At 46.2% G+C, this 144,179-nt stretch overlaps 6 protein-coding genes across 8 annotated transcripts in view; 2 read left to right on the forward strand and 4 right to left on the reverse strand.

The window, feature by feature from the left end:
- Positions 1 to 10,006: 10,006 nt before the first annotated feature.
- On the reverse strand, positions 10,007 to 18,031 carry atp5f1d (ATP synthase F1 subunit delta). Of its 2 annotated transcripts, none has more exons than XM_061239677.1 (5): positions 17,742 to 18,031; positions 15,426 to 15,579; positions 12,429 to 12,517; positions 10,420 to 10,556; positions 10,007 to 10,125 (listed from the first exon to the last, which is right to left on the reverse strand). In XM_061239677.1, exons 1-4 carry the CDS (start codon positions 17,856 to 17,858, stop codon positions 10,434 to 10,436), a joined length of 483 nt encoding a protein of 160 aa, XP_061095661.1. In that variant the 5' UTR covers positions 17,859 to 18,031; the 3' UTR covers positions 10,007 to 10,125; positions 10,420 to 10,433. The 2 variants fall into 2 exon arrangements, with proteins under 2 accessions (XP_061095661.1, XP_061095660.1); XM_061239676.1 differs by having other exon boundaries at positions 10,007 to 10,129.
- Positions 18,032 to 23,095: 5,064 nt separating this feature from the next.
- cbarpb (CACN subunit beta associated regulatory protein b) lies at positions 23,096 to 44,703 on the forward strand. The gene is made up of 10 exons (XM_061239967.1): positions 23,096 to 23,209; positions 23,359 to 23,431; positions 27,235 to 27,380; positions 28,877 to 28,938; positions 31,578 to 31,740; positions 33,016 to 33,187; positions 33,474 to 33,626; positions 34,725 to 34,950; positions 38,867 to 39,065; positions 40,892 to 44,703. Exons 2-10 carry the CDS (start codon positions 23,384 to 23,386, stop codon positions 42,324 to 42,326), a joined length of 2,604 nt encoding a protein of 867 aa, XP_061095951.1. The 5' UTR covers positions 23,096 to 23,209; positions 23,359 to 23,383; the 3' UTR covers positions 42,327 to 44,703.
- Positions 44,704 to 51,078: 6,375 nt separating this feature from the next.
- LOC133127727 (serine/threonine-protein kinase STK11) lies at positions 51,079 to 96,262 on the reverse strand. Its single transcript, XM_061240826.1, has 11 exons — positions 96,132 to 96,262; positions 94,205 to 95,276; positions 83,050 to 83,133; positions 77,411 to 77,500; positions 76,704 to 76,836; positions 76,178 to 76,314; positions 75,361 to 75,488; positions 73,047 to 73,104; positions 63,941 to 64,134; positions 54,372 to 54,623; positions 51,079 to 52,146 (listed from the first exon to the last, which is right to left on the reverse strand). Exons 2-10 carry the CDS (start codon positions 94,486 to 94,488, stop codon positions 54,418 to 54,420), a joined length of 1,314 nt encoding a protein of 437 aa, XP_061096810.1. The 5' UTR covers positions 94,489 to 95,276; positions 96,132 to 96,262; the 3' UTR covers positions 51,079 to 52,146; positions 54,372 to 54,417.
- A 1,807-nt stretch (positions 96,263 to 98,069) lies between these two features.
- sugp1 (SURP and G patch domain containing 1) lies at positions 98,070 to 112,355 on the reverse strand. 2 transcript variants are annotated; one of them, XM_061240156.1, is made up of 14 exons: positions 112,231 to 112,355; positions 110,872 to 111,037; positions 110,357 to 110,460; positions 109,198 to 109,446; positions 108,552 to 108,675; positions 108,118 to 108,221; positions 107,440 to 107,563; positions 105,705 to 106,057; positions 104,127 to 104,233; positions 102,960 to 103,137; positions 102,394 to 102,500; positions 101,695 to 101,840; positions 99,558 to 99,687; positions 98,070 to 98,789 (listed from the first exon to the last, which is right to left on the reverse strand). In XM_061240156.1, exons 1-14 carry the CDS (start codon positions 112,247 to 112,249, stop codon positions 98,763 to 98,765), a joined length of 1,938 nt encoding a protein of 645 aa, XP_061096140.1. In that variant the 5' UTR covers positions 112,250 to 112,355; the 3' UTR covers positions 98,070 to 98,762. The 2 variants fall into 2 exon arrangements, with proteins under 2 accessions (XP_061096140.1, XP_061096141.1); XM_061240157.1 differs by lacking the exon at positions 112,231 to 112,355 and adding an exon at positions 111,940 to 112,079.
- Positions 112,356 to 114,785: 2,430 nt separating this feature from the next.
- On the forward strand, positions 114,786 to 118,385 carry cfd (complement factor D (adipsin)). Its single transcript, XM_061237375.1, has 5 exons — positions 114,786 to 114,932; positions 115,306 to 115,462; positions 115,758 to 115,899; positions 117,037 to 117,297; positions 117,835 to 118,385. Exons 1-5 carry the CDS (start codon positions 114,869 to 114,871, stop codon positions 117,982 to 117,984), a joined length of 774 nt encoding a protein of 257 aa, XP_061093359.1. The 5' UTR covers positions 114,786 to 114,868; the 3' UTR covers positions 117,985 to 118,385.
- A 15,968-nt stretch (positions 118,386 to 134,353) lies between these two features.
- The window catches only part of fstl3 (follistatin-like 3 (secreted glycoprotein)), a 10,477-nt gene continuing 651 nt past the window's right edge, over positions 134,354 to 144,179 (reverse strand). The window contains exons 2-5 of the mRNA XM_061239483.1: positions 143,339 to 143,524; positions 138,214 to 138,429; positions 137,394 to 137,621; positions 134,354 to 136,014 (exon numbers count right to left, since the gene is read on the reverse strand). Of these exons, the coding sequence (XP_061095467.1) occupies positions 135,962 to 136,014; positions 137,394 to 137,621; positions 138,214 to 138,429; positions 143,339 to 143,524 (683 nt within the window). The 3' untranslated portion in view covers positions 134,354 to 135,961. The remainder of the gene's footprint in view (positions 136,015 to 137,393; positions 137,622 to 138,213; positions 138,430 to 143,338; positions 143,525 to 144,179) is intronic.

The raw sequence follows: 144,179 nt of genomic DNA on the forward strand, positions 1-144,179 counted from the left end.
ACAGGTTTAATCCCCGGGTTAGGGCAGCTTTCCTGTCGTAGCCTTGCGCAAGGTAGTGCCCTTTAAGGTGTGAGGTCACAAACACGTGATTAGAATGTTCTCATCTGAACATTCCTATGCTGATGTAAACAATCACTACCGGAAATGGAAACCGACTTCCGAGAACACTGACTTAGCATTTTGGAGAGAAAAAAAGACATTCCAAAAAAACATATTGAACATACTGTTCAAGATGAACTGCTTCAGTAAATATCTGGCTGTATAAATGCATGTTTGCACCCTTTGCTTAATGACAGGACAGGATCAGGATGTAATGGTCTGCAGAGGAAGGCACATATGAGGGACAAGAGCTAACCGAGCACAAGTGCACCTTGCTGGAAGAAAATCTTTCTCACAACCGCAGGTAAAAAAGGCACTAACAACAGGTCTCTCAAATCTTTTTCCACTAGGGGTAAGCAAGTTTAAAAATACAGCCCAAATTTTAAGCCCATCACATTTTCCATTACAACCAAGCCCACGTGCTTAACTTGCATAAGGCATAACTGGGCAAAATATTTGAAAAATACCTGTAAACACAGACAGATGGCCTTGCTCTCCCATAGCCCATAATATTGCACTGCAATAAAGATTTTTTTTTCTCCTTTTTTTTGTAAAAGGATGTCCTTGTCACCATGAGTATTCACTCTCCTGCACGACCACAATTATCCTGCAGCCAATCAATCAACATCTACACGACGAATAGTAATGAGTAATGACTAACTAGAACCACCCCCTCCCGCAGTCTTGGTACACGGGCAGAATGACAGGTCGTATATCAAATGAAGTTTTATGGCTTTATTTTGCAGTAGGTGTGAAAACAGGATTCTGCATTAGAGCAGTCTCCTCTACACACCCGTAGGACGTTCATCAAAGCTTCTGTGAAGCAGTGCTTCTCAGACTCTGACCTGGAGACCCTTGTGCATGCTGTTTTTTTTTACTCCAGTCAACCTCTTGCTCAATTGAGGTTATTGAACACCTGTCTTTAAGTTTCAGAATGTTTCTTAATGTCCTCACCATGAAAAACAATGGAAAAATGTGCTCTGCCAAACAGTCATGCACAAAATGAAAGGGTTAAACTTATTAATACAATGCAGATTTTGACCATGATCATTTAGTTTGTCTTTGAATTCTTTATTATCCACTAAATTATTAGTGTTAGTGGCCAGGTGTCCACAATTTCACCAGTTAGGAGCCTACTGATTCACCTCAGTCTTTAATTTGATGGTATTTTATTTTATTTGTTGATTGCAGTATAGCACAACAAGCACAATGTGAATTGTGCACGCATAGCTATTTCTGACATAAGGTGAGTAAATTATCCCTCAAAACTTGAAAAGCATAATTAAGACAAATGAAGAACTCTGTCTAGGATCGCGGTTGTGGTGGGAACAAAAACCAGCGTACACAGGGGGGGGGCCCCAGCGCCCCTTTAACGTTTTAAAGAAAAACAAAGAGCAGGTAACATTCGGCGTCTGACTTCCCGTCAGGTTTAAGCACACGTTCGCCATCCCTCCCCGCAAGCGCTCCTCACCCACAGGTACGCTGACAGCTCGTATTTCACCTGCAGATTTACAGCCTCACTTATCACGAAAGGTGCCATAAACAGGTGGAGCGCATTATTCCAGCTCACACTTAAAATAATTGCAATAAAAAAAAGGCATTCGAGGTTTAAGGACAGATCCTTCGCCATTTTTGTGATTAAATTGGGGGGGAGGGGGGTGGAGTGTTGACTTCCTGTGTTTCCCTTTTGAAAAATGTCCCAGTGCCTGTGCCCTTTGTCAGCTCCATTGTGTTCTTGGCGGGATTAAACGGCCACTCGGCCAGGCTGAAGCAAACAGCCCTTCCGTCATCCAGTCACATTCATACGGCCTTAAGTGTCCTGGCCGGAACTTTCCATACATGGCCAACTGCCAATGAGGGGGTCTAAACAAACCGCCTGTTCCTGAATGCTTCAACAACTACAAAGGCAGGTAACCTTTTACATGCGGGAGATGACAGGCGTAGGGTAGGGCCGCCCAACCCTGCTCCTGTAGATGTACCGTTCTGTAGGTTTTCATTTCGACCCTAATTTGGCACGCCTTATTCTACTAATTAGCACCGAGATTTCGAGCTGTTGAATGAGGTGTGTTTTTTTTAGGGTTGGAGTGGAAACCTACAGGAAGGTAGATCTTGAGGAGCAGCCCTGACTTAGAGACTCAGGAGGACGTTTCACAAGGCAGGATTATCAGGTTAGCCGGGGGGGCAGAGGAGCTGAGGTGGGGCAAAAGAATTTACATTACATTAGTTATTTAGCTGACGCTTTTATCTAAAGCGACTTACAGTTGATTTGACTAAGCAGGGGACAATCCCCCCTGGAGCAATGCGTGGTTAAAGGGCCCAACAGCTACACTTATGGTATCATGGCTACACCGGGGATTGAACCACCATCTACCAACCTTCCGGGTCCCAGTCATGTACTTATGAGGAGACCTATGAGCACCAGGTACAGCCAGACACTGCAAGTGTATCCTAATGATTCTACTGTGCTCAAGCGCAGGTGTGAACCAGCGCAGTTTATAGGGCTGCCATAAAACTAACGCTATGGTTACTGGCTGGAACGAGAGCTAGCACACAGACCAGCCCTCCAGCACCGGAGTTGTTGCACCCCTGGCCTTAAAGTCGGCGTGTTTCTTTAAGGCAGGGCTGTCCAACCCTGTTCCTGGAGATCAACGTCCGGTAGGATTCCATTTCAACCCTAATTCGGCACATCTGATTCAACTAACAGCAGCTCAACAAGCTCTCTAGCCACTGAATGAAGCGCGCTTTGTAGTGAAAACCGAACAGGACTAGGTCCGCAGGAGCTGGGTGGTGCGGCCCTGCTTTAAGGCAAACGGTAACCTTAAACCTTCTATAGTCAGCGCGTCGCATCAGCCAGAAGGCTTACAACTGGCACCGGCACCAAATCCAATGCAAGATGAGCACTTGAAATATGGGCTGATCAATCGCACGTATCAAAGCCGTATATCAAAATCATATTTCAGTTAGAGGCTACTAAAGGCGATCTGTAAAATATCCCTGGAGGTGTCAATAACAATATTAACCCTCCTTTAAAGGACACAGATCCACATACTCTGGCATACTGTGAATAATCAAATTCTTCCTTCATCACTTTTTCCACCCCATCGGGCCAGTTTATGGGTTTTTTTTAATACGGAATGACCACACGGCACCCGCAGGGACGTGCTCTTTTGGAAAGAGCGAAAAGCACAATCTCGTCGTCCCATAATATCATCTTTGTAACGGCTGCGTCTCAGCTTGCAGGAGGCATGTCGTGGTAAAGGTGGGAGTGCCTGAAATATCTCTGACCTTTCCAGGTACCCTATCAGGCCGCGGACGGGCGTGTTACCTCGGGTCAGCGCGCCATCTATCCCCGCCTGACCTCGTATTTTGAGACCGGCGGAGCGGGGCTGGCACCTCCCCTCGCTGCCGTTTCATCAAGTTTGGTCCTTTTTATGGTCAGTTTCAGACGCGGCCCACGCTTCTGATTATGATGAATAAACGGGAGTTATTATCGGCCGTCGCAAGCTGCCGCTTTCACACACACACACGCACACGCGCGCGCGGCCGGAACAAAATGGGGAGCGCTGACATCGGAGTTGTGACACGGCAGGACTTGCGACACGAGCTGGCAGTTCAGACTGTCCGGTCTGCCCGCGCGGACACACACGCACTCTCACGGACACACACACTCTCACGGACACACACGCGGACACACACACTCACGGACACACACACACACTCTCACGGACACACACGCGGACACACACACTCACGGACACACACACACACTCTCACGGACACACGCGGACACACACACTCACACACTCACGGACACACACGCGGACACACACACTCACGGACACACACACACACGTGCGGACACACACTTGCGCGCACGCACACACACACACTTGCGGACACACACACTTGTGAACACATACACACACATGCAGACACACACACTCGTGAACATACACACACTCACAGACACACACACTTGTGAACACACACTCATGGACATGCACACACACGTGGACACACACACACACTCTCACACACACACACAGTTTTGCTCTGTGGTTGCTGAGCGCGTGTGCGCTCCTGGATCCCCAGCCCCACGGCCCCGCCCAGGCATTCCCGGCCGTTCCCCGTGCCCCCTCCCACGCCGAGACCGGGAGTCTCACCGCTGGGGAATGTGGCACTTCTCCCGCCGGGATGCCGGCAGGCTGCAAAGCTCATTGTCAGCAGCCGGAGGAAAGGCCAGGGGTATGCTGCACACCGGTCCCAGCCAAACAACCCCGATCGCACCCGCGCCCCTGCCAGAGAGGAGGCAGGCAACCCCAGCCAAACAACCCCGATCGCACCCGCTCCCCTGCCAGAGGAGGCAGGCGACCCCAGCCAAACAACCCCGATCACACCCGCTCCCAAAGAGGAGGCAGGTAACCCCAGCCAAACAACCCCGATCGCACCCGCGCCCCTGCCAGAGGAGGCAGGCAACCCCAGCCAAACAACCCCAATCGCACCCCCTCCCAAAGAGGAGGCAGGTAACCCCAGCCAAACAACCCCGATCGCACCCGCGCCCCTGCCAGAGGAGGCAGGCGACCCCAGCCAAACAACCCCGATCGCACCCGCTCCCAAAGAGGAGGCAGGTAACCCCAGCCAAACAACCCCAATCGCACCTGCGATCGCACCTTATATCCATAAGATGTTTGTGTGCTTTTAAGTACAACCACCAGTCTTAGATGTCCATTCTCCAGCACCTCTCATGAGCGTTTACCAAGAAAAGCCTGTTTTGGTGACTGTATCTTTTATGACTCATTCATATCAATGGACCTCTGTTCTGAACTGAAAGCCACCTGTGCTGAGCGCTTGGATTGGCCGTGCTGAAGGGCATATTCAAATGAGCGCACAGCTGTGACATCACAAAGTTACGGAAGTCAAAACGCCTCATTGAAATGGAGTCCACGGATAGTGTGCTCCTTCACGTCGAAAGGAGCCAATTGAGGTGGTTCGGGCATCTGATCAGGATGCCTCCCGGGCGCCTCCCTTTGGAGGTTTTCCGGGCTCGTCCAACTGGGCGGAGACCCCGAGGGAGACCCAGAGCCCGCTGGAGAGATTATATATCTCTCCTGGCCTGGGAACGCCTCGGGATCCCCCAGGAGGAGCTAGAATGCGTTACTGGGGAGAGGGACGCTTGGAATACCCGGCTTTGCCTACTGCCACCGCGACCCGACTCCGGATAAGCGGGTGACGATGGATGGATGGATGGATGGATAGTGTGGATTTATTTGGGGAGCGTGCGTTTTTGAAACTTTTACAGTGTTTTTTTTAATAAAAACTTCAACTCCTTTACGATCCGCGTAGCGGGGGGGAATGTCGTTACGGGACCTTTAAACGCGCAGACTCAGCCGACGCGTTTTGGCTCGTTCTCCCTCGCACGTCTGCACAGTGCGCTTAAACGCCAAGCGAAAGGTTTTTAAAGGGAAATGACAAACCACAGAACAACTAGTTCGCGTAACAATCGACAGGCCCGGCGCCCTCACTGAGCCGTAGCTCCTCTTGGCGCGCGCTGCCTTTGCGTGGGTCCTCCGCCACGCCGAGAACGATGAGCCATACTGAAACCTACCTGAGCGCCGCAGGCCCAGCGAGACCTGGCATTAGCAACACGGTGCTGTTTGCTGCTGTAAACACCAAGGCTGTCGCATTACATTACATTACATTAATGGCATTTTTGGCAGACGCTCTTATCCAGAGCGACGTACCGTTGATTAGACTAAGCGGGAGACAAAACTCCCCTGGAACAATGCAGGGTTAAGGGCCTTGCCAAAGGGCCCGACGGCTGTGCGGATCTTAATGTCTTAATGTGGCTACACCGGGGATCAAACCACCGACCTTGCGGGTCCCAGTCATGTACCTTAACCACTACACTATAGATAGGCCACCCAAAGCAGCAGGGAGACGGAAAAACAACTACAGGACACCTCATACAGACAGACATGGACACACACACACACACACACACACACACACACACACACACACACACACACACACACACACACACACACACACACACACACACACACACACACACACACACACACACACACACACACACACACACACACACACACACACCTAGAAGCTAATCATTACCTGGAATACGATTCAAGGCCACCGACTCTTGAGTTTCCTGAGTTTCCTACATCACCAGTCAGAAGGGTATGGTGGCTCAGTGCAGATGAGCTGCACATGGCTGACAGCGCTACGTGGTTTGAGGGGTGGCGGGTGTGGTCAGCTGGACTGGGCAAGGCCTCCCGCTCCCACTCCCAGCCTAGACGCAGTATCTAACATCTGCCTGAAAACCAGGCCGCCTCCTCCACACAGGGACTACAGCGGTCAGCTCTGCAAACATTACCTCCTCCACACACACACAGACATGTACACACACATACGTATATACACACACACATACACACAGACACACACAGACAGGTACACACATACACACACACACACACACACAGACATGTACAGACACATGTATACACACACACACACACACACACATATATACAGACAAACAGACTCATATCTGCCTATGCCAGCCCACATTTAGCAGGCCTGGGTTTTGTTTCAGTACACCGAAGGGCACATTGTGTAGATTTTTGGTTGTTGAGGGTAAACCTATAAAAACCTACTTCTGCTCCCTGCAGCCAGAGGCAACCCACACTGCAGAAGTATTCCTCCCCCAGGCCTGTGTGTGGGGAGCGGGGGTCAATTCCGCTCCGATTTCCATCCAGGAAATCCATAGAAATTCAATTAACACACTGAAGAAAATCCACAGAACAGTGATCACAACCGGCAATTTTTAATTCCAGCATTTGAGCTTGAGCCCAGTTTCGCGAATTGACCAACATGCGTGCACGCTGTGCAGAGAGACGCCGCGGAATCAGAGATCTGTGGCGCTGTGAAAGGGCGGGGGAAATTAATATACATGTTAGCCCTCTCTCCTTAATCTTACGTACATGCACTCACTGCTAATATCCAAACTCTGAACACAGCTGCCCTACCACAAGCATCCAGGCCTGTAGCGCAACACAACGGGTGAAATTTGGTGCTTGAAATGCATTCATATCCTCTCCACTTTGCTGATTTGTGTCGACGTGTTAGAGTCTAGCAGCACAGAGTGCAAGGACTCATGTATGTGGGAGAGAGGCGATGTTCAACTATAGCCATGGAAAATAAGGGACAGGTCGGCCTAGTGCAAAGGCACAGTCTTGAAAGTGAAAGTGCTCACTATACAGTTTAAGTATAAAACAACGTACATTACGGGGGATTAATGACAGTGGAGTGGATTGCAATGAGAATATGATAATCATTAAACCATGCTCGTTTGAAACTGCATGTTGTTGGTATTTTTAATGGAAGTTAGTGGCTATAAACACACTGCATATACAGTAACATTTACATAAGATTGAAACAGCAGTGTCTTTATATTTTTATATAGGCTGCCTAGTCAGGAGACACGGCACAGAGAAATCATTTAGCAATGGTATCGAACAGAAGGGCAATTATTTTCTTTCGCCGCGTAGGCTTTAATTTCAGTAATGGATTCGTCTCTCACTCTCAGGCTCTGATTTGTTGTGTTCCTCACAAAACGCGTTTTAATGCTAAAGGCACAACGACATGTTCCTGTCACCCGCACAAAATACAGCGCTCAAGCCACAGAAACCTCCCTAAGGGCACGCCATTAACTGGCAGGCCTGCAGACATCGGAAAGCTAGTCAACCTAGAGAAAGATTTGTCAAGCGTAGAGCCGTTTACATTGGCCACCCTCGGTATGCTCGCAAGCCCGCCGACATCTGAACTTTCCGCGCAGCAGGGAAGCCCACGCGATCACAAGAACACAGGCAGCGTGAGCTTGGGTTTCGACCTCCCACGGGGCAAAGTTTTCCAGAGAGACTGCACTCTTCGCCCCCTCTCTCCCCATCCCTCGGGATGTGTGGGGACGCGGAGACCAACCCCAGAGAGCGAAAGTAACACAGGGCAATACAGCCACGCTGTCATTTCGGCGTCTCCCAAGCATGTTCCGAGGCGTTATGGTTTCCGCCGTACGGTTAGCGGCTGAGAACAGGGCTGGAAGGATGTGAACGCTCTTTTGAAAATATCCCGTGATATTATCGAACAACAAAATGCCGAAGCACCCTTTTCCAGAATTATGAATCACAGGCGCTACTGCATTACAGCACAAATAAGGTATAAAACGAACTATCCACTTACTGACGTGACTATTTTTTTCCTGCTTCATTCAGCAGAAACTGAAAGTTTTCCATTCTGGTGCGAAGCTTCTGGAAACAGTAACTATGCCCCTGGCAGCCGCGTGCTGGCACAGACCAGTAAGCACACTCCTCTCGCCCTGGACCAACCACGGCTGCGCGTTTAACGTGCCTTTAACATCCTTTGAAATACTACACACTCATCCCAACGCAAAAACAATAAAATGGCACTTAATGTATAATCCTTTACTGACCTGGGGGGTGTGGGGCGGTTGTTTCAAGCAAATTCGCAATGCCTTTAATTATACTCACCAACCTTTATGATTACAGACATTAGGAAGTACAACAAACATTTGGAAGTATTTTTTCACACAGAAAGTGGTCACTGCGTCGAATAGCTTGCCAGGACATGTAGGAGGCACAAACACTGGGGGGATTCAAGACCAGGCTTGTTACAGCGCTACATACTATTTACCTTATAGGCAAACTAAGCAGTAGGTACACTTTAGTGGTAGAAAAAGGAGAGCATTGCCCGGCTGAATGGCCTGTTCATGTGATTATGTTATGTTACTCATTATCAAAATGATCCCCAGTCAGGAGGTGTACTCCCTTGACTGGAAGTTTCCTAGCACGGAGACCAGGCGCTTGTGATGCTCATAAACACGGCTGCGGATTTGGCGAGCCAACCCATGATTACAGTTCTTGAAAAGTCATGCAAGACACAACCTATACTTAAAAAACCCAAGACTTGCCCCAGACCCCCCAACCCCACCCCACCCCCCCAACCCTTGGCCTCACTGTTTAAATGGGCACAATTCATTGCTCGGTCATGAAAAAATTATTTTAAAAAACTGAGGTCATAAAATTGACTCTGAGAAGCAAGCCGTGCGACATCCACGCCCTTAAACACACAGACAGTCACACAGCTGCGATAGGTGCATGTGACTGACATTATGAAATACTTCAGACCAGGCAGCCTCGCAAAAACAAAAACAGGTATGCCCTAATGCAGCTGTAGCCGTGACCCTGTGTAATAATTCTTGTAATAACGTAATAATTCCTTCAATACCCGAATGGTATGACATGGTAGACAGATGTGCATAATTTTAATGAAAGAAAAACCTTAAGAAATCCACATGGCTGGTAACATCATGTTTAGTTTTAAAACGGTTAGACAGGAGTCATCGAATTACAAGCAGCTCATGCAAGTTTTTTTTCTTCTTTTTTTTTTTTGCTCAGAGGAAACTATTAAGAGCACCATACTGACATCTTCTGGCAGGAAGAGGTACTGCTGACAAATGAGGAATATTCACAATTGCTCCAGTGCAATAGAGGAAATTATGAAATTATGTGAAACACAAAAGGTCAGTAGGTCAGCTTTTGTTTTTTTGGCTTTTCTTTTTTAAACCAGCCCTCACAAATTCCAATGAATCACGGACATTTACAGGAACCCGTTTAAACTGATTTAGTGAGATAATACTCTCACCAAATCAATCGGCGCAATCAGGACTTCCACAGAAACAGTGGTACGGTCCCCAAGACAGAGGTGTGCCAGGCAGTGACGTCAGAAAACACACTTACCATCATACCCAACACTTTAACGTTTAACAGTTTAAATAACTGCCAGTAGAAATGAAAAACACACCGGGTGGATTATTCCAAATAAATTTATTTGCAAGTCCATCCACTGTACAGAGTTGTTTTTCGTGTTGGGATTTGAAGGGGAGGGGAAACGGAGTTCAGTGCAGCCTCACACTGCCGCGACTCTCTGCCTAGGACAGAAGAACAGAGACCAGGGATGAGTACAAGCGGTTTCATGGGGCCGTCGCGGTGAATACAGCGCAACAGTCTTTCCCCAAGAGGAACACAGAATACATGGCCGAGAACATCCTGGTCTAAACACATCTGGGACTGAACACTTAAAACAACCAGTCGCCGTCCCTGGCATTTTCACGCAGGTGGAGACAGACAAAATAACACAGAAGGATCTGAAAGGAAAGACGGACGAATTTGGGCGCGGTAACGCGGCCCCTCTCTGTGACGGTGAGGCCGGGGTACGTACCGCTGGCTCCGCCTCTACTCCAGGGCCTTAACGATGGCCTCGTTAGCCTCGATGCTGATCTGAACCTCCGCACGGGCCGCCTCGTCCGCAGTGCCCAGCAGGTCAGCCTGGGCCTTCTCCAGGTTCGCCTTAGCGGCCTGGGAGAGAGGACAGCGGATAATTACGCCCTAGATCAAACCGTAAACGTGTAAAAGTTTTTAGCTGGGAATGTGTAAATGAGTGCCTACTTTATTGTGAAACGTGTTAATCCGTGCTATTTTTTCAACATTTATGAAATAATATAATTTTGTCTTAAAAAACTGGTTGTCTTAAAAAACGTGTTCTGCTGCATAGGAAGTTTGAAAAAAAAATGTGATCTATAGTGCAGTCTGGCCCCACCCAGTTACAGATGAGCCAAACACCAAGAGAGGCACAGTAACACTTGAGTACTCTTGCAGAGTACGTTTTTGTCTAGAATTCAATCCATTTCAATTGTATTTGTATAGCACTTTTTTACAGAAGATTGTAACAAAGACACGTTAGAGTAACAGAAGGGCAAACAAACAAAAACAAAGCAGTATGATATCGATCAAATTATTGCGGTAAACTTCTGGTTTAGGTTCCAAATTATTTGGAATTTGGGAGAAAAAAACACAGTCCCTGTAGGGTAAAGTCTAGTCCACACTTTTGGGAAGCTAGCAGACGTGTGCAGGACAAAATGTCTGTGGCCTGGTCTTAGCTCTGAGTAGTCAAGTTTCACTTTCAATTAGCAGTAGTCATTGTGACATCAGCATTAGAATCAATGTTCAGTTAAGAACATTCTAATCAGATATTTGTGATTAGAATATTTAGTTAAGAACATTCTAATCAGATATTTGCGATTAGAATGTTCTTAATGGAAGATTCTAATCAGATATTAGTGATTAGAATGTTCCATTAAGAACATTCTAATAACGTATTTGTGATTAGAATGTTCTTAACTGAACATTGTAATCACATATTTGTGCTGTTGCACCTTAAATTTAGGTTTAAGAGTTTGCAAAGGTGTGCCGCCATGTTATATCGCTTTCTCTTCAGACCTCCAGGGCCCATCCCTGTGAGAAAGTGGGTGAGAACGTTCTAATGATCAGCGGTTCAGCAAAAAGTTTTGCGGAACCCGAAGGTGTCGTTAGCGGGGTCGGGACCGCCCGTCCCTGACGCGAAGCGCCCTTCGCGGGAACAAACATCTGTAACGGTGGCAGTAATGGCGGGGACTGAAAGGTCTCCCGGCAGGGGCTCCACACATGCGCTATAATTCACAGCCCCTCTAACCTTTACCTCCTTATTAACAGAGCACACTTCCGAGCTAGCTCACCTGTAGGCGCCACTCATCTATTCTGGACAGAAAGCCAGTGTCGTACGGACCGCTAAACAAGAAAAACGAGTGTGTGTACCGCACTGTGATAGCGCATGAGGCCACAGCTGGTGAGGCTATGCTGGATCATGTGTATTCACGTGACCACTCTCACCTGACGATGAACAAACAGGTCGAAACGTTGTCCCTCTAGCTCACTTTAACAGACATCACTAGGGAGCATTTACAGCAGTGTGTGGGTATCGTTTCCTCACTTTATGGATCATGCCCACTCTCTCACACACTCTAAAGTCTGTTTTGTAGTCCACCAAAGGAAAGCAAAGCCTTGGTCAGTGGGTGGGTCATCTCCTTGGTTAGGCCGAAGTGTGTTTAACGGGCAAGGGACCGATTGCACAATCGTGTTTCGCTAAACCACACCAGTGCCCTTCAGGGAATAATAAGCAGTGCGTGTTGAAGTGCTTTTGTGTAATACCACACTGGGAACATTGGTGACATGCCTTCAGTTAATAGCTGGGAATGCACTGGGCATGTTGGTGACGTGGTTCAGTTAATAGGGCACTGGGCATGTTGGTGACGTGGTTCAGTTAATAGGGCACTGGGCATTTTGGTGACGTGGTTCAGTTAATAGGGCACTGGGCATGTTGGTGACACGGTTCTGTAACGGGGTAGCACTCACAGTGAGGTCCAAGCTGTCCAGAGGGACGGCCTCTTCTGCCAACAGCTGCACTGAGGAGTCTGCATTCACAGCTACTGACCCGCTACTGACTGTAAACACAGATATCACTCATCATTTACACTGCATTGACAGCTACTAACTGCAAACACAGACATCACATCATTTAAACTGCATTCACAGCTACTGAATGCAAACACAGACATCACATCATTTACACTGCATTCATAGCTACTGACTGCAAACACGACATCACTCATCATTTACACTGCATTCACTGCTACTGACTGCAAACATATATACCACTCATAATTTACTCTGCAATCACAGTGACTGAAAGCACTGCTAACTGCAAATGCATGTCACTCACTAGAGTCAACATGGCATGTAACTGGCCCAGCTTTACAGAGTGTAGAAAAGGCCAATAACTTTATAAACCAGGCTATATCAATGCCAAAGGGAACCATAAGCAAAATGTAACCTGCACCCAGTGGAAAGATAATTCTATCTTTCCATTAGATACACAATGCATTTTCAAATGAGCTAGACCAAAACCCTTGTATTCACAACCATGAATGGAACAGACGCAGCAACTCCACAGCTGCTTCGAACTGTTTCCGTTCATTTCTTACGCATATTCAGCCGATAACACGCACAACACAGGAACAGCCAAGCCAGCATTTTGTTTCGAGATGTGCCTTACTTTTCTGTCAGAGGCAGACAGGAGTGCATGAACCCACTCTGAGCCAAAAAGCTGAAGCCATGTTACATTACATTACAGGCAGTTGGCAGACGCTCTTATCCAGAGCGACGTACAGCAAAGTGCACACCCATGACCAGGGACATGCATGTCGTGCTGTAGACCTGAACTTGGTGGAGTGACTAAAGGGAAACAGCCCAACTAACCAGGCTGCTGTTGGAAGCTGATTTTTTTTGCGAAAAAAGGTGAGTGTCTTCAACACAGCCCAAGGGAAAACCAGCGCCCCAGCGCAGGAATGGAGACCCTTAGCTGCTTTGGATGAGCCATTAAAACAGAAGCCCTGAATCACTGCGGTCGTTAAAAACCTCCGTGGCACTGACTGGAGGGAGGGCCGGTCCCTGGGGGCCTGGCCTGATTCCCGGCCCGGCCCTATAATCACCCCCCTGGTCTAATTGCCAAATAAATCCCTGCCTCATCTTCAGCTTACACAAAATGGCCGCCATGCATCACCTGGCTGTGCTGCACGTTAATTATGGGCAATGTAAATCGCAGTGCACGACAGGTATATTTTATCAAAGTCTGCTGAGGCCATGAAACAGCGTGTTGTAAGTGACAATAGAGGCTCTCTTCCTATGCTATATGTTAAAGCATTCGTAAAAGTAATGCGACACACAAAGAACCAAAGGGAACCACATATTATGGCATCAAACCTATTCTGTTGACATTTTAAGTATAATTTATTTACCCTGACGGCAACAAAATTCTTATCGTTGCCCAATACAGGAAGATTGATGTTGGTCATTTGGAGATAGGTTGTTGTGCCATAGCTGATATGCGATTCTACATTTTCAACCAATCAGAAGTGAAGCTGAACGTGAATTGAATCTCCACACCTTGGCAGACAGTTTGACGGTTTGAAACCGGCACGTTTCATAAAACAGGGAGGTTTTAAGATTTTCCAGTTTATACGTTTGAAAAGCTCATGTATACGTCTTGGCCTTGTGGCTTAACCGACAGCAACTGCCAGAACACAAGTGACTGCACAGGGTGTTAAATAAATCAGAGGTGCGCCATTCATCTGTTCCATTCAAGCCATGGACTTGTGCAATCCAAAATGAGGCTGACCGCCGCTTTCTCCGCAAAGACCGGGGCAGCAGGAAATGGGATGATAAGGTCTTAGCCTCAGAGAACCGGAAGAATAGGCCGTTTCCGTTACGCTCCTCTTCTGTTGAGCAACAAGCCAAAAACAATTCAAGCGCTTTCGGCGTAATGCCAATGAAAACTCGGGGCTCCCCAGTCATGTTGTTATTCGATTCGTACGAGAAGAAGAGCGGAACAGTCATGCTATAAAAGGAATGGTATTCTGGCCGTTTGATTCGATTAAATATTATGTGGGCTAAAACAATGTTGTTTTAAAGGAAAACGCCCATACAGCATCAAGCTGTGGACTGATCCGGACAATCATTCATTCTCCGACAGGATAGACGGTTGATGAGCAAATCTAAATTTGAATCTAAACTGTCACACAGACGGATGCATTCCATCCTCAACCGGACTTGATTCAGGATAGCGGCCAACTGCATACACCTCAGCCAGGAGTTAGCCACAGGTTAGCCACAGCCTGCAAGCCAAGCGCACACTGTAGTAATGGAGAGTTACTGAGGATGCTAGGTTTGGGCCCGATTACCTTGGCTTAGTTTTCTAAACGGCCGTTTACATCAGCGCCGGTTCACTCCTGCATCAGACCAAACGTTTAAAAATAGGTCACATTTGCAGTCTTCGGCTGTCAATGAGCATTTTTATAGAAACACCAGATCAGGTAAATGGTTTAACAAATTAAATAATTGAGACTATTTAGTATGAAACAGACTGGCCCTTGCTGCAGACTCCTGCTAGAGCACGACATTATCCCTGAAGTACTACATCCATTTGGTGCATTTCCATTATGGAAGATATTTACACTCATTCATGAATGACGTCATCCAAGTATGACAGCTCGGCCAGCAAAAGTAGGGAAATCATCATTGACTTACTCCTACAGCAGCGGACTCCAACCCCGGGCCTGGAGAGCTACAGGGTCTGCCGGTGTTCATTGTTACTCTACACTTGATTAACCAATTAGAGCAGTGGATTACACAGCTAAACTCACATCGCCTGGTTACGTGGGCCTCAACAGGGTGCTGATTTTAAGGTGAAAACCCAAAACCAGCAGACCCAGTAGCGCTCCACGACCGGGGTCGGAGACCGGTCCGAAGCGGGGGGGGGGGGGGGGGTGAAACGATGCGATTCGGGACGCTCACCGAAGTATTTGGCGCTGGAGCCGTCTTCGCCGAAGACGGTGACCACGCCGGGCCTCAGCACCTGCAGCGTGGGGACGTGGGCGGGCAGGATCCCGAAAGCGCCCGTCAGCGTCGGCACGTCGACCTGCTTCACGCTGGCCGCGTTGAAGAACACCTGCGGGTCGCACGGGGTCACGCCAGGTCAGGGACAGGACATTCCATCCCACAGCAGGGGGAAAAACATCTGCGAGTGTCACGGGGATTATGGTAAACACTCACGTGGGGGGAAACTCCCTAACTCGCATGGCTGAAATGGATCGCACGCTCAGCTGAATGTGCCGTTGAGAAACAGGGCCGACAGTGCATATTTATTTACAGATTATGTCCAAACTGTACTCTTTTCCACAAACACCGAGGATGCAGTCGCAGCCTCAGTGTTCGCATGTAATTCATTTGGAAAAGTACAGAAAAAAGAAAGACTATTTTTAAGGGCTCATATTGTACACCTCTACAGTGCTGATGTCCCTAGGAAAACGATTAGCGTGGGTTTAAGTTGCATAAACTATCACTATCCAGTTTTACATGTCCAGTGCCTCTCATGAGCTTTACCAACAACAGGCTGTTTTAGTGGCTGTGTCTTTAAGGCTCATTGAGATCAAAGAACCTCTGTTATGATTGGCTGGCTAGCTCCAAACAGCTGAGCACAGTCTGTGTAGGTTATCTGATGGCCTTGCAGTTAAAATCTCCATCCTGGACCAAAAATGAAAGGGAATCTATCCCCTGGCAGGTGATAAGACAGATGTTATACAGAAGCCTCTCAACTCTGGTCCTGGGGACCCACTGTGTACGCTGGTTTTTATCAAAGCCAATCTTAATCTTGATTAATTAAGGTTGCAGAAAACATGTTTACGTTCTACCATAACTTAAGCAGGGGTGCACAAGGGCTGATGCGTTTCAGGATTTTGTGTCTAATTGTTCTCTCAATTATTTAATCAAACATCTGGCATTTGTTTAAACATGAGCTACAGCTGCAAACTGCAAGTGTGTGCTAACAATTTTATTGCCCCCAAGTACAGGAGTGAACCAGCGCTGTCAGAAAACTAAAGTAATTGGCACAACAAAAACAAGAATGCAGATGGGTCCTTCAGAACCAGAGTTGTGGGTTAAACTTATTGGTTTCAGGTTTCCACACTCATAGCAAATAGGACCCAAATGATTTCACCCATGCATCAATATTTCTGCCATAAAGCGTTTTAATAATGAGCTTTAAGTCTAACCTCCATTATCATTTCTTAAGAACAATTAGCAGCTCATTCCAATAAACAGTCTAGCTTGTTACTATTATTGGAACAAAATATATAGAGTGGACCACCAGGACCAGAGTTGAGAAACACTATTATACAGGATATAACACATAATGGGATATAACGTATAATACCTTCCTGACGTTGCCCATGTAATGCATCTACAAGAATCATCCTGCTAGGGGGTGTGATTGTGCATACATCGATTACGAGATACGAGATAACCCATTACATTTTTAAGGGCAAGGAACAAACATAAGTCTAATATAACCTAAACGTGCAAATTTGTCCATTTTAGCACAAAGCGATTTAAGGATTTCACACTATGAAATTTGTTGGTTAAATTGTATCATGTTGTAGCTAAACGACTAACGTTGCTCACCAGACTAGCATACAACTCAAGCGTCAGTTGTTACATTTTGTTAGACGTAATCATTGCACTTTGAATGAACTTGCACATTATGAGAATATGACTATTTCAAGAAAAGACCGTTGCTACTGATTCGCAACTTTAAAATGTATTTCTTTCCAAGATTATATTTTTATATGCATGAAATATTCTATCGCTAAATATCGCTATAAATCGCTAGCTAATGTTAAATGGCTTAGCGAGGATGAGAAGCAAGATGGTGAAGCCAGCCTAAATTCGTATACGTATAGCTAATTATAATGAACTGTTAGCTATAGTTAGGCAGGTTAGCTAGTCAGCTAACTGTCAATGTGTGTATACTGACATCCAGATATGCCGCACATATATTTGACAGTTGAAACTACAAGCTAGTCGCTAGCTAGCTAAGCCCCATTGAATTGAATCGCTAGCTAATGAGGCGCTACATAGCTAGCATGCTAACCAATATCCATTGTTAATTATATTTTTGACATAATCGCACCTAAAAATGGTCCGAAACGTATATTAACCATTGTAATAATTGGGCACGCTGTCAGGCTATAGTGGAGTTGTACAATGTAATTTGAAAGCAAAACCATTTTGCCGAATTCGAAGGCCTGATAGTCCACCTCGGATTTTCCTTACCTTTGTTGGGGATGCAAACGTGAAGGACATCTGAGAAGCAGAAGCGGGTGCGTCGGCATAAAAGCGGGCCTGGCGCAAAACAGGTAGTGAACGACGGAGAAACCGGGCGGCTAACATTATGGCAATCAATTGAAAATTGGGGGGTGGAATGAGGAACAGCAGAAAGACAAGAACCCCAACTGTCAATCGATTCGACTGGAAGCGCCTGCTCGCTTAGCCAAGGACACACCACACACAACCGACCGACCGACCGACCCACAGAAATACAGGTCAAAGTTCACAGCTACAACGAATGCATTGTGGGGCCTGTAGTGTTTAAAAGGCAATTAACATGAGTTATCCAAGTTCGTGCTTAAAAAGTTCAGATATATCTGGTTGCTTAATATAATCTAGTGAACTCAAAACAGCATGAACTATCCATATACATTTATAATGGATTCATGAATAAGGTGTCTATTGGCTAGCTATATATATGTGTATGTTTTGTGCTCTCTCTCTCTCTCTCTCTCTCTCTCTCTCTCTCTCTCTCTCTCTCTCTCTCTCTCTCTCTCTCTCTCTCTCTCTCTCTCTCTCTCTCTCTCTCTCTCTCTCTCAGTATTTAATTACTAGCCAATTTACTGCCGGAGGGTGGCGCAATGAGAATGTCAGATTATGGACTATTGATAAGCTTCCGTAGTACTACAACCTTGATAGACCTTAATAAATAGTCAAAAAAAAAAATAAGGTAACAATGCCCCTCTCTCTCTCTCTCTCTCTCTCTCTCTCTCTCTCACAATATAAGAGAACAAGAAAACGGATGAATAACTCATATCAGTCACAAAATCTGATAAATGACAATAAACAAACTATATTGAAAGGACTGTGTGTATTTGTATGTGTGTTTGTCGTCTGCCAGGGATGAATCACAAGTTCTTCAGTCTATAATGTTATAAAGTCTAGCTGAATTAGAAATGTTTTCGGCGTCCTGATATATAATATTTCACATGATGAATTGTAAATGTATTTATTTATTCATTCATTCATTCATTTTTCAAATCTGCTTGCATAATATTAGTTACAGTGGTACACGAAGACGAAGGACGAGGATAGTTAACCAAGCACAGACAGGTTAACCGGCAAGCTACAAAAGCTACACATATTAGAAATAGTTTAACCATATTATTATTATAATTTTTTTATTTTTTTTTGTGAGCAGCGAAGCAAAACGGAACCCAGCCGCTTCTGCCAACATTGTGGTTACGAAATTGTCGCCTACATTTTGCTGAGATATATTATTTGGTAGCGTCATTCACAGAGAACCTCCTTATTAGACGGAAGGGGGGAACAATTATGAAAGTCTATTGTATAAGAGTCACAGTAACTATCTGCGCATCCCTCGTTCTCATCTCAGCTTTACCTCATCCACGACGTCACATGGTGCTTTCCCGACTGTGCTGTGGGTGTGTCTTAAGCCATAGGGTTTCATTCATAAATACGTTTAGCTTTTAAATCAAAATTAAGGTGTTCGGAGAAGGTTGGGTGCCATTGGTTTCTGACTAAATATCCCTGCATGGACCACATGAATTACAATTAGGTGAGTCTTCCCCCAGTCAAGTTGTTTTTAGTCTGTACGGATAGATTAGTTGTACATCATTGAAGAATGCATTGTCTTGCGTTTTGGCATCATCTGAAGTTGCCAATGAAAACTGCATTTCGAAAAATGAGCGTTGCATAAATGCGTATTTACCCCTTTTCCTTTCTCCAACATCCTTGCCGGTTAGTGAGGTGACAAGCTGATGCTCTGCGGTATAGGCTACTGAAAAGAATGTCGTTAGCAGCTAATGTAGAAAAGCTAGCTATAGGAATTAAGTGGCGAAGATGGTGGATCGACAGTCAAGAATTCTTAAAAAAATAAATAAAATAAAAAAATCACATAAAGGGGAATACATGCAGCCAAGTTTAGGGTGAACCGTGTAGCTATTGCACATAATTTGTATATTCCATGGAAATGAATATATTTATTCAACTGCAACTCTTTCAATAGAATATGCTGGTGCTCATTTCTAATTGCACTGGGACGGCGACCGCATTGAATTATAAGAATGTAATATTGGGACGATTAGCTATTGGCATGGATACTGGAGACATCACCACAAAGCCTGTATGTTTTCAGGCTTTTCTCTTGCACACTGGACTGAGAAAATGTATCGATTTTTAAAAACGCAACGTTTAGTCGCTAAAAATGGGTGCTGACACTTGTTCCATGCGGTAGCCTACATGGCGGCTGTTTGATATCACGGCGCTTACATCAAGGCTGCCAAATGTATTCCTTTATTTTCTGTAAACAGTTTTACAGCTCTTCCTCTGAAATGCAATAATAGGCTATGTGGTATTCGCCCCAGCGTCTTACTTATAAACGTATGATTAGAAATAAAATAGGTGCCAACCATAATCATAGGCAAATTATGGCGCAAATGAAATCGTTTGGAACTGAGTAAAACATTACCACCCGTTTCGTTATATTAATGCATTATTGTAGTATAGACGGGGCTATTCCGTTTCAGATGCAGTGACAAATCTCTCTAACACACACGCGCGCGCGATATATTTATTTTGAACTGTTCAGAAACGGTCGGCCAATGTCTTGCATTAGGCTACTGCCTGCGTGAATACAGGGATAAAACGGACTGAGGAATGTGGCTGATCTGGGGCACGAGTGGAAAAGGCAGATGTGAGATTGGGCAGGATCAGGGGGAATTACCGAGAAGTCGTTGCTGAATTTACTGCCTTCGCTCTGACTATAGAGCACAGTCTGTCACAAAGAGTAGTTCGGGAACTTGGGGATACGCCATTATAACGCGTTATGCCTAGTTAAAGACTCACACATGAAGCGACTTATTGACGAATAGCTTATCATTGCACATACTTTAGGTTTGATATCCCGTTGCGGGCAGCACTAGACATCGCGAATTTTGAATCTGAAACAGAGGCTGTGTGAGCATACTATAACTAGTTAAGAATATGAATGTAGTTATGGCTAATTTACACTGAAACATATATGCTATATATTATGTTTGGATGGCACATAGGCTAGCTTACTGTGTGGCATATTTTAAAATTGTTTTAACTGTGCGCGTTAGCCTACATAACTCATTTATTGTGTAAACTGTAATCAGTTGATTACTTTCATCCGGCGTCTGAGCTTTGGGTTACAGCAATGACCTAAAACTACACACCCTTTTTTCCAATGTGGATCATTTATTCACTTCATGCAATAGTTATGTAATCCACTGTTGTAAAACCTTTCCTGAACCACGAACATTTTGTATACTTGTGATTGGACTTCTTACGACAAATTAATTTACCACGTGACACAGTATGTGAAACATAAACACTTACGCAACTGGATCCAAATTATTTCACGGGGATTACGTGGGGTGATGTCATCAAATTATGTGCGGCTGGATGACTGGAATTTGATCAGGTCAAATAAACATGTCAGCACAGTTTGAATACATCAACCAAATGTAAATGGCGTAAGATTGGTTGTGACGTTGGAACACCACATCAGTCAAGGGAATGAAGGTTGCATTTCATTATGCACATGGGTTGGCTTTACTAACGGTGTACTTTTACGCACTGATTTTCTACCAGTGTATCTGGAAAATTGATAGGTGATCAAACAAATGGGCTGCTCCCATTACTTAATGTACTACTTGCCAGGATAACCCTGCCCAAGCTAGGCTTTGAAAGAACTGGTTGCTGGTTGACCAGCTAGTTCAGACCAGCTCCATACTCAACATGGTTTCACCAGGTCAAGCTAGGTTTTGAAACAGCTGGTAGCTGGTAATTCCATAATGGAAGGGAATTCTACTGGGGAAGCCATTCAATTTTGGAGTTCTAATACAATTGACATTTATTTGTACTCAACAACCTGCATGAACTAAATGATTCTGGCATACTGTGAACACGTGTTCAGGGATATACAGTATTTTCAGAGATGTAGTGAGTGAGCAGACAGGTCTGGAAGATTCTTCCCATGCTTAAAAAAAAAAATATATATATATATATATATAACCATATATTTCTAATATATTGACATATATTGAAATATATAGCCGTATATGTTGATCCTTCATCAAATATATTTCATATATGAAAGTTATTTTCGAATATTTTAGTGCCAATTAATATATTGCAAATTACATTTGTTTGGAATCTGACACTTGCAGTGAGGGGTATCATAGATATTGTAGTAGCAGTTTCAGGATACATTTGCTCAGAACGCTCAAGAAAACAGTAAAAAAAAAAAAAAAATGTTTTTTGGAACAGGGGTCCATTACTTGCCATACAAACAGAGGGCTATATAGCACAGAAACATATCATCCATAACTTAACTGATTAACCAATGAGGAGCAGTAACTCATCCATGAGCCGCCATGACATTGTCATTAGGTTTGTAAGAAGAAGGAAAATCCACACATTCAGCCCCCCCCCCCCCTCCGACAAGAATTGGAGTAATGCTGCTGCAGATACTCTGATTGTGATTTCCGGACTCGAGACTTTCAGTGTGTGTTTGTTTGGATTCTACATTTTCAAGGCGAATAATAAGCGGAAATAAGCGACGGCCGGGAAACGAATCCTTCGAGTTTCTGCGGCGAGCAGGCAGCATTGCGGAGGGTAATGGGCTGTAGCTGGCTGCAGTGGGCTCAGCTCCTCCGCAGAGCCCGGGCGAGTCCGCGTGCAGGCAGACGAAGTCGCGGTTTCGCGGGCGCGAGGAGACGAGCCGGGCAGGGAGGCAGCGCGCGGAGATAGAGAGCCGGCGGCTCTGCGGGGGAAATCGCACGTCACGCGTATGGCACACAGCCTCCCGACGGGGTAGGAGCCGGCGGTCCTGCACGGGAGGGGGGCGAGGAGGGGGGGGGGGGGGTTCTGTGTACAATTCTGCATGATGCGAGCGTGCTGCCGTTTAGCTGCTGTTTGAGTGGAGCTAGCTGGGGAGGAGAGAGAGGTAGAGAGAGAGAGAGAGAGAGAGAGAGAGAGGGAGGGAGAGAGAGAGAGAGAGAGGGAGGGTGCGTTAGGTGTGGGAAGATGATGATGCTGCGTTTCTCAGCCATCACCCCTGCCAGGCTGGTTTGCTGCTGGAGCGGCGGAGCAGCTATTTGGGGATAGGAGCTCGGCGGGAGGTTGTTTGGGGGGAAAGAGCCGGGGCGTGAACGCGAGCGGAGGCGGGGAGGGTGCTGAAATCACGCCAGCCGGCGCTGGGAGCGCCTCGCGTGGCCATCGCTGGGCGCTGCCAACGCAGCGAGCGTTTCCGCAGCGTTTCTGCTCCGCTCCCAGTCCTCCGCCTCGGAGCCTAACTCCACAGCGTCTGCACATCCGTGGGAGATACGGGCTCATCCACACCAGAGACTCGGGTCCGGCTTTTACTGTAGGTGTAGCTGTACATGCTGCTTGACACCAGCGACTGTGCTTAAGACCTGTGGAAGGTAGGTGGATCTGAATAGGAAAGTCTTGTTTATTCCTGTGCTGGGGGGGGGGTACAGGTGGGGAGGGGAGGGGGTACAGGTGGAGATGAATGGAGAAGTGTCCACGTCGCCATGGTTACTCTTATAATTTCCTGTCTCTTTGACCTCAGGGGGACGCTCACGCTCGCCTGGACCATGAGCAATGAGTCTACCGTATGGAAAAACCTAACTGAAACCACCACCGTGAGTAACACCGCCCTCTCCTTCTCCTTCCTGTGCATAGAAGCTGCTGCATTTCCTCTCAAGACAATGCTGCCTGACCTTGCCATTAGTTATCGCCATAGCGAAATCTGTACTTCAGACACCGAAATCAACACTGAGTGAGATACATGTGCCTATTCATAAAGATTGACATTGAAGCATTGACATCAGCGTTGACGTCAATCTTTAGATGGGCTGCACTTAGTTTACCTTGAATCACAGTATGTTATTGTATTTGATATCGCGAGAGGTCCAGTGGTGATGGTCTTTACGAACCTTACTGCTTGATGGCAACTTCTGCTGGCAGTTGTTTTTTATTCCCCTGATTTTCCTTTTTCTGGAGAAACCATCTCTTTTCTGAATGCCTGATCTCGGTTGTAAGCCCATTCCATTCCTGCAACATTACATTACATTACATTATTGGCATTTGGCAGACGCTCTTATCAAGAGCGACGTACAGTTGATTAGACTAAGCAGGAGACGATCCTCCCCTGGAGCAATGCAGGGTTAAGGGTCTTGCTCAAGGGCCCAACAGCTGTGCGGATCTCATTGTGGCTACTCCGGGATTAGAACCACCGGCCTTGCGTATCCCAGTCATTTACCTTAACCACTATGCTACACTACGCCCATTATTTCTGGAGAAGCGCAGATAAGCACAGATTTTTTTCCAGAACACACAACCAACCAGACTGCGTTTATCATGCAGACCACCAGGAGGCGGCGGATACCCTGCCGAATGAAAGCCTCCCTCTTCTGGTGATGCTGTAACTAACTACGGGGAGGGGCTGGCAGCAGTCAGTATCGACATGGTCAGGGTTTGATTCTACTGAACAGCCTCAAATCTGTTTTGTGTGTTTGCATTTCCGTGGTTTTTGTGAGGGTGGGGGGGGACTATCAGCCATTCAGGAGTGCCCTATCCCTAGACCTTCCGAGGGCATCTCGCTGAGAACTAAAACAACTATTTTCCCATTCCCTACTGAGAACTTGAACAACCACCTTCCCTACTGAGATCTCCAACTACCACCTTCCCCTTTCCTACTGAGAACTACAACAATCACCTTCCTCATCCCTACTGAGAACCACAAGAACCACCTTCCCTTTTCCTACTGAGAACTACAACAACCACCTTCCCTTTTCCTACTGAGAACCACAACAACCACCTTCCCTTTTCCTACTGAGAACTACAACAACCCTTCCCCTTCCCTCTAAGGGCATCTGTCACATTCAGCTGATTTCTACTACATGATATGTTTCCCCCCACAAGCCAGGGGGTATATCATGAAGCAGGATTACCGGGTTAGCTGGGTAAGCTCACAGAGTAAAACCTGGAACAGCTGTTTTTACTTCAGTCCCTGTTCCAGTATTACTCTGTGAATTTATCCAGCTAGCTAACTCAGTAATCCTGCTTCATCAAATATCCCCCAGGTGTGGCTACAGTACCTGTGGCCAGCTTACTACGCAAAAAGACTGAGGTTTATATAATTACTTGTTTTCATAGATATACATCTTTAGTATATCCCTGGAAACCATGACCATATATTTTCATTGGCATTTTGCGTGACTTCCCAAATTAACCTAACAATCTTAGAAAATGCCTTCCCTCGATTTCGAAAACAGGCTTATGTTGTTTTTGTTGGATGTGGATGGGGACCAGTTCAACCAGTGTGTGACGACAACTATATCAATGAAAGCACACATGCATGACGTGCTGTTGTTACCGATTAATAGCTGATGATTACCGAATATACAAATACAGTGCTGCGGGCATCAAGACTTGGCTACTGTGAAAGGTGTTATGAATGAGGTAGTAATGAATGATTTGGTGAGAACTAGTGTTCGGTTGGTTCATCCATGGATGATGGCGCTGCGAGTAAGGGTAGCCTAAGGTTAATTTGTACTTCCTGGTGTACAATAATATTAGTCTTGCTGTGTTGTATTGTGCTCTTTTGTCTGCCAAGTCAAATGCGTTCAGTCAACAGACAGCAGATGGTCACAGTGCTCCACCTGTGTGTGCGCGCGCGTGTGTGTGTGTGTGTGTGTGTGCGTGTTGATGACAGCCTCTATCCGATCCCCCTCAGCTCCTCTGCGTCTCCGGTCTCAGGTGCAAACAGGTTAATGGCTGGGGCCCAACAACTGAAATGGCCCTGTGGTGTTTATGGATTGACCACACACAAACCAGTGTGAGAAAATCGATGTGTTCCAGCCCAGTACTGTAATTGGTGAGGAGAAGCGTCTGCACAGCGGGCTGAGACAGGCACTCTTCTCGTGATATTTGCGGTGTTTGCATCCTGAAAGCCGACTGACTCAGGATACAGAGTAGGTAAGCTTTAAGGGGCTTCCCCAGGAGCCAAAAAGATTAAAAGTCGGAAGTTACTGGGGGGATTAGATGTAGGACGGTGAGATAAGGGGGGAGTGGGGAATGGTCATGTTATCTCCTTCCTCCTCACATATTAGTAATAATGCGTGTTATCCGAGCAACGCTTTTAATTTAGAGACAAAATCTCAAAGTTTGAAGTGAATCGAAGACGGTAATTAAGAACAAAAAGATATAACGCACATTTAAACTATTAAAAGCACAGCAACACCGAGCGATGACAAGTAAAATATCTCATTATACATAACGGTAACACACAGAATGTAATTAAAATCGCACAATGAAGGTGAGGGTTATAAATAGCTTAACTCGAAGGCCAAATGATAGGTTTTTAAAAATAAGTTTTTTTATTTATTTTTTTTAACGACAATTTCAAAGGAGCCTGTTGGCGGTGAAAGCCCAGGTGTTGAGAGATGTTTCAGAGATGATGAGAGAGGAGCCAAAAAAACGGCTCGCCCCCATTGTGTGCAGCCGGAACTGAACAGCCCCCGCAGAACCCACGAGGATGCCGGAAGGTTCCGCTCTCCTCTCCTCTCCTCTGGCCCGCTTGCCCCTCGTGATTAGCGGAAAGGACACCGAAGGCTGTGAACAAGCAGCCTCCTCCCTTTGATGTCTGAGACGGAGGTGCCCCTTCCCTCGCTCTCCTCTTTTCTCCTCTGTTTTTCTGTTACGCCCACGCCTCCCTGAATCCCCGAGTGCAGCACTTAATGCCTGAACACCCCCAAACGACAGCCGCACCTGTCCACCCAACCCCCCCCCCCTCCTCCCCCCCTTCACCTAAAATCTGGACACTCAAAGGGGCTTTCCTTTTCTGCTTTTGAGTAGAGTTGATGGAAGTCGTGAAAATTGGTTGATTTCTCCGGCATTTGCACTTGATTAAACAGGGCCGTGGCACGTTCTAGAAGATCGCCCCCCGGTGGATGCAATCCCAACGACGCCCGTCACAAGATGGCAGCCCTGTCCTGTCCCACTGCGGCTAATTTTAGAGTGCAGCGCCCTCATTTGCCAGTCAGATGGATTCGGAAATTGAATTTAGCTTCCCTTCGCCGTTCTGATGGTTTATAAGCCTGAGTGGCACGGTACATTAAAGGGAATGTTTATCTGGAGTGAAGAGTATGGTAGTCAGGCCTAAGTCTGCAGTCTGTCACTATATATTTCACAAGAGCTGACACAGCCTGAAAGGGATATTTCATGGAGAATGAACTGTGACGGTCACCAAGGCTTGACAAGTGCTGTAGTCCTCCATGCACAGAGACGCTGTCAGTCAACGGAGCTGATTATTATTATTATTATTATTATTATTATTATTATTATTATTATTATCACTGAAATGTATTTAATTTCCTTCATGGTGCAGTAGTGGAGGTAGGAGCAGTTGAACGATGGTGACTGTCTCTCTGGTCTGCTCCAGAATGTTCCAGAAGACCCTGGCAAACAGGACAGCTATGTCCTCCTGCTGGTCCTGCTGTCAGTCTTCCTCGGGGGGATGCTGGTCGTGCTGTCCGTGCTGCTGATCATCTGCCGTCGCTGCTGCGAGGGAGACCGCCGCTACTCCAGGTGAGGCTGATCCGTCTAGCGCCCCCCGCTGGGAAAGCTGAGAACTGGACCCCCCCTCACCACGTATGTGGTAACGATGTTAAAAAGTTATATTCTGAACCACATCAGAGCTGCACAGCAGTGACCTCACAGTGGTGCGGGGTTTAAAAGATCATGATGTATGAGAGTGAGAGAGTGAGAGAGAGAGAGAGCAAGCGGGAGAGAGAGAGAGGGGAGAGAGAGAGAGCGGGAGAGGGAGAGAGAGAAAGAGAGAGCAGGGGAGAGAGAGTGGGAGAGAGAGAAAGGGGTGGGGGGGAGAGAGAAACAGAGTGAGACAGAGATAACGAGAAATACAGAGAGGGAGAGATACAGAGACAGGTACACTAAGAGAGAGAGAGAACAAGAGAAAGAGATACAGAGAGAGAGAGAGAGAGAAATTGTGGATAATCAGATAATTTCTTTCTCCCCTCATTTTTAAAGACCGACTGGCACACCGTGGTTTGCTAAAACACGCTCTTGTGTTAAATTTCACTGGCCGTTGTTCTGGACCAATGAGAGCAGCCTCTGTTCCACCTTCCCCCGGCACAGCCCCATCAGCCAGGCTGCAGGCCACTGGAGCACTGCAGACCCGTACAAATGATGATCCTAACGAAATCTCATAGCAGCCATCAGGGGCCATTAATCTCTCGTCTCCCGGAGTCATGAGCTCCGGCCGGGGCCGGTGAAGTCACGGGGGGGGCCCGGGCGCACCGAGGAAATGAACCCCGCAAAAGCCAAAAAAACCTGGAAAAATTGTGAAAAACACTCCTCTGTGGCGGGAGGTTACTTACAGATAACGCCCGGCGTTCACCTCCCACCAGTAAACCCCCGGTGGGAGGAGTGCTGCGTCTCGGCCGGGCTTGCAGCTAACGACCCGGTGTGACAGACAGCGGGTCAACGCCCACGCCCCCCTCCCGCTGAGCCGCCGGCGCAATTAAAAAAGCCTGCCTTTCAATCGAATCCCTCGTGCAGACACTTCAATACCAAACTGTACACATCATTACTCAGGAGTGAAGGGGGGGTCGATACGGCTTACGGGGGAAGAGAAACGAAACGCGGGCGAAAAACGACGAGGCGCGCGCACAACACATCAAACTCCAGCGTAGCGGATGTTTACCGTTTTCACGCACAGTATTGGAACACAGTAACAGACAGCAGTTGTTTGAGGGCAGCGCGAGTTAACCGAATTTTAGCGGAACGCGTGTGTTTGTTGACGATATAAGTGTCCCCCCGTACGTCGCAAAGTCCCCACAACTTGTTGCGCTTGTTGTATTGTTGTACTAAAACACTGACTACCCAGGCACGGCTCCATATGCCGATGAACTGACATCCTCGCTGAAAGTGTCAGCTGTGCTGTGAGGAGAGAAATGAAAACGCAGTCTGGGCCCTGATGGGTCTGACAAGGCGCCAAACGCGTGGGCGGCGGCGGTTACATCACGGTGTCGTTGACTCTGTGCTTTTTCGGCTCCGTGGCGCAGGGCCGGCGATGACCCGGAGAAGACCAACACCACGTACCTGGAGGAGTCGCAGCCGGTGCAAGGTGAGAGAGCCCGACGGACGCTTCGCGGGAACGTCGACGATGAACGTCGGTTGACGGGCGTCGACGCGACGTCGACTAGTATGTCGGAAATGAACGTTCACTGAGTTCGATGAGTATCGAACGCCGATCGATTATAGGTTTATGAGAGTGGTCTGCTAGTCGATAAATAGTTTAGGAGGAGCTCTCCACACCCATGTCTTGTGGTCTGGGACAAAGGCTATTTACTGTGAGCAACTGCCGTTCAGGTTGCCGAGGAAACCGTGTGATTTCAGATGGACAGGGTTTTATAATTTGCTCAGAGAAAAACATTTTTTTTTTGGCACTTATTGAAATGAGATAGCTGTAGATTGATTACTGTGTGTGGAGTTCAATACTATGCGTCTTGAGTCCAAGCTTCAGTTTGGTTTGGTTTCAGAACGTTGAAACTGAACTGGCTGAATTAATCAGAGAAATCATTGCCTGCTCAATCAACATCTGCATCCACAGTCCGCAAAGCGGTGTGCTTAGCTTTAGCGTGGGAGTTTTCTGCGTGTGGAGTGCCGCCCTGTTTGTGCGACGGTTAAGGTTTTCCACCTGCTCGACTGTTCGACCCCAAGGGACAGGGAACGCCAGGCCTGTCAATCAACAGAGTAACAGGCAGAAGAGACGTACAGAGACGGCACAGGTCCCCCATAGCCTTACCAGGCCTTATACCAAGGCTTGCTCCATAGTTCAGCTCCATATTTCATTTCCTATTTCTGCCATTTCAAGTGCACATAGGTGAGCCATGCTGAAGAACACAGTCCAAGCTACGTTTTGAAACATTACATTACATTACATTACATTACGTGGCATTTAGCAGACGCTCTTATCCAGAGCGACGTACAACAAAGTGCAAATCAATCACAAGAACAAGTGCAAAAGTAGACCTGAGAGGACAGTACAGTTCCGAGTCCTAGTGAAACAGCTGGTAGTTGGTTGGCCAGCTCAGACCAGCTCAAGCTATGTTTTTGACACAGCTGAAACCAGCTCAGGCGGGCTACCAGCACTAGAGGTTTTACCAGCTCATACCCAGCGAGACTAGCTCATGACCAGCTCGACCAGCTCGATTTTCACGCTGGTCAAGCAGGCATAGATAGATTTTACAGCAGGGAGGACACACTCTATTTAAAATGTTGAAAATGCCACAGTATGCACTGATGAGGGCTCTCAGACTCTTGTCTTTATGCGGGCATTGCCTTCTACGTTCATCACAATATGTGGGTTTTTTACATTGTTTATTTTAGTTTGCTGTTTAAAGTGTTTTACTTTTTTCAAGGATACATGGTAGAATGTTGGTTTTTGGAGAGCAGCTTCTGTGCTTGTCATCACCTGTTTTTTAAACATGGGCTTTATTGGCCGGTCCAACTGTGTGTTTCGGTATTTACAGTTGAAAGAAAGTACACCTGCGTGGGCCTCAGGGCCAGCTGTTGGTTTGTACACGTAGGGACCGTCCTGAATGGAATGCTCAAGACAAGGCAGGGCTGCAGCGAAAACATGTCTACAAGTCTACGCCTTTCAACCCCAAATGACGTACTCTCATTGTACATTTACAAAATCCACTGTGTGTTTCTCGATCAGGGTATTACTCATACTTCACAGCTAGAGTGAACTTAGCTGTTCCTCCAAGGTCCCGTTTCCATGGTGAAAAGCCACATTCCACTGTCAGTTCAGCTGATGTTTCATAACAACTTTTTCTGATGCAGACCTTGGAACAAACTCTGATGCTAGAGGAATGAAACAGCCGTCCTGTATCGGACGGGAATGCATCCATCAGTACTTTTCCACGTGGTTATCTATCCTCGCTAAAGTTCAAGGGCGGGGTTTGTGATTTACCTCAGATTTGGTTCAGCTCCTGTCACAAATCACAAACCTGCCTTTTGACCTTTAGCCAGCAAAGATAACTGTCCAGATCTTTGATTCCTGATTAGTATGAGACGGCTTTCTCTAAAAGAAAATCTAGTCCAGCAGGTCAATATTAATTAGGGTGTTCTGCCAAAACAATCTATATCATACTGACAGAAAGTTATATTACAAAAGTAGCTTTGTGCTTTCATTGTGATTGCTGATTGCGAGCTTATGTACATGAAGGCGTGGGATCTGTAAACCTCCCCATACAATTTGAAAAAAGAAAACATTTAAGTATTTTAGAGAAAAATCGCTTTTTTGGTTCTTGTTTTTCATGAGCAAACTCAACGAAACTTAGGTTGTTTCACAGCTGAGCAGATAGGAAAGGATCTCATACGATCCCCGATTCCAACCCCTGGACTGGGGTGGTCTGCTTTGGTACAAATCAGAGACCGCAGTCTTTGTTTATACCCAATTAGAGATCCCCTATCTGCTTTTATACCATCAGTCATCATTTGCCTTTTAAATCCAGAGATCACCGATCTGCTTGTGTACCCAATCAGAGATCACCTATCTGTTTGCATACCGAGTAAGAGATCACCTGTCGTTTTACACCCGATCAGAGATCGTCGTCTGTTTGTACACCTGATCAGAGATGACCGTGTGTTTGTACACCTGATCAGAGATGACCGTGTGTTTGTACACCCAATCAGAGATCACCGTGTGTTTGTACACCCAATCAGAGATCACCGTGTGTTTGTACACCCAATCAGAGATCACCATCCGGGTGGATGAGTCGGACTGCCTGTCGGCCGCCAGCAGCCATGACACGGAGACGGAGCGCTTCCTGACGACGGGCACCACGGGCCGGCGCGTCTCCTTTAACGAGGCGGCGCTGTACGACCACGGGAAGAAGACGCAGGAGAAAGGTCGAAGGTCAGCCTCCCACTCGCTGAACCCACTCCACACCCGCGCGCGCCCACTCACTCACACACACCTGCATGCTGCAGGACTGCACACACACTCTCTCACACCCACTCAACACTCACTCACACACACCTACATACTGCAGACTGCACACACACACTCACACAGACCCACACAACACCCACTCACACACACCTGCATGCTGCAGGACTGCACATACACTCTCACACACCCACTCAACACCCACTCACACACACCTACATACTGCAGGACTGCACACACACACACACACACACACTCAGCACCCACACACTCAACACCCACTCACACAAACCTCCATACTGCAGGACTGCACACACACACACACACTCAACATCCACACACTCACACACACCTCCATACTGCAGGACTGCACACACACACACACACACACACACACACACACACAGTCACACACAGCTACATACTGCAAGACTGCATACACACACACACACACACGCACACACGCCCACTCACACAAACTATACTCCATGCTCTAGGACTCCAATCAGATCTGATAAAATAATATAAATGTCAGAAATATGTTTTCACACACACAACACGCACCCACTCACTCAACACCCATGCACACCCCCCCATCCATACTCCAGGACTGCACTGGCCATTCAGATACAACCAATGAATTTGAATGTTTGAAAAAAAAATGTATGCACACACGCACACACACTCAACACCTACACACACCCACCCCTCCATACTCCAGGACTGCAGTGGCCAATCAGAAATGTGCTTCTTTACACAAACACACACAAAGACACACACACACACACACGCGCGCGCGTGCGCGCATTCCACCATTCGGTGCTTTGATCTCTTGTTTTCCTCCCAGGCTGACGTTGTTATAGTACTCAGGCTTCGGAGAAGTGGTATCATTTTTATTTATTTGTTTATTCATTTAATTTGTCCGTCCTGTCCTTTCCGTTTTCATCTCTATCCGCCTGCGGTTGATGTACCCTTCAAAGTTAATGCGCACTCATAAAAACATCAATTCAAACGGTTAGAGTAGTCATCGTTTCTTTGTGAGTCATTTCGTGCCTTTTGTGAGACCAAATAGCACTCCGACAAGCGGTTCACCGCTGGGTAGGTGCCTACAGCGTATGTGCCCACATGTGTGACGTAGGTATCCCTGCATGAGTGCAGGTGGCGTTGACGTAAGAATGAAGAGGCCTCTTGTTGTTCTCTCGGGCGGCTCGCGGCTCTGACGCATTCGCCTCTCCACCCCAGGTACACTCTCACCGAGGGCGACTTCCACCACCTGAAAAACGCCCGACTCACCCACCTCCACCTGCCCCCGCCCGCCCTGAAGATCCTCACCATCCACGAGTGCGAGTCATCGGAGAACAGCATCGCCATGACGACACGCCCCGCCTCCAAGTCCAGCCTCTCCATCTTCCAGGTAACCGGGGCCGTCGTCGGCACGGTTACGGCCGCGGCAATTATAGTCGCGTCGCGATCAATCAGCGCAGATTAATAAAATATATCACGGATATTAAATGTGAAAAAAAAAAAATTGATATCGCTCTCCTCCCTCATTTCAAAAATAGGAATCGGCGAAATGATGCGGAGAGGTTTTTCTAATTAACGGCTCTTTTCCGTATGAATCATCGTCTCCTTAATCTTAATGTAGAACTCCATTTGGCTGCTAATCTGCTCCTCTCCCCATTCTATTGCCCCGTCTCCAGCCCTCCATTTGCCCCCTGCCCCAGACGGCCCTGACCAGCCTGAGCATCAGCCCCAGTTCTGCCCTCCCGGGAGACGCCCTCAACTCCGTGGTGGACAGCAGCTTCAGCGAGAGTCCCCCGGCCCCCGGCCCTGAGGGCCCCCGGGCCAGCTCTGTGAGTGAACGGGGCCCCTGAGGGGGGGGTGGGTGGGGGGGGGGGGGGGTTAGATAGAGCCATGATGCATCGCTTTTATCCTCCTGAGGCCTGTCAGACAAATAATGAAATTATTAGAATTTATTTTACATAATGCAAATGTCTTGGATGACAAAAACATGTTGCGGTGATATTATCATGAATAAAATTTGATTAATATTGATTAAATGTCCCTTGCAATGTAGGTTTCAGTGTAGTGGAATATATGGTTCTGGAGATGAAGACCAGAGACTCATGTCCCCTTCAGGGAACAATAATGAATTGCCGGGTCTGTCTTAGGAGCGACTACATTCTACATATTTGTGGATCAGAAATTCAAATCAGTTCAAATAGTTACAGTTGGAAAAATGTGAAGAGACAAGGAAAAAAAAACAAAGCACTGAGGCTTGAGTGGACAGACAGGCACAGCTAAGGTCATCACGGTCGATTGGACCCTAATGAGGAGAGGAACACGCTCAGCTCGACCGCCCACGAGCCTGCTCCCACGGGGGCGCGTGGGTTTGGCGCACGATGCATGAAGGGGCGGCCATGTATGGGAGGGACGCTGCCAGATTATCACACGCACAGACAATCACAGGTGTAGACTGCCTTGGCTGATTCGTGGGTGTCTCTGCTCCCTCTCTCTCTCTCTCTCTCCCCCTCTCTCCCTCTCTCTGTCTCTCTGTCTCTGCCTCTTTCTTTCTCACGCTCTCTCTCTCCCCTCTCTCTCTCTCCCCTCTCTCTCTCTCTCTCCCCCTCTCTCTCCCTCTCTGTCTCTCTGCTCTCTCTGTCTCTGCCTCTCTTTCTCACTCTCTCTCTCCCCTCTCTCCCTCTCCTTCCCCCTCTCTCGCCACCTCTCCCCCTCGCTCCCTCTCTCTCTCTCTCTCCCTCTCCCCCTCTCTCTCCACCTCTCTCCCTCTCTCTCTCTCTCTCTGTCTCTCTGCTCTCTCTGTCTCTGCCTCTTTCTCACTCTCTCTCTCTCCCCTCTCTCCACCTCTCCCCCTCTCTCCCTCTCTCTCTCCCTCTCCCCCTCTCTCTCCACCTCTCTCCCTCTCCCCCTCTCTCTCCCTCTCCGGGCAGATCGAGGTGATGGGGGCCGGGGCCCGGATCGGGGGCAGCCCGGGCGGTGCGAGTGAAGGGGCCGTGGCCTCTGGCGCCCCCTCTGGCGGATCTGGGCAGGGCACGGTGCTGCAGTTCTTCACCAAGCTGCGGCGCCACGCGAGTCTGGAGGGCGCCAGCCCCTACTTCAAGATCAAGAAGTGGAAGTTCGACAGCAGCCAGCGGGCCTCCAGCCTGGACACCAGAGGTAGGAGCTTCCCTGCCATCCCCAGACCCCTTGAGTCGGGTCCAGGCCTTAAAATTATGCATTAAGATTATTTAGGTTAGGTAAGATAAGCTCAATGAAATTTGACTATAATTTCCTGAAACTAACAGAGCTGAAATGGAACTGAACCTGAAGCTAGGTCGACACAACTTTTTAGCATGCTAGGCTAATGGCTCGCTAGGCAAAACTTTTCAAGGAAAGTGACACAAGCCATGAAACGGAGCCAGTCATTGTGTTAAACGGCCAAACTCGATCTCCAATCAGCGTCATCAGCACTTCCAAACACGCCATTATCATTAAGATCTGCCGGGGTGAGTACACAACGTGCACTTAGGGAGAGTCATTGTGAAAATAAAGAATAGGAGATGTTCCAGCAAGTTCCGGTCCACTGGCCCTTATTGTCTTTATTAGGATGATTATTCCTCCCTATTTAACCCCCCCCCCCCACCACCACCTCCACTTCATCCCCCACTGGGCAATCAATGGCGGTTAAGCCCAAATCAATGACAGCTGCATCATAGTGCGATCCTGCTGGAGCCAGCCAGTGGAATGAGCCCAACAGAACCTTCCTGCATAATTCATCGCTGGCCCTGCTAAATGACTGTCTCACGAGCCGGCCGGTGCACTTGGTCAGATATGAAATGAGCCGGAATGATGGGCCAATGAGAGAGAATTTATGCGCGGTGGGAGTGTAGATGTGAGATACCGTATGTAGATTTATTTCTTTCTTTCTGTTGTATTGGGATGGTATTGGTGACTGACACGTTGTCCCCCAAAAGCAAACACAACAAAGGTGTTCCGGTTGGGCCAACGGAACCTGTAGAATAGTGGTTAGGATACATGACTGGGACCTGCATGGTTGGTGGTTCAATTCCTGGCGGAACCATAATAGGATCTGTGCAGCTGTTGGGCCCTTGAGCAAGGCCCTTAATCCCACATTGCTCCTGGGGGGATTGTCCCCCGCTTAGTCTAATCAACTGGACGTCACTTTGGATAAAAATGTCAGCTAAATAACATCTAAAATGCCTACTAGGGTGAGATTGTGCTGATCTAAAACAACCACAACTCCCAAGACAGCGGTATTCACTCTTGCCCTTGGAGAGCCGCAGAAAGATTAGCGTTTCCTTTCACCTTAGAATCAACAAAGTTATTGAGGTGAGTTAACCGTGGAGTCAGCCATTGTGACCGATCGATTCTCGGCTGAGTCACTGCAAAAACTTGCCAAGTCACCTCTGCGGGCCAGGAGTGGATGCCTTGTTGTAAAAGGATTTGTGTTCCAGAACTGTCCGCCCACATAGTGGCAGTCGAAGGGGCCCGCAGTGACATGGTACTCTGTTACACATCAGGCCCTTGTGGGAGGCAGGTCAAGGCACGCAGCTCACTACATGGAGGTCACCTGCCTGGTGGCTCTGTTGTCATGGCCACTGCAGGGCGTAAGAGGGATCTGACAGAATCAGCCGTATCTCAGCTTGCAACTCTCTCCCAGGTTAACTTACAATCCATTTAGCAGAAGTTTTCTTCCAAGGCGACATACAGTTGATTAGACTAAGCGGGGGACAATCCCCCCTGGAGCAATGTGGGGCTTAGGACCCAAGAGCTGTGCAGATCTTATCGTGGCTACCGTGGATTGAACCACCAACCTTCCAGGTAGCCACCAAACTACCAACTTGAACCACCGCCCTTAGCCACGAAGCTACAAGCTGCCCCAAACGTGTCATCACTCTCCATTTCGACAAGCCCTGTCCTCCTGGACGGCCATTTTGGAGTCGGGGAGCGGAGCAAGCTGCTAACTTCACCGTGGCACCGGTCCACTGGCAGCCCTGTGGCTCTCACTGTTTAGCACCCGTCTGAGAAGAGGCGCGTCTTTGTGAACGACTGCTAATGGCGGAGGAGCAGCAGCCTCTCGACACACTCAGACGCATCTTGGCAAGACGGACACGTTCGTTCGGCTTCCAATAACAACAAAACATTGGCAGGAACATTCGCAGAGCTGAGCATATAAGGGAAAAAAAAAAAACCTAACAAATGTGATACACAGCCTGTTAGACAAATAATTGGGGTGGGGAGGAGCAGCAGTTGTATGTTGGGGGTTGCTCAATCGAGGATCAATACTTGAATTAGCGATTGGTGGCCAATTACCCTTGAAGTTGAACGGTAATGTGGCCGCCCGTGTTTAATGTGATGGATAATGTGGAGTTTGGCACACTTGCTGACTGGTCGTACGTCAAATGCTAGATCAAGATATATTGGGGGTGTCCTGGTGCGCACAGTATTTTAAAACTCTTTATGAGGACGCAACAGGATCAGCACACATTCATTTGGAATATAAGTGATGTGAATGGTAATATTGCAGTGGTCCAAGCCAGCGGGCAATTATTGCCTGCTGGAGGGTTCTTGATCCCACCCCAAATTGAAAACACAAGCAAAATACCCATTTTGTATTCTAAGATGGCTAAAGATGTATGCACCATGGATCCATAGGTCTACGTAAATATTAAGTTTAAGTCTTCTTTCATCTCTTCATGTATTTGAAATGCATCTCTGTGTAAATAACTGAATGTAGTCATTCGACATAAACTGACATCATCTGCTAGGCCATCTTGTGACTGCTGTGACTTGATGCCGTGTTATGTCAGCCTTATGTCCAACGGTTCAAATGCACATTTTTTAACACAGACATGCAATGTGTGGCTGAGATACAACAGAGGACGGTTCAAATGCACATTTTTTAACACAGACATACAATGTGTGGCTGAGATACAACAGAGGACGGTTCAAACGGCACATTTTTTAACACAGACATACAATGTGTGGCTGAGATACAACAGAGGACGGTTCAAATGCACATTTTTTAACACAGGCATACAATGTGTGGCTGAGATACAACAGAGGACAGACATAGCGTGAGGGGCGAGGAGGAGCCTGGCGATATTCTCTGAGAGACCGTCGGAGAAGGCACCTGTTGGGTTACAGATGCCCTCGCTCTGACAGATGGCCTTGTGACGCAGTGCACTTCCTTTTTCAAAGCACCCTGGGCCTGCGTTGGGCCCCGCCCCTGGCGGTCGACAGGCCGTTCGCACACACACACACACACACACATATACACACACGCAGGTCGAGGGCCGGCGTGTCATCCGGAGAAAACGCCGTTTGAACCCCCCCGGGACCGCCAGGATGACATCAGTGTGACGCAGACAGGAAATGGCCGTCGCGTTCTTCTGCATAAATTCATTACGGCGGAGAGAGGCCGGTTCATGACCCATTTACTGCCAATTTGGGCCAACTCAGCTGCCAATCAAAACTTTATTAGCTTATGAAATAGCCATGTCACTGTGCGGCACATTTCCAGTAGACATTTTCACATATTTTCCTGCATGGTTTGATTCAGACAGAATGTTAAGAGTCTTATGAGGAGACTATATAAGTGATTATGTACTTAATGTTTCAGCATACGTTTCAGTTTTTTTCCCCCCAAAGGTTTTTATGATCGTATAGGTTAGACCATGTGCTGTACTTTCATCAATCATTGTTTATTATAAATACTGTACATTCACAATGATGTATATTCACAGATAATCTTTTTAATGGCGCTTGGTACAAATAAGACCTCTCTTCCCTTGCCATTTTCACAGTGAGTACCTATTTGTAGCCAGTGCTGTAACAGCTGTAGGCACACCAGCACTTTAGTGGTCCAACTGTGGCAGGACCTTTCACCAACTGCCTCTTTCAAGCCCTTCCCCATCTCAGACCCTTCCTCTTGGCTAGCGGACCACTATCCCGCTAAACATGCGAAATGCTGGCGGACCAATCCCGTCAGCTCTCACAAACGCAGCCGGGGGAGGGGGGGGGACTTGGGGCGTGCGTTTGGTGCGTTGACGCGGCGCGTCTCCCCCACCAGGGTCCCCGAAACGGCGGCAGTTCCAACGGCAGAGGGCGGCCAGCGAGAGCATGGACCAGGAGGAGAGCGAGGGGCGCGAGGCGCACCACATCGACCTCATCCAGTACATCGCGCGCGCGCACGACATCCCCTACTGCCCCGGCCGCGCCTCCCCCGGCTTCCTGTCCCCCCCCTCCACGCCACCACCCTCCCTCGGCAGGTATTTTTAATTCCCTCGCCATTCATCCGCCACGCTGCTTCGCCACAGCCATCGCCTAGCGCCTAGCGCCTAGCGCTGCTGCTCATTAGCCGCCCATTCCATCGACGGCACGCCGCGGCGTGCTAATCCCGCGGTGTGGGGGGGGGGGTTTGGGGTTGGGCGCTGTTCCCAGGATGCACCAGCGGCGGTGGAGCCCGAGTCTTAGCCGATAAGCGAAAGAGGTGTGGCGTGCTACGCTGTCACCCAGAAGGGGACCGCGGAAGGGGAAACATGAGTATCTCGGTTGGTTGGTAATCTCGAATCTTCATCATGGCTTTTCAGATTATGGTGACATCATGCTCCCAGCGAAAAACCATTGCTGCAGTTTGTGTTTCTCTGGTCATCTGCTTAGTTCATCTAGTGTCTCTGCACATGCCAATGTCACAGATGGGGCCCGAATGATTGCTTCAAAATAATATGAAAATAGGACAGGCCCATTAAATTAGTCATATGATTTAATTTGGCTTTTAAATTATTTGCCAAAGTTATGTGGGTTTTGCGTACAGCATCTTTATAGAAGTGTTAAAACATAGAAATGATCTGTCTATGTGCAATGATACAGTGTGTACACTGGAATAGATCCAAACAGAAAATATAAATATACGAATATAGTGAAGTATAATATAGGCAAAGTAACACAGTGAATAATGGGATTGTAAAGCAAAGGTTACTAGTTTGATTCCCAGGTGGGGCACAGCTGTTGTACCCTTCACTAAGGGACTTATTCAGTATTGAGGCCCCTTCACTTTTTGCACACTTTTCTGTCTTGTAGATTTAATAAAATTACAATTTCTTAATCTTACTCCTTAATGTTGACAACATTATTCTCCACATATGCTATTTAGATTAACTGCCAGTAATGTTTTGGATAACTGTGATTATTCCCATTTTTATAGAATATAATAATATTATACTGCCTTTTCCCTTGTCTTCTGGACTCTCTCTATTGTCCATAATATAACAGCTACTGCTTGAATGATGAGTGCTCAACTGTTTTTAAATTTTAAAGGGATTATAATCCTATTGGGAAATAACCAAGTTCGAAAATTTTGCCTGGGCAAATTTGGCATAAAAACTTTAAAAATCTGTGAATAGCTTGAATAATCTTCTTAATGAAACCAGATAAAAGCAGCTCCCACTTCAAATAGTCACATAGAAATACACCCAACTTGATACCATGAACAGATTCCCTCGAAAGAACGCAACAGCATTGCTGTAATGAAGATGGCAAAGCAAACACTTCTAGAAACACTATATAATGAGCTGCAAGATATCTTTGAATTATCACAAAGGTTTGTAGACCTACTCAGCCTGTCAGCTAAGAGTAATAAACCCCAATACATATTTTTCCAAGATGAAACTGAAAATGATGGGGCTTAACTATATTTAATCAGTAAATTTGAAATTATTTTTTAGAAATTACAAAATAATTCCCTTTTTTATCTAGTGTTCAACACTCAGAAGGATTTAGCGGTTGCTTCCATGTCTATTTAATGACTTCAATGAATAAATAAAGAATTCTATAAGAAAAAAAATTGTTTTTGCACAACAGTAACTGGGGAATTGTGTGATCACAATGTGTTTGAGACAGCACTATTGACAGAAAATGTCCCAAAAGCTCAAACCATTCGACATTGCTGCCATTTTTACACGTGTCCCTGTGTACATGCCACAACCACCAGGGACGTATGCATTTCACTGAAGACCGAACTGTTCGTGTGAGCGAAGGGTTGCGTGAGCGCTGCTAACGTGCTAACGTGCTAACGTCTCGATCTTCCTCACTGCAGGTTAGAGGTGGAGGTGGTGGTGGAGCCTAGCTGCAGTGGCGTGAGAGGAGTGATTGGCTTGTCTCCGGAGCCCCAGGAGGAGGGGCTGGGGGTGGGACTCGGGGCAGGGCCCGGGGCCGGGTCATCCTGCCTCAAGGAGAGCTCGGAGCCCCAGACTCTGTACCGCGACATCTGGACCCTGCGGGCTTCGCTGGAGCAGTACGCCTCGTCCGACCAGAGCAGCAACAACGACCGCGATTCGGTGCGGAGCGACGCGGACAGCGTGTGCTCGCTAGGGGGCGCCACCGAGAAGGGGGGCCTGCCCAGCTACCCCTCCCAGGACATCGGAGACGAGCCAGACGGGGACGCCGAGCCGCCCCGGGCGGAGGCGGGGGACAAGGCGGGGAAGCAGGACAGCGTGGACTCGGAGAGGGGCAGCGACGGCGAGTCGGGCAACCGCAAGCTGCTGCAGATGGACAGCGGCTACGCCTCCATCGAGGCCCCCTGCAGGGCGCCGGAGGAGCTGCGGCTGTTCGGCAGCACGGCGGCGACGGGGCCCAAGGACAAAACGGCGTCGGAGAAGAGGCGCTTCTTCACCAACTCCGGGCGCAAGGGCACCGTGTGCGAGAGCGTGGAGGCGGCGGGGGAGATGTTCGAGGAGGAGCTGGAGGACGAGGCGGTGGGGGGCAGCCTGGAGGTCCAGAGCCCGCTGGGGTGGGCCCCGTACGGGCAGATGCTGGCCCCCCGGGAGGCGCAGCCCCACCCCCACCTCCACCTGCACCGGCGGGACTACAGCATCGACGAGAAGACCGACGCGCTCTTCCACGAGTTCCTGCGGCACGACCCCCAGTTCGACCAGCAGGAGTCGCCGCTGCGCACCAAGCACCGCTCGCGGGTGCACCTGCGGAAGCAGTGGCAGCGCTCCAAGCAGTACAGCGACCCCGGCGTGCGCTTCACGCCGGCCCTGGAGAGGCAGAGGCACCCGCTGCGGCGGGGCGACAGCGCCAACTACCCGCTGGACACCTGCTACCACAGCACCCTGCCCCGCATCGTCAGCGCCCCCGACGAGGAGGCCAGCGAGGGGGGCCCCAGCGCCGCGCAGACGCCCGGGGCGGGCGAGGAGGAGGAGGAGGACAGGAGGAGGGTCAGCCCCAGCAGCAGCGGCAGCGGCCGGACCATCAAGGAAGAGGAGGACCGCGCCTCCTGCTCGCCTCCCCCCGCCTCCGAGCAGCTCGAGCCCGCCGAGGAGGGCGGCAGGCAGGCCGGGCAGCCCCCCGAGCCCGCCGCCCCGCCCCCCGCCCCGGGCTACGGCCCTCAGACCATCGCGGACGAGCTGACGGACAAGCTGACCGCCACCCTGGAGGATCGGCTGTACACCGGCCTCCGCAGGGTCAAGGACAGTCAGGAGTGCACGGTGACCGTCGCCCGCGTCTCTCCCGACCACAGCCCAGTGTAGCATGACTCCGACTCGCCACCCCCCCCTCGCGCTCGCCCAAAAACAAGCCTCTGTGTTCCGTTTTGCTCTCCGGGCAACTGTAGAGCAGGGTTGCCCAACCATGTTCCTGATGACCAACCGTCCTGTAGGTTCACGACAGGGCAGCCGACGGCCTAGTGGCTAAGGTCCATGACTGGGACCCAGAAGTTTGGTGGTTCAAGCCCCAGTGTAGGTATGATAGATCCTCACAGCTGTTGGGCCCTTGAGTGAGGCCCTGCATTCAGGGGGGATTATCCCCTGCTTAGTCTAATAACCTGAAAGTCACGTCAAATAAAAGCTTCAGCTAAATAACAGACTACTATATTTATAACCCCAACAAAGCATGCCTCATTCAACAGCTGGAAATCTCGTTGAGCGGCGAATTGGTACAATCAGGTGTGTCGAATTATGGTTGAACCATAAACCTCCAGGATGGTAGATCTTCAGGAACAGAATTGGGCAGTCCTGCTGTAGAGTCTCTCTCCCACCTCCAACCGAGAAAGAAACACCTTAAAACGCGGTACACAGTTACCCAGATCTCAACAGCCCCCGCCAAATTATTCCAACATTCGTGTCACTGCTTCACAGCCTTTCTCCAAGTGAGGCAAGTGATCGTTTTAAGAGCCAATACGCCCTCTGCACTAGTAATGCCACTGTGAAATCAGGTGCTATCAGACTTGCTCGCACTTCCGCTGCAGAGACAAGACGAATCATACTCCTGTCCACCAGGGCAACAAGGCTCCATTGGCTTGAGTTTTAGCATTTAGCGTTAGCGTTCTTTTGCAGCCTTTACTTTGCATCGTTTGCATTACGTTTACAAATTAAGTTTGCTAGTAGAGCTCAATAGGACCAGCATTCATTCTCTTGCTGCACGTGATATTCATGAAGCTTTCTGGGCCATTTCGCATTTGGCATAATGTGTAGTAAAGAAAATGCTATCGTTGTCGTAAAAAAACGTCCGCCGTTTGTGTCCAGATCCCGATCAGGTCATAACTACAATTCAATTCAATTCAATTTAATTCAATTAGTATAGTGCTTTTTTTTAGGAAGGGCATTGTCACAAAGCAGCTTTACAGAGATCCAGGCCTGAACCCCAGACAGGAGAAGATTACAGACACTAGTTTACATGCATGAAGAATCGGGCAGTGAAGGTACGCCCTTGGCCCATAAGACGAGATGGATGCAGCCGCCATGCAGCTTTCTCTCAGTTTATCAGACATTTGCATTTCATTTCTGTGGAATATCATTATCGCGGCAGCGCGGACGTCAGAAAACCATGTTTTATGGTAGAGATACACAATCTGCTGATGTGATTTCCTGTCGTACTGGTGAAGTATCTGGAGGATCTGTTTAGGGGAACTTCCCTTTCATGCCATGGTGGAGAAGAACAGAGCTTACAAGTGATATGTTGTTTGGTCTCGGGTCAGACCTGTGTATAGCAACATTATACATTGTGGGGCAATATATAGGGCAATACTGTAATACAATTGGTTTTTCATCTCAAGGGAGCAAATCTGAGATGATTCGTTGCACAGTTTTCAAAGTCATGGTTATATCACCCCATGGTTATATTCCCAGATGTAGACGGTCAGTTGTTGTGGTCAGGACTCGATGATGAGCTACCTGTGCTGTCCAGTTTTCCAAATGTAGTTTACAGTATAATTACATCGATACATGGACGGATTGAAATGGAGAGAAATTGCACTATGACACGGGGTAGGGAACGGGAGGGTTAATTTCTCAGACACAGATTCCCCACTGCACCAAATCCAAAAGGCTCCTTTTTTAAAGTGTCCTTGTCGTGAAGTGTTTTCGGTGGGATTGGGACAGAGCTCGTATTCAGGGAAGCACTGACTGGATAAAAATCGACCGATTGCCAAGTGAGGTAACGATTGTGAGAACCGACGATTGTCGTTTTATATCACTGTATGTATTTATTTCCATGTGCATTTTGTTGTGCGAGTGTTTTTTTTCTTTAGAAATAAGCCAATACAATCACATTTAGGACTCACCTTATAAGAGGAACACATATAATGGCGTGTTCCTCTGTTCAGTGTTCTTCCATGCCAAATACGTTTTGGTGCTGTGGACGGCACTACCCTGCCTTACTGCGAATGTTAGGACCATGTGTAAGGCATCCGAAGCGACAGTATTAATTCAGTGTTGGTTGTACTGGCTTGTGTCACATACATAGGGGCTTATATTGGGGCCCAAATGAGACTACTGCCATTCTGTTGCGTTTGTTTTTTTATCCTCTTTGGGAAGGCATGTCGTTGAATGCATGTATTTCACAAATGAGCTTTGTGTACACATTTCGGTTGATTTTCATTTAGGTGAATGTTGACGAGGTAATCTCAACTTGGCCCCCCACCCCCACCCCCAAACAGACAACAAACTGCTTTGTGTTTTTCAAAAATCAAATCGCTAGCTTTAGGAAATTCCACCTCTCATTGGAATACAGTGCCGATGTGCCCATTCAGGGTTATATGTACTTGCACATAGCTTTATACCCAACATCTTCCTATGAAGCATCAGTAAAAATACTTCTTTACAATGACCATCATTTACAATTCACGGGATCTGCCTTACATCCGGAAACATAAACAGGCTATGAAGGCTAGTGTCGGGCCATTTTGCTTGCATAAATGGCAAATCCTTCCTTGGTAGATCAAAGGTTCTTAGGTTCCAATGAATGTAAAATGAAGGAGACTCACCATCTTGTAAAATGCTTGGAAATGAAGATGGCGTGATTCATTTTAGGATTTTTTTTGTTCAGTAATACATGTCAACATCCATTTGTTCATGGTAATAGGAGTCTGAACATTCTCTTTTCACTGATGCTGGATCATTCTCTTATGTTTTGAAGAGCCATTTCTTCCAGACTGGAATTACGTGTGCAAATAAATTTGATTTAGCTGGATGTTTTACGGAGAACTGGCTGCAGTGTAGTCTACAGTCTGAAAGCTAGTTGTCTCTTCCATTTATAACCAGGAAGAGCTCGCCATTATGAATGGAATCTGTCAATCTAATGCCAATTGAACTGAAGAGTTACAAGTGAAATTTTGAGAATTTGTGACATAGAAGAGACAGAGCACCTTACAGAGTTAATAAAGCAAATATTTGGATGTTAAGGTTTGCTAACTTTAACACCGTTGTGTGAGGTTTAGGTTTCAGTTGTGGTCAGGTGGAGAATAGGGGCACAAGGTCCAGTCCTGTGCCTGTTACTGCTCAGCACAACCACTCGAAGATCTTATGAGCAGATAAAGCTTATTGCCGAAGTGACTAGTCAGCCACATTTTAACCTCTCTTTTGTTATGAATGGGAAGTTGCCATCATCAGTTGATGAAAGCAGAGCTTTAAAAAGTATGGTTCAAAATAGTAATAATAATAATAATCTGCTTCTTTGTCTCAGTTTATTTTTAAAGAAATCGTTGACAGCCAACCCACAGTAATTATTACAATGACCTTTAAACCTCATGTAAGCCTGGTTGTTGAGCTGAACAGACCCGACATTAGAACCGGCTTTAAGAATTGAAGATGATTTAAGTGCATTTCATTCGTCTTGTAGAGACACTACAATAAAATGGCTTAGAGGTATGAAAATATTTGTCCAGTTATATACATTTAACAAAGAACTAATCTGTATAAAGATCGATTTATTCTTGTACAGAAGCACAGCGTTGCCCTGCTGCAAAATATAGATTTAGTCTATGTCTTGAATTAGATGTAGACGTAATTAGGGGCAAACTGCGGTAAATTATCTTTGAAATCTCAACTAGTTTTGTTTTCCTGCTATCTACAAGTGTCCACCTATTTTGTATGAAAATATTTTATCTTAGCTACATAAGTAGGTACATCGTTCAGATGTTAGACATAAAATACTGGTCATTGTAAACTAACGAGTACTAATACAAATAGCCTGTCCAATGCATTGATACATGACTGTGCATAGTTTTGCATGTGAAAACAGTTTTAGGAAAACATTTTCCCAGATATACCGTTCAGAATCGACAGTACCATTGTCAATGCAGTTTTATTTGTTTTTGAAACAAAACACAGAAATTAACAAAGTATTGGTACTTTAGGGTTTTTGTATCTTATGGATTCTATATTTATTTTAGGAGTCATGCCATGCTGGCCGATAAACTTTTGTGAGTTATATTTCCATGAAGAAAAAAAAAAAAATCTATTTCTGTATTCTTGCTTGTGAAGTAAAATGCTTGTTTCTGACAGAAAACAAAAACAAACAAAAAAAAAAGTAAGTAGAGCTTTCCTTTGCTGACCTGGATCTATTGAGCCTTGAGGGACCAAACAATGTGTATGCGTTTATTTTTGGGTTTTATTTTTTTCCCCAATCAGTAAATAAAAGAATGAAGCATTAACTGTGTCTGTGATGATGCTTGCTGTACATCTGCTAGAACCAAGCCTCAATCATGATAAGATCCCCACCTCAGCTGGTGTGTGGCGAGTGTTCTGATGCAAAATGGCTGCCGTTCATCACCCAGGTGGGTGCAACACATTGGTAGAGGTTGAGGCCCCCTCATCACTGTAATGCGCTTTGAGTGTCTAAAAATGTGCTATATAAATGTAATAAAGATAACACCCTAGTGATCCCACTATCACCACCATCTTGCGCCTCCATCTCTCTGGAGGTGTCCAATAACCATAGGATGCAAGCAAATAAGCAAAAATGTTACATGAATTGACATTAATTAATGTAGCTAACGAACAAACTACTGACAAGTTCATCTGGACGGCTTTGTTAATGTAGTTGTAAATCATTCATTTGTGTTAACAATGACATTAGTTAATGTAAATTAATGAACCTTAAAGTGTGACCCCAAAATGTGTGTGACTGTTGTCGTGTCATGATTCAAAATCAATATCAAACCCCCTAGGAATATAGGCGGTGAGCCTGTTAATGACCTGCTATGTGATGCCACCCATACAATATTTGATTAAAAAGATTCAATTGGGTCTTGTGGCCATTTGAATCACATTTCAATTGCCAATTCCAGCGTAGAGCGGGTACTCATTTCCTTTTGTTAAAGACCTTACCCTTTGAAGTGGTGGCAGGTAGGCGCGAAACTATGAACACGTTTGATCTCTCCCCCCCCGGTTCAGTTTGATTTGAAATGCCTGATCAATACAACGCTCAAGCCCGGTCCACAACTGCAAGACCGTCACAGCACGGAGCACACAAGGGCTGATCAAAGGCTGCCCCCCCCCCCCAAACCACCTCCATACCTCCACCACCCCCTCCCCCCCCCCCCCACGACCGCATACCATTCAGAATCACAGATCAAAGTCAAGGTGATCCCTCCTATAGGAGAGCTGGGGAGCCCATGGCAGAATCAGCGGATACCATCAAAGCCTATCAATGCTGGGGAAGGGTAGGGGGGGGGGGCTGAATTAAACCATCTCCGCCAAAGACGCTCCACGCATGTCAAATGAGACCACAGGGTTAAAAAGCCTCAGAGCAGTCAGTCACGGTAGATCAGTGGAATACGGCTGGAAAGCGCTCAAAAAACGCGTGCCAACAGATAATCCGAAAATAGCCTCTTCAGGATTCAGACTTCACAATGGCTGCAAACCCGGATTAACGATTCCAGCCATCAAAACGTCGGTCACAAAACTTCCCGTTAAAACAAGCGGTAAGAACCCCAGTACTACAAAATGAGTGTTCGTCACAGGTCGTGGAGAGTAGCCGTACAGCGCGTGTACACAGGACCCACCTCTTCCCAAATTTTAAAGGATGTCACCAGTGACTGGAACATGTCACTGCAAGTTGCTAGATGCCATTATGCAATAACATGATCATAGGCTTGATCATTAATACGGATTTACAAATAGTAACTGCTGTCACTTTCAAAGGGGAAATGCATAATTTGTTTGGGGGAGAGCGTTGAAATGTCACTAATGGCTACACCATAGCTCATGATCACCAAAATGAGATGAAGATATTGAATTGAATGTGAAACGCTGCTCTTAATCACATTCAGAAACTGCTCAAAATTATTTGGAGAGTGACACGGTTTTAGTTTCGGCTCTGGACTTTCGGCTCTGGACTAGGACAAATGAAATAAATTGCATTCGATGACAGCCTGACATTCATTGCATTCAGACAGACACGACCAGATGCCGGTCACTTCAGTTTCAGTTCCGTTTTCCGGGCCTATTCCCGGTAACCAGATGACTGTGGTGAATGACCGAAGAAGATTTTCTTTTAAAATCGTGATGGAAAAACCCCCTTTCGTCCATCAAGCAGATCAAGAACATCACTCAGGATGTGGCCATCAAGACTGTATGTCAAAGTCTACCATAAAGGGAAGACCACAATACACATCCTTCCGATAAGCCTGAAGAACAGAAAGTCCAGGGTAGTTTGAGTTTGAATAAAAAAATGAGTCATCCAACTTTTCACTCGCTGAAGACAAAACAGGAGGCGAACAACCCCCAGAAACAAACAGGAACTGAAGATGGCTGCAGTACCGGCCTGGTGGACCATCACCAAGGAAGACACCCAGCACCTACTGATGTACCTGGGTCACAGACTTCAGGCAATCATTGAATGAAACGGATATGCAACCAACCACTACATATGACAAAGATACATTTGTTCAATTACTCCCCTAAAATGGGGGGGGGGGGGGGGGCGACGTATAAAAAGGGCTGTACCTCCCGAACAGTCCAGCCAATATGGATGCAAACACTGAAATGAAATGAAAAGCAGTCCTTAAACACTCCCTATCCTTCTGATATCCCTATCCCTCTTGTCTAACCCCGCCCCCCCAAAAAAAAAGAAAAAGAAAATTGCACTTGATGACTATGTTTAGAACAACACTTTCTGTATTTTACTAGTTATGGATGTGATGCTTTAACTTGTGGAAGAACCTATACGCTTTAGATTAAAAGCGTCTGCCAAATGACTAAAATGTAAAATGTATAATTCACGTCTAACCTCACATTCATGGTCTCCTTTTAAATCAAATGTGCCAGAGTACAGAGCCAAACGATTAAAAAAAGAAAATGTTTCACCGTCTAAATACTTATGGACCACATTGTGGGTGCTTGGTAAGGGTACCAACATGAAGTATTTGCCCTGTTAACAGGGTGTCTGAAATTGCTTGCAGTGATCATCTGTTACTTACCTTGAGGTTTTTTTGGGGTTTTTTTTTTTCTCCTCATCCAATTGTTGGTATTCCATTCCAAGTCCTGCATTTGGCTCCAGACATTGTGAAAACAAGGTTTATGAGAAAGGAGAAATGGCTGAGGCACATTTGGTAAAACCACCTTGGTGAAAAATGAGAGTAAATGCAAAGGTTTCTTAAGTGGCACTTTAGGTCGCCAATCGTGGCTACTCCCTTAGATGCTGGAGTCCTTAGCTGGAGTCCATTAGATTTTATGTCAATATGTCACCCCTTTTACAGGTTTTAATTTTGTTATATGAAAAAACGTGTGGGCGAGGCTTGCCTGTGTTTCATAGAGTATCAACAATTTTTGGCTCCATACCAAGACGAGAATTTGGCTAGCTGTAATACATCCCTTCAAAATAAAGAACCACCTTGCCGCAGAGCTAAAATAGTTACATAAGTGACAATGTATAAAAATCCCATTGGCTAGATATTAGGTCACAGACCAGGTGTAGACAAACGTGTACGAGTCGACTGTGTGCAGGGTCAGAGGTCATCGTTGCGGAATGTTTATGTGAAATGTAAAGAGTCGGTGGGTGTACTTGGATTCACCAGCAGATTAGCACGTTAGCACGCTTTTCATATTCGCCAAGTGAAGTGCGGCACGGACCCAAGATCTACCTGAAAGCGATGAAAACGCTCTGGGGCGGAATTCAACATCCCACACCAAGATCTTAACAATTTAATTGTCAGGTAAACGAGACGGTGAAATTTAAAGGGTAGAACGTCCCCCTAAAGGAAACAATATTCTGCACAATTAAATGACACCGTGAGCTCTGAAGGGTGGAAAATCGGCACGTCCACAGAACTCTTGTCAACCCTGTCGGGATCTCAGGAGGGATTCAAAAACCTGAGGTGACCGAAGTCACCTGAGCCCTGTGTGCCTGACGTTGGTACATCTGACCTGAGAGGCCAGCAAGCCCACCCAGTGGTCTGTTCCAACCAACCGCCTTGTTTTTAATTTGCTGACAGCTCTATAAATGACCCTGGTTCTCAAGCCTGTACTTGAGCACAGTAAAATCATTAGGACACACTTCCAGTCTGCAGCCGGTACTTATACCCATTTCAGATAAGATATGATTGAGTCAAGTAAATAATTAAGACCAGAAGTTGGCACAAAATCCTGAAATGGATTGGCCCTTGTTTACCCGTGCTCTACTGGAGTGGTTCCCAAATCTCTCCTCAGGTACCCCCAGCCAGACCCAGGTATTTGAAGCGTTCCATCTCAAGCGCACCTGATGCACCTAACCAAGGGCTCGATCGGTTGCATCAGGGGTGCTTGAGGAGGAACACGATCTTGTGTCCCTCGATCTTGCTGGGGCTACCGCTGTAGCCACGGTAATATCTGCACAGCTGTTGGGTCCTTGAGCAAGGCCCTTAACCCCATATTGCTCCAGGGGGCAATAGTCTAATCAACTGTAAGTGGCCTTGGATAAAAGTGTCAGCTAAATAACTGTAATGCAGCTTCAGCTAAATAACTAATGTAGAACACATTCTCCTTGTTCTTAAAGGAAACGTCAGGCAGAAATAAGAATCTCTGATAAAGAGGGATATAATCTTTTAGTTATGACACAATTCTTTCAACAGCAACACAACTTGAAATTCAGTTCGGTAATCGTGCAAAAGAAAAAAAAAAAGAAGAAAAAAAAAGTCAATATGCTAACCGAACAGGTTCACATCATGGTATGTTTTACCCTGTATAAAGGGTTAAACTCTTTACTATTCCAAAATAAATTATACTTTGGATAAAGACAGGATGCAAATAATGAATCTCTAAGAAAATACAAAAAAAAAAAAGAAAGAAAAGAAAATCACAAAAGACAACCAAAATCTGGTCTGGTTGGGATGTGTTTTATATAAATAATAATTTAAAAAATATTCAATGGAAAAAAAAAAGAAACAATAAAACAAAACCGTACATAAAACCATAAAAACGGAAAGGAACCAAACCCAAAACGTCCCTGGATGGAAAGGGTCAAGTCCAACTGGTGACCTTCGCACTCTAAAATTCCCTTTCTCCTAGCCCGTACAGCATGCAGTTTTAATTGGGTGTCTTATAGTAACTATCATTACCCTCATCATTATCAATATTGTAATTATCATTAGCAATATCATTCTTTTAACACATCACAATGTGTCTGTGCGTGGTTTTTTTTCCAGGTTTTTTTTTTTTTTTTTTGTTATTTTTTTAATTTTTTTTTTTTACTGCAAGTAGTAACTGGAAAATAAAAAGATCTCCAAAAAACGAAACGGTAAGGTCTGGCATCCGTACAGTAAGAGTCCCGGGGGGTACAGGGAGAACACTGCACATGGGCCGGGGACGGCGGCCATTTTGAGCCGGTCAGAGCCTCCACATCCCACTTCTCCTTTCCCTCACGTCCGCTCAACAAAATCCACAAAAAATGAAGAAAAGACAAAAAGAAAATTCCACTCTGTAGTGCACTTCCTGGTATTGCATCCTTTTTCAATAATGTGTCCATTAAGTTAGGGAATAAAAAATAAAAATAAAAATAAAAAATAAAAACACAACAAATCTTCTCTTCGTCCTTGCTCAGGATATCCCAAAAACAAATCTAAGAAAAGGAAAAATAAAGGAGGAGGGGGGGGACCTGTCAGGGGAAGGAAGCAGAAATAAGCACAGATTAGTGACGTGCGTTTGGTACAGTGCACTGAGAACGCAGGGGGAGTTTCCCCAGCACTCCTGAGGCCCATTGCTAAGGAGGGGTAATAGGGGTGTGGGGGCAGCGTTTAGGGGCTGGTACTCCAGCTGAGAGTGAGGTGTCTGTTCACCCCCGCCTGGCGTGTTGAGGCAGGCAGGCAGGCCAGGGCTGGTGGGTCCAGACACAAGCCTATCAGTCAGCATCCACCCCCACAACGGGAACTGCCCCGTACCTGAGAAGGGCAGCGGGGATTGCAGCATCTCAAACTGCAGGGCTCTAAATCAGAGAAATAATATCCTGGGCCGCCCTGGGCACTCAGTCGTGTGGTGAGTCACTCCCCACACAAATCAATACTGATTGGATCTTCCCCCCAACCACCCCTGCTTCAGAGCATGCAATGGAGCTGCATTCCCTCGTGTTTCCAATACCTTCACAGAGATATTACCCCTCTCTCTCTCTTTCTTTCTTTCTCTCCTCCCTCTCTCCTCTGTACGCACCAGGTCCCAGGCACTGGAAGAATGCGTGGGAGGGGAGCGTGACTCACACAGAATAGCGCTCAATCTTATTAAAATAGTGACTCTTTCTCCGCTCTGCTTTACGGCTCTTATTATGTTCGCCCTCCGCATCAGAATTGATTTCTCCGCCAAGCCAATTCCCTACGTTTTACTGCACAGAAGGGAGAGGGTTTTCCTGGGCCGGCCAAGGCCCGTTCGCTAGCTCAGTGCTGGTGGACCGGCGGCACGGAGCTCCACCGCCTGGCTTCCGATACGAACACCGGCCACACCGGATTAGGCACAGGCCGGAAATTACCACGGGAATGGCTCAAGACCGGTGCCCTCTGTTGCAATCAGAGATTCTGATTTAAAATGTCAAGGGCAATAAGCGCTTCTGGTAAGTTGCAGAGGGGGGGGAAAAAACCCATAAGAATCCATGACGGTGACACACAGGAAGGAAGCTGTAAAGGTGTTAATTGCGCAGAAATGTTATCAGCACGTGGGGGGGTTTTCATATGGAGGAGGAGGAGGGCATTGGAGTAGGCTGAGTGAACCTGTTAAGAGCGAATTCTCATGAATGACTCGCGGTGAGCAGAGGGGACGTGAATGAGCAGGTGAAACCAGGGGGCTGAGGAAGAGGGGAGGAGAGAGAGAGAGAGAGAGAGAGAGGGAGGGAGGGAGGGAGGGAGGGAGTGAGGGAGCGAGGGAGGTAGAGAGAAAATGCCGGAAGCCAATTAAAGTCCCACTCTCAAACCATTTATACTGAGCGGTGAATCACACAGAGAAACGGTCTCAATAGAACCGCTTTCTTTATTTAAAAAAACGGAAAAACTACAGAATGTATACATGCGATTACATAACTATATAACTCATTCATTACAACAGACCAGGGATATTTGGCTATGAATGCCCCTCCCAGCTAATCAAAAATGTCCTCACAATGTGACTGGAATGCTTTGTCAATGTTATAACATTACCACAACACAGCAGCAACATTGCGAGAATGCTTTGGCCTTAGCTGCTTATGCTTATGGAGCACACATTAAAGCACCTGTCTGGAGAAGCAAAGAGCAGAGATTCTGCCGAGACCCAGGTAGACTAATAAGAGGATTTATTGCGACTAAAGTGCCAGGTGCTGGCTCAGGCCTCCTGCTAAAGAGCTGTGTGAGTGTGTAAGCTCGTTGCAGCCAGGACGGTCCGTCGGGGAGCAGAGGTGCAAACCTCGCCCCGTGTTCTGCCTGTACTCACTGCAGGCGGCCAAAGCCAGCTCCGTTTTCAAACCTCACTTCCTGGTCTCGGTGAGAGGCGTCGCTTGCTAACGCCAGGGCGGTGGGCTCCGGCATAAAGTAGGAGTTTCAGCCACACGTGTCAATTCAACTCAATGGTACGAACACGCTCAACATTCAAAGTCAATGTATTTTCCCCACAAGAACATGTAGTCGCAAGAGGTGGTGGTTTTTATTTCCCATGTTTCCCCATGTGCCGATTTGTTATGTTATTGTTCGGACAATATTTTCAATATTTCACCACTAATCTCGCGTGGTGACTAGACGACCCAGACACCAACAGTGTCCCAGAGTTTCAAAGTGCTACCACAAGCCCACAGGAGGTCAATGGGTGACAGGGCACTTGGCCCATAGTCTCTACGGTCTGCAATGCGGTGGCTGACGGCGTACTCACCAGTACAGTGTGTGAGCTGGGCTAGGGGGCCGGGCCGGGGGCGGGGTCACTGCTGCTTGCAGGTGGAGAGTTTGCGGATCTTGCTGGTGGTGGACACGCCCTTCCTGGAGGGGTTGGAGGAGGAGCTGGACCGGCGCTCCACCTTGGACTTGAGCTGACCCGCCTCCGTGCCGTTGACGCACACGGGCTTCGGGGCGCCCCGGTTCTGGTTCTGCCCGTTCTGCTCAGCCTCCTCTTCCTCCGGGACCTGCCCTGGAGGGTCACAGGACACACGGACGCGTCAGGCGCCGACCCCAGTCACAGCGGCACAGTGTTAGCGTAGCGGCTCAGGCGCGTGACCCGGGGGGGCCGGTAGGTCGGTGGTTTAAGCCCCGGTGAAGCCACGGTGAGACCCATGCAGCTGTCGGGCCCTTGAGCGAGGCCCTTAACCCTGCATTGCTCCAGGGGGGGATTGTCCCCTGCTTAGTCTAATCAACTGTAAATCGCTTTGGATGAAAGCATCAGCTAAATAGCTAAATGACTAATGTAATGCAACAGAAACAGGAAACATGGACTGCGGATTTCCACGGTGAGAATCTGAACTGAACGCATTTAGTTTCTGCTTCTCAGGAAATCTTTTGGCATAAATTCAGTCATATTATGCCAAAAATATTACGCATATTTGCCCATAAACAATCAAAGACGGCACATTTAAAAGACCATAATAAAGCAGAGAAAGTAATGTTTTTTATCTGCATACAAGCTTCTTGGTAGGAATAAATATTTAACACAGTGGACTTATGCAGCCCACTGCACTGTGAATATTTAATTTGCATTCATGAACTGAGAACTAGGGAATCCCACCGATTCATCGGGTGAAGCAGTGATCAGATGAAGAATTTTAATTTCATGAAATTAATTAAAATGCTTTATGACTTGCACTTTCTTCACATTTCAGACCGACTCTTTACTTCAAGAAGCTAAAGAGTTCTTCAATGGTTAAATATTAATATCCTTTTTTTTATTAACCTTTTATAAGACTTTTTCCATCTTTTGGTGGAGTGTGGTGTGTGTGGTCCAAAGTGTGGCTCAATTAGAGACGTTGTGGCTGTGTAGGTGCTGATGGAATGGTCCTTCCATCTCAATTAGAGACGTTGTGGTTGTGTAGGTGCCGATGGAGCAATGAAAGGGAACGACAAACACGGTCCGCCTCCTCGTTATGCGCTCCTCCTACACAGGTGCAACGACGGGTCACCGTTCAACAGCACTTTTAACGGCTGTAGGGAAAATGTGATGACTATCATTTCACTTGAACAATGACAACCAAAAATATATACATTTACTCCCCAGGGTCCCAAAGCTTTACAAATTAAGCGACAACCAATTAGAAGTTTATCGTTTCCTTGAGTTACACATTTATAGGTAAGGAAACAAAATGAATAAAAACAAAAACACAACTCAGTGGACGATACTCTCTCAGTCACAGAGGAAAAAAAAAGGCGGCCACTGGATTAACAGGGGAGTACAAAGTACCGGAGTGATTACAAAGGTGAGCACTCAGCCAATTGGAGCTAAAAATACACCCAGTGCAGGAGGAAAGGCAGCCAATGTTGACACAGGAAATCAGGCTGAATCTCAATCTAGGTGATTTATGGGGACCTGAACTGGAGCTTCTGAGCGCCATTTTGGATCAAACTTTTGGAAACTTCACGAAAGCCCTTCCCCTTTTCCCCGAGGCCAAAGATTCATCAGAAACCTTTTTTCTCATCCTTCAGACCGGCCGTTATTCAGGTTAGAGCACCTGCCTAAAACACAGGCCCATAGAGGACTCCGCTGTGTGCTTACGGCCGCGAATCTCCGATAATTATGTCAACGGTAAAGAGGTGGGCTGTTCAAGAGGGCACTCAGGAAAACAGCCGCAAGGAACGATCCAATAGGAAGCCAGCGTAGTACGTGACCATGGTTACTACACTTCTACAACCCGGTGCGTGTGACCATGGTTACCACAAATCCACGTTACGCGTGAGGTTTTGGGAGCCGCTTTCACGTTCCACAAATGAATCCGAACGCGCTCACCGCGGCAATGACAGCGGCCTTAAACGCCGTTTCAGAGAGAGTGAAAGAGCAACCGAGAGAAAGTGGAAAGAGTGGTGGAAAAAGGAATGGAAAACGCCATCCAACCACCCCCACATCAGATGCAGCCCAAACCCGACCAGCACTTACCGGAAGGTTCTACCCACACATCTGATCAATTAGCGAGCGTAGCACCATTACCTCAGAGAAAAGATGCATGCTGGTTTCACAATTTTTTTTTTTTTTCCTCTCTTTTAAAAGTGGTGGAATGGATGGAAAACAAAAATCCCCAACACCAAATACACGGTCTACAGTGAAGCTACCAGAATGCTAACAAATCAACAGAACCCAAATCCTGACGTTAAAATTCTCCTGTCCGCAATATACACTGAAGTACAAGCAACGCAAGCCAAATTCAGAGCGATATCACAGAAACGACGACCGTGAACATCTACCCCGTAACTCACAGAAGAGCTTACTCCAAGAACCAAGAAAGCAGTTCTCAGGTTCAGGAGAGCGGAGTTTAAACGCTCAAAACAAAAAAAATAGCTAAATTTTCGTAAAACTCCTTGGGCTATCAAGGCACATCAAAGGGGAAGAAAAGAGAGTCTAATATCGATTGTTCCAACTCCTGCGAATCGCGGGGGAGCTTATAATCAGCTGAAGAAAGGAGCTCGGCCTTTCACACGCACGGCTGACATATCAAACCGATCGCTCTGCCCGCCCCGTGTAATCAGCACTGGCAGGAGCGCTTAGCCTTCCCCCTAAATAAGCCATCAGAGCTCTACAAATCACACCTCAGACCCCACCACTTCCTCCTCCACACCAGCACTTCCTGTTCTCCGACAGCACTTATTCTCAAACTCCCCTAAGAGTGACCCCCCCCCCTACCCCCGTTTCCCCAGTGACGCCATCCGAGAGGGGGGGGGGGGGTTGCAATCAGACTGAGGCAAAAGAAGGGATGAAAAAAAAAAAGAGAAGACTGAGAAAGAAACGGGGTGTAAGTATGACCAAACCAACTGCGGCAAGATGAGTCACACTGTTGCCACGGCAACTTAAACACTCCAGTTTCTAATCGGTAATTTCAAGTGCGAGAGAGAGAGAGAGAGAGAGAGAGAGAGAGAGAGACAGAGAGAGAGACAGATAGAGAGAATGCTTTAGGAAATAATTGTAAAAGAGAGGCTGTGTGGGCAGGAACCCAACACAAAAGATCAATACCAGGTCACAAACCGCAGGATCTTACATAAAAATAAATAAAAACCGTTTCTTTTCTTTTTTTAAGTCCATTGCAGGTACATCTCCAGCAGCTCAGAATGACAGCCCACTGCCTTGTGGGAGGCCGGCACTGTCATCAGGAGTGGGCCACGGCCTTCAATTAACCCCGCAGGACACGCACAAAAGCCCCGCGCTATTTTTACACCTCTTCAGCAGTCCATACGCACACGCACAAAAAAGAAAAGAGGAAGTGATGGAGTAATGGAGAGGGAAGGAGGGTAGAGCACAGAGGGAGAATACAGCACGGGAGAGAGGTAGGGAGTTTAATTAGTCCACTGCCCCTTAGTTAATTTACAACTGGCCTCCCCCTTAGCCAACGAAACGATGATCGTTTTCAGACTGCGTGCAAAGTGCACTGGTAACTCTCGCAGCCTCCAAAATAATATTTTTAAATGATAATATTCCAGCCAGCAGTCAGGGATTCTTTGTGTTTATTTAGCAATATGTTCCTTCAGTATTTAAACACCAATTCTCCATCTCAGCTCAGGGACGTCACCAGAGTATGGACCTTTATACACCCCGACCGAGTATCATTATTCTGAACCAGGTGACTGTGAGAAGACATGACGTATGTTCTGTGGAGCGAGGCTACAGCTCCAGAGCAGTTCTTTCAGGACGTCTGCAAACTCGACGCACAACCCAAGGCCGTTTTTTAAAACTCTCAATGAGAGGGCCCGTGATATTTCCACGCAGCAGCGAGAAGGATAAATTAACATTACATGCTCTTACAAGAGGGGAAAAGGAAAAAAAACAAAACAATTAAAAGTTAGCATTCCTACTTCCCCGAACGCCCACCGATGCATCAGCGAGCTGTCCGATGGAGGAAGCAGCTGAAGAGATTTATCAGACATAAATCACCCCTTTGGGTGCCTCCTCTTCAAACACAAAGCGCAAAAGAGGAGGGAATTCAATTTCCGCAACGCGTAAACCGGATTCCACTAAATGTACTTAGCTTTGATTAATTGGCGACACGCGACGTACAAACACAGGCAGACAAATTGCTTAATAAAAAACTGCTGTGTGGAGCAAGACGGGACTGAGGAAATGCAATGGGAATTATAGTCTCCAAACTTTCCTGTTGTATAATTAACGTGACACATAGCCTCGGATTAAAGAAAAAAAAAAGAAAAAAAAAGGGGGGCTTTACAAATCAGCACAAGCCAAATATAAGCCACCCTTATACAGGGAGGGATGCCATTGTATCACACTATCAAAATACACAATTAAATGCATAAAAGCATGCAGACATGGTCAAGAGGTTCAGCTGTTGTTCAGACCAAATGTCAGAATTGAGAAGAAATGTGATGAAGTGACTGACTGTGGAACGATTGTTGATGCCAGATGTCAGAAGGTGGTTTGGGGATTTTCACACACAAGTCTCTAAAGTTTTCAGAAAATGGTGAGAAAAACAAAAAACATTCAGTGAGCAGTAGTTCCGTTGTCAAAAACACCATGTTGATGAGAGGTCAATGGCCAGACTGGTCAAAGCTGACAGGAAGGTGATAACACATTGGAACAGCGGCATCTCTGAACACACAATGTGTCAAACCTCTTAAGTAGTTAAGCTACAGCAGCAGAAGACCAATAAGTGTGACAAATAAGTCTAATAAACACCTAATAAAGTGCTCAAGTGAGTGTATCGTGATACAAATTCACTATAAAAGTGTAGAAGTTGTAAAAACAGAAACTGCAAAACATTTCGCTTAACTGCAAAAATGTTAACTATGGTTTTAACGCAATACTTTAATTTCTAACCTTTTTACTTTATCTGATGATCCGTGCACAATTTCCACTTTGTATCTTCTGCAGAATAATTTCTTTCTTTGCGCAAGTGAAGATGGCCATCTGAATTCAGCAGGAGACGTACTGCAGAGCTCACCAGGACCAAAGGGCTCAACAATTATGCTCATTTCTTTAAAACGACAATCTGGGCCTTGCGTCACACCGTTCTCCTCTAAACAGGAAAAAAAAATAAACGCTATTCTTTTAAAATCAGAGCATCTGAATTACCTTCTCCGACCATAACAAATTACACTGGGCTGAAATTGCTTTCATTCCGATCAAATCCAATAAGCATTTGTCCTTTGCCTGAGCAGCAAGCTTTGTCAGTAGCAACCCAATGACCGGAGCAGAAATCACTGGGTAATTGAGAATGATTTGGGATGGCAAAACTACTACAAAAGGTCAAAACCATCTGAGGATACTGCAACCTTGGATGACCGATTAAACGCGCAGGGCTAAACGTACAGCTGGATCACTCACCGAGCATTGTTGGCTTAGAGAGCGGAGACCGCTTACGTGAGCAAATTGCACTCGAATAATGGCTACCTTTCTCTTCTAAACTGCTTTTTTGCCAAAAATAAATAAGTAAACCGCTCCTTGGCAACCTGCCCAGAACTGGCAGGTAAACACATAAACACACCGAAGCGGCCCAAACTTGTTCCTGGAGATAGACTGTCCAGTAGGTTTTCATTTCAAACCTAATTTGGCACACCTGATCGTGCCCATTAGCAGCTCCATGAGATCGCTAGCTGTTGAGTGAGGGGTGCTGTGTTAGGGTTGGGTAAACAGCTACAGGACCGGTAGATCTCGAGGAACAGGGTTGGGCAGCCCTGCTCTAGCTATTGAATGGGGCGTGCTTTGTTAGGGTCGGAGTGAAAACCGACTTTTCCACGACCGCATCCACCAAACATTCCAGCTTTTCCAGTCCATGTGGGGACCCGGCCGAACATGCTAACCAGCTTGGCAACAGCACATGGTAAGAATTGGGCAAAATGTATATATTATAGGATCACATATATGGGATTATATCGGAACAAAAACCTTTTTAGAGGCCCACTGGCATGGCAGTGCAGCAACACACCGCCACCAAACTAATCCGCATGAATCCCAGAACCCCCCCCATCACCTGCTGAAAAAAATAGAAAAAGTAACATCCCACATCTCTGAAGGCACCTGTGATTCATATTTCAAATAACACGCCGCAACCTTTTGTGCTGGAAAGAATAATTTTATTCACACTTTTTTTCTTTTTTTTTCCCAGTTCTCACAGCTTCTGCGCAAATTTCACAGTTTGGCCTAAAATCTCGAATCAGATACGAGCGTCTACATTTATATATAACTTACTATCACACCGACGCCACGTCGAAGCGGAACGCTTCCAACTGCGACATATTGTTCACTGCCAGCTCCGTATGCCGTAGGAAAGGCCGTGGTCTGGAAGCAGAGTACTAAGGCTGTGGTGGAATACTATTCTGACGGCTGAAGCCAGACATGGATGAACCATACCAGCCAAGAAGGACTCAACCCTGCCATTTCCCATCTGAAGCAAACACACAGCTCGTGTGCAACAGCAGAAGCCCTGTGCCCAACACACACAGATTCCTAAGTCACCAGGAAGAAAATCCATCTATCCATTCATCCATCCATCATCCAACTCCCCTTATTCCTGGTCAGGATCTCAGGGGGGCGGGAGCATATCCCAGCATGCACTGGGTGAGAGGCAGGAATACATACTGGACAGGATGCCAATCAATCACAGGGCACAAACACCGTTCACTCACATGCACAAGCAATTTAGAGTCTCCTATCAGCCTACTGCTCGTCTTTGGTAAAATAATTCGGAAGGACCTGGAGGAACGTCACTGCTAAAACTCAGATGGTCACGGTGTTGTTAGTTCTTGCTGCTTACTTGAGGGCAGAATTACCTTTGCCAGAAAATAGTTATTACATTTTATGCCTATACGCTGCAGGTACCAGGATAATGCATCATTGATTAGGTTCATCCATTTGCAGTAACACTTTCGTCAGTAAACCCATTGCCATTAAATTACCAGTTGTGATTGTTACACACCAGCATTAGAATGCTGATGGATTTTCCTTGTGGGTCATTCGTGATCCAAACAGATCCAATGGATCTATTTTCTTACTATACTCAGATCTAATCTTCTATAGTCATGACACAGGAGTGGATGGTCTATATTCCCAAAATTCCCACTTCAAACGATTTCCTCAGGTGGACTAAATTTTAAGTATAACAGTCCTAACTTGGGGGAGGCCATTTAACAAACTATGAGCCACTTTATTCACAAATAATGAGTGCAACAGAGTTGACAGTGGAATACGTACATGCTGAAATAATTTGCCACCTGCAGCCATTTTGCACAAGGCTTGTTGGTTCGTCTGTCCTACTTCATACGTTGGTAAACACAGGGTTACATAATGCCTTTGCCTAGAATCATTTTGAGTCTAGCTTTTCAAGTCCAGCATGACAAGTCTGGACATCTGCGGGCAAAAAGGGCCAGGACATAGCCCTTTATATAAGCCATTTATACAAGACATTTCATTTGTGCTACCTCTTCAATGGGCACAGGACCATTTATGACACGTCATGTTCCTTCACAAATTGCCAGAATAAACAACGGCAATCATACTTGTATAACACTTATCGTTAGTGAAAAGGCACAAATCTAAAATGGATTGCCGTATTGGATTTTCACTTTATTTGTCGATGGAAAAGCGCCGTTTAATTTAATATAAAACCGCTGAAAGCACAGTCTAACAAAACAAAACAAAAAAAAACTTGGACAAAGAAAAAGATTGGTTCACACTTTCTGAGTTTAATACGTCTGGCTCCGTTCTCAACGGCCAAGGCTATTCATAGAACCTGCTAGAAGGGAGTAGTAATGAACTGCTGTTCAGTTATCTCTTTGAATTACAGCGTAAAGCAATTCAGCAATTTTTTTTTAATTTTTTTTTTGCTCCGACATCTCAATAGAGCCTGAAATATTGCACGTCATTGCTTTAAGGCCCGCGGTGATTAATTACACTTATAAATTGCGGCGGGTACGGGAAGATAAGGCCACACTAAAACGCGCGGGCTGCTGCAAATGCCTCCTAATGGGACACGATACTGTGAGCAACATCAGCAAAGGCAGAATCCTGCACCTTCGTAAGCCGGCGCTAACAAAGTTACTTCAGTTTCTGTAATACCCGAGTCCATCAGCGGTCTGCAATACGAGACCTCTCTTACCCTCCACCGGACGAGGGTTCTGTCAATCAAAACCCGCAGCAATTCAATCTGGCCAAGTGCAATGTCGCCAGCAACCTTGTTATCGCAGGATATGGAGCGGAGAAGTTGGCCGGGGGACGCACGATCACGAGCGCTTTCTGACTTCCAGGAAAAGGACCCTCATACTGTGGCCAACTCAGAAAAACATGCTTTTGGTTAAATTAAAATGTCCGTCATCAAGGAAACTGCTTGTCAAACATCCGCCGGCCGAAGGAAAAGGTCCAGTCTATGGAAAACATTCCTTTAAAACAAAAGATCTTTTCCCTTGGACTGACAATTTCCATAGGCTGAAGGACGTTTTCCTGAAATGTCATCCGAGGGCCACCGTACCCTCAAGGAAGCCAATAGTCTAGTGGCTAAGGTGCTTGACTGGGACCCGGAAGGTTGGTGGTTCAAGCCCCGGTGTAGCCACAATAAAAGCAATGCAGCTGTTGAGCCCTTGAGCAAGGCCCTTAAACCCACATCGCTCCAGGGGGGAGGATTTGCCCCAGCTTGGTCTAATCAAAGTAAGTCGCTTTGGATAAAGGCATCAGCTAAATAACTAATGTAATGCTCCCTTGGTCTCTCTCTAATGCAGGAGATAAAGCAGTGCAGAACAGTCATCCAAACATCTGCAGCCGAACTTAAACCAGCCAAGACGAAGTGAGGTCAACATCACCTCTTAAATGAAACCCGGCTCATCTCCCACCCATTCAGTTCCCATTACGGCCGCCTGAATAATCATCACTGCTAATCAGTGCACACTCCAGAGGAAAAAGCATTTCTTCCATGCTAATCTTTCCCTGAGTGCTTAGTGCTTACCATGAGTACACACACAGCTATAATACTGAAGGGGGGTGGGTGGTCTACTTTTACATTTTAGCCTGAATTTTTTTCCACTTTAAAATCTTATTTAACATAGCCTGAGATTGCTTAGTTGTTGCGACAATTGGAGACAAGACGGTCTTAAAACAGCATGCTCCCTGTGTAGTCTGGACAAAAGCATAGCAACGAAAATATCCCTTGCAGGAAAAAGGAGCATGTATTCTGAACGGATGCCAACCCCCCAATTACCGCAGACAGTCTGAGAGGGCATTCGACCGAAGTCTTAAAGCCCCTAAACTAGTTTGGACGAAACGACGTCGGCGTTTCGGAGACGACCCCGGGCGGCGTGGGGGTCCGGCTCGCTCACCTGGCACTGTGAAGTCCTGAGTGTAGATGATGTCATCCTCGCCGTCGAACAGCTCGTCGTCATCCTCCTCGGCGTAGCCGTGCAGGTCCTCCAGGTAAGGCATGACCGTCATGCTGCGCCACTGGTCTCTGGTGTCCGGGCTGGGCGGGATGGGGACGGGGGGCTCGGAGGGGGGGTGTTTCTTCCGCACCCAACTGCACAGAGGAAACGGACAGGGGTTAACCGCAAGAAAAACTCCCCAGAGTACCCACAGGTCACCTCAAACATGCCTGACTGCTCCCAGCCCGGTCCATATTTCACTGCCCACATAAACACTCCAGGATTCCCCACTTGACTCCACGAACAAGGAGTCCTGCCATGGGACAACCACAGCTCCACATCCTCCTTGGCTGTACATTTTCCTCCCCAAATGTATGCCTTTCCACTGGACACCATGTTTTTGAACAACCCAACAAGCAACAATAGCCAGCTCAATGCAAACCATTGCAGACAAACATTATATACTTGGGTATTTATTTTATTGACTGAAATGGGAGTGCCTGTTGCCTTTAGCTACAGGCTGTACTGAACTGACCTAGCCAGGTTTGTAGGCCTCTCTGTATTATCTCTTTGGAAGTGAACTTGAGCAGAAATATATCCAAATCACTGACCGTCTAAGAGACTAGACTGAAATGCGGCTTCTTCGCACTGCAGGAGCTGTTTATGAAACATTTTTCATTTGTTTCGCTGCTTATTGCTTTGCAGCTTATCGCTTAGGTGTGAAATAATATGCAAGAAATATACAGACTTGTTGACACTAGAAAGAACCAAAGGAAAAGCAGCTCTTTAACAGGTTGTTGTACTGCAGTGTTCCAATGGCACAACACCACAGACAAAAAGAGTACATCAACTCTTCAACAAAGTAGTCACATTCTGACCACAGTCTCCTCAGAACACAGTCACCTTGCCCTATGGAGGCTGAATCAACAGATAAACACTAATTAGAACCATGGCCTGGCTGTGCACGTACAGAAGGTTCTATACGCTGAAATCTAGCCTCCAGGTAAATAGTAAATGGTAAAATGGTTGGCATTTATATAGCGCCTTTATCCAAAGTGCTGTACAATTGATGCTTCTCATACACACACTCACACACCAACGGCGATTGGCTGCCATGCAAGGCACCAACCAGCTCGTCAGGAGCATTTAGGAGTTAGGTGTCTTGCTCAGGGACACTTCGACACAGCCCGGGCGGGGGATCGAACCGACAACCCTCCGACTGCCAGACGACTGCTCTTACTGCCTGAGCCATGTCGCCCCATGGAGGTAAACCTCGGTCTTTAAACTCCCTAGCACCATCACCACCGATGGGTGTGGAGAACCTACCATCCCGGAGCTGCCAAAGCCACCTGCGTTCAGACGCTCTTTATGAAACGGCCCGGTGGCAAACGCAGAACACACGGCCAGCAATCACAGAGATTACATCTCCCGCGTCTTCCGTCCTCTCCGTTTTCATTTGTGTGTGTGCGGTGATAGAGATCAGGACACAGGAGTACACGGCGATCAGATTCCACGCAGAACCTTATTCTTTCATCTGGTTTTGACGGACAGATTCTATCCGTGGTCCTAGCGCGAACTGTAATCTCGTAGCCGAGACGGGCGAAACATTATGAATTACAAGCAGGAGCGATGTTCGGAATGAATTTCAACAAAGGCTTACGACCCGTCTTGGGGTAACTAGCACACATTTCCCCTTTTTCAGGCTCAAATCCATCAAATTGGACCTAAGCACTGGCCTCAGATGCTTCTGGGCACAGTCCAGTCAGATCCTCAGGGAAATGTCAGGGAAAGGCACGCACTATGTAACAAACATTTTTAGCGCCAAATCAACTTTTTCCCTGCAATTACACCGATATCAGCACCATGCGAACGCGGCAACCCACTATGGAGGCAACAAATATGCAACAAACTTGGAATTTCAGAATGTTTGTGATCCTTTGACCAGCGTTCACTCTAAAAAGGAGTTTACGTATATTTTGGGACTTTGAAATCCATTAAAAGAATATATTCACAGCGCTATACATTTTGTTGAAGTATAAAGCCGAGGGAGTCCGGATCGTCACGTAGCTACAGGAGACGTAAAGGGGGTGAGATCACAGTGGAAAGCAGAGCCTCAGGAACGACGGCTCACGAGCAGCAGACCCCGACGCGGAGAGGGAAAACCGGAGCCCGGGCCCTGACGGTCAGGTCCGCTCACACGTCCCCGGGGCCTCGCTCCTCCGGGGGGCCCCCGGGGCCTTGCTCCTCCGGGGGGCCCCTGGGGGCCTTGCACGGAGAGGAAGCAGGACGCCCATCAAAGCGCCGGCCGCTAACGAGCGGGCGGTGAAACCAGCTGCTTCCCCCCGGAGGTCCTGCCCATCCCGAACGTGAATATTAAACAGGCCGCTCGCCATCCGTCTTAATCACGCCGTGAGGAACCAACCCGTCCAGGAACGGGCACGGCGTGTGAAGAGAAGGTGAACATGACCGTGGGTGTCCTCGTCGCCCTCTCAAAGTGACACCTGGCTCACTTTACGCTCGGCGTCAGGACTTTAGCAAGGGTAGGTAATGAACGGAATGTAACATTAGCACTTTTCTAAGCTCGTAATACTCACCAACAGGGCAAAAGTTACTTTAATGCTGCTAGTTTTTACAATAACACGTGAAATCATGTTTACGGCGGCATGCATGAACACACTGGTTTTTGTACAAAGCAAAAAACCTTCACCTCACTCCCAAAGCGGGCGGAAATAGTGAATCTTTTGGACACGAGAACGATTCCATGCAGAGAAATTCACACGGAGCAGTGTAGAGAAATCCACAGTCTAATGAGAATTCGAAGCCAACTGTACCCTGCGGGGTGTCTGCAGCGCTCCGTCACCGAGATCACACCTCTGGAAATAGGATTTGTGAGAGATGATGTGGCCCACCACAGGCTGGATTTAGGCCCTGCGAAGATCTGCCCTGATGGGAGCTTCTCACCTCCGTGTGGCGCCGGTATGTGCAGACTCACACACCGGGCTGGAGGAAGCCTACCTGGATCTAATGAAATTAGGCCTCTGAGGTGCTCACACTCTGCCACCTCAGGTCACCCTTTCACACTGATCCACCAACTGTCTCTGTCCTGACCAGACATGGAACAAACGGGTCATCGTTTTGGATTGAAATATTTTCCTGCACTTTATTGAGCTTGTCTGGTGTACTGGAACCTATCAAATATTGTAAAAATGCGCAAACCTAGCCTTCTGAAACTCTTAGTTGGTTAAACTGCACCAGGCAAACTCTTCTGACTTGTACATATACAAACCCAAAACTATTACATATTTGACCCTAGGGTCTGGTCCTGACGCCACTCAAACCCTGGACCGTACTTCATATGCATTACAGTCAAACAGGAGGAAGACATTAGGAAGTATTTTTGAGTGTGGTCAGCATGGAACAGCTTGGGAGGACATAGTAGTGGAGGTATAAACCAGAGGGGGTTCAGACCAGGCTTGATACGGTGCTATATCCCATTCAGCTTTTAGGTAAACTAAGCATTATGTACATTGTAGTGGTATGAAAAGGCGATCATAGTCTGGCTGAAAGGCCTACTCTCTTCTTGATGTTATGCTATAAAAGAAATCCCTCATGTAATCCCATCATTAGGATCGTCTGTTTAAGGCCCCAAACAGAACCCTCAACTGGCTCATTACGAATCTCAAATCTTTACATTTTCTTCGTTCGTCACGCTTCTGATGCATTCTCAACGGCACGGCCCCCTGCCACCAACGCTGACGTGCGGATGTTCTCACACACTGACGCATGGCGCTGAATCTCACTCCGGCGTGTGAAAAAGGTATGATGGATTTCCAGATCAATGAACGCATTCATGTTTTCAGGAAGGAAGGGGAAAAACAGCCGACTCATTGATGAGCTCAATCGACAGAATGCTTTCTTCTGCAGGGACAAAATATGCGTTATCATTTCTGCCGGGCTTTTAAAGTATATGAAGTGGCTTGAACTGTGTGCCGAACAGCACTTTGGGCATTGCCTGAAAGAATAATGTTCTTTCAATATTTGGTTGGGACAAAGCACACATTCAGGAGCTGGCTTTGTGATGGCCTTTTACAAGGCGTGTGTTTGGAACAGTAAACACCCCCGAGATTGGAGATTCTCAAATTCAGCCTAAAATTAGACTTCCGTGGTTCAAAGAAATTTGTACAGCACGAACCAATTCTTTCATTAAAGTTCGCACCTTTAGGAAATGACATCACTATTGAACTGCGGTGATAAAACTCAACTCCAGAAAGGCCATCCCATAGCTCCTATGCAAGATGAAAAGCTATTATGCAATTACTATTAAAATCGCTGAGATTATCTTCAATTGAAGGCCTGCTGCCGGAATGAATGCTTATAGGGAGACCAGATTTTGAACATAAAGATCTGCCTAAATTATATACCCTTTAGAAATGGAAAGATCAGTCGAGCGATTAGCATTAGCGAGCTGACTGCAGAGATGCTCATGTCACATGACCACACTCCACTCTCTCTCACTCAGTGTGTGTGTGTGTGTGTGTGTGTGTGTGTGTGAGTGCACATCACTACTGCCCACTTGCTTACTGACACTGGACTCAAGGTGTTGGAGTTCTTTAAATGAGTGTTTTTGAAGTGGTGTTCACAGTTCTCTCCGCCGTCATGACGACGTCATTAACGTCACTGAAAATCCGTTCTGATCACACGTTTTTCAGTGCCGTTTCAGACATCAGAAAAACCCGTCGTACCTCACTACAGAGCCGAACAGCCAGGGGAAGCGTTTAAGAAGACGACCTGGAGCTGAAGAGACAAGGTAAGGGTGTTTTAGGGTAGCGTCACTGGGGTTGGCGTACGCTTTGAATATGCAAAGGGCAATCAGCCACAAGCAACACAGCAGCCCTGCCACAGCACCTTAGGAGACAGACCATTAAAACTGCATTAGCTCCAGCATGGTGCCTTCCATTGTAAATCCCCTTAATGTTAATATTTGCACAGAGCTGCGTAATTAATTTTAAAGACCCGGCTGCCCTTTTGCCAGTTTAAATATTTATGCAGGTTTTTTTTTTCCTCTCTATTTTTGTATTTTCGTCTGCAATGTCGGCGTGGCGGTGAAGCAGAACTGAGAAAGGGACGAGACGAGACCAGCAGCTGGGACGGCAGAGGACCAGGTCTGAAGGGCCCGGCGTGAACGGGGAAAACGACGAAGAGCAAGAAAACTGCCCCGGTTTGGTAATACTCAAATTCAACTCTGGAGAACTTTGATGCGATATAAGGGAGGGGGGGGGCGGAATCACTCCGCTTTGCATTGCGTCTAACGACAAATTCAAATCCAAACTGCCAAACTGCCACTCTCCCTCCACCCTACACTCAGCAGCCATTTTAAAACAATGCTGTTGCATTGAAAACACATACAGTAACCTGTATTACAGAACTCAGTGGGACCAGTGAGGAGATGGGAGCCAAGGAGGACTGGAGACATGGCAGCCGACAGCCATTTTAAAACACGAATATGCAAATATGAATTTGTTCAACATAGCATTTTGTGGGGAGGTACAGCATGTATGGCAGGCTTCACATTTCAGTGAGGGAGCTCAGGAATGCGACAGGTCTGTACACAGGAGGCAGGTATGCGGGAGTTGGGAGTGTAGCATTTGGAAGTGTTAACCAGAGTTATGGACAAAGTGCACAGCGGAAGGAGCAGCCTGTGTCACCCCGTACAGACGGCCAAATCTGGACACAACTGGGTTATAACTGACAATAATTGGCCCAACTCAAAAACAAACTCAACAAAGCAGCACTCAGAATATCGACCTGGGGAAAACACAGCCTGGTGTGTCATATGCCATATTCCCGCTTCTGAAATGGGACAATCATGGGAATGAAACATCTGTGTATGCGCGTATATACTGTACGAGAGACTTCGGTGCTCATTTTCATAATTTCCTTGTATTGTTTTTTTTTTAAATGTTTTTCTACAGAGATGAGAAATAAGACTTGATGCAGTTGAGTCACCCACAGAGAGAGATAGAGAGGGATAGAGAGAGAGGGTGAGAGAGGTGTGATCGCCCCTCCCTCCCTCCCTCCCTCATCACCCAGAAGCACTACACCGGCACACCGACACGCTTCAGTCATCCGTTGCCGTGGCAACTGCAGCCAGCATTCCGCAGGAATATCAGCCCGTGTCTGTAACAGGAGACCTAAAAAAGGCTAAAGCCTAAAAAGTTGGGGGAGAGAGAAAAGATATGCAGCGTTTTTTTCACCTTGTGGGGCCTGACTCACACGCCCTTCTAAGAGCGTGTCACAGACGGTGACAGTGGAACGGCGCATCGCCGGGACGAACCGACAGTCCTCGCGCGAAAGGACCGAAATGTTCCCTTGGTCTTTTCCTCCTCTGCGCTGTCCTTCGGTCGCTGCAGACGCGCTCGCCGGCTGAAGGCCGGTACTCCGGGCGCGCTTCCTCCGCACGCAGACAGTCACGACACGGAGGGTGACTGCACGGACACGGCTGAGCGCAGATATCAGAGCCAGCGGCGCCTCGGGCCGCACGATACGAGGAGAACATGCAATATGCGCTAACGTTGGTGAATATCGCCATGACGATATGACCGGCGATAAAGTTCTAATGTCTTTCTGCTTTAGGTACACTGCTAACATAAGACTCCAGACAATTAATAGCCTATGTCCACTGAATAATTTAATATTTTTTTTAAGGCATTATTTCCAACATGCTTTTATTGAACAAAGTGTACCTGAACAGGCAATCAATTGATCAGAACATCAATTTAAGCAAATACTATTCACTGCAGTTCAACCAGTCTTTTGCAATGAGTTCGTATTTCGATGGCGATAAATTTAAGACACATCGTGCAACCCGAGTCGTGCCCTGGAGAGCCGAGGGTACGTAGGTTTTCATTCCAACCAATCACCGCACCTGCTGATTTACATTACATTACATTACATGGCATTCAGCAGACGCTCTTATCCAGAGCGACGTACAATGAAGTGCACCAACTCTCTGGTTGAAGGTGTGCCAATTAGTTTAAATCGCCAGATGTAGTGATTGGCTGGAATCAAAGCCAGCATAACACATGATTGGCACATCACTGGCCCAGTTGTCCAATGATTGTCCAAAAATAAAAAAATAAAAAAATAATATAATAATAATCATTTTAAAAACTGAATGGTTTTTGGCCGTGGTTTGTGGAGGCATGCACAGCTAACCTCATAGCTTAGGGCAAAATCTCTCTAAGCTTTAATTTCTTTGTTCTGATGTTATACATATTTAACACTATCTGCGCTTTGCTTGGCATTGGGAGCGGTGGACTGTCTCAGCACTAAAACACTCAAAAGAATTCCACCAAATGATTAAAAACATAAAAAATGAATGCGCTTCCTACAGGATTACGACAAGAACCTCTAGCTCTAGCTGTTGAATGAGGTGCGTGTTGCTGAGGTCGGAGCAGTGGCCATATTTGAGGTGGTAAAGAAACGACACAGAGAACGCAACACAATAGCGGCAGCGATGTGCCTTCAGTCACAATCAACAACGTCATTAAAGCCTCCGATCCCTTCCTCCGGAACGGCGTTTACAGACGGGCTGCGGCTTCACCGGTCTCTACACAAACCCCCAATACGTTCGCAGACGGACACAGTCACTGGGGACGCAATTATTTCGACTTGAAAAGAGAAATGTCTCGACTGCTTCCGACTACACGCTATTCATCGGTCCTAAAACCCCTGGAACCCCTGGAACCACTCCGGGATGAATCTGTTGTCATAATCAGAGACAAAGAAACACCTGGCCGCAACAAGAATGCCCAGTTATAGGTGGGAAATATACTGACCCAATTTTATCTCACTTTAGCCCGCTGGGCCTGACTTCTCTGTTATTTCTTTCAACCGAAATCGGTTAGCGCTCCAAATGTCACCAGCTGGACTACAGTAGGTCTAAAATGGCCATGTTAAAAAATTGTTTAAATAAAAAAAGTTTTAAAAAATATAAGTAGAACAAGAGGTTCTTACAGAGTAACTTCGGTAACATGCAAAGCCAGATAGCGGTCTTCTTAGTTACACGTGAAACAAGGCTAGCCCCATGACTCTCTCTCCTGCTAAAATGAAAACATTCGGTTTCAAGACACATTGTGAAATTAACAAGCAAGGTTTATTTACTGTGCATACGTATCAAATTACTTACAATTGAACTACACAGCTGCAACTTAATGTAAGTGTCACTCAAAACAGCATACATACTCTCTCAAGCAAACTCTGCGAATGGGAGGAGGGGTGGCTGAGTATTGAGGAGCTTCAGAAATTAGCATTAGCGGAGGTGCTAACCCAGAGGAACGAGGGTAAAGTTCATGTTATTGTATGCCTCTCAAACAGACCATAATTCACAGAAGCCCAGGTCAAGGTTGTTGACTCTCGTGACCCTTGGCGTGAACCTGGGAGAGTCACACATACCTGCTCTCTACCGCGCGCACGCACATTAATCTAGTCTAATTCCGTCCACAGCTCCCACACAACAGCGCGGAGCAGCCATCCGTGAACGTCAACACAATAAAACAAAATGTGAAAGGGGAAGGGGACCCTCCCATAAAAGACCCTGGCACAATAGACCATTACCAGAGAGAGAGGAGACATGGCACCAATGCACTTTCCCACCTCCATTTATTTCTCTCCATTTTTGCAGTATTTTAATGCATTGTTGTGTCCCTGATACACCATTGTACTCTCCGGGTGCCATCGCAAAAGAGCCCTGCTCTCCACTGGCCTCGCCCTGCTTAAATAAAGGTTTCCAATTTCTCATCAACATTAACAAAACAGCGTCATATACCCATCGCTACAGCTACAGCCAAAATACAAATACAAGACATCGATCAGAACATATTAAATTCATTCCAGGGATATCGCTACATTTTGTGCACATGGACGCTAGATCGCAAATCGACTAACACAGCTTTCATCCTTGAGGCATACAGACAAATATTTTAGATTGGACTTTGGGAGCAGATGCACACGCCATATGGTCTATTAAACACACCTAATGCAGGGGGGGGGAAACGGGATGACTTACTTGTGCTGTCTTATGTGTTGTATTGAGAACCGCTTGGCAGGGTCATATTCAAGCATTCCTGGAACAGATAAATCACAGGAACATTTCGGTAAAATCGTTAAATCGCCGTGATCACGTGATCTCAGAAGGCGAGACCGCGGCGCCAGGGCCCGGTTTCGACGGCGCCTCCGCAGATGACGACAACACAGAAAATAACCGGCCCGCTGCACTGCGAAAACTGTTAGAAAACAGGTAGCAAGTTCAAACACGTTTATCAAATATCTCATCGAAATATCTGCACATTTCAAAGGCTTCAATACACGCATCACAAAAACCGAACATTTTGCTTGAAAACAACCGCAATCTCAGATGAAGATCGGGCAGGTCCATATTTCCAATAATTTAATTAACTCGCTGAACGCAAATGGCAGAGGGATTTTGCTGGCCTTACAAAGGATGTCGTGTTCGTTTTTTTAACTCGAGAACTTTACAATCCTGCTAATTACTAAGGATTAAGCTTTAACCTTTTCAGTGCCAAGCCCAATATGAAGTGGCACCAACCAAATACCAAGGAGTATTTGCTTAGATTGGGAAAGCAGAAAATTTAGGAGGGTTTTAATAGGTATAGCAGTACAGCAGTCATTCAGACTGGTTGAAAAGGTCCAGGTTGAGAATTTTATTGTCGTTATGCTTGAGTGCCATTTGCAGGACAAATGAAAGGGATCTCTTTTTTTAAATATATCCACAGTGCGCCAGAAGAGGGACTGAAGACTGATCACCAAATCAACAAAACAAGTTGCTGCAATTTTCTGCGAGCTTCCAGTCATTGGTGGAATCCAAAGCAATCGCAGTGCCACCTACTGGACATGCCGCGAACAGGCAACAGAGCCCTCCTGTTCATGTTTCAACAAGGTAATCCGTTTAAATGGCAATGTGACTTCCGATAGCTTTCATCTTTGCGCAACTGAGCAAACGACTCCTCCCCCCCCACCCACCCACTTATCCACCACCAGCAATCCCACACTAGCCTGTACCAGGGTTTTTCCTGTGCGGAGAAATCTTTGGCTTGCACCACAGCAAGACTTACGAGCACCAGAGAGCAAAAGCGGGGGGGAAAAAAAAGGGAAAATGGGAAATAGTTGAGTGCGATGCAGGATGACCCTAGGTGCGATTACAGGGGCTGGCCCAATGACGGGGAGCACCGAGGACTTAATGCGAGGAAAAATCCCAGCAGCGCTGTCTGCAGGAGAGGTCTGCACATCTCAGACCGACGAAGACAGTTCACAAGTACAGGGTCGACCTGTAGCCTTGTGGCTAAGGTACGTGACTGGGACACAAGGTTGGTGGTTCAATCCCCGGTGAAGCCACGATAAGATCCACACAGCTGCTGGGCCCTGGACCAAGGTCCTTAGCTCTGCATTTCTCCAGGGGTGATTGTCCCTTGCTTAGTCTAATCAACTGTAAGTCGCTTTAGTTGAACTTTGACTGTGTTGATGATGGACAGAGGAGGCCATTAGACACAGTATGCAGCTAAAGTGCTAGACTTTGGTGCAGCAATGCACCTCCCAGTCCATAGGTGGCAGTACATATCCTGGTGATAGGTCAGTGTACAACTAGCCATACCTTTAGGAAGGGACGTTGGGTATTAGTTAGAAAGGTATCCCTATGAAATTATATACACTGAAATACAGTGAAATAAAATATACATCGCATAAACTATTGCACTGCTTAATACTATACGAGCAAACGCACAAATCATTGACGCAATACATTTTAGAAAAATACTCCGCTGTGAAATATATATTTACCGTTATAATTTCCAGAAGGTCAGCGTTGTACATCGTGGTTCAGTCTTTAATGAGGCACACGCTGAGTTATGGGGGAGTGTAGGCGCTCTTGGGGGAACCCACTCAAAGCACAAACGCTCTTGGTAACGTTCCCGGCTAATTTCGCCCACTCACCCGCTGATAAACAACATCGCCGTTCGCTCTCAGATCCCTCGCCCGGTCCTCTGCCAAGCTGATTAGCAGAGAACTTGGTGCACTGGGTGGCAAACGACTGTTTAAATTCACACCAGCGCGGCTTAAACCGGAGCCACGGCTACAGCGAGGATACGGCGGCCATTTCACACACGGACATAAAGCCGCAAGCCTGAGAGCCAAAAGATAGTGTCCAGATGATGATGATGATAATAATAATAATGTTGTTTGGCTGACGCCTTCATCCAAAGCGACGAGAGGTTGATTAGATTAAGTATGGGAAAGTGCCACAGCCATATGTCCCCACAGTGCCAGACAGTGACTCCGCAGACAGGAAGTGATGTCAGAGCACTCACCTCTCAGCAGGTCTGTCAGGAGGGGGCCGCAGTCTTCCGGAACACTGTAGTCCCCCTTGCCAATGTTCTCAAATAGCTTATAGATGTTGTCCCCTTCGAACGGATACAGGCTCGTTGTAATGTTATATCTGGAAAAAACGTTACAGCGTTGGCTTTACAATAATGAGGGTGATATAAAGCCTCTGTCAAGCGAAGCACAACTGACCAGTAGAAATGAGTAGCACATTCACAGAGCAACTGGACACATTACAATTTCCTTAACCCTTTGCAGTTTTTAGTTTTGTATTCTAAGTCAGCGTTCTAGAACTCATTTACCAGTAGTGATTCTTACATCAGCATTAGAATGGTTCAGGTAAGAATGTTAGAATGGATCAGTTAAGAACAGGATAATGGTTCAGTTAAGAACAGTAGAATGGTTCAGTTAAGAACAGTAGAATGGTTCAGTTAAGAACAGTAGAATGGTTCAGTTAAGAACAGTAGAATGGTTCAGTTAAGAACAGTAGAATGGTTCAGTTAAGAACAGTAGAATGGTTCAGTTAAGAACATCAGAATGGTTCAGTTAAGAACATCAGAATGGTTCAGTTAAGAATGTTAGAATGGTCCAGTTAAGAACATTATAAGTACATATTTGTGATATCACAGCTTATAGGGTTAAATGACCACAACAGAGAGCTGGTGAGAACGGGGCTAAAGGCAGGAGTGTGGGCTCTGGGATCAAAGCATTCCCCCGCAGCGTATGCGTTTAGCGTTATCCAAAAAGCAGATGTTCCGCTGACGGCCCCCCCGGACGCACGAGCAGCCGGGCTTCCATACTCACAGTGTGACGCCCGCGGACCAGATGTCCACTTTGAACCCTGAAAACGTGTCCAGGCCGTTGGCGATCTCGGGGGGCTGGAACGCCGGGGAGCCCTGGCTCGTCCTGCACGTGTCGTCCTCGGCAAAGGGGTGCAGCGCCTGGGAGACAGGAAGTGACATCACAGTCACTAACAGCGCGGACGCTCCACCTTTCATTCTGACGGGAGTCAATTTTATCCTGCTGGAAATGTACACTGTTCATGTAAAGTCAATGGTACAATTGCAGTGAAAATAGTCAATTTTTTTTTTTTTGCCCCACACATGAAAATGTAGTCACAATCAGTGTGTTTTCATGTCTCATGTCTCCCCATGTGTTGATTAGGTTATTAGGAAAATACATTTCCAGTTTGTGGAAGAATCGTGGACAGATTGCATCACTCCCAAGTCACTCTCTCTCACTAAACTTGAGTACCGCGGTTTTGATTCACGACGCCAACATTAGCGTGCTCAGCACTCTCTGGACAGGGGAGTGAAGGTGAAGCCCTTACCTCTGCTACACCGAGATCGGAGATTTTCAGTGCACCGTCTGTGGTCAGCAGCAGGTTCCCTGGTTTAATGTCTTTGTGCACGATTCCTTGGCTGTGCAAATATTCTAAGCCATCGAGGAGCTGGCAGAAGTACCTAAAACAACAAGAACACGAATGCAAACTGTCAATTATTGAAGCAGGAATCTGAGACCTGTAAATAACACTCTATAAAACACATTAACCGAGGTGTAAACACACACAGACACAGACACACACACACATTTCTTAAGCCAGGTTCTAGAGACACCTCATATACTCAGTTTGACTGGATTGGACTTTTATTCCATCCTGGATTTTTGCCTTCAGAAAACACAAACCCATTTTGATAGATATTGGTCCTTGTGTATATTCGAATAGGAGCAAGCAAAGCTATTTCTATTAATTTGAAACTTAAACTTAAAACTAGAATGTAGATATACATACAATTCATACTGATATTTTCTCTGAGTTTAATTAAGTAATGAAAGTAGGTGTCTAATGGATTAAATTTAAATAACGGCATCATGATAGTTATAGTTCTTGGTGTGGATGTTCACTGTTATGATAGTTATAGTTCTTGGTGTGGATGCTCACTGTTATGATAGTTATAGGTCTCGGAGCGGACAGGCCGTAACAGGAGCAGGGCCATAGGGATGGCGACACGGAGGGTACCTGCAGCCCAAACTCACCCATGAGCCTGGAACATGGGAAAGCGCTTCTCCGGGACGCTGTCCAGCATCTCCTGCATGCCGCACACGCAGTACTCCATCACCATATACGTGCCCGCGGTCAAGGAACAGAGCCACAACACGACCACAGCCACAACACGACAGGCCGTCACATGCATCCTGACACACTAAACACAGTGGAGTCGCCACGGTGACACGCACACGCTACGGCCACACCGGCTCAAAGCCAGGAACACAGGCCACGGCCAGGCCTCAAACTCTGCCTGTACTTTACACAGGGCCGGCCAGTGGACCGTCACCACCGTCTGAGTGTATTTCTGCCCACCTGGGAGGTTTTGCTTCTCAGGGATCGAGCCTGGTTTTCGCCCAATTTTGTCTTCCGTTTCTCTGCAAAGAGCACTATTATCAGGAGCGAATTCAGCTTAGGCGGTAAGAGCAGTTGTCTGGCAGTCGGAGGGCTGCCAGTCTGATTCTGTCCTGGGTGTATCGAAGTGTCCCTGAGCAAGACACCTAATGCCCAAATGCTCCTGACAAGCCGGTTGGTGCCTTGCTTGCGTCGCTGTTGGCGTGCAAATAGGTGAAAGAGAAGCATCAATTGTACAGCTCTTTTGATAAAGGCGCGATATAAATTCACCCTTACGAAATGAACTGAAAATGGGGAAAAAGAAACTCAAACTCCGCATTAGGAAACAGAACGGAGGAAGGGGACTGTTGTCAGGTCTCCAGGGTGTCGTACAGGAAACATGTCTCATTACTCTGACGCTGCATGTAATCCAGTGCACTGCTGTGGATGGACCGGCCCTGGCCCATCAGAGACGCTGAGCAGGGATCATTACGCACGGAAATGGCACGGCCGCAGTAGCCAGGAAAATAAGCTCATTTCAGAAAAGCAGATTAGGGCGCCTTCAACGTCCGGTTTTTCAAGCCAGTGGTATTTAGCAGCTTTTGAAGGAAGCAAAAATATTGCTGCCTAACTGCTGCCACACACTGTTTTTGCAGCAAAGCCATAATAACCCCCCCCCCCCCCCCCCCCACAAGCAATCTAATCTTGATGTCTTTGGGGCGGCCTGTAGCGTAGGGGTTAAGGCACATGACTGCGACCCAGGCGGTCGGTGGTTCGATCCCTGGTGTAGCCACAATAAGATCCGCACAGCCGTTGGGCCTTGAGCAAGGCCCCCAACCAGGGGAGGATTGTTTCCCTGAACCTTCGAACCCTGAACCTTCTTACAGTGCCATCGACTGCACCACCGTGCTGCCCAATAATCAGCCAGTAGGAGAGGAATTTGGACTGTGATTTTTGACAGTGGGGAAAATGTCTCTAACAACAACCACAGAAATCTAACGTTGACCTGCTCGTATGATTAATGAGGAATCAGAAAACGATCCATAAGTCCGCCTCTGAAAGAGCAGCACAGAGATATCACAGCGGTTAGAGAAATTGAAGTGTGCGTGAATGAGACAGTTACGCTGCCGCGTTATAACAGCTGGGTGGTACAGACACCACTGATGACAAAATAAAGAAATTGAATGAAAGAAATAGTTATTTATTTTTTTCCCCAAACCCAACAACAATCCTCCATTTTGTGAAGGGAATGTAAAGTGCTGTAATCATCTCCAAGATTGCTAGAAGCATTATCTTGCTTCTCCATACACTATAATAAATTGGCTCATTATTGCAGCACTACTGAATCAAGTGATAATCTTCTGGGCTAGTGCTACTCTCTTTAAAAAATGTTTTTAAAAGCATGATTTGTTTGGGGTGGGAGGCACAGAATAAAATATGACAGAGTATGGTAGTCCAGGATAATGTTGCCTAAGCTGCCAGTTAACCAGTGGTAAAGCTGACGGTTAACTGCCGGACGGGTAATACTGATTGTCCAATCACAGCTGCCACCAAACACTGAAAAATGAAACCAACATCCTCATTTTCAATGTCACCTTCAGGACCCGAGGAAGGAGACGTAAACATGGCAACAGGAAAATAAACGATGGATTGACCATCAAAGGACAAGCAAATGAGAAGTATTATAGACTCAACGCTCACGCGTTAGCGGGCGAGCGGGTGGACTGCGTCACGCGTCCGGGGGGGGGGTGGGGGGGTGGAGAGCACTTAGCAGGAGACGCAGAAGCGGAGCGCTGAAGGAGGGAAGGGCTGAAGGGTTGGACGAAAGAGAAATGAAAGGGCTGAGAAAACGGACCGGCGGGGACGGCGGGGGGAGCTCCTCGCTCGCTAACTGCGTCAGAGCGCCTCCCTCTCTGCAGGAGGGGGATTCCAGAGAGCACTCCGCCAATAATAACCTGCGTGACCAGCATGCAAAGCGAGAGGGGGGGACGGAGAGCAGCGGAAACAACCGCATCTCCCCCCCCAACCGCTCCGCTTTCCCGTCCTCCACCAGGAATCCGGACCGGTCTGCCGACGGACCGGAGGAGACGCGCGGTCGCGTCACGGTCCAGAGGGGTTGCAGAGGTGGTCCACGGGGGTTCCGAGCGACCGTTCGGTGTGAAAAATCACGACATTTTCTGCCGGATATTCCGAGGGGGAAAGGAAGAGGAAATGAGAAAAGGGAAGGCAGACGCCAGGACGCGGTGCGCATAATGACGTCCCGACCCATCCCGGAATTAAAGGCAGGCCGGGAGGGAGCGTGAGTCAGGGCACGGTGCGGAGCCCGTTAACTCCCACGCCTCCTGAGACCGAACCAGACCGCCACACACCCAACCGCGGAGGCTGAGGCGAAATAGACAGTCAAACACCCAACCGTGGAGTCTATGACTGTTTCAGGATTAGGTCTGGCCTTGATAAAGTCAAACACTTGAATGTGCCCACATTGGCCCTGCTGCTATACCCCAGACCCACTGGCCCTGCTGCTATACCTCAGACCCACTGGCCCTGCTGCTATACCCCAGACCCACTGGCCCTGCTGCTATACCCCAGACCCACTGGCCCTGCTGCTATACCTCAGACCCACTGGCCCTGCTGCTATACCCCAGACCCACTGGCCCTGCTGCTATACCCCAGACCCACTGGCCCTGCTGCTATACCTCAGACCCACTGGCCCTGCTGCTATACCCCAGACCCACTGGCCCTGCTGCTATACCCCAGACCCACTGGCCCTGCTGCTATACCCCAGACCCACTGGCCCTGCTGCTATACCCCAGGCCCCACACCCACTGGCCCTGCTGCTATACCCCAGACCCCACACCCACTGGCCCTGCTGCTATACCTCAGACCCACTGGCCCCGCTGCTATACCCCAGAGCCACTGGCCCTGCTGCTATACCCAAGACCCACCGGCCCTGCTGCTATACCCAAGACCCACTGGCCCTGCTGCTATACCCAAGACCCACTGGCCCTGCTGCTATACCCCAGACCCACTGGTCCCGCTGCTATACCCCAGACCCACTGGCCCTGCTGCTATACCTCAGAGCCACTGGCCCCGCTGCTATACCCCAGACCCCCTGGCCCCGCTGCTATACCCCAGACCCACTGGCCCTGCTGCTATACCTCAGAGCCACTGGCCCCGCTGCTATACCCCAGACCCACTGGCCCTGCTGCTATACCCCAGAACTACTGGCCCTGCTGCTATACCCCACACCCACTGGCCCTGCTGCTATACCCCAGACCCACTGGCCCTGCTGCTATACCCCAGACCCACTGGCTGAGTGCAAGTGCAAATACGTCGTGTAACAGACTTCTACGAGGACTGCAGGGATCCATCCAATTCTGGAATCCAACATTTTGATCCCCGAGCCTCACACAGCGACCAAAAAAGGCATTGAACTTCAGTATAACATGTATTAAACAATGTTATTCCCCAGGACTGAGGGTATGTCACATTTTTTACGGGTTTGTCCCGTTTACGACTACAAGCGACGTCATTCATGTTGAATCGCGCATATAAACACGGAGCCACTCTTAATACATCTGATTTTAGCGTATGGATTTAAGGGCACTTCACTGTCAGACATGAAAGGTAATGAGAGTTTCACTTCAGAGGAGCCTGTAGAGACGGTAAGAGCCGAGGACGGGGCGGGGGGCGGGGGGCTGGGGGCTGGGGGGGTACTGCCAGACAAAAATACATTATGAGCTCATCAGAAGCCCCGTAGCTTTCTCGCGTCAGGAAAGTCAAGAGAGCCCCTCTGTGGCCACGGAGCGGAACTGCATCTTAAATCACTCTGACCTCGTCCTGCCGCAGACAGTGCCGATGCACACGGTCAGACACGGTCTCCGCAGAGGAGCCTCAACGCCTCTACCCGCTGACCGGAAAAATCTCGGCGCCGTTAGTCACCGTTGTCCCGGGAGAGTCGCGGGGCGCGCGAGTTCTCCCGGTTACCCGGCGCCGAATTAAAAATCAATTCATCACACGGCGACCGCCTCGCCCCGTCCCCGCGGTGAGAGCCGGCCGCCCGTTTTAAGGCGGAACCGTAACCGGCCGCGCAGCAGCTCTGCGAGGGCAGGAATCGGCAGCTCCGGTGGAGCGGGGGCTGAGGAGCCGTGGCTGAATTTTACAGAGAGTCACCCACAGCGAGGATACTCAAACCTGGCCCTCAATTTGAGTCAATTCTTCATAAGCATACGACGATGTTTTAAAGTAGACATTCCATAAAATTAATAGAAATGGTAATTTCACCTTTTTTTTTTTCCCCCCCCAATCAACTTCCTGGAAAACAATTTGGATTCAGATTTTATGTCATCGTGAACCAGTGGGCGTGCACGTCGACCGACTGTCTGCCAATTTCCCGTTCCTCTCCAATCGAAAGCCTTCGTACGCAGCGGCGCGCATCCTCATTGGATGTCCGTCAAATCGACACCCGCCTTTCAAAAATAGCCCCCCCGCAAATAATTAGCTTCACTCGCTGCGGACAGCGTATCGCTGAAGCCAAGCGTTGGCTCTAACGTCGGTATTTAAATCCGGGCCAGTACAGAACACAGCGTTAGCGCCGTGTAATACAGGGCAGAGAGACACGGTGTCCAAATGAGGTCAGACAGCAGCTGCACAACCGTAGCCTGGAACCACTGCTGTTCTCATTACTCATCCACGTCACCCTCACTCTCTGCACAAAGAGCACACTGACACTTCACATGCATAGTCACACCAGCCAACTATTCCTTTCTTCTAGTTACATGCGTAAACATACTACATATCTTACACACTTAAGACGCTTTATATACAATCGGCTAACAATGTTCTCGCAGTGTTACTCAAATGTTTTGTGAATGTTAGAACTTTGCCACTACGTGGTAGCAGCATTGTGAGAACGCATCGTTTTTGCTTGATGGATGAGTATATTATAGCGATATGATATACCTTGACAGAGAGATAGAAAAGATAATCAAATCACGGTCTTCGAGGGCTGAGAACAGCTGGTTTTCCAGCCTCCCTTTACCTGGGAGTCAGGAGTGAACTGTCTGGACAACCTGTGGCTCTAATTGTTCAATTAATTACCTGGTAGAAAATAAAACCAGGGCTGGATTTGGATTGGAGGGCCAGATTTTATGATCTTTGATGAAGTGAAAAAGCAGTAGTACATTTCTGCAATCTGATACACAACATAAGCAGAGAATTATATTTCCATTAAAAGGTACGGCAGCTAAGGTTAGCAATATCACCTCCCCCCAGTAGTACATTCTGAAAAGGATATATTTTCTGCTTCTCTTCATTATACAGCACGTCTACCAACTGGATCACATTTTTGTGTCGTAGTCTTCGTAGAAGCTGGATTTCCCTGCAAAACAAAAAAACACACAAAACATGACACAGGGAAACGAGGCTTCGACAGAAACAGCCGGGAAAATAAGACACCGTCAAACAAAATCACTTCATCTTCTGTCCAGCAGAGGGAGCCGTGGCCTCTCAACAGAGAACAGAGCAGCATAGGCAAAAATCTACATCCGCCCAAAATAAGAAAACCAAATAAGCTAATTTGAGTACGCAAAAGCATTTGAGAGACTGCACTTAAACGTGGTACAGCTGGGCAGCAAACTGGTTTTTGTGTGCCTAATGCATCTTCTATTATTTACATACAATAAACTGACGCCGAAAGCCCTCTGTGGCATTCAAACTCGGGAGAAAAAAAGCCACTGAACTTGGGCCAGTACAATGGTTATGCCGTGAGTCAGAAAAGCACTTCTTTCCAGAACCTTGTGTACACTTTGCCCATCTGGCAGAGTCTGCGATAACAGGCTTCATCTTTCACACAGTTCCATTCCTGCCCACTGTGTCCCAAACCCATTAGGGTTGAGGGAGGTCGGACTGCCCTGTGGGCGTGTGGAAGCGTGGTGGTGCTGTCTGTGCGTTTAGAATGGGAGTCTGCGTTTCTACACCCCCCATTTACAGAGAGGTGCAGAGGGTGTGTGCGTGTGTGTGTGTGTGTGTGTGTGGAAGAAAACAAGAAAACAAACGCACAACAAAATATTTTTCACAAGGTGTTGGGTCACAGGAACATACGAGAAGCGGAAAAGAAAAGATTGGCACACTCGCTCGACGCTCTGAAAAAAAACACGTCAATCGTGTCATTTCTTAAGCCGGGAAAAACCCACGGTTAACGTTTTAACCTCATTGGTCTTCAACAGAAACCTCACAAGTGGTTCCGGGTTCGACTCTTCTCTTCTGGCATGGAGCCACCGTGTGAAGAGTTTGTATGTTTCCCTGTGTTCACGCTAGTTTCCACCAGGCACTCCGGTTTCCTCTCACAGGTACATGAGGCCTAGTGTCTCAGGTGCCTGACTGGGACCTGGAAGGTTTGTGGTTCAAGCCCCAGTGTAGACAGTACAGCTGTTGAGGTCTTGAACAAGGTGCTCAACGCCACATTACTCCAGGAGGGTTAGCTTAGTCTGATCAACTAAGGATGCTTTGGATGAAAACTTCAGCTAAATAACTAATGTAATCTAAGCTCCAGGGCTTATTTGCGAAAGAGAAGTCGCTCTCAATGCGACTGCCCCTGCTTAAATAAAGGTTAAATAAAAATGTTTTAAAAGGTCTCCTGGAACCTGCAATGCCAGGTAAACACAAACCCACATCAGAGCAGCTGTTCAAGCCGACGTGCCCCGGCCCAGACCCAGCACAGGGAGCCCAGGTGAGACTCAGTTTCAGACTCAACTGCCGCGTAGCCGTTTGAAAATTAGCCGTTTGTTCGGCGCTTTGCCTTCCATCACCCAGCATGCTTTGCACAGGTCCCACCCCCCTCTACAGAAACCGTGAATCCTTGGACAGAGCCCAACCCACAGTGGTCAGAGGCACAACAGGCTGGGTAAACAGAGCTCGATTAACCTTGATCCAGAGCCCCACTTCCTGCGTGTATACACCAGCAACGATGTCCTCAGCCTTGGGAAAACCACAGAGCGAGAGAGAGTGGGGGTGGCGTTTCACCAAACAGGGTTACGGAGTTAGCGGGATCAGCTCACAGAGTAAACCCTGGACTGAAGTGAAAAGTACTGTTCTGGGTTCGATTTGGTGCAGTTATCCAGCTAACTCAGTAACCTGCTTGGTGTATGCAAAAATAAATAAATAAAAGTCAACTGAAATATGCAGCCAGGCCACAGGCTCTGTCATTGGCTGAAAATGCGATGTGTAATCAATGAGAAATGAAATGTGTGTTTGTAACTGTCATTAACGCGTTAGAGGTTACATTCGGGGGCTGCCTGTAGCATAGTGATGGTTAAGGTAAATGACTGGGACCTGCAAGGTTGGTGGCTCGATCCCCAGTGTACCCCAGTGTCCGCACAGCCGTTGGGCCCTTGAGCAAGGCCCTTAACCCTGCATTGCTCCAGGGGAGGATTGTCCCCCTGCTTAGTCTAATCAACTGTAAGTCGCTCTGGATAAGAGCATCTGCCAAATGCCATTAATATAATGTAAATTCACATGCATGTACTGCTCTGCTGACCAATCTACCAAAACCGGTCAACCCCTAAGCCAGCTTACAGTAGGCACACTCAATATCCACATTAATTTCTCATTCTAAAATGTATAAGCTATAAGCCATCTCTTAATATGAGCAGCATTTCATATGTTAAGAGTTGATGACACCCCCCGCATAAGTGAATGGAAGTAACAAACGGAGACGACACACTGTGTGCAAACACAGTTAAAATGTCCAGCGTTAATTAAACTCGGAGTACGCGCGATCCAATCAGGACCATATGTACTCTGTAGGAGCCGAACACAGAGCGGTTTACCGTGTCGCGAAATCAACGACCATCATGTCCACTCAGGCGAGTTGAAACCATCTGCTAACTAAGCTGAAGCTGGGAAAAAAATAAAAAACAGTGTGGATGATCCGGAGAGAGGAGGGCAGAGTTAATCACAGGCGCCGTGGCGGGACACGGAACGCAGGCCGTTAACAGACGCGTTGCGTAACAGCGATGACACACTGCCCTGCTGAAGCCATTTCAACATGATGCGTGGGGAGGGAGAGTTAATGTCACAATCACCAAACCCCACACACGTACACACACACACGTACACACACGCGCACACGTACACACACACACACACACGCGCACACGTACACACGAAGGCACATGTACATGTACACACACACACAGCCTTGCTGAAGCCATTTCAACATGATGCGTGGGGAGGGAGAGTTAATGTCACAATCACCAAACCCCACACACGTAAACACACGCACACGTACTCACGAAGGCACATGTACACGTACACACACACACAGCCTTGCTGAAGCCATTTCAACATAATGCGTGGGGAGGGAGAGTTAATGTCACAATCACCAAACCCCACACGTACACATACACACGAACGCACACGTACACACACGTACACACACGTACACACACGTACACACACGTACACACACGTACACACACGTACACACACGTACACACACGTACACACACGTACACACACGTACACACACGTACACACACGTACACACACGTACACACACAGCCTTGCTGAAGCCATTTCAACATGATGCGTGGGGAGGGAGAGTTAATGTCACAATCACCAAACCCCACACGTACACATACACACGAACGCACATGTACACAGACACACAGACACACAGACACACGTACACACACGTACACACACGTACACACACGTACACACACGTACACACACGTACACACACGTACACACACGTACACACACGTACACACACAGCCCTGCTGAAGCCATTTCATCATGATACGTGGGGAGGGAGAGTTAATGTCACAATCACACACACACACACACACACACACACACACACACACACACACACACACACACACACACACACACACACACACACACACGACAAAGCAAAGAGGAAAGAGGCGGAGAGAACGGGAACTGTTAAACAAACAAACGTTTAGTTTTACACACTCCAGATTTTCGTGTTCCTCTGAGAAATGTTGACAGACAAAATATTTGAAATATGCGGTCACACAGGAACAAGCTGAAGCAGGACGGTCTGGAGGCAGACTGATGACCTGATAAAAACCGCTGGCTGCTGACACCACCCCACCTCCATAACAGCAGCGTCGTGGCGGCGGGGTTAAAGGCCCCGCATTTCCAGGGCTTCATTTTCAGCCCTGATATCCTTAAGACAACGTTTCTGTGGTTTTAAGTACCATAAGCAATCTCTATCCAGTTTTACATGTCCATTCTCCAGTGCCTCTCATGAGCTTTACCAAGAAGAGGCTGGTTTAGTGACTGTGTCTTTGAGGCTCATAGATATCAATGAACTTGTGTTCTGATTGGTTGGCTAGTGAGACTAGCGCTTGGGTTTCTTCTGGCTACAAGGTGGGCTGTGCTGAAGGCAAATGCAAATGAGCGCGTAGTTGTGACATCATAAAGTTACGGTCCAAACGACTCATTTAAATGCACAGGTCCTTAATACAGGTTGTGTGGATTTATTTGAGGACTGTTTTGATACTTCCACAGTGTTTTCGTAGCATTTACAACTTCATAATCCACACAAAGAGGGAAATCATTTTCCACAATATGAGATCTTTAAGAGATCGGTCTGTCAGGCAAAAGGTTCACGGTGGAAAGCAATCATTTGCATCAAGATCTCAGCGCAGGTCTGAACAAACTCAGCACAGCGGTTTGTTCTGTGAAATGATCTGCGAGACCACCTGGCTGATAAAATGGCCGTCGTAAGACTGGACCACGATCATTGGAAACATCTCCACATTTCCGCGAGTCTCAACTGTTCAAACGAGAACAGCCTTAGACCGTGAATACGGTTTCTTTAGATCCAAGGTAAAGTGAATCATCGGGGTATAAGAACACGTTTGTCAGAGGCGTCAGCACAGTACTAAGGCTTTAGTGATGAACACACAAGCACAGCTTCCATTGCAAAGCGTTAAAAGAATTCCCTGTGACCCAAAAGGACCCCGGTATTAGCGGCAAGGCTAATCTGCTTTCTTTACCTATGTATAACCCTGCAGTCTGCAAATGTAGAAACAGTGAGCAGCTTATTTTGACCAGGGGAGTTTGTCGTCTAGCCTACAGCTTACATCATCCCGGCACCGTGGGGGGTTGGGGGTGGGGGTAAGTGATTTTCAGTCCAGACACAGAATTAGTGCTTCCTCCACTTCTCCCATAGAGGAACGTGGGGTTATACAATCAAAACAAGCCAGGTCAACCACAGGATTTGGAATAATCTTGTACGGGTTTTTGTGGCCATAACTCAGTTTAGAGAGCAGTGCAACTGCCGACAGCAACGAGGGGATACTTCCAGAACATTCCTCCATCCCCCCAGTGTTCCACTTCAGGGCCAGGTACAATCATTGAAAAGCAGGATAGAAAATATAAATATCGACAGTGCAGGGGGGAGTGTCAGTGTGGGGTTGTCCAATGGCACCGTCCCATTACCAAAGCAGACCTATCCCAGCTAGCACAGATAGCCTGTTGCCATGGAGCGCTTCAGGAGAGATATTTGAATGGAGGGAGTGCTGGGGAATCTGAACAAAGCCCTTACTATACGGCACATCACACAGGAGGGTACGGCTCAATAGTACTTTCTAGGTTTGGCCGAACATTGTGGAATTCCCATCCTAAACCACGGAATGTAGCCGACACCTTTTACACAACCGTTCATGGGCCCTCCATGACAAAGCATAACAAGTAGAGGCTTGGGATGTGTGGAAACTTCAGGGGAAATTATATGTTGCAACTAAACTGAGATGCGAAAGTCACACTAAACTTGACTGGCTTGCACATTTGTACAAGTGCAAACATACACGTTTTGGGTTCTCTTCTATGACTACCTCTGAAAGAAAAGAAAAAAAAAAAGATTCACCAGCATTACAAAGGTAAATAATCAGAGATATCAACTCTCCCAGCTTTCTCAGTATAACTGGTAGCATCATGAGCACTTAAATTAGCCTATTATACATTTTTGTCACAACTCCTGACCAAAGTAGGTGTGCACTGCTGACTTGGCCAATTTTGGGGGTCCTTACATCCACGCAAAGCGCACTGGGATACTTGTTAGGGACGGAAGGTTCTGGAGAAATGTGCCTCATAGTTACTGTTATTTATGTTTGTACAACAAGACGCACCTCCCACACAATTCTGGCTCATTTGAGGTGGGGGGGGGGGCATGACAACATGACTGAAGTATGGAATTAAGCAGAAAGGAAAGAAAAACAATATCATGGTGGATAAAAAAGAAGAAGAATGAAACACTGCTTATGAAAAACGTGAACAAACCTTCTGTGACCAAAACAACTCATTGTACCATTTTGAAATTTCTGTAGCAGAAAAGGACACCTAAAATTAAATGTACACTCTACAAACGCCCTTTCTCATCAACACGAACCCGACGAACTGGAGACGCTAGACACTTTCACATCGGAAAAAAAGGTCAGAACTTAACCACAGAAGTCAGCAGAGAAAACCAACCGCCAAGCCGCCTCCCCCCTTACACAGGATGACAGCAGTAAAACACCCCGCGTCGGGCCTGAACCCTCGCAGAGTTTTCCTCAGCGGGTCACAGAGCACACACCGGCATTATGAGACCCCCGGGGCCGTTTCCGAGCGCGGCTCCGCGCTCCGGGCCCTGCCGTGGCACCGGCCCCGGTTTCCCCCGGCGCTTAAATCGAGGTTCTCCGTGCCGCTTGGCGGGGGAGCAGAAGCTCCGGCGAGGCGTTCCGACACCTCGCGTTTCGTCACGGCGACGTTGTCACTTCCCGCCTCGACGCTCCTCTCTCCCGCGGCGCGTACGAGGCCGGCTCAGGCCCGCCCTGCGGCGGTTCATCTTCAGCGAGCCAATGCGGCGTTATCACACCCCTGCATCTCACAGACGAGGACAAAACCAATGAAGAAAACAGGGCTGAACGCGCAGCGGACAGCATGCGAAGGCTGCCTGTGGCATGAGAATGAAGTCGCTTCGGAGGAAGTGGTCTGCCGGCAGCCCTGTTCAGACGTTCAGCCTGGTGTCCTTCAGCGTTCGATTTAGATGTAACTGCGATTAAACGCGCTTAACCGCTTCCAAAGAAAAATATAATTCGATGCTTCACGTTTCCACAACGCATTTCACATCGAATTCATTGGATGGCTTTTCTGGTAAAGAATGCTAGAATTTCAAAATGTGCATTTGCTGAAAACATAAGCCAGAAGAAAGGGCCAACTACATTAAGGAATTATTTTCAGCTCTCACCCCTATGGCAAGGCGATATAGACAGATGAACTCACTGACGTTTACATACAATGTCAAATATTAATAGACCTGCTCTTCGCATGTTATGAAATAGACTTTTGGGTACTATTGCAGGAGCCCAGCCCCTCCCTAGACGACAGGCAGCTGTGCGTCCCTAGTTTCTCATTTTCCCCGCGTTGTTCATTTGGTAAGTGAAGTGTAGTGTGACTAACTCAAAACTTTACTCACACAGAGATTAACAGCAAGCGCGCTATTCTTGGTTCCGAAACAGACGAGGTGTCCTGCATATTTTATCAACTACACTCCGCGAACATTTGGTTGAGGTGGCACCGCACAATAGCTCCATTCTTCCAGGAGCCAACAGAATTAACTATTTAGTATCAATTGAAACCGCTTTTGGTGTTGGCTCCGAGGAAATGAATGTAATTATGGAAATTTCTTAGACAATGTTTTGTGCGCCAGATGACAGACGAACTGCATGGTCCCTGTTCTACAGTAACTCCACTGGCGGTATTACAGTTCTTTACTGGGTTTTCACAGTTTGGACTGTTGCTAGTTAAGAGGTTTCTAAGGGCAGGAATGCAGCAAACCAGCAACACAAGCGAACACTCTTTATAAAGGTACACTGTTTGCACAGCCGTGACGACGTGTGGCTCGGATGCAGAACAGTTTAGAAGATTGTGGGCGATAAACACAAGTGGATCAAACATACTTCAACAAAAAAAACAACACTGAACATGCACTCTCAGGATAAAACTACATATCAGCAAACGCAAACATTATTGGCCAATGATTTAGGGTAAAAAGCATTGTGTGGTTAAAGTACTGAAAGGACCATCTGAAAAGTCATCTGGGGGAGGGGGGGGCTATAGCCAAAAAAAACTAAACAAAAAAAACTCTAGGCTACAGCCAAATCATATTTTTATTTCTATTTTACGAAAGAATTTTAATGTTATAAGAGCCTCATGGGTCATCTTCTCACAACTAAGATGTTCCTGAAAAATCTTTGAAAACAAATACTTTGCGAAACTTGCCATTAAATTCTGCCATTTCAGGGCACTTTGGCTATTGCTGCCTCCCAGCAAGTTCTGAGCCAAACAGGCACTGTTTGAAATACGGCTACTAAACCTGCCATCTCATTGCTCGACAGAATCAAAACGAACCGCTTGATTACAGTTGTCACTTTCATTCAGTACACCAAGCGAACACCACCGCCCTGTCCTAAAATCTCAAATGAGCATGGTGCCATTTCCCAAACCCAGTCTCATCTGTGAATAAATGAACACATCTCCATTTGAAACGCGAGATCCTGCATCGCACGTTTGGGGGGGGCAGTCGTACCTTAATCCCCACTTTAATAACATTCTCTGTTAAAGGACATGGGGGGGGGGATTAACAGATGGATCCGTGACTAATTTTAATGGCACAGAGCGTCCATTCACTCTAATGGCTTCTCGAGCGCTCGCATACTGGGCCTTTGTTGGCGACTGCAGTGGGACAATCAGTCAGTCAATATGCCGTCCGTCATCCGTCGCCCCGGGTTGCACAATGCGTTACGCAGCGCCTGTGTCCGTGCGGAGGCTGACGTACTGCGGCAAGCGTCGAGCGTTCAGACGCGCGCGAGAGACAGCACGCTAGCGGGGCTGAAGACATTTTCAGAACATTTCCAGAACATTGCTATCACATAGAGGCAATGTTCTAACGTTGGCAAAACTTTCCGCCAACATTCTGGAAATGTTTCGTATTTGCTGGGTTTGTATGATCATCGGCCTTATAAAAGGGGCTATATGTCCGCAGGTAGTCCAGAGAAGTGAGAATATTGTGTGCTACCTGGAAAGGCTCTTCCCCCAACAGGGATTTCAATATCAAGGTTTCTAAACCAACCTCAATCCCATTTACTACTGAAATATGCAAGCAACCATGTATATTAATTTACATTCATCTGGACCCATGGTGAACATTTGCGTGCTATGCTAAGCAGTGTTCAAGTATAGTTGTAAAGCACATTTAGGCCTGTTGATAGACATGTTATCCGGTATAGCGGTGGTTTTACCAGACGAATACCCAGCGGGAGCTGCACTTTGAGCAGAGTAAATGTGATGGTTCTGTGAAAAGGCAGCTGATAATTCACGTTTTCAGCCTGACCCCGCACAGCTGACCTTAAAGCCATCACTCCATCAATACACCATTACATAAACCCCGTAAAGACGGCAGAGGGCTCATGTGCCACCCGTGCAGGTGGGTGAGGAGAAGGTTGGCCAAATCCGGCCTGCAACCACAGGCTTCTCGTCACACTTAAAATGCGCCACCTGCCTCGCAATTCGGGAACGGCTCCCCAAGCATAATGCAGATTGACAAAACGGCAACGCGGGCGGCCTGACCGCGGTTTCATTTAATATCGGAATGGAACCGCTGCGGACAGAATGCCCAGGAGCAATCGCTCTTCGCAAAGCGCCATTTCGTCCAAGTATCTCACACGGACCAGAAGACATTTAAAAAAAAAATACTATTTAAAAAAATGATTGCCCCTCGCATGTTGAAGACAAACATGCCCATTTGCGAGAGAACCTGGGACCGCAGGGCAGGCCCACTGTGGAATGGCTGAGAATGGCACCTTTATGAACATAATAAAAGCTTATTTAAACTAAAAGGTCCAAGCTAGCCAAATGAATCGTAATGCCTACAGTTAAAAGATTACAGTTGTGCATCAATTTACCGCTACAATTCAGTTTTTTATTAGCATTCCTAAAATAAAAACAGACTTTGCTAGAGAAAAAATGAAAAAAAAATGAGCCAAATTCCTGTTTTGGCTGTTCATAAGGAAATGGATGCGTTACACTATTCAGAAGATTTAGTTTGACAAACATGTCAGTTTGTCAAACTAAATCATCTGAATGAAGGAAGACACGCCTGGAGCAAGATGAAAAACTAAAACCTGAACCCATGAAAATGTTGTTTGCATAATGATAATGTTCACAATGTGTCGACTGAATTTGAAAATACATCTTTCTAATTCCAGCAGGCAAATGACAATCCTGGTTATCCTTGCACTGACAATAAATATGTACCCTGTGCTGTTATGGAATGAGTTACAAATCAATATCATATTGGGCCACAGACTTCAATGGATGAGGATTTAGCAGCAATATGAGTGGCAGATCAACAGCAGCTTTTAAGGCACTGTAAAAGCCAGTGGAAGATACAGTTCCTAGTTAGGATCACAGAGTAACTCCAGATGCATTACAAGTCTCAATAAGCATCCTGCATAAAAGCATGTAATCTATTCTCAAACACAGCAATAATGCCATATTTTATGCATAACGTATACTTACAGAGCACATGGCTGGGTTATGATAATCTTTTCACTGATTCAACTACATAAGTTCATATTAACTTTCCACAGAAATCCAAAATTATAACGAAATCATAACCGGCTTGCTTCGAGGAAACTATTCATACTAATTCTGCAGAAACTAAGGCAGACTGTAAGGCAACGTTGCTGCCCAAGCATTCCTTCCATTACACCTTTGTTTCAACTGCTTTAAAAAAATCCCTGACCTGGATTTTCAAGACGACAAAAAACTAAACAACCATCAAACCTTCTATGACTACAGGGAGAGAAGGTGCCTAAAAATACACTGTTAGTTTCCTAGCCTGCTTAATGAATACACACAAAGCTTTTGTGGAAGCTCTTTTTCCTGGAGGAGGATCTGGCTTTAAACGGCCTGCCCAAGCCACATGCACAGACTAGGCTAGAGGCTTTTCTCCAAACACACTCCACACAAGTTGGCAGAATACAGAATTCACATTCTGATTCTGATTGTTTCTTGAACAAGCATGATGATTGTATGCAGTTATACAGGCCTACAGGAAGTTAAGCACCAGTTTAGGACCAGAGCAATTTACCTATGTAAATTGACTGCATTTACATAGTGCTTTTATCCAAAGTCTATACAAGGTCATCAAGAGCAATTGGGGGTTATTGGGGGGACACTTTGACACACCCAAGGCAGGGGATTGAACCAACAAATCTTCCGACTGCCAGACGACTGCTCCTGAGCTAATGTCACCCGAAAACTTCGTATAGTCTTCAAATGTAGTGCAAGCATGCACGCGCGCACACGCGCACACGCACACACACACCTAAATGAGTTTCACTCGACTTTTCTTTTACTTTACTTACTTCTTGACATTGGCCTCCCCGTTGGGAATCCTCCTTAGCTTCTTCTTCTTCAGGATCTTGACAGCCCTCCTGCAGAGCGTCTCAGAGTCCAGCATCTCCTTCACCTTGCCGTAGGAACCCTCGCCCAAGAGGTCCCCCATCAAATACTTGCCGATGAGCTTAGCTCTCTTACGGCGTGGCTGGTAAATGACTTCGGTGGAGTCGATGCGATGGATGAAAGTGTCCATGCCTATGAGTTCATTTTCTGCCAGGTAGTCCAAATGCTGGAGTTCACCCACACTCATTTTTGCTCCCCTGGTATCCAACAGTATAATTCAATATTGTCTACTTGATGTTTGTGTCCAAGCTGGAATGGTAAAAAGTAACTAAATGCATCTAAAAGCATCCATTGACTCCAAACTGAAACATAGATGCAGGTGAATGATGGGTTGTATTTTAAGTTTGCGTCCGGTGGGCACTTGATTTTACTGAGGCGGGGGAAAACTTTAAAAAAGGATTAGAATACTACTTCACTTCAGTGTAGGGAAAGCTTCGAAAGACTGATGATATGATGTGGCTCGAACCTTTGAGTTTGGTTTGTGGTCGATGTGGAGGGAAGGGGAGGTGGGGGGGGGTGCAAAGTAAAATGCAATCCTTGGAAAGTCTCTTTAAAAGTAAACGGAACAGTTCAGTTGGATTGTAATACAATGCTCAGTCTAAACCTACAAGCTAGTATTCCCATCGCAACCATTCCCACATACTATTCTCAAAACTATAAAATTCTGATTGGTTTACTTTTTTGGTTAAAATACTAACTCTCAGACCATATTTTGTTGCGTTTGTGTATATCAGGACCTAATCTCACTTGTATAGTGTATCATTGCTGACATCTTCCTACAAGGACCTCTCTATAAAAGCTCAATTTGGCTTCCGTTGCAATCAGAAACAGAACCACTTCTTTGGCATTTCTTAACAACAAAATGATTAAAAGGGGAAACTCAAGTCCATTCTTCATATCAGACAGAAAACCAGAGTTCATACATTCCCTTAAGTCCTTCGTCAGCTTCAAAATATCCGACTTGCTTCTGAATATCTGTAAGTATAGACAGAAATGAACAAAATTAGCATTTCTAACACCCCCTCCCCCAAATCGTCTTTCAAAGGCACTCTTCGGAAGGTATCCAGACATGCTAATTACATTAGTTAGCGCTTGCGACAATTCCACGTTTATGTTAATAGAAACCGGTAAGTTGGCAACAAATACTGACTGCCAGTTTTACAGTTTGCTGGTGTTTGGGGTTTCCAGCTTCGTCTAGCCAACTTGCCACCAGATTGTTCGCCATTATTACACACTAATACACTTATATGTACAGTTAACTAAACCCATTTAACTGTGATACGACCGGTTTAGAGTTGCTAGTTAGTTAGCCACATCCTGCATACATTTCAAAACACAGGCAGATTAGCTGATTCGAGTTAGCTAGCTAGCTACCCCTGCTACGACCTAGGACGAACGCAGCCAACAATTGCTCCGGACACGGTGCTTGGGCACCAATTCGCTATTTTCAGTTTGACTCTAATATTTCAAGTTGCATGTGTCCTGGATATTATTTAGAAATACAACCTTGCCACTGTGTGAATCGACAGGCAACCGTTTGCCAACTAGCTAGAAATAACTGCGTTTTTAGCCAGTTAGCGCGAGGGTTAGCTAAGGTAAGGAGTAACGTTAAGTCAAGTTCCAATATATACAGCTAGCTAGCTAAGTAGCAGTCGGACAGCTAGATACATGGTTGCGAACAGTGTACCAAGCTAACTAGCTAGCTAACTAGACTAGTAAACCAATATCCACTGTGCATGTAACGGAGATATACGCGTATTTCCGAGGGAAATTGCAGAAATTAATCAATGTGGGACAAAAATATCTCGTATATCATCTTGCACACTTTACCTGTGTTGTTCCCCTCGTTTCCTTGCTCTGTGTCGGTAAGAACGTTAGCAAAAGGTTTGCTATTGCAGCTGCTGTTTGGCTGCCGCCATCTTGTTTACCTCCCCCCCTTACTCCAACCCCGCCTCAAAAACCAACCCCTACGTCAGTGCATCAACATTGCAACTACAGCAGCCTACTTTCATTGGCTGTTTGCGTGTCAGTACTCCTCAACTATTTTAGAGGCGGGTCTAACCAATGCAAATATATCATTGGCAGAGACTGGGGTCATTCAAATCAATTTTACGTAGGCAAAGCAGAAAGTGTTCGGAACTTTTCGTATTTTCTCTGGGTTAGTTATCGAACAAACACTATCAAGTCCGGGAAAAGTAATTCGGTGCTAAGTTACATACATTAATTATTTGACGAAGCCATTAGGCGTTCTCCTGTTCAGTACTATGCTGGGCAAAATCGTCCATTGGAGCAAACATGGCATGTAAACATAACCTTGTCTTTACCCCATAGGCATGCATGTATAATATATGTCCCCCTGTATGCACTATGACTAAACTGAGGTTGTAGTTCCACAACCATTTTTACCACCTTCCTTCCCTCGTAAAATACCCAGCCAAGCTCCCAGCTTTCACGAACCACGTTAGGTTGTATTAACACTACGGCACAAATGTATTTGCTGCTCCCCATGACACACTTTTAGTCCATTCCAGTTAAAATAAGGTCAATAAATATCTTACGCAATACTTGTCCTTTCAGTTAGATGTCAGTACATATCTGACGTAATGATAGATCCATAGCGTTTCTTTATTTTGAGTCTGTTCCATTGAACTGTTATTATACAGTTCAATAATCTGTTCCCTAACCTAGATAATCTTACTCAGGTCGCCTTAAACCACTGCAATGATCACAGGTACAAAACACCCGTTATTAGTATAAACATCAAGCTGCAAATATGGGCGTAGTGGTTAAGGTACATGAATGGGTCGGTGGTTCGATCCTCTGTGTAGCCACAATAAGATCCGCACAGCCGTTGGGCCCTTGAGCAAGGCCCTTAACCCTGCATTGCTCTAGGGGAGGACTGTCTCCTGCTTAGTCTAATCAACTATAAGTCGCTTCGGGTAAAAGCGTCAGCCAAATGACACGTAATATAATAAAGCTGAAACTAGCTAAAGGCGTAGAACAGCAACTGTAGCCTAATTTAAAACTACCATTAACGCAGGGGGTGTAGACTCCAGTCCAAAGGACCGTGACGTCTGATGGCTTTTGATGCGTTTTAGAATTCAAGTAATTAAGTCACTGATTGGCTAAAGTCACCACACGCCCTCAAAAAGGCGGCAGCAATATTATGGGGATTACCTGCATGTTAGCAAGGTCCCAGACCCAACATACCCACCGTCAATGTATTCACTTCGTTCACACGGCATTAGTCCGCTTCCTGACCTCTTCCCTTAGCTGGAGGATTTGAGTTATATTTAACATATAAAAACTCCAGGGAATGGCTAACCGACGGTCTAAGTACAGAACTGCATACCTCCCTCATTAGAGTGCTGACAGAGTTTTGGCTGAGAAAACGAAAGAAGGGAGAGAGTTTGACGCGCACATATGCTAGTTAAATCATGCTATCTCGCCTCTGCTAAAACACAAAAGGAAACGAGTCCAGTGAGTTCAAAGTCAGCCAGAGGTTGATATATGACAAAACTGAAATGCTGGCGCTTTTATAAACGGACATTGGCTTAAATGTACTCACCATTCAGTCAGTGTGCTACGTTAAGTTACTTTATTAAAAGTAACCTTATATATGCATATTTTCAATTCTAACATTTGATTTAATGGAACATATAAGCAGTTTGTATTCATATTATATTTCTAACGAAGTCTTGCCACACGAGGGCAATCATTTTACATTAAAAACTGAGATTAAAAGATCTAAATTCCGACTGGAGAAAGTAAGACACGTGAGACTTTATTGTTAACAGGGAAGAATTTCAAATTCTTAGCTTCTATGTATTATTTGAAACATAAGCGTGACACATGAACAATGTTAACACTTGTAACAGGACACCAAAACAAACTAATTTTGTGTCCAATTATATTGGTTTGCAAGTAAGCGTCGAATACTGTTTACAATGAAACTGCAATAAACTCTTTAAACCCCCATAAAATGATTAATAAAAAAAAATTAAAATGAACGAACACACCATTCAGCCACTGGCTATTGGATTAGCAGTGATTGGAAAATGCTCCGGACAGACAAACAGTTGAATTGTATTCGGAGTTCCAATTGCAGTCATTACGGTCATAAACAGGCCCCAAGAGTGTGCACTGACCAATGTACTGACCTAACCCAGTTCAGCTCAAACCGCTATAAATATGCAGTATTTGGTTTACAAGAAATATCACTGGCCATTTACTCTGTTGCTGTAAGGGATGGTTTCAATCTCACCACCCATGATTATGTATTAGGTGTGTTTTCAGAAAGGACGCTAAATGATTCTATCCTGGGGTCTGAATGCAGAGAACAGCCGGAGCTCCACTCGTTCGAAATGTCTTCAGCCGACGCGACTTTCTCGGCTATCGATGAGGATGTCAGACGATCAGAAAGAGAGAATAAATCACTCCCAACATGTCTGGCTGACTTGCTCAGTAGTATGGTCTCCTTGGATTGTTCTGAAGGACAAAAGGAAAATAAAATTAATGATCATTAAATTATAATTAAACCGCAATATCGGCAACGGTAACTAAGATTGCCTTCAATCAAAGCAATGATGGTGCAAGTCTTATCTGAGGAACATGCGTTTTACTGTGCAGGGAAAGTCTAGCCTAAATAGTTATTTCATAGTGCATTTTTTTTAAAACATATAATTTCACAAAACAACCTCTCTTCCTTTTTAGGACTTGAACCTTGTGAACTGTATGAATAGATTTTTATAGTCTTGCCTCAACTCAAATGCAACAGTCTGCCATGAGGGCCCAACAGCTGTGCTGACATTATTGTGGCTACACCTGGACTTGAACCACCAACCTTTCCGGATCCCAGTCATGTACCTCAGCCACAAGGCTACCCTACATATGAAACCAATATCAAGGTAACACACAATCTACAAAACATTGTAGACTATTATTATTTAACTTAATTAATAATGATGGGGTGGCCTGGAGCATAGTGGGTAAGGTACATGACTGGGACCCGCAATGTCGGTGGTTCAATCCCTGGTGTAGCCACAATAAGATCGGCACAGCCGTTGGGCCCTTGAGCAAGGCCCTTAACCCAGCATTGCTCCAGGGGAGGACTGTCTCCTGCTTAGTCTAATCAACTGTACGTCGCTCTGGATAAGAGCGACTGCCAAAGGCCATTAATGGAATGTAAATGTAATTAATTCAAAGTCTCGCTGAACGCAGTTTGTAGCTGTGCAGGTTTGTCTACAGCCACGTTACCAGGGGGTTTGGTCTGAAGCGGTAGGCCAGCATCATCCTCTTGCGGAACGCATCGTACTCGTCATCATTGTTGGACAGCTCAGCGGGGCGGTCGACTCCGAACCCCGCACCGTCCACTGCCGTAGAGCCCCTGGAACGAACACACACACACACACACACACACACACACACACACACAGTTCAGTCACAGAGCCAACCGGACTTACTGCTCATTCTGAGGAAGCAAACACACAGGAGTCTAGGCAAAACTACGCAAATGAAGCTTGCAGCGTGGGAAGTGGTGTTCACCATGTGCCATGAGGAGGTAAAACTACGCAAATGAAGCTTGCAGCGTGGGAAGTGGTGTTCACCATGTGTCACGAGGAGGTAAAACTACGCAAAATGAAGCTTGCAGTGTTGGGGAATGGTGTTTGCCATGTACCACAAGGCTCATTCAGCACAGATAGAAGGACAGAAGAATGAGGCATAGTCCTAAAGGAGAGACAGCTAGGCGAGAGAATCCAACTACTGCCACAACGCTGGAGGACAAAGCGGCACTCGAATGAATAATCAACATGTTCAAAATTACAGCATGTTGGAGTTAATTCATGTCGTTTCCTCATACAATCCATCAGGGTTAGTACACACTCATTTTCTTTTCAGTTCACTGACAGTTTGACATCATGTCCAACCCTGTATGCTTCACAGCCACTAGATGGCACTGCTGCTCATAGAATGAAGCAATATACTCATGCATAGCTCTCTGCTTACAATTTTAGAAGACAGTGTACTTTATAGATAATGTGTTTAAGCCAAGACTGTATAATACTTCCTATAATTGAGCAGTCTTCAATAGGTTACTAAAGCATGAATATTCATGATTTGGGCCACAGATTTAGGAGGTTTTGATGAACTCATGAGCAGAATACAATACAATATCAATGTAAAATAAAAATATACTATACAGATTACATTACATTACATTACATTATTGGCATTTGGCAGACGCTCTTATCCAGAGCGACGTACAACAAAGTGCATACCCATAACCAGATTATACCATTCAGGATTTGCCATCGTTAAAATTGTTGATTGCTCTCATGTTCTGAAACAGCAAGATTTCAGTCAGTTTTATATAATTTCAATACGATTCGAGGAACACTGTGTTAGTCAGATTTTCATCAAACATAGAAAAAGAAATAATAATTTTACTCTTAACCATCAACGGACTGTCTCATCAAACAGCTTTTTCTGTCAGGTCTGTGAAAGACCTCACGCTACCCCATGGGGAATGTTTGTTTACGCGAAGCACTTAAGACCTTTTGTTCCAATTTACTTTCTGTTGTAAACTGGGGGAAATGACACGCTGTACGAAACACAAGCCCTTTGAGTATTAAGCAACAACTCCTCTCATTGTACCTCTGACCACTTAACTAATAAGTTCCAGAACCGTTTTAGTCCAAAAAAGTTCAAGAGCGGCAAATTCCCAGCAATTGTAAACGAATCCAAATGGCTCTGCAGTGACGTGATGAAATAGGACAGGGCATCTTCAAGTGAGACATTTTTATTGGTTTAAATCTGCCTCAAATGAAAGAGACCATTAGATTTGATGGGCATTTCTTAACTACCAAAGATCGTTATCTATACAAAACAAACTCTTCCGATAAAACACTGAAATAGGCATGTGTGTATGAGAGAGAGCAGGGTTGTGCGTGAGTGCAGATGTGTTTGTAGGTGAGTGTGTGAGTGTGTGTGTTGATGTGCGAGTGTGTGTGTGTTTGTGTGTGTGTGTGTGAGAGAGAGAGCAGGGTTGTGTGTGTGTGTGTGTGTGTGTGTGTGTGTGTGTGTGAGAGAGAGAGAGAGAGCAGGGTTGTGTGTGCTTTGTGTAGATGTGTGTAGCAGAGTGTGAATGTGGGTGTGTGTGCCTGTGTGTGTTTGTGTGTGTGTATGAGAGCAGGGTTGTGTGTGTTTGTGTGTAGATGTGTGAGTAGCGGAGTGTGTGTGTGTTTGTGTCTGTGTGTGAGAGAGAGAGAGAGCAGGGTTGTGTGTGCTTTGTGTAGATGTGTGTAGCAGAGTGTGAGTGTGGGTGTGCGCGCGTGCTTGCGTGTGTATGCATGTGCGTGTGTGTAGGTGGATATGCCTGTGTGAGCACTCCTACCTGTTGACAGGGTTCTTGATTCCCTGTCCATCAGAGCCAAGGCCATCCCCATCCTTCCAGCCCATCTTCATGAGCATCTGGAAGCCGATGTTCTCCACAGTCAGCTTGAACTCCTTGTACTCGGAATAGTCCGGGTCACGTCCTTCCTGCATTGCCACGGGAACAACGCAAACCGTCAGGACAGGCAAAGATGACCAGATCTGGGTGAAATACGTCTTGGTTCTGTCTGGGTCAAAGACTCTTCTGCACTATACTGAGCTTGTCTGGTGTGTTGGAACCCATGAAATACTCTCAAACACACAAACTCAGCCCTTCTGGAGCTCTTGGTTGGCTCAAATGCACAGAAAAGTATTTGAATACAAAACAATTATGCATTTGACCCAGGTCTGAGGATGACAGACTTCCAAAACGTCCAGCACAGTCACAAAGAAATTAGATCAGCTGTCCTATACTGCCAAGAAGTCCTTGGCTATCGGTATATGCCATCAGATTTCTTTGCAGTGACCAGGGGTGAAGCTAGCAGGGAAAGCTTTCCCAGGTACTCGTGGGTCCAGGGGGCCCCTAGAGGTGTGTGTGTGTGTGTGTGTGTGTGTGTGAGTGTATGTGCAGTGGGAACCCCTTCTCATATTTTTGAATCCCGGCACAGGTCATTTCCAGCTCTTCCCCAGGTAGAGTTTGGGACGCGGCCTCCTCACTCACCTTCAGAGCCTTAAAGGTCTCCATGAACCTCTCCAGCTCGTCGGGAGGCAGGAAGTCCCCGATGAAGTGCTTCCCCTTTCCCATCTCAGTCAGCTGTTCCGCCCACTCTGCAAGCAGACAGAACCAATCAAGCACAGAGCGCATTCACCCTCTCCGGGCGCAGAGGTGGAAACTCACGGGGTCAGAAAGTAAAAGTCCTGCCACGCGTTTCCTGCACCCATGACTTAACTCAACCAGCTGATTTCAGGAATTAGATCTACCTGCTGGCTGGAGAACTGTGCTAATGAGCAAATCCAGGTGACTGGAACAAAATAGTGGGGAGGATTTTCACTTTATTAGATTGCAGAGGTGGGAAACCTAGGTTCATAAAGTAAAAGTCCTGCCTTGCGTTTCTTCCACCCATAAACTCAGCCAGCTGATTTCACCAATTAGTTCTACCCCCGGCTGAAGAACTGCGCTAATGAGCAAATCCAGGAGATTGGAGAAGAACACCAGGGAGGACTGTTACTATGTGAACCTGGGCTTTGCCCTTCCGGTGGGGGGGGGGGCGAGGAGGCAGCGCTCACCCCGGGTCTTCTCCATCTCCATCTGCCGCAGGCGGTGCTCCCAGGTGCCGTCGTCCTGGTCGACCTCCTCGTCGCTGTCGTACTCGTGCTGGTGGTCCCGCACCGCCTTCTCCCACATCACCTGCATCTCCTGCATCGCCCGCTTGTGCTTCATGATCATGTCAAACATCTCCTGCATCTGGGGTGGAGCACGCAGAGATGCACACGCACACGCACACACGCAACCACAGACACACGCAACCACAAGCGAGCCCAGAAGCATGTGAACACACACACACACACACACACACACACACACACACACACACACACACACACACACACACACACACACACACACACACACACACACACACACACACACACACACACAGAGAAAATAGCAGCACACGTGAGTTCACAGTCAAAGGTGTGAGCACAACTGCCATTAATCTTCAGATGACCACAACCATGAGACCATAATACTACTGCTGCTCTACAGGCCTGGACTAAACAAAAATACTTCAACTACGGGTAAGATTAAAACAGATTACTGACCATTTTAATAAAACAATTTTAATACAAACTTTTATTTCATCGATATTGGGCATAAATGTTCACAACAAAATTTGGGTTATTGTTATTTATTGTTTTGAGCAAATGGTGTATAAATTGGTGTATGATTTCAGGCTTTTTTGTCAGTCCAAAATCCTGAACTGGTAGCAGTGCATCTTTAAACATTGCTAAAGATGATTCATACAATCGACTTTTGATTAACGTACAAATGAATTTTGAGTTCTAGCCCAACCATAATTGTTATTTTTAATGAATAATTGATCATTTCTATCTTTAATAATTGAACACAGTTTAATATGCATTTTAAATAGGCCTTTGCTAATTTGATTTTACCGTGATTGTAGAAAGTTCTAATTAGAGGGAAGACCTGGACTTTGAAGTCATTTGTCATCCTTGATAGCATTTCATAATTTAATAATTCCCTTAACTCAACAGTCATTAATACTGTATTATAAAATACACAGGCACTGTGGCTACTGCAATACCATCAGCACCCTAGAGTTTGATCTCTTTAGCCCTCCGTACACCTGATCTAGCCTGAGTCAGAGTGGACAGACTATAGCCACAGTGAGTGAGCAGAGCCACAGGCTTTTATAGCCAGGCACCCCTTACCTCCTGCTGCTCTTTGAGCTGTTTCTTCTGATCTTCGGAGAGTTCTGTCACCCCCACCAGCCCCACCGGCTTGCCCTTCTTGTACCCCAGTCCTCTCAGCTCCTGAACTGCAATACACGTCAGCAAGAGTCAGCGAGAGTCGGCAAGAGTCGCCTGCATCTCACCAGGCCCGGCCACACACAGTTCACACTCAGAACTCAGGAACGGGGGAGGGGAAATCACATTCAATTTCCTAATCAATATTTACTTGGGATATCACATTTCATGAGCATATGAACTTGGAAAATATCACACGAGGCAACTTGCTCGCTCACTTACGCATATGCGTAGCCCAGATAAACAGGTGTAAAATGCCCATCAAAATTTGAGCTAGGCTACGAGAAATTGTGATTCGTCCTTCCCCCGTTTCATAAACATACAAACTTAAAATATCACCAGAGGCAGAGGACAGGGCAGTTTGGGGATACATAATTGCAGAAGGTAACTCAGAGGGACAGGGCCGTTTTGGGGATACAGATATGCAGGAGGTAACTAGTTTGGGGGCACGGATATGCAGGAGGTAACTCATAGAAGGCAGAGCAGTTTGGGGGCACAGGTGTGCAGGAGGTAACTCATAGAAGGCAGAGCAGTTTGGGGATACAGATATGCAGGAGGTAACTCAGAGGGACAGGGCCATTTGGGGGCACAGATATGCAGGAGGTAACTACTTTGGGGGCACGGATATGCAGGAGGTAACTCATAGAAGGCAGAGCAGTTTGAGGGCACAAATATGCAGGAGGTAACTCATAGAAGGCAGAGCAGTTTGGGGATACAGACATGCAGGAGGTAACTCATAGAAGGCAGAGCAGTTTGGGGATACAGATATGCAGGAGGTAACTCATAGAAGGCAGAGCAGTTTGGGGATACAGATATGCAGGAGGTAACTCATAGAAGGCAGAGCAGTTTGGGGATACAGATATGCAGGAGGTAACTAGTTTGGGGGCACAGATATGCAGGAGGTAACTAGTTTGGGGATACAGATATGCAGGAGGTAACTCATAGAAGGCAGAGCAGTTTGGGGATACAGATATGCAGGAGGTAACTCATAGAAGGCAGAGCAGTTTGGGGATACAGATATGCAGGAGGTAACTCATAGAAGGCAGAGCAGTTCGGGGATACAGATATGCAGGAGGTAACTCATAGAAGGCAGAGCAGTTTGGGGATACAGATATGCAGGAGGTAACTAGTTTGGGGGCACAGATATGCAGGAGGTAACTAGTTTGGGGATACAGATATGCAGGAGGTAACTCATAGAAGGCAGAGCAGTTTGGGGATACAGATATGCAGGAGGTAACTCATAGAAGGCAGAGCAGTTCGGGGATACAGATATGCAGGAGGTAACTCATAGAAGGCAGAGCAGTTTGGGGATACAGATATGCAGGAGGTAACTCATAGAAGGCAGAGCAGTTCGGGGATACAGATATGCAGGAGGTAACTCATAGAAGGCAGAGCAGTTCGGGGATACAGATATGCAGGAGGTAACTCATAGAAGGCAGAGCAGTTTGGGGATACAGATATGCAGGAGGTGGCGCGGCGTACCGGACAGGGAGGGGCCCTCGGGCTCCGGCGCTGCCTCGGGCGGGATGATGATGGGAGGAATGGGGAGGTCCACTTTGTCGTCCTCAGACCCCCAGCGGCTCTTCCTCTTCCTCTTGGTGGCGGTGGGAGCAGCGTCGCCGTCCTGCGCGGGCGGGGGGGCCAGACCCGCCGGGCTGAACGGGGGCGGGTAGAAGGCGGGCGGGGGGCCAGGCAGGCCGGCCGGCCTCTTTAGCGCCACGGCGGGATCTCTGGCCGGGGGGGGCGGGGGGCTCGGACTCCGGGAGCCCTGTCGGAACTCCTCCACCTTGTCCCGGTAGAAGCGGTGAGCCGCGCTATTGGGCTCGTACAAAAACCTTCAGGAGAAAGAGACGACGTGTTTCAGGCTCCCCTGTCGGCCGTGACGTTCGGCCTCAGACGGCTGACATTTCAGCTTCTGAGGAAAGGTCACGGCTCGATAATTCATGAAAGGCCCACGCTCTAATCCCATTTATGCACCGTGCAGGTAAACAAGAGCCAAATAAGAAAACAGCATAAGCCACCCAAAAATAAACTGAATGCAGATATGCTGCCAACTTCAATACATCCTCAGACAAAAGGACTACAAAAGCTCCTGAACTCTGCTGGGCTGGACAGCGATACAGATCCTTTAGCCAGTGGTATCGCTCCAAGATCACCAAATGCTTAAAAGATCATGTTGCATGATACAATATCACCATATTTCTTATAAACAGGGTTTGATTTAACCATGCAAAGGTAGAGCCCAATTAATTTGAACAATTTGTGAATGTATCTTTAGCCTGAAAATGGCCTTTTCCAAAAGGACACCAGAAGCTCTATATTCCTGCTGTTCTCAAATTCCCCTCGGCCCAGACCCATGAAACAGCAGGTAACGCAAAACAAAATGGAAGGGCTGACAAAAAAAGCACAAGCAGGACAGCTCCCCTTCAACCACACTCTTTACTGTAAGGGTGCCATTAGCAGGAGAATAGCATGACACAGGGTCAGGTTTTTTTGTATTTTGTTTAACCGTTATGGCTTACATGAATGCTACAAACTCAGCCCTGTTCCTGGAGATCTAGCCCGCATTGTATGTTTTCATTTCAACCATAATTTGGTCACCGACTGCTTCAAATTAGCAGCTCAATGACATTTCTCGCTGCTGAATGAGGTGTGCTTTGTTAGGGTTGGAGTGAAAACCCACAGTACAACAGATCTCCAGGAACAGGGTTGGGCAGCTCTGCTGGAGCTGCTGAATGAGGTGTGTTTGTTAGGGTTAGAGTGAAAACCCACAGGACATTAAACTTCCAGGAACAGGGTTGGGCAGCCCTACTCTAGTTGCTGAATGAGGTGTGCTTTGTTAGGGTTGGAGGGACAGCTCACATGAGACCAGACCTCCAAAAACAGGGTTGGGCAGCCCTGCTGTAGCAGCTGAATGAGGTGTGCGCTTTGTTAGGGTTGGAGGGACAACCCACATGAGACCAGACCTCCAAAAACAGGGTTGGGCGGCCCTGCTGTAGCTGCTGAATGAGGTGTGCTTTGTTAGGTATGGAGTGAAAATTCAGAGGACATTAAACCTCCAGGAACAGGGTTGGGCAGCCCTACTATAGCTGTTGAATGAGGTGTGCTTTGTTAGGTTTGGAGTGAAAACGCACAGGACATTAAACCTCCAGGAAGAGGGTTGGGAAGACCCTGCTCTCCAGAAAAAGAAGGTCCGGCAGATGGCGGGCTCACCCACCTGAAGGCGGGGTTGTCTCGGTTGTGCTGGGCGGCGATGGCTTCCACCTCAGGGCCGCCATCCGCCACAAACCTGGCCAGCTTCTCGGCCACCCGCTGGGTTTCCTCGTCCACTGGGGGGGAGACTTTAAGCAGGCTATCAGTACTGGGGTTCAACTCACACAACTACTCAACTGCAACATAGACTCTACAGCAAGCAGGGGGATAAGAGAGGGAGGGGCATGGGGAGATTGAGAGGGGATAGGGAAAAGGAGGATTGATGCATTTTAAGCTCCCCCTTAATCCCGATCAATCTAATTATTTTCCCCCCCTACTTAGCGTAAAGGGACAATCTCAACCTAGGGGGGGGGGGGGGGGGTTTCACGGCTGCATTTGAACATGTTTTGCCACAGTATTTAAGAAGCTGGAATGACCTTCTGGACAGGAAGAGCAGAAACCAAAATAGCTCTAAGACCATGATTACATTTTTAAGTCAAGATAACCTCCGACATCTCTGGCAACTGGAAATTCCATGAAAGAACTATGCTGTCTCAGAGATAGTGGATCCCACTTAACTCGCTGTCTTAACGCGGACATGTCCTGCTGATCAACCTAATTTTGAGTAAGGGAATTTGGGGGGAAGTAATACTTAATGGTCAGGTTGCTCTTGTGGGCTAGACCACAGACTCCTGCATCTTACCAGTGGGGCGTGAGGGCGTCTCTGGTTTTGGGTTTTCCTTTCTTATTTCGGCAACTTTCTTTCTGTAGTACAGATAGTCCCGGCTATTTTTATCATACAAGAACCTGCGCAAAGACAAAATGAAAAACGTTTTTAAGAGAGAACTGGAGAGGACAATCCATGCTGTATCGGGGGTACACTGTAAGAATTGATCATTTCCAGCCAACACAAAACACTCACAATATTACTGAAATGTTGGTGTAAACCTTGCATGGCAGCTAATCGCTGTTGGTGTGTGTGTGTATGAATGTGTGAATGAGAAGCATCAATTGTACAGCGCTTTGGATAAAGGCGCAATATAAACGCCAACCAGATGTTTTGTCAATGTTTATAGCATTGGCCCAACATTGCGAGAATGCGTTTGTGTTAGCTGGGTGTCTATCAGAGAGACTCACGAGAAAACGGGGTTGTCTTTGTAGTCCTCCATGGCCTTCCTCTCCAGCTCAGGCCCCCCTTCAGCCACAAACACGGCCATCTTGTCCAGGATGATGCGGACGTCGGGGTCCTCTGGGGGGGAAACTTTAAGCAGGCTATCAGTACCGATGCTTACGCGCACACACACACTCACGCCGCTATTCCGACACAAGGGTTCACTGAGAGCCGGGGAGGTGGGAGGGAGTTAAGAGGGAACAGAGTGGGAGAAACAGTCATTTTCATTCTTTTCAAAACACTGACGCACACTGTATGAGCAATACAACGCTTCCTGGAGCCGCTTTTGGCTCGTCTGAATATTTACAACAGCTGAATAATGTCCTATGACGAATGTGCTCCTCTACACTCGGCAGTAGCTTGTAAACAATCATACAGTACATCTTCCCAAAACTGCATAACTAATCCTCATCATAAAACTGTTTATACATGAGCTAGTTGTGAAATCGTACTCTAGCTTGGAACGTCAAGCAAAACAATTCCGGTAGCTCTGATACGTACATACAAATCGTCGGGTCTGAAAGGAGTATTGTCCTCGCTTTACAGTGTGCTTTACCATTACAGCCAAAAAGTTCCTTAAACTGGGGCAAGGACAATGGCTGTGGCGGTTACCTTTGACCTCCAGGAAGTGCGAATCGTCGGTTTCCTCGTCTTCGTCGTCAGGCGAGAGGAAGATGCTGGGCCGCGGCGGGCGCGGCGGGGCCTTCTTCGCCTGGGAGTAATTCTTGAACTGGTTGAGCATGCTGCTGATGCCCAAGCCGGGCCGTTTCCCGATCAGGATGCTCTTCTTCTGTGGTTGTGCGGCCCCGGAGGACGGCCCTGGGGCGGAGGCCGCTTCGCCTAGGGACTCACTGTTGGACCCTGCATTTAAAGACAAGCTGAAATCAAAATTCACTTTTTCCTCAAATTAGACAAGTCTTCGTAACTACACGAACACGTCTTGAGGTACATATTCCATAAAATTTACGAAAATGTAATACTTCCTATTTCACACCAAAAGCTTTTTTTTCCCCCCAATTCAGTACTCAGGAAGAGATCTGATGTCATTGTGTACGAGTGGGCATGTACGTCGATCAAATGTCTGTTAAATTTATCCGTTCCCCTCCAATCAATATCCTTTTCACACAGCGGCACGCATCCTCATTAGACATCAATAAAATGGACTCCATGTCCACTAGTGCTGCTCTAACTTCCGTTTCAGCCTGTATTGAACCACAGAACAGCAAACCACCCTGACTGTGGATTAACAATACTCCCAGTGTGAAAATATTTTACACAAGTATGATAGCATATTTTGGGCTTTCCTTAATACTATTATAACAACCCTGAGAGATACAGGGTAAACTGCTGACAATATTATATGTGACATTGACACACCAATCCAAAGCAAGTACAGATGTCACGTTTCAGAAGACACACGGCAAAAGTTTGGCAACAAAGAAACAAACCTTTTAAATTTAAGCAAAGAGAATACATCTTAGAAAAAATGCCATGGCTAAACACATTGTTGTAATTTAAAATAACATTTCTGCAGCATTAGTGTAATTTGTAAATGTCATTGATTTCACGCGAATGCAGAAATACATAGAACACAAATATAAATGAATATCCTTACCCATAAAAACAATGCAATTTACCTCAGTGAATATAATTTTTATCTTGGGTACAATAGGACCTTGTATTGGGTCTTAATGCTACTTGTCTTGTTCCCAAAGCACAAAATAAGAGCACTCCCTGACCCCACCGTGTAAAAAAGGGGCCAAACACATACCCGAGTCTGAGACCGGTTTGTCCTTCTGCATCTTCAGAAACTGCTGGAGGAAGCTGCCATCATTGGTAAATTTGTTGGAAGAGGGACCCTGCGAACTTGGAGAGCTGTGACCGAAGAAATATATGTTATATCACCAAAACATCATTACGAAAACCAACTCAACGACACATAGCAGAAAACAATGAGAATATTATTAGACCACAACTGCAGGATCAGTATGTTGCAGTAGTGCGAGCTACATGTTCTTAAAACATGCATAGTAATTATTGGCCGGGGTATTCACCTTAATTTTGAATTCAATTCAATTCTATTTGTATAGCGCTTTTTACAAAGGGCCTTTGCAGCTTTACAGAGAAACCGGGGCCCAAGAGTACGCCTAGGGCAACAGTGGCAAGGAAAAACTCCCTGGAAACAGGAAGAAACCTTGAGCAGAACCTGACTCAGTAGGGGAACCCATCTGCCGCTGAATTTCTACAAACTGAATTATATAATCAAAAAACAATGACAGAACCTACCTTGGGGGAAGTGGCTTACTGGGAGCCTGGGGGCTATTCTTTGCTTGTGCAGCCATCTTTGCCTCAATTTCCCTTTTCTTCTGCGCAATCAACTCTTCTTGCCGAAGAATATTTACGCTCATCTTGTTCTTCTGAACTGGCCTGGCCTTCCAGCCCGCCCGTCCACCTGAGAGGGGAGAAAAGAAAAGGGGGGGCGGGGCAGAAAAGAAAGGGGGGGGGGGGGGGGAAAGAAAAGGAAAATACAAATTAACTTTCTGGTCCTGCCAGACTGCTATAAATTATGAATGAATTATGAACTACATCATTATTTTAACTAACTACATGCAATAGAAGTGTATATTGGGTGGTTACACTACTAGAGAGAATTTCACGATTCACAAAATGCTAATTGTTCATGTTCATGACTAGCCATTTCTAAATGGAAATGGGAAGCTAGTGTCGAATTATAACTGCCCAACGTTATACTAATATAATAAGCAGCCTGCTCATGAGATGAGCCGCCTCGGGAACAGCATACACACCCACGTTTAGCACAATCCTTTTGTCAATCCAAACACCACAAAGATTGCTGCGGTCAAGTTACATGAGAAACCAACCTTAGCCATCTTTGCCTAAGCGAAGAGCAGTTAAGAGTCAACTAAAGTGTATGTCACTTCCATTTGTAGCTGCATCGATGTAGCCAGTTATCTAACCTTAGCTAAGCACTAGATAAGCAACAAAACGTCGTGCTAGCTACATTAACATTACAGCTAAGTTAAGTTAGCTACATCGGTCTGCGTCAATCCCATCCAATATACGTAATCTATTCAACAGATGCATCTAACATTACCCATCAAAGCAAGAGGACTAAAAATAGTGATACAAACAGCATAATGTTACGCAGAAAAAGATTCGCACCGATTTGGGTGTGTAATTGTTAGCAGGCAAAGTTATCTGGCTAGCAAGCTAGCTGGTCTAGGAAATTGTCAGTGCTAGCTAGCTTCCCTCGTAGCGAAAGCTATTTTTATACATTCAATAATTAAACCTGATAATAAGGAAATCAGGAAATACAATTGTTACGTTAGCTACCTGGTTTATATGCATGATCAACTTTCTCTAGATTAGACTGAGCACAGGAAACGGCGTTGCTAGCATGATAGCCTAGCTTCACAAGCGCAGCGAGAAGTTGGTGAGGCCCAGCTTGCTTGTTAACTAGCTTACGTTAGCTAGGTAATTGACTTATATCTCTTTAAAACAATAACAGGACTGCAAATAAACATACTTTTACTAAGATCCCTGCATCATGTTTTACGCAAAACGTAGACTTAACCATACATTTAATCTGGCTGTGTGTCTATCTATATTTATGGATATGTTTACCTGCATCGCTCCCCTCCATCGTTGTGTACGTTTTCCCCCTCGGATATTGTTACCATAGCTTCCGGTGAACGCACAATGAAAAGAATTGACGTATTTTTTTTGAACGATGGAACAACGCGGTCGATTTTGACTGGTTAAAACTTTGCTGCTGTGATCTCGAAGCCAATCACATGGTAGTGAAATCGATTTGGGTTAGTTGAATAGTCTCGTCTCGATAATTTAGGATAAATGTAAGAAGTATGGTCTATGATCTGGATGATCATTGTTTATGTAGGCCTATTGAATTACGTCAAATTACAGATTTTTTATTTATTCTTACACCAGAATTACTACTATCGATTGCAAGTATATGACTTGAAACATTCTTATTGAAAGGTATTGCTGGTTTTGATTTCTTTTCTGGTGCCATGGTTGCTGTTTATTTCCTTATTTACTCTAAAATTGAAAAAAATGGTATGCACAATTTACATGCAGTATTTCAACCCACCAAAATGTTTTATTCCTTATTTCTGGAAGTTAGTTTACAAACAGTCCTGGGAATCATGAGAAGAAGAGTCTCAAAAAGAACACACACACAGACACACACACACACAGACACACACACACAGACACACACACACACACACACACACACACACACACACACACACACACACACACACACAGCTGTTGTATGTTTCCTGCTGCCCTTTCACCACTTTCTTTTATTATTTCTGCTCCCAACTAACCCCTTTACTTTTGTGGCTATTTTTGTTATTGCGTATTATATTAATTTGACATACGATTATGCTGTTATTATGGAGTGTTGCTACGCACTATACAGTATGTATGCGTTGTAATCATATTTCATTTTATTTTAAGATCATATCAAGTACCCATTCTCATAACAGCTCTGTTTATTTTCATGCAAAGTAGCACTCTTCCATTATGATGCTGAATCACTGATGGGCTATATCCTTGATTTAATGGCTCCTTTGACATGCTCTGTACACAATTGTCACAATGACCATGTTGCTTGGTATAAGAATAGAATAAATGCTGCAGCCCCTACCCAGCAAATGATGACAATGAATTGGTTGACCGCACAATGACAGTAAGTAGAAATATAAAACAGCATGCTGTTCAATTATGGTCGCTGCTTCCAAAAAATCATCTTAATCACTCTCAACAACGGGGTTCAGAGTCCAAACACTCCCCGAATGGATTTATTTCTTCCCATGCTAGGATTGGCGCCTTGAAGTACGGCCGTAGGGTCAGCTAAGAGATCGCGAGCAGGGTGAAGTGATGGATCGTTATTGTTCCCGGAACACGAACGGCTGTGCATTGTCACTGCAGCTCGTCTGCTTAGCGCAACTGTCAAGCAGAGCGCGGGAGTTCATGTTGGAGGGGAGCGGCGGTTGGAGTTTACAATTATGGCTGTAGTCCTTCTGGCAGCTCTGCATCTACAGGTCCGGTGTTGCATTTAAAAGAAAACTTTTTATTCAGTTATTTATTCGGTTATTTTATCTTGTTTGGTCATTTTGGAGGATTCTCTTCAATGCACAATGTTTCCCATATGGGCTCAGTCATGTCAAGCTTAGGTAGCGGCGTTTATTCAATACCATCAACTAGGAATGTATTTTCGTTAAAGTTTGAACAATGCTGCATACTGTAGGACAGTCTTGTTCCCACCCATTCAATTAATGGCTTATTCAAGAGCATGGGAGCAAATGTCCACATTCAAGAAGCCATTTAGTTCTGAAGAAATATGATTCAGACAGGTGTAAGAAGCACTAAAAAGTTCAGGTCTAGGTTAGACTCAATCAGTTAAATTGCAGACTAGGTTGTATTAGGATGTAATGTACACAGTACAAACCAAGCTTACACTCACAGCTAATAGGGGTAATACAAGGGAGACTATATTTGCCTTGATTTCCGTGGCTTTAGCAATGGCTGAATATTGATACTTCAATTAAAGGTAATATCAAAATCCATAACCCAACATTTAAACTGCACATTTCAGGAAACTTTCTGTTCAGCTTTTGGGTGGTAGCACGTCATCACTTTGGGAACTAGGCAACTCGTAGGTTGAGGTTTGGTTCTTGGCTGGTTATGCCATTGTGTGCCTTTGCTCAAATAAATATTCAGCAGTTCAAAGGGCTGTGCATCTCCACTGCATGTTACAGTGAAATTCTTCTTAATTCAAACTGTAGACACAGTGGACGTAATCATGGAGGTAGACGAAAAAATAAGTCTGTATTTCCCTCTCCAGTAAACCGTCTGCTGTCACAGTTTGCTTGGCCTACAAGGCTGGGTATACACAAAACAAGCACGTATAAGCACGATACAGTATCCGTGGTACCATAACCTACCTTTTAAGGGGGAACAATTTGTTCATTAGAACAAAACAACGAAAATATATATAAATTCATTGCAACATCAATGTGGAAAAAAATAGCCAGTGATTAAGGACATCTGGACTGCGCTTTCCAGTTGCATAATTACGTTCTCCTGGAGTATGTTAAGAGCGAGGAACGTGCGTTTTGATAGACTTGTCATTTTGGCAAACGAGCCGTTTCCTTTCACGAGTCTATAAAGGGCCTTAGTTCCATCGCGGACATTCATTCGAAAAGCCTCACGCAAAGAGAAGTTCTGCAGGATGATTCGTGGAACTCCAGATTTTGTTGCTGCGGCAGCTGCTATCTTTGCTTCTATTTTGGCCTGTGAGTAACGCACTTCTAGAAGCTCTGGTATTTATTGATTTAAAATAATGAACTTCAACAAGGAGGATGAAGAAAAAAAACCCATAATCATCTGCTTGTCAGAAATCTAGTTTTAAAGTTCGAAAATGACATTTAGGCCTACTCAAACACGGATTTCTGAAAGCACGTTTGTCATACGTGAAATTGACTATATTGATTGATGCATGTTCTCATAATTTAGGGATAATTTTTTTTTAGCTATATCAGCAAAATAGAGATGTAGCTAACACCCATACAAATGCCGATAACGTCCCACACGTGCGATTACATTATTTTTGAAAGACGTTTCTGCATCCATCAGCTGTTAACAGTACCCCGTTTGGCTATGTTTAAGGTGAATGCATCACGGGTGGCCAAGAAGCGACCGCGCACTCTAGACCCTACATGGCATCGCTTCAATGGAAGAAAAATGACAATTATAAGCATGAATGCGGTGGATTTCTGGTAGCAGAGCAGTGGGTCATGACTGCAGCCCACTGCCTACGTGACGGGTGAGTACACGACGCGAGATGGGAAACGATATTTTTCTTTTGCCAACATATCTGAGAAACAAAAGCATGTTCTGGGAAAATTAATAATATATCCGCTTAACCTCCGCCCATTTTGTAGCTTGGTTGATTTAACTTCCATACCACAGTTGTCCTTATTTCGTACCTTTATTTACAAATACTGGTTGATTTGTTTTCAACCTCGACATTGATTGGCTGTCCTTTTTTCTATGAAGTTTTTCTATGATTATCACCAAGAAATAATACTATTGTAAAAGTGTATAATTTTGTTTTATAGGGCAAAGGAGATGAAGGTGGTTTTAGGGGCACATTCCCTAACAGAATCTGAAACTTCGAAGCAGGAATTTACTGCTCCTGGCGTTTTCAGTCACCCTGATTTCAGCACTGATAACTATGACAACGATATTGCTCTGCTAAAGGTAAGATATTATCACCCCTACTATAGAAAAGTGCAAAACGTGGGGTGTCTCGGTGGCGCAGCCTGTAGAGCCCTGACCGCATACTCATTGCGAGCCGCGACATTGGCGGTTCGAATCCGACCGTTCGTCAATTTGTCTTCCCCCCCTGTCTCTCTATACTATACTGTTCAATAAAAGGCCACAAAAATATCTAAAAAAAAAAAAGCAAAACGAGATATTATATGACTCATTCCAAAAAGAATATGTGGCATAATTTTCATGGAAAATATGTATCAACAGACTGATCAATTCTAAGGCAAAGTTAATTCAGAAAACATTAAAAGTAACCATTTTGTTTACAACCCTCAACATAGTAATATGGGAAAACAATTTGTGAATATAAACTTGTGATTGAAGGAAGAACAATAATTCGTAATAGCACTAGTCATTTGACTCCTGCTGTCTATGACTGATTATAAAATTCAGCCCAAATGAGTTCCCACTAGAGGAGAGGATTTAAAGCAACATTTTAATTAGTATCCAATAACATCACATAGTAATTATTTCAAGTTATACATTCAAGGTTCATTTTGATTTAAGTTGTGTTTTCACTTCTAGGTGGTAATAGCTGGTCTGTGACTGCTCTCACAGCCTGAGCCAATGTCGCCCCAAAAAATCGCATATTGATTCAGTATAGGCGGCACGGATGGTGCAGTGGGTAGCACAGCCGCCTCACAGCAAGGAGGTCCTGGGTTCGAATCCCCGTCGGCCAGGGCCTCTCTGTGCGGAGTTTGCATGTTCTCCCCGTGTTTGCGTGGGTTTCCTCCCACAGTCCAAAGACATGCATGTTAGGCTGATTGGAGAGAGTCTAAATTGCCCATGTGTATGAGTGTATGAGTGTGTGAGTGTGTGAGTGTGTGAGTGAATGGTGTGTGTGCCCTGCGATGGACTGGCGACCTGTCTAGGGTGTATTCCTGCCTTTCGCCCAATGTATGCTGGGATAGGCTCCAGCCCCCCTGCGACCCTGTTCAGGATAAGCGCGTTAGGATAATGGATGGATGGATGGATGATTCAGTATAGAGCGCGACGTTTCGTTGCTGAACACGGGGAGATGCGAGCCGGAGCGGCCCCTGACCCTGTCTCCGTGGGTTCTGCCAGCTGGATCGCGCCGCGGTCCTGGGCGACTCGGTGAAGACCCTGGGGTTCCAGCGCGATGGTGCAGCCAACCCTCAGACTACCGACGTGGTCAGCGCGGCCGGCTGGGGCTCCAGGAACAACCTGGGCTCCAGGCCGGACAAGCTGCAGGAGGTCGACGTCGCGGTCCTGCTCCGGGGCCTGTGCGGACGCATCGATTACTACGGCGACGCCTTCAACGACAACCTGATGTGCGCCTCGGGGACCCGCAAGGACACCTGCGATGTAGGTCTCCTCCATCTTAGTCCTCCCTCGCCTTCCACTTACTCCACCCACACCGATATGTTTCTGTTCTATGAGTACTTTTGTCTTTGGTTGTATTACATTAGATTGCAGTCATTTAATGCTAGTTCTCTCGCCTTCAACTTATTCTACCCGCACCGATAAGTATCTGTACTATGAGTATTTTTGTATTTTGGCTGAATTATATTAAATTAGATTAGCAGTTGTTTGGACACTTTTAGCCAAAGCGACTTACAGTTGATTATCAAGGTGGGCTTAAGGGCCCAAAAGGTGGGCTAATCTTATTGTGGCCACCCTTGAACCACCAACATTCTAGATCCCACCTTGGCCACTAGGCTATAGGCTGCCAAATCACTTGAAGTCCTCTCAGCCAGATCAATCAATGGGTGTAAACTGAATAGTTTACAGAGAAATCATTTTATCCCCTATCGCCCGACTCCTCCTCCCCCCTCAGCCCTCCCCTTTTCTTTGATCGCTCCCCGTCCTGATCCGGTCTCGCTTTTTGGTTTCCTTCTCCAGGGAGACTCAGGCGGTCCCCTCATCTTCAAAGGGGTGGCGGTCGGCATCACCTCCAATGGCGGGAAGAAGTGCGGAACTCTCCGGAAGCCCGGTTTGTACACCATCATCTCGCGCTACACCCAGTGGATCGACAGCACCATGCAGAAGTGAAGTAGACCTGTGCAGGACTAGCCGAATCATACTCTTCTCCAGCCCTACTCAGCTCCACGTCCTGCGGGCCGCAGTGTCTGCAGGCATTTTCTCCTACCGGGCGCAACACCACCTGTTTACACTAGTTGTTTTTCCTGCTTGGTTCAAACAATAAGCTATTTAGTGAAACCAGGTGGGGTAGCTCACAGTCCTGCTCGATACATGGTTTTTATATCAGAGGGCACAGATTCAGCCTAGTCCTTGACTAAATTCAATTTTGAATACAGATTAATTCTCCATACAAAAGCCTACTTAGTCCAGGACTATGCTTAATCTGTGCCTGAGAAACCGACCCTATATGCATTTTCTTGAAAGCTCATGTAAATAAATCAATAAAGTTTGTATTTTAGCAGTGCTGTTAATTAATTGTCTGTTGTGTGATGTACCAGTTTTGTATCATAGCTTATAAGATTGAAAAAATCTGCCATGGTCATTGTATTTTTTTTTTCTTTCAAAATGATGAGCTCTTTGAACTCCTGATGCAGTGTGCTGAACCACCAGATGATGGCAGCATCAATGGGTGTTTAAAAGTCCATTTTAGTAGTTTCCTTTACTGTCCCAGACCTCTGTCCCATCTAGTCCTCCTGTGATTACTGTACACACACACACACACACACATACACACATAATGCAATATATAATGTTTGGGACAAAGATATATTGTTCACATATTTGGCTCTGTACTTCACAGTTTTAGGTTCATAATCAAATAATTTGCCTGTAGCTAATGTTCTGATTCTCAGCTTTAAAGGTTTTTGGTTTCACCATGTAGGACCTAGAGCCCTTTTTGTATGTAACCCCCCCCATATGGAGAGCACTGTATATGAATGCATTAACAAACTATCCCCTTGTTTTAATTTTCCTTTCTTATGGATTGTTTAGAAAGTTACAAGGGCAAGTGTTGTACCCTAAATGTAGAAATTCTATACCTTACCATTAATACCCATACATATAACATTTGACCAATTCATTTGTAAGGGATGGGTTGGACATTTGAAAAACAGCTGGGAGGGGCTGCTTTTATGGTGTCAAACGCAAGCCAAAAATGTGGACTTTAATGATCTACAGATGCTTTGCACGTACAACAAATGTTTTGTTTTTTATTGGAAAACCCCAACTTCCTTGTGAGTATGACACATAATTTTAAATGATGTAAAGTTGGATGGCTTGGATGAGGAACGTAAATGCCACTCTGACTGTGAAACCACCTGTTTGACTTCAGATATTCTGTGAATACCTCACTGATACCTCCCCGGTGAGCACGTGAACCTGTGCACTGAACACACTGTATGACTAAGAACACAATTTTCTCCTGTTTCACTTTGAGAACAGGTATGGTGTAGACATTTTCATAACGGACTTGGTCGAAAAACTGATTGTAGAAATTAAAACTTGAAATGAAAGGACTGCAGTAGCAGAACAGCGGGGTTTTTGGAGTGAAGGCCCAGAATTTCCATGTACTTTCCGTCCCGAGCCAGAAATTGTGAGTTATGCTCATCTTTGTCTTCCAGCCCTTGTAATTATTCCAAGATAACTTTATTGCTCTCTTCTTTCCCCCAGTGCTTTGTGCTTACCTATATATTTCATTCTTACATTATTTTCAGATGGGACAAACAGATCTCACTCACTCATTATCATAGTAGCAGGCCCTCAAGGAATTGTATTGTAACATTAAGAATTTCTAGTACGCAAATGTCTGTAGCATTTAATGACAACTACAGTACATTCTGAAAAAACTATGCATAAGTTAATGTGAAAAAATACATTTCAATTGATCAACAAAACAATGAAATAAAATACAAAAGTAAAAAATAATAATAATAATTGATCTGGTAACATTTTTCAGCTCTGTTCCAAAATCTCTTGCATTGACATTCAGCTTGGAGTAGACTAAAAATAGGAATCACATGCATTCTGACCATCGGTTATAAATCTATAGCTTCTACTTTTAAATATAACTTGTTTCAGTTTGTCTGTCTCTACTCAAAGATCACACAATTTTGAAAGTTCAATTTTGAAAAACAACCCGTGTTGTGTAACAGAACAGACTTCTTTAGAAAAGATCTAGTGTTTCACGTCTGTTTTTTTCTTTTCTTTTCTTTTTTTGTCTGGGGCAAGAATAATAGATACCCTTTCATATTCTACCTTTTCTCAAGTAGTTTTTATGTTCTCTCCCGAGGGCTGTAATACTATTGATTTATGATCAACATGGTCAGGTTTGTAAGATACCGCTCCAGTGTGCAGGGGTATTGGGTTTACCGAGCTACCTTGAGAAATATCCCCTGTGTTTGGCACATCGTATTGAGAATGAGTAGGAGTTTCTGTCTGACTCTGCACCAGCCAATCCATATTCCCCCCGTCCTGAGGGAGATTTAATGTAACCCGGCTTGACCTCTGACCTCTAACTGCCATCCGGGCCTGGCTGAGTGTTAGAGAACGGTGCCTCTGCGAAGAAAACATTATTATCCCTCTTCAGTCCTTGTGGTTTTAATTCTCACTCTGTTTGGAAAAGGGTGCAGTATTCATAGTGACAAGCTTCCCACATGGTCAATATAATTTGAAGAAGAATATTTGTATTAGTGGAGGACAGATGGTCCAGTTGTGCATGTTGTTACAATGCACCATTCGTGCAATGTAAGTTGAATGCATTTTGGGCCATATCTTCACAAGTTGAGCATTGTGATCAATAAAATAAACCAATATGCACATCTGTCCTCCACTAATATAAATACTCTTCCTAAATGACATCGGCCATGGATGCTAGCATACTAGCTTTGCACCTTAGCAGTGTAGCTGCCATCTGTGCACCTAATGTGAAAGAAAATGGACATCCTATAATCCGTAAAAATGTTTTTCTTTCTCTGATGTAACTGAAGTATGATTAAGTGCTATATTATTATTTTGCCTCGTCGAGGAAGCCAGATCAGTCGACTGCATCTACTCATGTCCTTGAGGGTAGGAGTGTGTCTCGACAAAAGGGTACTAGGGAGTATACGATGTCTGTGAAATTATCCACTCTTCTCTTCTACGCCCACCCCCCAACCACCCACCACAAAAAGATCCTAAGTCCTGCAGACCTTTAGGAAACAGCAGATATCGTGTGGAGGAACCATAACGGAGCATTTGAAGAGGTCGAGTGGAAGGCATCCTCAGTGACCACTGTCTCCGCAAAATTTCAGTTGTGACAGCTGTGACATCATCATTCATTCAAGGCCTCCTCCTTCCCAGCGTCTCCAGTACTGCCTGTCTTTGTCTTTCTGTTCCAGTTTCCCATAGGCTCATATTCGGCAATTCGATCTGGTGTTGGAGAACCAGGCAATTCAATGCGACGGACTTGATCCAGGTCCTTCGTTTTTATAGCCTGCTTCCTCTCCAGCTGTGTTTTAGACAGGTAACTGATGGCTCTGCTATCCCCCAGAACAACCTCACTCTAACATTCATCTTGTCCTTGTGCTCGTGATAATCAGGATGAAATTTATGCCACGGTGGTTGTGCTTAATTCGAAGCACATGGACAAACAGCATTGCCCAACAGATTTAATTGGAAGCAATTCAATTTTTTTATTTTTTTACTTTTTAACTATTAATATATTATTTTCTTCAGTTAATTATTACTTTGGCCAGGTCAATCATCCTGCTCTTTGAATGGTCATTCTATGGTGTTCTGGCCTGTTTCATCTTTGGGAACACATATCACAAAAACACCAGGAGATAATTATAGTCCATATGTGCTGACAGATGTGGGCAGCTGTGCTGTCCAGCCAAGATGTTGTTGGACATTCAGAGATGATAGTGTAGAAGCACCTGCAGCTGCAGAAATCAATTAATCACGAAAAGAATCATCTGGAAGCCAAAATGTCAGCAACAAGCACATTTGAAGTACCTTGTAAGTAAGTTAAATATAGTACAGTACTACCTGTTACCATGTTTGACCAAATATGGTGTGTCTTAAAAATGCCTCAATTGCTATAGCAAAGGATAATGTTCAGTGCTTTGGAAGGAAAGCATAAAAATAATGATCATAACCTGACAAATAACAAAAGTAAATACTAAACATATGGTATCCCACAGATCAGTACCTGTTTCATATCATTTTACCCTGCTGTAGTTTCATTTAAATGCATCCCATTCTCCAAAAGTGTCTTAATGGTTGCATATTCTTGTCTGCTTCAGTGGGGGTTATTTAAGAGGACATTAAATTATAATTTGATAAGAAATAGTGTATGAACGCTGCTCCATGACACAGAGAGGAATAGGCAAAACAACTTCCCAGAGCCCTTTCTAAAGCAGTCAAACGATGCCACTGTCCTCTCTGAATGACCAGTGATCATTTGAATGCGAGAGAACCACCAGTGCTCTTTAAACATCCACCAGGTGCCCTCATCTGTAACCTCACATGTAAGAATCTGGAAAAGTGTGTGCCATCTCTCCTCCTGTTGTTCAGTGATGAACTATGGATCAGACACTGCAGATGCAGCGCACTGGAGAAAGGGTGAGGGGTTGGGGGGGGGGGGGGGGGGGGGTGAGGGCGCTGTAACCCTATCTTGTCCATGGCATGTAGCCTCTGTTGTGTCTGATTTCGTATGGGAGCTGGAAGAGGAGCGCTGTCCCAGGGGCTGTGATTAGAGGGGGCTGATCTCGGGGAGGCTTGCTGTGACTGCGTCTGAGTGGGAGGCCATTGTCTCCCGGCTCAACTGCGTCACCGGGGCCGTCTGGTGCTCATTGTAGCGCTCTAATCCGGAGAGTGACAGCGCGAGGCAGACTGGGTCACGGCCGGGTCGCGTGGCACTGTCGGGAAGATCTGTGGCATATCTGGACAACTGCTGATGAGAGGGAAAGCTTTCATTTCTGGAATGTGTCTGGAGACTTTGAAATGTCTGTGATAATTTTGATTACGCGCAGTGTCGGGGGGGGGGGAGACGGTTCTAAACATATTTGTGTTTGAAAATATTAACAATGCTCATACGGTATAGTATCGTGACAGGTGCTATAAGGATCCAATCATATCATGGACTGAATGATAATTAAATTATTGATACATTGGAGTAAGAACACAAATAATGACTAATCAAATCAATTTTATTTGTACAGCACTTTTTTACAAGTCATAGTTTGATCACTTTAATGCGTACCCATGTTTTCATGCACGAGGATACATCACCTTGTTAAAACCTTTTCTTTTATAATGCAATAAATTGTTGGGAATACATCAGATATTTAAAAAACAGTGAGCATTTGACATTAGCCCTCTCTTTTATTGATTACCCTCTGTAGTTAGTGCGTCCATTAATTTCGACAAGGTCCTGAAACTGAATGGGAGTGAAGCCGAACACCTGAGAGGAACGTTGATGCCATTAGCGGTTAGCAGGGACAGCTAATGCTGCTAGTACTCACTCTACGCTAGTGTGCAAATACAATGGGGGCAAGCTCCACAAAATGACTATTACAATCGTGACCGGCTATCGGAAGCAATGGAATTCTTGAACAATGATTAACAATGACTTAAATTAAAAATATATACAAAAATGTACTCTTTGCCCTACAGGTGAAAGTACAAATGGGGAACGGGAGTGATGGGGGAAAGGAGCAGTTGGAGCCTGGGGGGTTGGGACAATGCTCATCCCCAGCCTGCCAGAGGCCCAGAAATAACAGTCTGGAACAGCCTGCACTTGACTTGTTTTCTCTCTCTCTCTCTCTCTCTCTCTCTCTCTCTCTCTCTCTCTCTCTCACTCTTTCAAAATGAGTTCCCCCTGCTGAAATCCTGCTGCAAAAAAAAAAAAAAGAACTGCACAGCTACTCAATCCCAAACTTTGTCCAATAGCTGTAACGATTTCAGCAGGAGAAAGTTGCGCAAAGAAAAAAAAGAAAAAAGGAAAAGAGAGAAAATCCTGCAACACTTCGGCATGACGGAGGGATGGTAATGAAACACATATTGGACACTGTACGGTATTTGCGATGTGTCAGTGTGCCAGCGCTGGACTGCAGACCTTCCCCGCTGTAAAGCTTTGCTGCATTGTTGTTCAATTGTGTCTGTGACTGAAAAAATATAAAGAGTAATGAGTATAAATCTAAGGAAGTGATACTCACCTTGTACAATACTCTTGCTAGACCTTTCTCTCCTTATAATGACCAGGCGTGCCCATGTATCTCCAAGAAGAAAAGTATTTATTTCTCTGCAGAAAGAGTCCAGTACTTGCGCAAACAAGGTGGTCTCAAGCATGAACTGAGGACACGCAGGCAGCCTCCGCCATTTTATAATGAAAAAGTGCCTTGCTAATACATAGATTATCCTACTTCTGATTGGTACACGATTAAAAACAACATACAACGATTGGTTCGTGTAGCATGCGTACTGGAATGAGTGCGAGCGCACGGTGACCCTAACATTACACAAACGGTTACAAAGCAGAAATAGCTATTTGGTCTCCCAGAGCCGTCTGTTTTGTTGATTCAAGGTGAAGTGTGGATGAGATAGGCCACATATCCTCGAGGTATGCGAGTGTATCAACGGCCACAGGCCTGCAGAGTAACAGAGAGGAGATGGGGAGAAGGGAGGAAGAGACACTGCAAGACGCACGTGTGCAGCCTGGTGCACTTTGGCTGATAAAGACCTTCCAGATAAAAGAGGCTCTGCAGACTGCTTCTTTTCTCCACTCTTGAGGATTTACAGAGCTTAATATAAGTTTCAAATGGTGTGATCAATTTTACAGCGAATAGACACTCATCGATCACTTTATTAGGAATATTTTTTACTTCATTACACCTACTTATTCTTTCCTCTCCAGATATCCTTACATTATTAGATATATGACCATATTTTTTATTCTAAATGTTTGCTGAATTGAAACTGATTAGCTGGGGATTGAAATCATCCTACACACTAATTTGCTCTTTGCTTTTTTGGAGATATGAAATAGTTTTAATTTGCTTTAAGATAAAACAAATGAAATGAATAAATAAATAAATACCTAAATTAACTTCCGTCTGTAATTGTCTATCCTAAACATATGCTTTTATCATAAAATATTTAACACAATACTTACATATTTTGCTCTTAAAATGTATAAGGGCAGAATGAACATCTGAAAGACATTTTCCGGAATGTGGGATGCTTGTCATTAGTGAGAGTAACTATAATATATTCATAATTATTTCTCAACATTTTCCTGGTTTCATGCAGGTATTGTGTAACAGCAGAATTTCCGAAATCTGGCACATAAAACACATATGCACAAACACACACACACACACACACACGCACAATTTGCCAGAACAAGATAATTGTAGACTATAATTGTGGAATTAAAGGCTGCGATGCTCCATCATCCTGTTCTCCATTTCATGTGTAAAAGAAGAACATCTCTCTTGAAGGGTGTTTATAGGGCTATTGTTTCCATTCCCTTTTGACAAATTGACTGAGAATGTTGATCACAATTAAACTACACCCTAATCCAAAGATGGATGGGCTCTCTCTAGTGAATGTGGTTTGGCTAAGTTTCTGAGATATTTGTATCTGTCTCACACTGTTACTCAGTACATATAAACTGAGAAATATGTATAATGAGAAAATATATATTAAATAAATTTACACTCAGTGATCACTTTTATTAGGTAGACTTGTATACCAGCTTGCTAATGCAAATATCTAATCAGCTAATCATGTGGCAGCAACTAAATGGAAGAGGTTCAGATGTTTTTCAGACCATCCATCCATCCATCCATCCATCCATCCATCGTCACCCACTTATCCGGAGTCGGGTCGCGGGGGCAGTAGGCAAAGCCGGGTATTCCAGGCGTCCCTCTCCCCAGCAACGCATTCTAGCTCCTCCTGGGGGATCCCGAGGCGTTCCCTGGCCAGGAGAGATATATAATCTCTCCAGCGGGCTCTGGGTCTCCCTCGGGGTCTCCGCCCAGTTGGACGAGCCCGGAAAACCTCCAAAGGGAGGCGCCCGGGAGGCATCCTAATGAGATGCCCGAACCACCTCAATTGGCTCCTTTCGATGCGAAGGAGCAGCGGCTCTACTCCGAGCTCCCTCCGGATGTCCGAGCTCCTCACCCTATCTCTAAGGCTGAGCCCGGCCACCCTACGGAGGAAGCTCATTTCGGCCGCTTGTATACGCGATCTCGTTCTTTCAGTCACTACCCAAAGCTCGTGACCATAGGTGAGGGTTGGGACGTAGATCGACCAGTAAATCGAGAGCTTCGCCTTCCGGCTCAGCTCCTTCTTCACCACAACGGTCCGGTGCAACGCCCGCATTACTGCTGACGCTGCACCGATCCGCCTGTCGATCTCACGCTCCCTTCTACCCTCACTCGTGAACAAGACCCCGAGATACTTGAACTCCTTCACTTGGGGCAAAGACTCGTTCCCAACCCGGAGGGAGCAATCCACCGTTTTCCGGCAGAGAACCATGGCCTCGGACTTAGAGGTGCTGACTCTCATCCCGGCCGCTTCACACTCGGCTGCAAACCGCTCCAGTGCGTGCTGAAGGTCACGGTCCGATGAAGCCAGCAGAACCACATCATCCGCAAAAAGCAGAGATGCGATTCTGAGGTCACCAAACCGGACACTCTCCTCACCTCGGCTGCGCCTTGAGATCCTGTCCATGAATACCACAAACAGGACCGGTGACAAGGGGCAACCTTGGCGGAGTCCAACACCCACCGGAAACGTGCTTGACTTTGTGCCGAGAATGCGGACACAGCTCTCACTTTGGTTATACAGGGACCTGATGGCTCGTAACAACGGCCCCGGTACCCCATACTCCCGCAGTACACCCCACAGGGTTCCCCGGGGGACACGGTCGAAAGCCTTCTCCAAGTCCACAAAGCACATGTGGACTGGATGGGCAAACTCCCATGACCCCGCCAGCAACCCTGCCAAGGTAAAGAGCTGGTCCACTGTTCCACGGCCAGGACGGAAGCCACATTGCTCCTCCTGAATCCGAGGTTCGACCGTCGGTCGGAGCCTCCTTTCCAGTACCCTAGAGTAAGCTTTCCCAGGGAGGCTGAGGAGTGTGATACCCCGGTAATTGGAGCACACCCTCCGGTCCCCCTTCTTGAAAATGGGGACCACCACCCCGGTCTGCCACTCTACAGGCACTGTCCCCGATCTCCACGCGACACTGAAGAGGCGTGTCAGCCAAGACAGCCCTACAATGTCCAGAGCCTTCAGCATCTCAGGGCGAATCTCATCTACACCCGGCGACTTGCCACTGAGGAGCTTTTTGACTACCTCAGCAACTTCCGCCAGGGATATAGGTGCAGATTCCCCCGAGTCTTCAGGCTCTGCCTCTTCCACAGAGGACGTGTTGTTCGGGTTCAGGAGCTCCTCGAAGTGCTCTTTCCACCGCCCGACAATATCCCCAGTCCGGGTCAGCAGTTCTCCTCCCCTGCTGAAAACAGCCTGAGACAAGCCCTGCTTTCCCTTTCTGAGTCGTCGGATGGTTTGCCAGAACTTCCTCGAGGCCAACCGAAAGTCCTTCTCCATAGCCTCCCCGAACTCCTCCCATACCCGGGTTTTTGCTTCAGCGACTGCCGAAGCTGCAGCCCTTCTGGCCACCCGGTACCTGTCTGCTGCTTCAGGGGACCCCCGGGCCAGCCAAGCCCGAAAGGCCTCCTTCTTCAGCTTGACGGCCTCCCTCACCGCTGGTGTCCACCAGCGGGTTCTTGGGTTGCCGCCCCGACAGGCACCGATGACCTTCTGGCCACAGCTCCTGCTTGCCGCCTCTGCAATGGAGGCTTTGAACATGGCCCACTCGGACTCCATGTCCCCAGCTTCCCCCGGGATGCGTGAGAAGTTCTTCCGGAGGTGGGAGTTGAAGACCTCGCGAACAGGGGCCTCCGCCAGACGTTCCCAGTTCACCCTCACTACACGTTTGGGTTTACCGGGTCTGTCAGGCAGCCTCCCCGGCCACTTGATCCAACTCACCACCAGGTGGTGATCAGTTGACAGCTCTGCTCCTCTCTTCACCCGAGTGTCCAAGACATACGGCCGCAGGTCTGATGATACGACCACAAAGTCGATCATCGATCTTTGGCCTAAGGTGCTCTGGTACCAAGTACACTTATGAGCTACCCCTCCGAGGAATCGCCACCTTAACGTGGTGGAGGGGTTTGTGTGTCCCGGTGATCCTGGGAGCTAGGTTGTCGGGGGCACTGTTAGCCCCCAGTAGGGTCTCCCAAGGCGAATTGGTCCCGGGGGAGGGGCCGGACTAAGAGCGATTCAAAGACTCCCATGACACGGCCACACAAAGACCCAGTTACCTCGCCCGGAAAAGAAAAACCGGGGCCCCCTGCTGGAGCCAGACCCGGGAGGGGAGCTCGTCGGCGAGCGTCTGGTGGCCGGGCCTTATCCCATGGGGCCCGGCCGGGCACAGCCCGAACTGGTCACGTGGGGTCGCCGCCCTGTGGGCTCACCACCTGCAGGGGTCGGCATCGGAGTCGGGTGCTTTGCCCAACGGGCAGTAGGCAAAGGCGGGGATCCGGGCGTGCTGATCCTCGGCGTCGCAGACTGTTTTTCAGACCAAACATGAGAATGGGGAAGAAATGAGATCTAAGTGACTTTGACTGTGGAATGATTGTTGGTGCCAGACAGGTTGGTTTGAGTATCTCAGAAACTGCTGATTTTCACGCACAAAAGTCTCTAGAGTTTGCAGCTAATGGTGTGAAAAACAAAAAAAACATGAACAGCAGTTCTGTGGGCAAAAACGAACAGCTTCATGACCAGCTTCGCCGTGCTGCTTGGCCAGCTCATACCCAGCTAGACCCGATTATGGCCATCTTGACCAGCTCAATTGTCAAGCTGGCATAGGTGGATTTCACACCAGGGTGAATACAGTTAGATTCCCAGTCAGGAAGGTGAATAGAATGTGGCCTAACCCTGGAAACTATTGTGAGGACGGGAGATGCTCGGCCATGCCAGAGTCGGATCCCTATCTCCTGCGGGAAGGTATTAGATACAGCAGATGTGTCCCCTGGTGTTGGGTGCAGTGAAAGCAATATGTTTACCAGAGAGAAGGCACAGTACGTCTGACTGTTATTGTGCCACTCCTGCGCACAGTCTGTGCCGACGTTATCGACTCTGACGCAAAGCCCCTGTCAACATTTTTTGACTGTACATCCTGTCTGTAGACATTTAATAATCTCAGGAAATGGATTCCATATGGCGAGACAGGTTCATTTAGTGGTAATCTTCTTCTCGTAATGCAATTTGATCCTTTACTTGTGAGATGACCCATTTATCCCGCAGAATCCCCCCAGAGACTGGTCTGAAGAAATACCCTGTGACAAACTGCAACATCTCATTGGCTGCTGAGTTCCTTTGTGCTATTTTAAATCACCTCTAGAGCATTTCTTTCAGACATCATGAAAAAAATATCTCATCCAATCAGATCTGTTTGTTGACTTGTCAATACAAAACTAAGAAACTGGGAAAATACAAGAGAACTTCCATAATAAACGATGAGGCAAGTTTTATAGAGAAAGTGTTGCTACTACAGTGTGTGTTTGTGTGTGTCTGTGTGTATATGTGTGTGAATGTGTGAGTGTGTATCCACACATATGCACGTGTGGGAGATAGAGAGAGCAAACAAGTTCACTTTGGGATATATTGTTAAAAAAACACTGGGGATGGATTACTGAAAACATAAAGTACATTACATTATTGGCATTTGGCAGATGCTCTTATCCAGAGTGACGTACAGTTGATTAGACTAAGCAGGAGACAATCCTCCAGGAGCAATGCAGGGTTAAGGGCCTTATTCAAGGGCCCAACGGCTGTGTGGATCTTATTGCGGCTACACTGGGATTTGAACCACCGACCTTGCATGTCCCAGTCATTTACCTTAACCACTACGCTACAGGTCGCCCTCATTCAAACAGTGCGTTCAGTTTCTGTTGCCCCAGTATCTCTTGACCCAGCAGCCTCATGGTATGCCTGACCACCCAGAAGCCAGACGGTTGTGGGTTTTGTACCCTCAAGGTTTGTAAGAAGGAGTTCTGATTGCCTCTCTGCGTGGCAGCTGGAATGACATGCTCCCGGGTAATGGTGGCCTGGCTTGCTGTGTGTTTGTTTTCCCTCTGCCGGCTCAATAGAATTGAATGCTCATGTAGAGGAGCTGGTTAGGGTTATCGTTGATCATGCGTGACAATCGTGTTATCTCTGCTTCCAGTGTTTTTCTGCCTTCCCCAGTTGTGTTCCAGACTTGGTAGAGACCACACAGAGGGAGAAAGTTTGAGAGTCGGGGGCGGTCAAGCTTCTCCCCTGTGGACTGGACCAGGAAATCAAATCTGCACTCATTTTCTGCACAACATGCTTAATGGGGGCAAATTAAGGTTGCTTAATTTCCGAAAATCTGTTTATCTTCCTTTCAGTTAAACTACCCCCCCACCCCCCCCCACACACACACACACACACCTCAATTCACTGAAACTGCCCCTGTATTTTGGATAATGGGTAATGAACACAGAATTGGAAACTTTCAGCAGGTTCATGACTAAAGGATTTAATCAGTTTGGATATTCATGCTCACCTTGGCCTGTAGGCAGATACACTTTGACATAGTTACGTCCCCGCTGAACGTTACACCTGAAACCAGCCTAAACTGGTCAAGCTGATTTAAGTTGTGTTTCCGACACTTTTAACTAACCAGCTGTTCACCAGCTGACCAGCCTATATAGTCAACCCATCTACAATTCGCACTCGCATCAAATTCAAAACATTGGTGCTAGCCTTCCAAGCAGTTAAAGGGTCTTCCCCAGCTTATCTGCAAAAAATCATCAGACTCTACACCCCTGCCAGACCTCTTCGTTCAGCCTCCACAGGCCGCTTGGCACCTCCCCCTCTCAGAACCTCCACCTCACGCTCACGACTACTGTCTGTTCTGGCTCCACGGTGGTGGAACGAACTCCCCGTTGAGGTCAGAACTATAGAATCTCTCCCCACCTTCAAGCGCAAGCTGAAGACATACCTCTTCAAGCAGCACCTCTCCCCATCCCTCCCTACCTCCCTGTGAACCTTAATTGTTGTCTCTGTGACTTGTTTTGTGTATCGGTATTTTTAGTTGGCTAGGTAAGCAGTGTTTGGATAGTTAACTTTGGTCACTTTTGCTCTGTTTGTTTGTTTGTTTGTTCAAAAAAATGGCCCTTGTCCTTATCTTTGTTGTACAGGTAGCAGTTGAAATTGTACTTCCCTCTAGGGTCTTTCAGCGAACTTATCCCTGGTTATGGGTATGCACTTTGTTGTGCGTCGCTCTGGATAAGAGCGTCTGCCAAATGCCAATAATGTAATGTAATGTAACAATTTGACCACCAGCTTACTCTACCAGCTGAACCAGCTTTGAGACCAGCTAGAGACCAGCAATGACCAGTTAAAAGTGTTGAGAACACAGATCAAAATATCACAGGGCCAGTCCCTACTAGGCCTTTGTAATCACTTCACATGCGCTTTATTTCTTACTTTTCTGTGAGTGATTTTGATCTTTGTGTGTGAGATATGTGTGTATATGAGTGTATGTATAAGCTACTGGATGCCTAAAATTTCCCTCGGGATGAATAAAGTATCTATCTATCTATCTATCTATCTATCTATCTATCTATCTAAAACCATCTTAAACCTGCTTAGAATCCCAACTCGGCTTAGCTGGGATTTTCAGCAGGGATGTAGGCAGGTAGTATGGTCATTCTTTCCAGCGTCATTAACGGAATTAATTCTAATAATTTGCAGGCCTTTGTTAGAGCCTCGGGATGCCAGTATTCAGTGATTCTCCATCAATCTGCAGTTCTGATTTGTCAACTAGGTCATGTGCAGTGAGGGTTTTCCCCTTGAAGTGCTCCATCCCCAGGCCTGAAGGACTCTAAGAATGCAGCTAGGAATGTTGCCATTTCAAACACGCAGTATATTTATACTTTGGATAATCAAGACGAACGTGACAAATTGAAACCATACAGGCCCGGGTACAGTTTGAAAAAAAATCCCAACAGGAGAGACATTGTAACCAGAAGGTCAATGTGATGCTTCGCTTATATGAAAAACAGGTCTCTTTGTCAAGATTAGTTGCAGCTTTCATAGATCCCAACTGCTGCTTTTTTCACTGTTTGGAATGAGGCAGAAGGATTCGTGAGAGTGGGTGGTCCCTTCATTAGAACACAGAGCCTATTACAGTCAGGATGCCCCTGCCAACCTAAATCAACTCAAGACTTACTGGAGGCCATCCTCTAAATGACATACCGTGTTATGACCTTCCACGGTAATATACAGTACCGTTTTAGGACAAAGAGGACGAAACTTGGCGAGGAAAAGCCAAACATATCAAACGTCTCCTGATTCTGGCGACCGTAAATCAGGCGAATTCGCACATGAAGCATCGAATCCACAATGATTGATTCTACGTTTGTTCTTGTTCTTGTTCTTTTTTTTTTAGAACAGCTGTCACGGAGAATCCGTGTAACGTGCTTAACGGTTGATTTCGTGTACTCTCCGAAAGTAAAAAAAAAAAAAGAAAAGAAAAGAAAATGAGCGAAGGGGAACCCGTCAGCGATGTGGATGACACATTATGAAAAGTGGCCGACTGCGCAAAGGCCCTCGTCACTCACACAGGAAACACAAACCCATACTTTGGGTTCCAGAACATCCCATTACGTGCCGAAAACAGACATTCCTCTTCATTGCCGTGTGCGACGCGCTATGTATTCCTGATGTCTCGCGCTCTACTTAATTACATGGCTTTTATACCGCCCGGGGGTACACCTCTACGCTGGAGCACGGAAACTAATTTCCGCTGTGACTCAGTAGTCAACTTTGTAAAAATGGACTGTGGGGGGAGTATATGACGTCCCTTGACAAATGACAATTTTTTAATCGTTCAATGCATACAGTTTAATAATGAATCAAAAATGTGGGGAAAGGACATACAGGAGCCTATCCACAACGTAATGTACACCATACGTTTTACTATAGGAGAAATGTATGGTGTTATTAAGACTTCTCTGGAAATTGTTGAGATTTTGGATGGATCTGTTGCCATTGGCCCATAATGAAATAATGGATGTATTTGTTTGTGGTGAGGGAGAAATAAACACAAGCAGCTTGGAGCAGAGAGCAGCGTGACATTATGTTCCTATCAATTAGTCGTGTCATCTTGAACGCTACTTCTTTTAATGGAGAAAAGAAAGAAAGAAAGAAAGAAACAAAAATACATTAGCAATTTAAACAAAACAAAATTGTATGGAATTATTATAGCTTGTGAGAAAACATGCGATTCCATTCCATTCCGCTTTTAATAAAAGGGTGCTTGGATGAGAATATAAACATCACCCAAAGTCAAACCAGATGCCGGGATGGGAGTGCCTCTTGGAAAAGGGAAAACAAGGGAGGAATTTCGTACAGGAAAGTGACTCACACCGACACCACTCCGCACCTCATCCACCTAAATCAGAGGGGGCTGTTCTGGGATTGAACCAGGGGCAGTCCTTCCCCATACTTTCCCTCCCCTCTTCCCGGGGCCGACTGAAACCAGCCAGGATTAGCGTCGCACGCACTGTGGCAACGGGAATGACGCGCCATTTGAATCGGCCGTGCCGGTTGTTCTGTTTACCCCTCGCACAGTAGCATGAAGCAGTCTTCATGGCTATTAAGAGTACAAGCCCTCAACTGGAGGAGGGTCAGTGAGTATTCTAGATAGACCTGGTTCACAGGTGCAAGAGGGCCATGGCTATGAATTCTCAGGACGTCGACAGAATATATTGGGAGCCCAATATCCAACAAATATTTCTAACAAATTACAAGTACTTATACCCCATCCTGTCCCCGCCTTGGGCCCGGGACGATGTTGTCCCTCCTATCCGTGGCCCTGGGTGCAAGTGTGTAAAGCTCAAAGGTTTTGGAAGATTAGACCGCGGAACAAACAGTCTCAGCTGACTACAGACTAGGGTCAAATATGTAACTGTTACAGATATAAATACTTCCATACACTTTACTGAGCTTGTCTGGTGTATTGGAACCTATGAAATACTCTCAGAAAAGTGCAAGCCCTGCCTTCATGTCCTCTTGGTTGTCTCAGTTGCACCAGGCACGATTAATTGAGTGCAGGAAAGTATTTGAATCCAAAACAATTAGTTTGACCAAGGACAGACCATGCATCCTTAGAAATGTGTTCTTTTCTGTGAATGGCAGAAGGCAGTTTCTAACTAGCTGAATCCCACTTTTAAAACTGTGCTTCACGACAAGTACATGTTTTATTCTTACTTTCATTGAATATGTGTGTGATGTTGAAAGGTAATTCATAACTGAGGATATAACCTATTGACATGTACAAATAACAGACACCATGTTAAAGACTAATGTTTATATTGAGATAAAATGGCAGTACAAAAATACAAAAATAAGTTGATACATTTGTAAATTAAATCTCACAGTAGATACACATATACTGTAAATGCAGCTTTATGTACAAGCAAAGATTGAAGAATATGGTTTGTGGACAAAAAGACGAATGAATGAATCACAATTCATAATGTAGGTAAAAAGGATAAAAATTTCATATGTCAAAGGCACTTCAACCCCAATTCACACCATGTATCAGTTGACTGCAGGTCATCAAACATTCATGAACAAACTGACAGATCATTTTCTCAAGTTTCGTTTGCACCGTTGTCAAAATCATTGAACAAAAACCTTTGAGCAGCATTCATTCGAGTTCAGGTTCTGTAAGAGAGCGTTTCTGAGGCATTTCACAGTCACACCTTTCGGTAAACAAGGTAAAAATGCGGAATATATTAAAAAGCATGTGTCAATAACGTGATTAATTTAGAGGTATATTAAATAAAGATCATGTGGCCCACCCACTTATTGGAAGGAAATTACAAAAGAAAGGCTTCAAAATGGATGCACAGAACACTCAATGGCTTGTCAGGACCAACAGCCCACTGTAAAATAATAGAGCTACTATTGGTATGAAGCCTATAATTTGCAGTTGGTGGGTGGGTCAAAGTTTTGATTTGACGCCAGGCTAAACACACAAAGATCTCCTTGGAGGCTGGAAAACACATAGACTTTTATTTTGGCTGGATCCTCCTCTACCTCCACAAAGCAAGACAGAAATGCAGAGGGCGTAATATTTCTGCCATGGCTTCAGCTTAATGGGATCTCTGTTGTATCTCAGCTTGTCTGATAAACAGCTCCAAATGTCCAAAACAATTTGAATTGTTGCTGAGCAGAATTCGCCAACATGTTGCAAGGTAAATTTGAAAGTCTCTAGTTGCAGAGGGGTAAAAAAACAAAAAACAAAAAAAAAAACCTACAAAATTTAATTGTATGCAAGTCTGGAACCAGTATTATACACCTAAAATCAAAACAAAGACAATAAATATTTGAAGGCAGCTGATATCTCTGTATACATGATAAAACTTAAATAGAACAGATTTACTGTTTCTCCAATAAATATCACTGATCCTGACCTATTTACAATATGCACATATAGCACACTCGTCTCCCTCCTCATCAGACTTTTCCTTTATGTCCCTAGCTCTCCCTTCTCCTAAATTTAGATCCCAGACAGAATGGAAAGCAAATACACCCTCTAAAATATAAACAGCATGCAACGAGAAAATAGCAGTAATTTTCTTTAGACTGAAAAATAAACAAGCTTAAATGTGTTATTTAAAAGGTAAAAAAAAGAGAAGTACTCTAACGAAGCTCACGAGAGTATCCCGCATCATGTGTATCCTAATTCCACATGAGGGGACGGGGGGGGGGACGGGGGGGGTGGACGGGGTGGACGGGGAGGAACTAGAGTAATAAAATAAAAGACAGTAAAACAGTCAAAAAGTAAAATCTCAAATATGAGTACTTGTAGGAGCTCTGTGGAGGGTCTTAAGCAAAGGTAAGCACATTTAGGGCCCCATCTTCTGAACCCATCTCCTGGTTGTGTGAGAGGTCTCTAGAGGGCGTTCTCTTCACTCCCGTCCAGCTCCGCAGAGTGCCGGGGCCCGTCTGCAAGACACAAGCGCGGGACGCCAAGACCGATCAGAGCCAAATACCCAACATGAAAGAGAGCGCATTAAACAACGCAGGCCCCTTTCCGCACGTCTTGGCCAAAATAGTTTGAAGCCAAGTGCAAAGTACAAAGCCGCCTAAAGCTTCAGATCAGCTCGCTTCAGAGCAGATCGGGAGAGACTGGCGAGGTTTCTGGGAAACAAGAACGCACGGATGTTTGAATGTTAGCTGAATAAATGTAACACATCCACATCAAAATGAGGCTTCACACAGGACGCCATCACGATGGGTTTGAAGTCGGTTGGAAACATACTCCTCCAGCTAGCATAGTAGCCAACTGTAACCTGTCCAACCCATTTGAATTTTTATAATGGATGTGTTATCACACTTCTGCTATATCCATTTACCATGACACCTTGTCGGCCACTGGTGGATGGGCTACCCCTCTATAGCTGGGTTCCTTGAGTTCTTCTCACCACAGTTTGAGTTTTTTTTTAACCTCATCTGCTTGCTATTTTGGGGGTTCATGTTTGCTGTTTGCCCACAGGCACACACACACCCACACATACCCTCCCCCACACACACACATACCCTCACCCCCACACACTCACACACATACACACTCTCACCCCCGCACACACGCTCACCCCCACACACACACACACACACACACACACACACACACACACACACACCCTCAACCCCACACACACACACAAACACACACACTCTCACCCCACACACACACACACACCCTCACCCCCAAACACACACACACACACCCTCACCACCCACACACACACACCCACACATACACACTCTCACCCCCACACACACACACACCCTCACCCCCAAACACACACACACACACACACACACCCTCAACCCCCACACACACACACCCTCACCCCCCCCACACACTCACACACATACACTCTCACCCCCGCACACACCCTCACCCCCACACACACACACACACACACACCCTCAACCCCCACACACACACACACCCTCACCCCCCCCCCCACACACACACACTCTCACTCTCACCCCCACACACACACCCTCATCCCCAAACACACACACACACTCTCACCCCCACACACACACACACCCTCACCCCCACACACACACACACACACTCTCACCCCCACACACACACCCTCACCCCCAAACACACACACACACACCCTCACCCCCCCCACACACACACCCCCACCCCCACACACACACACACCCTCACCCCCACACACACACACACACACCCCCCCCCCCCCACACACACACACACACCCTCACCCTCACCCCCACACACACACACACACGCACCCACACACACACACACACACACACACACACACGCACACACAGCCCACCTGAGCAGCGGCCGTAGTGCCGGGCCCCTATGGACCGGCCCAGGAAGCAGGTGGTCCTGCGCAGGTGGCAGGCGCTCTGGTAGGTGACGTTGTCGTTGCCGCAGATGGGCTGCTCGGACGCCGTGGGCATGGGGCAGGGGGCGGTGCGGCACATCACGCAGTGGGCGCTGTTGGTCTGGTCCGTCACGCAGGTGTGCGTCCCCGGGCACACCACGTTAGAGCAGGACTCTGAGGAGAGCGGTCGCGTCACGGAAATAAAGGTACGAAAAACGGTACAAATGCCTGTTGCTGTTGCATAACACTGTATCAATAGCCAGCGATATATTTGTATGTTTGTGTGTGTAGGGCAGCCTGTAGTGTAGCGTAGTGGTTAAGGTAAATGACTGGGACACGCAAGGTCGGTGGTTCAAATCCCGGCGTAGCCACAATAAGATCCGCACAGCCGTTGGGCCCTTGAGCAAGGCCCTTAACCCTGCATTGCTCCAGGGGAGGATTGTCTCCTGCTTAGTCTACTCAACTGTACGTCGCTCTGGATGAGAGCGTCTGCCAAATGCCAGTAATGTTATGTACCTTTTTTGCATGGAAAACATACTTATATTTGTACCTAAAGTTAACATAACTGTACTTTCAAGGTACATTTGGTCGGGGTCGGGGAGTTTTTATGCATGATATTTAGGGGTTCAGACTTGTGTTTTTTTTGCCCCCGCGCTCTTACTTTTGCACTCTCCCTGGTACATGACCTCCAGGTCGGGGTCGGGGAGTTTTTATGCATGATATTTAGGGGTTCAGGCTTGTGTTTTTTTTGCCCCCGCGCTCTTACTTTTGCACTCTCCCTGGTACATGACCTCCAAGTCGGGGTGCCCTTTGCAGCGGGACAGCAGGAGGGCGCACTCGTCCCGGTAGGTCTTCCCGTCGCTGCCGCAGATGGCCTGCTTGCGGGCGATCTTGGAGCAGTCCGGCGAGCAGATGCACTGCGGCCTGCCGGCCTTCATCTTGCACACCTTCCCCGGGCCGCAGTCCACCTCCTCGCAGGTCTCTATCGGACCGGAACCGAGGGGAGGGGTGGGGAGAGAGGCGGGACAGAGCCCAGGGGTCATTACATGACATTACATTTTATTCGGCACACGCTTTTTTTGACAAAGTGACGTACAAAAATAAGTGCATACCGAGGTCATAGGACAAACAATAGAACAGGTTGTATGAGGTACAATTCACAGGGGATCAGTTGTACAGACATGAACGTAAGTCTAGGGCACATGTTGGAAAGGCCAAGTCTGTAAGTAACACCAGCGGTCAGAAAGTAAAAATCCTGCTGCGTGTTTCTTACACCCATGAACACAACCAGTTCATTAATACCCCTACATTAATAAGCCCTACCTGTTCTGATTTCACTAAATAGTTCTCCTGGCTGAAGATCCATGCTAATTATACTGGGGAGGACTTTTTGAACCTGGATTTCGCTATGTATAAACGTGGTGAACTGGCACTTGGGCATACATGTGTGGGGTCAACACTGCTTGAGATACTCCGTGTGCAGGGAAAGGGAGCATACGTGGAAATAGCCAAACAGACTCACTGCACTTATATGAGCAAGAGCCTTTCGACATGGTAAGTTGTCACTGAACAGCTTGCCAGGTTATGTAGAAGTGGCAGAAACCATCAGGGTGCTCAAGTCCAGGCTTAGCATAGTTCTGCACAGTAAAACGACCGGCTCAACGATAAACGATAAGCCTGGATGGGCTGAACGCCCTGTTCTTGTCACTGCGTCTGCTATATGTACACAGACACATTCTGTACAATAAAGCACACAGCCTAGGTTTTCACAATATACCACAATGCACTGCTCTTTCATTAGGCCGTAGCCGTTTGGTGGCAGCCACACATCGCGACAAGGTGTTGAAAACTTGAAGGAAACCAGAAAAAGCATTCTCTCAACAATCTCTCATGAAGTAATGTGGCGAGGATATAGTACAGACACCTGTTCCTCCTCTATGGTTTTAGTGTCATACTATGAGATGGTGATGAAAAATCTTGGAAATGTTTTGATAGAATAGGGCTAGCGTGCATGTTCTTGTGGAGAAGTATTTTGTTTTTCCTATTAAGTATACTTCTCCGTTCCTTCCTGCCGGTCGGCCTACATCGTTGTCATTTGGTAAAGATTACTGCGACTGACTCATGGATTAATTATACGGTACTACACCCCCTCAGACTCTGACGTAATGTCACGCAGGTGCAAGGAATTCTGGGGGAGCTATCCATGGATCGGCTGCCAGACTTTTTTCCGGGGGCCACACAAAGATTAATTAGCTGACGAATCAGTGTTCGCAAACACATGCAGCGTCACTTGTTTAGGGGTCAAACAAACAGAAGTGTGGTTCTGTGCGCAAGTGAGTCCTGGCTGGCGAGGAAGAGTGGAACCGATCTGCATGGAAACGGGTTGGCATCAGATTCACTTTAAACAGCCCTCGTGGTTCAGGGCGTCTGACCGCATTTTGCGCTCGAAGGCACGCCATTGGAGTGCGGAGAGAGAACCGTGTGCCAGTTGCCAGTAACAAACTCCACTCGCTCTCTGACCAGTCAAGTTCATCCGAGAGTCAGCGCGCACCGCAACAGCGCTAGAAAAACAGCACAGCCACTTCAAATGCCTCTACGCTGCCCTGTTTTGAATTGGAAACACAGCGATGTTCAGTCTTAATTCACAAAATCTGGTTAAAGAAAGCACTGCAATATTACCTTTCACTCTGAGAGCTTTCCTATCCTGTCCTCAATTTTCATAATAAATGATAAAAAGGGGATCCCCCGTTTTGTTTTGTTTTTGTCAAGATATATTGGCAGCGAGTCGTGATTTATTTCCCTTTTTCACAGACTTTATGTATAGAAATGTACAGGTCAGATGACCAGCATTAGTCAAGCCTTAGGAATGCTTTGAAGCACCGAACATCAACAGCACACATGTGAGAAATATTACAGGAGACTACATGTGGGGTCCAATGCGTCATACAGTTTTATGATAATGAAAGACAAGAACTGTGTGAGAAAGAGAAGAAATATATGATTTATGCAATATCACAGTTTTTTCCAAGTGGCCCAGGCTTATGACAGTATTCGTCAAACCCAAGGAACAGGAGTCCGGGGCATGTGGCGGACATTCTTGCTGTGGTAAAGTGGAATTCATTATTTTCTTGGAGAATAGGCCAACAGGAATGCTTCCCAGCTAGCATTGGGAAAGAATTAATGCAGAGTGAATGGTTGGTTGCCATTTCCCCCCGAGCAGCTCTGCATTGCACAGCTTTGCAACGAACATTGGCTGCTCACATCACTTGTTTGCCCGAGAAACAAACGATGGGATGGCACATCAGTACTAGGGCTGCACGATATGAGGAAAATATGCGATGACTTTGTTCAATATTGTGATATGACTTGCGATAAATAAGTATTGAAGTTTGCACAGTTCTAATAGCTTTCCACTTTAGGTACACTGCTAACATAGACACTAGACAATGAATAGCTGATGCCAACTGAATTCAAAAAATGTAATACATTATTTCCAACATGCTTTTATTGAACAGATTGCACAGGAGCAGCCAATTAATTTAAGAGAACATCAATTTAAAGAAATACTATTCATCGCAGTTAAAGCAGGCATTTGCGATGTGTTTATATCTCAATGTCGATGCAGCCCTAATCTGTACCAAGTGCTTCTCTTACATTTTTAATATTTGCCAATTTTACATAGTAAAATGTTCAGTGTGAATTTAACTCTTACGGAGTACACGTGGACCTATCGGACTCATAGAGTATGTACTCTGTTGAACTGAATTAACACTAGACATTTCACTGTGCAGTCATAGCTGCCAAAAATTTCACAGATCGAAGTTCTGCAAAACAACTGCTGCAGGTAAATTCTACAAAGATTCCCGAAGGGTGTAAATTGACTTGCCATAAGGGTATAAATAAAGCTGTTCTGTGATTTTGATGTATAGTCAATGACAACGATTGTATTATTTCCAAAGACCAGAGGAGCAACACATAGTTGGTCAAACTACGAAGAGATGAATGTCATCCATGGCATGTTTCCATAATCTTTTTGTTTTCAGTGTGTTATGGAATGATGTCATGATGTACGCAAGCCTGTTTCCCTGGAAACGGGGAAAAATAAGGCCAACATTTACACTATTGGTTATGCACACACCACTCATCCAGTGCATTGGGTATATTGTCATATTATTTGTCTAACAATTTACATTTCCTACAGAACTGAATATAACGAGATGAGCAGCAATCATTTTCCACACTCCACACACAGCTACACAGTAAAATGTTCAGTGTTAGATCAACACCTACAGAGTGCTTTTTAGCTCAAATAGAGTACCTGTGGTCCCAACTGGACTCATATAAACTCTGTTAGCATTGAATTAACACTGGATATTTTACTGGGAAATATCCACCCAAAGAGCATACAGACACCACCTCGTGTGACCTAGAAGAATCCACCAAACCAGCCAGTCATTATCCTCAGATGTTAATAGCGCATTTAGGACTTCTGGTAACGAAGAGCTGAAATATCCTCAAGTGAACCTGAACACCCAGAAATGGCTTCCAATACTGGAGTCAACTCCAAACAGCTGGACAGATTTAGATAGAACATCTGGCCTTGATCCACAGCAGAACTTTCATAAATTAAAACCAAAAAAAACTTTTACAGATACTTTTTTTTTCCCACAAACCAGTGTTTGATGCTACACATGGACAGACTGACAGACAGGCGGACAGAACAACAGGTGATCTGAGCTGCCCTGTAGTCACTGAGCACGTCCAGGAACACGAAACATTGCGTCTACATGTGTGGTCTTCTGAATATTCAGCAATAACACAGATATTGCTTGGTAGAAACCATGAAAAACTCTTTCAGTAGATTGCAACACACCTATGAAAATGTGTACTCAACATTATGATGACAGCAACATTAATAAGCCATCAGGTTATCTGCAACACATCTGTTTCACATTTAAGGTCTGCCGTTGTTTTTTAAACAATGAGGGAATTTTTTCCAGAGTGACAAACTAAGAGATTACTCAGAATTACAGCATGATTGTTTTAATGTTGCTGCATGAGTAACAACTGTTTCGTGGCTGAAGGGCTGAGAATATAGCTCATTCAGATAAACAGAAATGCCCACACCACCGGCAGAGAGCCTAGAAAGGAACAGATAGAAATGTAGATAGCAGAGGAACTCGTGTTAATGGAACAGAATGATGCGCGTTGAGGTGAAAGATGACCTGATGAAAGCACTTCAGCATTTGAGTAGCTCATAAAGCAACATCAAGGCTAACGCTCAGTGAAAAGACTTGTCTGTGACGTGACAATTAAGTTCCGGAATCCAAGGCCACCCTGCAGTTGCCCATCAAATTCTAACCACTGTTTACTGAAGTTGGCCATTAACCGCTTGGGTTTTTGGGAAAAACATTTCATCAAAAATCTAAGAACAATTTTCGACAGTGATTGGCTTGCTGTAAAATCCAGCTACGCCAGCTTAACCAGCTTGTAAATTGAGCTAGTGAACCTTGTCATAAGCTGGTCTAACTGGGTATGAGCTGGTCAACCAGCATGGCCAAGCTTGTCAAAAAGAGGGTCTAGCTGAATATGAGCTGGTCAACCAGCTAGTAGCTTGTCTGAGATGGTAGCTAGTCAACCAGCTACCAGCTGCTCCAAAACATAGCTTGAGTTGGTCTGAACTGTTCAACGAGCTAAATCACGTTGAGCTGGGAGCTGGTCTGAACTGGTTAAGCAACTTAGCTGAACATTCTAATCACACAGTGATCTTACACCCTAAAGGGTTAATGTAGCGGCTTTTATTTTTGACAATACTCCTACACGTGACGGTAAAAGTGCAGGACGAGAGGCCGGTTGGAGTGCATGAGGTCGGACGCGGTTGGCCAGCTTACCTTTGCAGGGCTTACAGGACACGATCCCCAGGAAGCCAAGCAGGCTGACCTCGTTGATTGGCAGGCTGGTGTTGGACCAGGCGGTGTCAAGGCGGCCGCCGGCGCAGCACTCCTCCTGGCTGACACCCCGCATCAGCACCATGTCGCAGCGTGGCTCCTGGCTCTGCTGCAGCCAGCACATCCCGGCTAGCCGCGGACGACAAACACACCGTAAACTCACTGAGGAGATCACGCAGCCCTGGCCCATTCTGTCTGCGCCAACACACTTTTTACGAATACCACACGACTCTGCAAGGCGAGCTGCATAGAGGTCTGCAAACTGTGTGCATTCAAAATCACTTGTTGAGTTTTGTTTTACCAAAAGCCTTCGTGTCTTCTGTCAAGTGCAAACATTTCCGGAGTGGCTTTCAAAAACATGATCTCATAAAAACGGAAAATGAGATGTTATGACAAACTATACTACTGACAATAATTATGAATCAAATTCAACTTAAATCCATTGTATTATTCCTCACTAAACCTCTATATCCACTTGATATACCAAAGTTGTTTTTGATAGGCTATGGTTGGTTATCCCCCACTTTTTTGTCATGGAGCAAAATACGTAATTAGGCTAAATAATGATAACTGCTTGTGGGTGGAAACTGCAATGGAAAGTTTGGAATGGTAGCTTACGTTCCCCTGAGTAAGGATGTTTTCCGAAACAAAATAATTATTTTAACAGGAAAACTACTACAAACTCATAAATAATTGCATCTTTGATTTAGGGTAAGCAATAACTATTAATGCAGAATATGTATAAAAGAAACACTGAGCTCGTGCCTTTTTACGCGCGATTACA

Source organism: Conger conger, chromosome 4 (genome assembly GCF_963514075.1).
Source record: "Conger conger chromosome 4, fConCon1.1, whole genome shotgun sequence".
Classification (NCBI taxonomy): domain Eukaryota; kingdom Metazoa; phylum Chordata; class Actinopteri; order Anguilliformes; family Congridae; genus Conger; species Conger conger.

Excerpts from the sequence above, each read along its gene's own strand:
- atp5f1d (XM_061239677.1), bottom strand. The coding sequence starts at position 17,858 with ATGTTAGCCGCCCGGTTTCTCCGTCGTTCACTACCTGTTTTGCGCCAG. Across the intron at positions 15,580-17,741 it reads CGTTTGCATCCCCAACAAAG|GTGTTCTTCAACGCGGCCAG; the intron begins GTAAGGAAAATC and ends TGCGACCCGCAG. Across the intron at positions 12,518-15,425 it reads CTCCAGCGCCAAATACTTCG|TCAGTAGCGGGTCAGTAGCT; the intron begins GTGAGCGTCCCG and ends CTGTGTTTACAG.
- cbarpb (XM_061239967.1), top strand. The coding sequence starts at position 23,384 with ATGAGCAATGAGTCTACCGTATGGAAAAACCTAACTGAAACCACCACC. Across the intron at positions 23,432-27,234 it reads ACCTAACTGAAACCACCACC|AATGTTCCAGAAGACCCTGG; the intron begins GTGAGTAACACC and ends GGTCTGCTCCAG. Across the intron at positions 39,066-40,891 it reads CCACCACCCTCCCTCGGCAG|GTTAGAGGTGGAGGTGGTGG; the intron begins GTATTTTTAATT and ends TCCTCACTGCAG.
- LOC133127727 (XM_061240826.1), bottom strand. The coding sequence starts at position 94,488 with ATGAGTGTGGGTGAACTCCAGCATTTGGACTACCTGGCAGAAAATGAA. Across the intron at positions 73,105-75,360 it reads CCTGACAGACCTGCTGAGAG|GAATGCTTGAATATGACCCT; the intron begins GTGAGTGCTCTG and ends TATCTGTTCCAG. Across the intron at positions 54,624-63,940 it reads TCAGGACTTCACAGTGCCAG|GGCAGGTCCCGGAGGAAGAG; the intron begins GTGAGCGAGCCG and ends GTGACCCTCCAG.
- sugp1 (XM_061240156.1), bottom strand. Across the intron at positions 110,461-110,871 it reads AGTAAGCCACTTCCCCCAAG|CTCTCCAAGTTCGCAGGGTC; the intron begins GTAGGTTCTGTC and ends CTTCGGTCACAG. Across the intron at positions 102,501-102,959 it reads GGAGATGGAGAAGACCCGGG|AGTGGGCGGAACAGCTGACT; the intron begins GTGAGCGCTGCC and ends GTCTGCTTGCAG.
- cfd (XM_061237375.1), top strand. The coding sequence starts at position 114,869 with ATGATTCGTGGAACTCCAGATTTTGTTGCTGCGGCAGCTGCTATCTTT. Across the intron at positions 115,463-115,757 it reads GCCCACTGCCTACGTGACGG|GGCAAAGGAGATGAAGGTGG; the intron begins GTGAGTACACGA and ends TTTGTTTTATAG. Across the intron at positions 115,900-117,036 it reads ACGATATTGCTCTGCTAAAG|CTGGATCGCGCCGCGGTCCT; the intron begins GTAAGATATTAT and ends GGGTTCTGCCAG.